The sequence below is a fragment of the Ambystoma mexicanum genome, chromosome 3p (assembly GCF_040938575.1).
Source record: "Ambystoma mexicanum isolate Mex_15411 chromosome 3p, UKY_AmexF1_1, whole genome shotgun sequence".
Lineage (NCBI taxonomy): Eukaryota > Metazoa > Chordata > Amphibia > Caudata > Ambystomatidae > Ambystoma > Ambystoma mexicanum.
In genome coordinates, this window is record NC_090925.1 from 817,912,455 (window position 1) to 818,056,633 (window position 144,179).

General features: G+C 46.0%; 1 protein-coding gene across 1 annotated transcript; it reads right to left on the reverse strand.

The window, feature by feature from the left end:
* Positions 1–4,625: 4,625 nt before the first annotated feature.
* On the reverse strand, positions 4,626–76,390 carry LOC138580937 (zinc-binding protein A33-like). Its single transcript, XM_069651871.1, has 6 exons — positions 75,846–76,390; positions 25,871–25,966; positions 12,796–13,029; positions 12,366–12,388; positions 11,074–11,204; positions 4,626–6,206 (listed from the first exon to the last, which is right to left on the reverse strand). The coding sequence occupies exons 1-6, from the start codon at positions 76,338–76,340 to the stop codon at positions 5,665–5,667; spliced, it is 1,521 nt and encodes a 506-aa protein (XP_069507972.1). The 5' UTR covers positions 76,341–76,390; the 3' UTR covers positions 4,626–5,664.
* Between the last annotated feature and the right edge of the window lie 67,789 nt (positions 76,391–144,179).

Below are 144,179 nucleotides of genomic sequence, written 5' to 3' on the forward strand. Positions count from 1 at the left end.
ACTTTTGATCGTAGGTGATCTTGTAAAGGTAAATTTGGGCTTTGGAGTCAAGAATGGTTGTAAATCTTTGTCAAGTCTTAGAATATGCCAATGCTTTGCAACCATTTTATATAGCAATGAAGAATCATTCGTGAATGGAGTGATTAGTGAGATATGTGAGGGATGCTCTTTTGACCTAGTCACATTAGTCAGGAGGTCACGTTGATGAGTTTGGGTGAATTTGGAGTAAGCCTTGTAAATAACTGAACTCTTATACCCTCGATTGAGGAAGCGTTGATTAAGGATATTGCATTCTCTTTTATAGTCACTGGATAGAGTACAATTACGTCTGGCTCTATGAAATTCTCCCGTTGGGATGTTATCAATGATAGCACGTTGGTGATTGCTCTGTGCAGCCAAAATTGAATTCACTTCAGTAGGTTTTCTAAAAGTATTGGTAAGTACAGTGTTTCCTACAACAAAGATATGTAAATCCAAGAAGTCAATTTCACATGAGTTCAAAAGACCAATAAGGCGAATTCCAAACCTATTGGTGTTGGCATGACCTAGAAAAGTAGTGAAAGAGTCTTCAGACCCTTTCCAAATTAGAAAAATATCGTCAATGTAACGACGCCACATCACAATATTTGACACAAATTGCACTTGATTGAGGATATGCGTTTCTTCATAGAAAGACATAAAAAGGTTAGCCAAGGAGGGTGCAAACTTGGCCCCCATGGCAACCCCCCTCACCTGCAGATAGAATTGGTCATTGAAAATAAACATATTGTTCCCGAGTACAAATTGTAAGAATTGCTTCAACATAGATACATGGTCAGAATAGGATGCTGAGGTGTTCCTAAACACATAGTCAATTGTCTGTAGTGCTAAATCATGATTGATATTAGTATAGAGTGCAACTACATCAATTGTTGCCAACAGATAATCTGGTTCCCAAATAATATCTTGCAAGGACTGTAAAATGTGGGCACTATCACGTATGTAGGATGGCATTTGTATAACAAAAGGTTTAAGTGCCTCATCCAGATATTTCGAGAGGCCTTCAGTGGCCCAATTGATACCACTCATGATGGGCCGGACCTCAGGTAAGGTCTCAAAAGGTTTATGTATCTTCGGCAGAAAGTACATGGTCGGTATGGTAGGATTAGTGTTGGACAAAAAATGTTTCTCATCATCAGTAAGAAAACCTCTTTGATACCAGATGTCAATTAATTCTAGGAGACCAGTTATCACACGTTTGACAGGGTTGGAGTCAAGAGTTTCATAGCAACCAGGGGTATGCAAATGTTTGCAACCCATAGTTATGTAGTCAAAAGTATTAAGTATAACAATATTGCCCCCTTTATCGGCCTCCTTGATAACAATTGAAGGGTCTTTGGCCAAGTTTTGCAGTGCTTTCCTTTGCTTAGTAGTAAGATTACTTATTTTGTTTTTATGTGAGACAACTAGTTTGTCCAAATATGAATGGATGTCTTGTGTGAGTGCTTGGTTGAAGGTTTCAATGACATTATCTGCAGGCAGTTGAGGTGTAAATTTAGACTTCGATTTCAATTCTTTGAGATTCAAATGCAGTGGGTTGATATTTAAATCTTGAGCAACATCACATGACTGTGAACAGACCTCGCGATCTAGGGTGACTAGGGTCTCAATTACATTTAAATCCCCAATACTGAAGGAACTCGGGGGATCAGGTATAGTTTTCGGTTGATACATTTTGACTTGAGTAGCAAAAAACTTTTTTAATTTGAGTTTCCTCAAAAATTTGAATAGATCGACCTGAAAATTCACAAAATTAGTACCACTGCTGGGAGAAAAAGACAGACCTTTATTGAGTGCAGAATTCTCGTCATGAGACAAAGAACGATCAGAAAGGTTGATCACCAAATCTGAATCAACTATAGTCCCAAACGTTTCTTTGAGCGCGTCAAGATCCCTGAACGAGTCATGTCCTCGTCCGAACTTCCGCTTCCGCTGCCGCTTACCCCCCCTCCTGCCCCTGGTGTGCTTGGCATGGTTGGAGTAAACACGGTTGGATGTTTGGTAAATCTGACTTGTTTGGTGTTGGCAAATCTGATATTGCCCTTTTTGTAGCGCCTGATTTCGCCCAAAAAAAGTTGTCCTTTTAAATTGGGAGTTACACCAGGCTGTGCCTCATTAGCATCTGATTCAATTGGTTCTGTTTCTGAGTCTGGATCAGAACTAGCAGGGGTAGTAGTTATTGAAGGTGGTTTAGAATGGGTGTTGATATCATCATACTTGGGTTGAAAAGTATAGACTCTATCCTGACGATAATCTTTATCGTCACGAAAATATTTACGAAATTTACGCAGTTTAATTTCGTCTTGATACTCAACTAAGATTTCATTCATTTTTTCAAAATTCTTATGTTTAGTTTCTTCTGCATTAGGCATTTGACTGATTTCCTCTTTAATTACTTGAATCTTAGTTAGAACACGTTTATGCTCTCTAGTCGCATGTAGAATTAATAGCTCCAACATATGTTTGGAGCTTTGGTTTAAATTATCTACCCATTGTTCTGCTAGATCCGCATCCTCTTCGTGATCAAAATTAGGGAATGTGAGAATCCGTAAGCCTCTAGGGATAAGATTGTTCTCAAGATAATTGGTGAGCGAAGCTTGCTCCCAATACTTGTTAATTTCTTTTTTCGAAAGACGTTCGAGTTTAATAAATTTTTCTAATGTTACACCAGAAACAAGTACACAGACCACTTTTCTAGATCAAATCAAATGCTATAGAAAAGGAAATTGGAAAGCCCCTGTCAAACATGTTCCTTTTTTAGATCCCCACACAAGGTAGTTTAATCAGAGAAGGGCGGGAAGAGGGAGGAGAGTAGGAAGGCATAAACCAAGAGACAGAGCCAGAAACAGAACATTAAATAACCCGATCCTTTCATCAGCGACAGCTCAGACAAGGGAGCATCAAAATGTAGTCTTGAATCAGTCTTGATAGAGAGCTTTCAAGCAATGCAAGAAGCAATACCAAACAAGGGGTTGTCTTTTGCCGCTGCCATTTCCAACAACTGTGTAGACTTACAGATTGACCTGTTCAAGTTTACATAGAAACTTAAACTCAAAATGTTCTTTGCCACTAACCTGCCTACATATTCGGCCACGCCAGCACCAACCATTTAATGTTGCAATCACAATTTCTTTTTGTGTACTATTGTTTTCCTTTATTGTACCATTTGTGTGTTATGTTTTTGGGTCATATCCGGTTTTAAGTTAAATATTCAGCTTTGATAAAGACCCAGAGAGGGTTGAAACACATGTTGGCTGAACACTTAATTGATAAATCATAACAAATCATCTGATCCACATGTACTACCTAACTCTTATCTTGTGTAAACTCATGCTACAGTTTTTACGACCAGCCCAAGCTATCCTTGGCCTCCTGTGTTCTATGCTTAAATCTCTAGCACTGATGTTGGCCTCCTTACTAATTTGGATTTAATAGTAACACAGGCTTTATTTCCAAATAACTCCTGTTTTTTCCACCTGCCACATTATCATGTTTGGGGTATTCCAAAGAATACCTGATGTGGTAAAAACTGCCTGTTTATGAGTTCAAATAACTCATAAAACACTTACAGTTTTTACCAACACCCAAGTGGTGGAGGTGAAAATGGTAAAAACCTCTCCATACATTTCTTTCCTGCAGTGATGGGAACTGTAAGCACTTCCCTTCATTGCAGCAAAAAAAGAAACTGTAAGGGACACAGATGATGTAAGAACATGCTCCCTTTTCACCACTTTGAAAGTGATCCTTTTGTGCAATTATATTTTTTTGTACAATAGCAGTATGAACAGCTACTGTATACAATCCTCTTCTGCCCTTACTTGAGATGGATTTCAGAAAAAAGATATTTGGTCGCAAACCCTCTAGGGCCAGGCTTGTACTCCACTTTGAGGACAATACATAGACTGGACAAATAGTTCCATAAAAAGAGAAAAGACTACTTCCGGGTGTGACTTTCATTGAACTCTCTAACAATGGGAGTTTCAGCCTAGTGAATTTTAGAATTGAAAGGTACGCGTTATTTACTGGCTCACACTGCAGCTGTAACCTCTATGGCAGGGATCTGCAACCTGTGGCTCTCCAGATGTTGTAGACTACAATTCCCATGATCCCTCAACATTGACCTTGCTGGATATGGCTTATGGGAATTGTAGTCCAAAACAGCAGGAAAGCCAGAGGTTGCAGAACCCTGCTCTATGGAATCAGTAAACTGAAATCCAAGGTAAACCCACACTTGCTGCCTCTGATCTGGCTCCACTTCTAGTGAAAGCATGATGTTGCTTAATGGTTAAGACTGCTCTTGATTCGCTCAGCATTGGCAGAGGGTAGCACATTCAGCAAAAAGGTGTCCTGACGTTGAGCGTGCTTTGGATGCTGTGTGATACTGGCTGTATTATTTCAACCAAAACTCTTGCAAAGTAATACCCAAACAAATCCCTATGGTGTAATGTATCATTGTGTTACATGGTACTTAATATATTGTCCATATGTCCCCTGCCTCCCCCCCCCCCACCTCCAAAACCGATGCCCGCTCCCGCCTGTCCTGCATTACCATACTCATGGAGTGGAACATAAATACACGATCAGAGGAGCATTGACATCTTTTTATATGTAATAGCAGGGTAAAGGTAGTCCATAGAAGGGTGGGGATCCTGCTCATGGGTGAGAATAGCATTCTTGTCTCTGGAGTGATCAAGTCCGGGTTTCGCCATGTCAGGTCCTTCAGCCCTTCTTCAGGTGTTGACCCGGTTTTATTTCAAGCATTTTGCTCTCATTCGCAAGCCTCGTAAACTGAGCATTTTCGCCACCTGATGGCAAGACTGCACAATTCTCTGCATGTGGGATGTGGGGAGAGGTATAGACAGCAGGGGTGGACATGTCTCTCTGGCACAGTGTGGGTCTCATCAGTCCTCACTCTTTCCCCTGCAGCACTGTCTAGACCAGGGGTCAGCAACCTTTGGCTCTCCAGATGTTTTGGACTATACCTACAGGTCCGATCAGTCCTATCCAGCATAGCCAATGGGGAGGAATCATGGGCATTGTAGTACAAAACATCTGGGGAGGCACAGTTTGCAGATCCCTGGACTCTGGACAGTAGTTCTGTGGTTTAGAATGGTGCAGTCCTACTGACAAAATGAGTCTCTCAGGCCCCACACCATATGAGTGGAGCTGTTCATAGAGCAGGTCTGTTGTGTAAATTAAGAGTAGTCTAATGGCTGTGTGTATTCCACAATCACCATCCATCCTACTTATAGCTGTGTGGCCAAAGGGCTGTGTTCTATGGATACAATGTTACTCTGGTTCACTATTTATCACCCTAGTCCTATATCTTGAATGCAGAGCTGTCACAAGATCAGCCTGCACTTAAGGAGTGGGGAGTCTCAATGCTGCAGTGCATGCCTACTTCTTTCCCTACATGCCCGTCTAGACATTAGGAATGTAGTTTAAGACACTGTACTTTCACTGATTCAGTGGGTACGTCCCATTGCTTTAACCCAGTCTTGGCTTAAGCATTCTGCAATCTAAACAGCTCTGCTGTAGTCTAAGCAACATATGCTAATGATTGGGTGCAGATCACTTTGCTCTAACCACTCGCATAACAGGATAATGTGTACTTTTACAGCAGCACTATAGTTTAAGATGGAGGATTCTCACTGGCTCGTTGTATGTGCCATCATTGACACCTGGCCCAAACATAGGGTAGAGGACTTCTGTGAATGTGTCCTTGAAGGTGTATATATGAGACATGTCTTCGGCGTTGTAGAAGGACACCTGGCCCGCCTCGTAGTCCAAGTAAACCCCAATCTTCTGAGGAGGTCCCTTAAGGGTTAGAGACTTGGAGGGGGTGTCCAGAGCTTTGTACTCGTGCCCGTTTCGTAACCAGATGGTCCAGTAACCATTTTCAGGCTTCAGCTTAATGATCCTTTTCCTGTCGACAGAGACCTTAGCCACGCCAATGTCCCAGCTGGTCTTGTTGGCTACGGCCACCTCCCAGTAGTGCCTTCCGGAGGAGATGGCCAGAGATCCCAGCACGCAGCCGCTTTTGCTAAAACGAAGAGGGTGGTCTTGCACTTCCTCCTCAGGGTCCCCCACGCTCATGCTGGTCAGGTCTTTCGAGAGAATAAGCCGTGGGTGTGAGGTCTTTGGATCAAAGGTCACTTGGGATGGAACTAGAAATGAAGAGACATACATGGTCAAAGAAATAGACCTGAAATTATGATCAAGGCAAGATAGACTAATGGTTAAATGCAGTGCACTCACAGCAAATAAACTGAGATCAAGGTAAAATAGACATTGATTATAAAAGTGTCCAGTGTCACATGGGTAGGAGAAAATTCGCTAGGAATCCCATGGCTTGTTGAACAGCACCTAATAGTGGGAAGCGCATATAATGGTGCTTATTTAAAGATAAACCTTCTCTTAATATAGGACACACATGAATGGAAAACGCCTCAAGATAAGCTTATCAGGAATTCATGTTTATATTAGGAATTAATTCCCCCAAATTAACGTTTAGTTCCTTGTAATTAACAATTGGCAATGTTCCAACTCTTACTATATTCTTATACCTGTATACAATATTGCAAACCTTTCTTTTACCATTTTAGCAATCATACATACACTTTAGAGGGAATTATGTTCACAAATGTATGCCTACTGGAAGGCCTTTCATCATGTAGCACAGAAGGATATTCTTGTAGAAGGACTTGTCTGGCATTGTGCAGCTTGGTCACTCACGCATTCCCATGCACTGCGTGAGGGGTGCATTCAGTCTATTGCCCTCTCACAATGCATTATCAGACGCAGCAATGGAGGTGCTAATCAGAGCATGTCTTGAAACAGCTTTGGAGCTCTGTGCAGCCAGAACTGCAGGTTTATGCTGCTGAGAGGCTGATATGAGGGCACATATTGGGGTTGGGTAGGGACTGCAAGTAAATACAGCTGCATTGCCCGATCAGGTGCTGTGCATCTTTAACTGCAGGGACATGCTGCCGCCAGGACATATGTTGTGCTTTGAAGGGGCGGGGTGGGGGCTGGGGGGCAAGAATTGTGCAGCCATCAGATCTTCTGCACACATACAGGTTTCACAATTATAAAGGCATTCTGCCCCCTCGGCACACACACACTTTTTTTTTGCTAATGGAAGCAGGTTCATGGGCAGACTTGTGTGCACTACTTTTATTCCGCCTGTCCTTCATTGCTGGATGCCCTCTTTGCCCTATCGGAAGCTGCCACTTTGATAGCAGTACACATTCCTCTCCATATGGCAGGCTCTAAGAGAAGGCCAGCAAATCAACAGCAGGTAGTTTAGCAGGAGGTGTGTTACTCTACCAACAGCTATACAGTGCTCCTCAATTCTGATCTCGGACAGGTAGCTCTCATCCGAGAGGGGGCGCTCGCCCACAAGGCCTACTACAATAATAATGGTATTCGGCCATGCTAAGAAGCACTAGACAATGGGACTGGTGTAGTGGAGTTCACAAGGTCTGTCGATGTAGAGTTAACTCTCTCAAATCTAATTGACTGTCTCTGAAGAGAGAAGGAAGGCGCTTGGAGGAAATCTATGTCTTACGCCAACAAGATTAAGTGTTCAAATCATTTGACTCCATATATTAAGCTATTCTTGTGGTTAAAAAAATATTCTCTTAGAATCTGTAACTCAACCCAACAGTTACTACATTTATCAGGAATTATCACTGCCAAAGGATGGGGGCAGAAAGACTACACATAACAAAGAGATGATGGCTGGAAAGTTTAGAATTCATCTTAAACCGCTGGCGATTACTTGGGGTAACCCTCCAGACATCCGTTTTTTGTCTGCCAAACCGTTACAGAAAGGGGAAAGTCCACATGCAAATCAGGCTTGGTCCCACCCCCATAGTGGCAGTCCAGCCCGAACTGCTAGGTCACATCCCTTCTGCACGATACTACAAGCATCCCCAGACATCTTTCAGCCTTGTTCTAAACATTCCAGCCATCACCTCTTTTGTTTTGCTATAGTCACTCCAAGTGGGACGGGTATCCCCAGACGTTGGCCCAGTGCCTGCTGGACCTAGAGACCTAAGCTACTCCTCACTGATGAGATAGGGATGCTTGTGGTCTTGTGCAGAAGGGATGTGACCTAGCAGTTCAGGCTGGACTGCTCCTTTTGGGGTGGGACTACACCTGATTTGCATATGGTCTGTCCCCTTTTGGAATGGCTTACCAGGCGAAGAACGATGGTCTGGAGGGTTGCTCAGAGCAATGTTAGATGTTAAGATTAATTCTAAACCTTCCAGCCTTCACCTCTTGTTTTGCTATGGTCACCCCAAGTGGGACGGATATGCCCAGATGTGGGCCCCGTGCCTGCCGGGCCTAGAGACCCAAGCTACTCCTCACTGATGAGGTGGGGATGCTTGTGGTCTTGTGCAGAAGGGATGTGACCAAGCAGTTTGGGCTGGACTGCCCCTTTTGTAATGGCTTGGCAGGTGAATTACGATGGCCTGGAGGGTTGCTATTACACAGTTCACAGGGGTTGACATTTGAAAGTCTCCTCATCCCCTCTAGGCCCTTTTCCTGCATCTTTCTTTCAGGGAACATAATGAGGTAGTTGCAGCTGAACTTGCTATAGTGCCAAATGCCTCACTGCACAAAGGCATTGTGCCATATTGCTTGAAAGAGACATTATTTTCACTTATACTAATGAAGGCTACTTTAGAAACCTCTCAATGAACAAATTATAGGCCTATTTCTAGCAGCCCCTTTTCTGGCAAAATTCTACAGGGAGAGGTTATTTTAAATGAGCCACTCATTTAGAGAAGGCAGCCCTTTTATCTTGTTGTTTGTAAAAGCTGCTCAACGTGCATGACAGAGACAGACCTCTCTCTTTCACAGCCTGGAACATAGCGTGGAAATTAAGGGCTTTGCCTTATCATGGATTTGTTCTTATTTAAATGGAAGGAACCAGTTGGACAATTTCAGCTCACCTCCTCACTCTGTTGCCTGTGGGCTTCTTCAGGGTCCTTTCTTCGTTGTCTCCCCTTTTATTTAACATCTATAAGTTCCCTTTGGTCCAGGAGTTGGAGGGCTTTGGCCTGCAGTGTCACCTCTATGCTGATGAGACTCAGATCATGGTTGATCTACATCGGTGGGGAGGAGCTGCATGTGAATGAATGTCTCAGGGCAGTGCAGCAGTTGATGCAGGGCTTCTGGCTTCCCTTACATGGCGGTAAGGCTGAGGTCCTGTTCCTTGGCTGCAACTCCCCTCTCAATCACCAGATCATCAAGCAGACCACCAGTCCCCGTGGAATCAGCCAGGAATCTGGCAGTCATATTTGACGGCAAGCTTTCCTTTTGCTCCCAGGTCAATGCAGTAGTCAGAGTAGCTCATTACTATCTTTGTAAAATTAGGAGGATCTGCCCCTTCCTGCATATAATAAAGCGCCACATGGTGCTCCTACAGGCAATTGTAATTTTCTGACAGCAATATTGCATGTCTATTTTGCCTGGGTATTTGTAAAACATCATTAGCAAAATTACAGACAGTGCAAAAATCATACAATGCAGACCTTTTTTCTTTCAGGAAATCTGTTTGTGTTCCTCTGCATGTTTGGCTCTTGGTTGTCCTCCCCGCGTTTCTTGGTCTTATCTGGATGATGCCTAATGGTGCTGCCCAATCCCCATTCATTGGGTCCACTCGAATGATACCTCCCAGGCCGAAGCTTTACAGTGAGTTTTGCCAGCTAAACTAAAAGATGTCAAGTTCCTGAAAACATGCCCCTGCGGGAGGGGGCATCGGGATGGAGAGGGGAGGGGGGTCGGTGCTAAACGCCTGGAAGTACAGGAGAGTCGTCTTTGGCATGCCCTTCCTTCACAGGTCATAAATTGCACGTCGCTGAGTGCCTTTAAACTTATTCTGGAATGTTGTCTACTCTCTAGTGAAGTCACAATGGTTCACACAGATTTTTTTCACCAATTGGCTGGAAGCTCATTTATTGTTGGATGCTTTTTGGGAGTGTTGCATTGTATATTGTTTGTCATGCATAATATTGGTGTGTACTGTTTCAGTGTTGTTTCAGCTCCATGTCACTGGTATTCTGGTAGATGCTGGCGCATAATTAATATATTATACTATTACTACTGCTTCTCCTACCGACCTAGAATCTCACCCAAACTCAGGACTCAATAAACTTACGGTTTGTCAGCATCAACAGCAGAGGATTTGCCTCTGCCTCCCCCTTTATCCCATTACCAAACCCTATTCCTTGGTTTCCTGCAGGGCCAAGCACAGCAGTTACACCAAAAAGGCAGAAGTACGCTCTCGAAGACCACTTCCCTTTACATTACATTAGTGAGGATTCAGACAGGAAGGTCACTGAATCCTGGCCCCAGTAAACTGCCCTTGGTTGGTTCGTAGGAAAAACATTACTGCAGCCCCAAAATCCATATGGGCAGACCAGGAAGAAATCAACTGTCATCTCAATGTGCGGCGACCTAAGTCCAGGAGGGCCAATGCCTACTAGAATCCTTTGCAGAAGGGTAGCAGATCCGAGATACCAAAGAGAACTCGTGTGTAACTTGTGTGTGATTCCTTCAGGGTGGCCAACCCTGACCAACTTAGACCAAGAAGAACTGTCAAGCTTACTTTACACTTGTCGTGGTCCCTGTTGACCTTCTGCACTGTGCGCAAGATTGTGATTCCAGTTGTAGACCTTACTCCGGACACTGCTGCTTGAGGTTCGAGTTCTTTGTTGATCCTGCAGACAGTGACAGCCTATATACCCTTCCAATGTTTTACACATCAAAGAGAAGTTCTATAAACGAAAGTCCAGCCCAAAGCTCATTTGCTCATGTAAACCTTTAGTTACAGTTCACTCTGGTTGCAGGCAGACTACCACATTTGTCATAGCAAATTTACCTGGGGTTCTATGACTGGACTAAACATACACCATGGTACTAGGCTTCATGTGGGCAGACTGCATCTACTCTAAACTGATTGGGTACCTGGCAGTAAGCCTCCCGGTCACTATGCATGGTGCTTTCATGCATGACACTTACATGGTTGAATAGCGTTTTTCATCTCCTTCCACACGGCATACTGGATGGGGCCCCTGAAGCGTCCCTGGCAGAGGTTTGCTGTAGTCAGGTGGATGTCAGGGCTTCGCTGCGTGCTTTCCTCAGTGCAGTACCTGCCAAGGCAAAGGTGGTAGTCACCCAATGCAGTAACACATAGTTCAGGCAGGGTCAAGCCGTGCACCTCTAAAGCAGAAGCAGGCTTGACAAAGAAAGAACAGATATTAGGGTCTAACCTGTCATCTGTGTAAGCTGTATAGTTACATTGCATCTTGGCTCGTCTCCATTTATGGAGTGTTTACCATCCCATGAGTATCCATCATTTCCCACACCACTGACCTCATATACTTTAAAAGTCTCCCCATTTTTCCAGATCACTGGCCCAGGCACTCCAGTAGAATCCCACTCACTCCTATCCTGCCTCCTGTGTCAACACAGGGTTTATGTCTGATGGAAAACTGGCCCAAGACCCATTACCTATGCATTCCCCAGCTTTCCCTAAATGAATGTCCTGTTTCCACTACAGCCTCGCACTTCCTTCACCCTCTTCTTCCACCCTTTCAATCTTCCTCATCCGCACTCTTGAGTTTCCTTCTTTTCCTCCACTTGCCTTTTTCTACTTTCCATCACCATTGCTTGCAACTCCTACTGTACGAACTGAATAGTATTCTGTACCTCTATCTCCATTCCTCTTCCTCTCTCCCATCGCCCTCTTTATTCACGGTCCTTACCTTGTAACCTTCCTCTCGCCACACCTTGGGAATTGTATGCCACCCTGTGAGTTGCCATCAAGAGAGTTGCGCCCTATAAGCAAGTTGGATTGGTCTGAGCTAATTGTGCAGAGAGCATTACACCTTCCTGAAAGTGTTCACCTAACATTGAAAAGTGTGCTGTTCTCGATGTACATGATATATTTATATAGTTAGGCAACAACTACATTATATTAGACTAAGTTGAAAGAGAACGACATACAGCTGTAATAGAGAGCAACATTGCAAGTATTGTTAGAAAATTACCCCTGATCCCTAGGACAAGCCCAGATGGATTCGACTTATGCCCCTCTCTCTCTCCTCAATTCCGTCCCTCTTCTCCCCTCGTCCTTTCCATGCACTTTCTATTACGTTCCTTCCCTGTACACCTTGCTCATGTCTCCCTTATGTGCCCCTTTCCCTTCCTATACACTCCCACTCCACCGCCCTCTGCTTTACTTTCTCAGACTTAATAGTGAGGGAGACACCAGCTGTTAGAAAGGAGGCTACAGTGCAAGTGATACTTACTTTGCAATTAAGCTGCTGAGATCCTGCAAAAGAAACAGAGGAGAATATGAGTGACACACTGCCGTGAGGGGTGGATTGCTTCTACCCCATTCCCAAAGTGCCACCCTTCTCAATGGCACATTATTTTGCACGTTCCCGAATCTAAGCCAGTAGGCCCAGGAGGATCTGTCTTGCGTTCTTGATTTGCTGATCCGTACTATTGTGGCGCAAGCACCACCTCCTCTCAGAGACAGTGGAAGTCGTCAGCCTGGCAAGGTGGGCCACGGATCCACCTATGGTCCTTCCCAACCCCTGAACATGCATGAAAAAGTAAACCGTATTGCACAGTTCCCACAGTGGACCCTTGCTTGTTGACTGAAGTAGCCAGAGCAGAGGGGTTTTAGAAAGTCCCACCCCCTTTTCGGCACCGTGATTTGCAGGTTCTACTGACCGTGAGAAGGTCTGTGGGATCCTGCTTCTGCAGGTGGTTGCGGATGAGCTCTGCCTTCTCGTCCACCGCTCGGATGGCCTCCTTGAGGCTGTGGACATTGGCATTGAGGGCCTCGAGCAGCATCTCTTCCTCTCTCTTCAACTCCTTCATTAGAGCCACCTCCCGCTCCTGGAGCCAGCGGTGCAAGAGGGAAAACTCTTGGCAGATCTGCTCCTCTAGACTAATGTACTGAGCCTGCAGTTGGGAGAAAGAAAGATGGCTGAGGAGACCAAGCATATTCATACAGGAAAAAAGATGATATTATGACAGTCAGTAATAACAGTGACACACAGGAAGTGTTTGGTTAAGCCATGGGAATGACCATTGAGTTATGGATACTGTTGAGTAGAGGGTGTTTCATTAAGTTTACAAAAATAAATTGACACTGTACAAACTGACCAGGAAAGCGTTAAATCCAAGGAAGACATTCGGGAGTCCTCATTAACAACTGGCTGAATATGAGCATACAATGCCATGTTGCAGGTCTCAATCTAGGTCATCTTTGTTTGTGGACTAAAAAGGACATTTTAGCAGGTGCTAGAGATGTTGTCTTTACACCTGTATGAGGTCCCAGCTACACCACATTTAGTATAGTGTATGTTATGGAAGTTGCGGACAGCATTAATGATTTCCTTGATTTTGTTAGCTTAGTTGAAGACATGCAGATAGTGTTGAGCTTGGGTAGGGTAATAGTCTGCTAGTGCCTCAATTTGGGGTTTGTAGCACACACACAGGGCGTTGGGTGAGTTTGACTGGCACACTTGTTTTTCTGGGATTATGCGACACCGTAGCCCACCAAAACAGCGACTGGTGGGAAAAGTACAGGACGCCAGCAATGTATGCTGTACACAACACCTAATAGCTTTAGTCACCAAATCGCCATGTCGAGGGAGGCCTGTGTCATCATCCGGTAGCGGAGAGGATGAAGAGTGCAGATTGTTGTGGAGGGACACAGGGATGAAACCTTTTCTCCCCAAAAAGGAGACTGCTTCTTTGGGGAGGGTGAGGTTGATAGAGGGAATCAAGGGAACAAAATAAGGTATTACGCCTGTAGAAACACGACTGAATCAGAGAACGGGCACACAATAAGGGCATACAACTCTGGTGGAATTGCGGATCATGAGGTATAACTGAGCAAAGGTGCTGTACCTAGTAGGGCAGGCAAGCAGCTAAATGAATGGCACAGTTGTAGGTGGCATGGAGATGGGGAGCAATCAATTGGCACCAAACTGTTTTTCGAACAAGAGATGAACAGGTGTTAAGGGCATTGCTTCAATTATTGTTTTGGTGGAACGTCTTGATCCGGGGTGATTTGTTGGTCTGTGTTGACTAAAATCCAGGAGGAGGAAACTGCTTTTTCAATTGGGGAATGTTTTCATTTGTTTGGGTTGGCTACTGTGGGAGTGGCTGTTGTTTGAGATCTGGAAGTGGATGCCAACGTGGCATGTATGCTGAAGGGGTAATGGAGCATCCCATGTCTGTGTGAGGCTAGGAGGTTGGGGATAAGGTTTAGTGCGTTTCCTCTGGTGTGGGTGGGAGCAGTGATGTACATTCTAGGGAGGTTGGAAGAGTTAGGGAGGTTTCCTGTGTGGATTCTGTGGCATGGTCTCTTGAAAGTGTGGAGTCTCCCAGGGTGGCGGTGTTGATGGCTATATCAAATTTCAAGAATTCTTTTATAAAGGCTTTGTTGAAGCCTGGTGGTTGGCAGATGGGTTTAACTGTGGCAGGATGCATAGCGGAACGAGAAGTGGGTGCAAAGAACTTGCAAGAAGGATGTGGGTGTGAATGGCATTGTAGTGCATGACCTGTTGGTTGGTGGAGGATGGTGAAGCTTTGCAGCTGTGAGGTGGAGGATGCTGTATCTGTTTGGAATTAACTTTCTAAAGCTGGAGATAAGGTGGGCAGGTGGTAGGTGTCTGAGATAAAGAGGGCATCAACGTTGTGATGTATTATGAGATCAGCAATGCCTACTGCCTGGCCGGAGGATGTGCATATGTACATTAGCATGACTGATTGTGTTTGGGTGGGGGAGTTGTGCTGTAGGGCTTCAGTGTTGTACTGGAGGATGTGTAGAAGAGTGAGAGGATTTGAAGATGTGGATGTGCAGAAGATTATTTTTAACCTCTTTATTTACATAGTTTAAAAATTAAATGAAAAAAATAGTTTAAAAATTAAACAAAACATATCAAATACAATGCAACATCGTGGATAAAACCCCACAGGCTGTAGTAAGGTATCTTGCCAACTTATACAATACCTTCCAACATGTCATGAACGCAGCGTAACAGCAAAAACCTAATGCAAGCCATTTCCAGACATACCTTCCCCAGAAATAAACGCATATCTAACACACACACGCACGCACGCACGCACGCACGCACGCACACACACACACAAACACTTAACAACCACCTAAACACAGCACAGCATGAAACAATCAACACTAATCACATAAATCATTAAAGAGTGCCCATAGTTCTGGATAAAGGTCCTCCTGGTCCTGTTTTTTAACCATAACCCTCTCAAAAGCAGCCAAAACCTGCAAACCATTCAACCAATTCTCCACCTGTGACTTTTCCCTAGTTTTCCATACCTTCAATACCTGCTTTGTAGCCACTACCAAGGCTCTGCCAATCCACTGTCTATACTGTTATGCAACCTTGCATCTCCCTCCTCCAGATAACAAAAGAATCTCTAGGGGCATCCTAGGAAAAGTCATAGATTAAACCGTACCAAACCTGTCCAACACATCCCCCCAAAAACCATGAACTCTGAAGCAACTCCACATCATGTGTAACAAAGGGCCCCGCCCCTTACCACAGCCCCAAAATACACCATTGTCAAACAGGCTCAAATTCTGCATTCGTACTGGGGTCCAATGCAGGCGTCCTAAGATCTTCTTTTGGGTAAGACTCAAATTACTCAAAGCCTGCCTTTAACATCCAATCCCATTTCTTGACCGAAATATTGCACCCCCGCCCAAGTATGTCACAATTTATCCCAGGATTTAACATACTAGGGATTCATAGGCATTGTGCTAAGGAACGTGGACATCATACGAGGTAGTGAGGCAAATATTGTGCAGGCACCCGGCTCGGCTTCCAATGGAACATTCAGCATACCTAATCTCTGCGACAAAAGCCTACATCTCCCCAACTGCCTTATCTCCTATGTGCAGAAGATTTTAAACATTTGAAGGCGTGGTTGTTGTACGTGCTTATTGGTGAGCTTTATAATGAGGATAGTAGAGTCGAGAGGTCCACTGTGGCTAACACGGATGTTGGGATGCCTGGTTCTGGTCCTGGGTTCATTCTGGCTCTAATCATTAGTTGCAAAGAGCAGTTGAAGTTAGTGTTTGACCCACACCTATGATAGGATCGCCTGTGAGCAGGTTTAAAAGAAGCAAGGGAAAGTAGGTGATCATTGACACTTTATTTCATAGCCAGTGAGGATGCAGTAATGGTGGCCAGCTGTGTGAGTATGCAATGGAGGTTGGGAAGCGGTTGGGATGGTGTTGGGTAGTCTCAGCTAAAACTGTAAATGGATTTTTTCAGGCAGGAAAAAAAATGTAAACTTGATTGTCTTCTTATACTATATTGTTCATAATTCCTTCCAAACTAAATTTTCCGGGGCCTATTTGATTATATTGGCATGCTACTCTTCCACACTCCTAACTCTTTTGAAATTGCCTGTATTGTAGTCAGATCCAGAAAATGCATCTACAAATTGGTGGATTTTTAAGAACTTCAGAATGAGGATCTGCATGTTCCACGTGCAGCGCTTGTCACCTCCTAATCCTATTCCTGTGGAAGTGTTTTTGTTTCCAATTGGATATCTTTTTCTAATATTTATGTATGTGCTGTACTGTATTCCCTACATGACCGCGTACACTCTGAGTATTGAGTGTGCCTGATAAATATCCATGCCTAACATGCATGTCGTCCCTCATAAACTAATCTGGTGTAAACATATGTGTTCTGTGATAGCTTGGCCATGAAACGGCAGAGAACTCACCTTGAGTTGATGCCCAGGAAGGCACTATTACTGCAGGCTACAGTCTACTTCATAAGATGTTGAAAGCTGCTATAGATAGGAAAGATGGATATAGTACTAAAGCTGCCTTGTGACGATGCTTTAATGGTCCCAACCCACGTACTAGGGCCTTCACTCACGTGTTTATGGGAGCCAAACTAAAATGAGTACCTCCATTATTGAAAGGTCCTGGTAACAGGATCAAAGATGCTGAGGTATTGGACTACGCATTCAAACCAGATACATTCAAGTTTTTCTTAACCAGCGCTCACTATAGTTTTACAGATGCAATATGGAGTTTATGGTTTAAAATATTTAATCATGTCAAATTACTCTTTCAATCAAATCAGCACGGGTTTAACACTGAACCGTGACATGCTTCGACAATGCCTGTTCTCCAGTGCTGAAAATATATAAACAGACAAGCATGATTTTAGTTTAAATAATAACCAAAAAAACGAATAGATCCTATAAACTGATTGCAAACAGATAACCTTCCCTAAAATGCTTTGTCAACTGTTGTCAATTTAGAAATGAAGCATCAAGCCATTTGCAATTTCAGCAGCATCCCATACTGGCTGAAGTTAAAAAAAATGCATAAGACACAATGATATAATTATATTAAGGTACTACATGCAATACACAGTATTCTTACCAGAATGGTTGTCTGAAAAGGATTAATCAGTAACATCATGTTGACAAAATGTTTATGTCATTATGAAAACAGTCACAGCGCCTCTATTTGGGAGGGAGGGAAAAATGCATTTGTTCCAAAAGATGCTGAAAAACTGTAATTTTGGAAATATGGCGTCTTTGTGTGCGCGCCGTTACATAAGGTACGTCAGATGGGTGATGTCACTACATTAATGTGCATGCTTAAGATGGTGGATGCGGTCACAATCTGACGACCAGAGGCGTGACTATGTATCTTGTGAATGTGGTCACTTCGCGACTAAGTAATTTTCAGGTGGATAAAAACATCATCAGCGCAGTTAAAACATATTCAGCAAATCAAGAAACATTTTAAAATATCAAGTGAGAATTAAATGGATACTATAATAAGATTAAACTATCAACAATATTTTTGTACATAGATTAACAATAAAGCATAACGTGTAAAGAAATGGACATGAACTTAAATATTAAAAGCAGTAATTAAATAATTAAATAACTACGGAATAATTAATGTTTTTGTTTATTCCATCTGGTTTAGGAATTTTCAGGGCCGAATTCAAAATGCTTCACATTTTATTTGAAAAATGTGGTCCTTTCTCTACTGTAAGGTAACATGCCAAACAATCTCAGTAAAGTGACCATATTCACTTTATAATTCATGAAAACTGGCATATTTTATACAAACATACCCCGAAATGGTATCAATCACTAAGGAAAACCATGGATTTCTCACAAGCGTGTGCACATTCTTAGCTACAAACTGATTGTTTAGCTATCTCTGACACACAAACACTTTAAACTACTCCAAACAACACTTGGTCATGACTGAATTGTGCTAGTTGCGGAAATGTAATTAAAGATTGCTCCTTTGCACATGCACCCATTCAGGTAAAGAGATTAAATTGCAACAATATTTGATTTGTCAAAGTGATTTTGTTATTTATTGTCTCAAATAATCTTGCAGACTCTTGTATGTGGTCTTAACTACTCAAAAATAAAAAATAAATCACAAAACTGTGACCACCCTTGCTTTATTCCAGGGACAGGTAGTGGAAGTTGAGCCTGTGGGTTGGATGTGAAGATTCCCTGGCCACCTCCACTTCCTCACCGCCAGTGGGCATTAGATGCCACGTGCGCAACCAAAACAATATTGGGCATGTAAGAAATACATAATTGTCTCGGGAGGCTCAGTGGTTCCCCAAAGTAGTCTGTTAATGTTGACTGGAGCAACAATCCCGAGCAGAGGATTCAACTTTCATGATAACATGAATCTCGCAAATTGCTTCCCACAAACACTCACCATGCATAGGAAAACAAGCGTGGCTGTGCTTCAAAAGCTCAAAACTTGCACGCATGCAAGGAAAGACTTACTACCCAGTTTCCAGATGGCGACTCTGCTTTTAAAGCCATGGCCCACACCTGGAGATAGGAAACACTAACAAACCAGATGCTGCTGATTCCAGTACAGAAATAACACAGAGACAATCTGTAGTATAGCACAATCAGGCTACACTGCTTCAGACCCTCGTTGTTAGCTTGGCCCTAGGGATTAGGGGCACATGGGCTTATAAGCAGCAGTCCGAGAAAGGGATGCTGGTATTTTGAGAATGCCACATTGGAGTTGGGAAATCAGGGAGGAGGAAGAAGGATGCTGGCGAGAGACGAAAGAGCGGAGGAGATTGGAGAACAGAGGGGAGAGGAAACATCAGACGAAGGGAGAGAAGGAGGTTGGAGAGAGAGGAAATACTGGGAAGAACTGGAGACCAGTGTTGGAGAAGGAGCTTCAGAAGTGGGAGGAGGTGAATATTAAGAGGTAGTAGGAGGAGAATTCTAGGAGGTGGCTGGAGGAAAATACCAGGAGGTAGGTGGCAGGGAGCGAACATCAGGAGGTAGCTGGGGGAGAATATCATGAGGTGGCAAGAGCAGGATACCAGGAGGTGGTAGGAGGATAATGACAGGAGGAGACCAGAGAAGAATACCAAAATGTAGCAAGAGAATATCAGTAGGGGGAAAGAAGGAAATGCTGAACATTGGGAGGTAGTAGGAGGTGAATATCAGATGGTGGCAGAAATAAACTACCACAAAGTGGCAGGAGACAACCAAGAAGAAGAAGAAGAGTCAGAGAAGCAAAAGAAGGCACCTGTCGCAAATGAGGACAGTAAGGAACGAGAAGGAATGCAATGCTCAAGGTCGGGGCAAGAACCTGATCAAAAAGGGTTGAGCCCTCATTTGGAGGAAAAATGTGTTTTTTGTGCAGCATTAAGGAGAGGCAAGAGAGTAGAAAACAGGACCATGAAGGCAGGTGATAGTGTCCTCTTAAACTCTTATGAAGAAGCTGTGACGGGTAATCCCAGTCCATGCTTTCCTCAACTAAAAAGGAAGCTGCAGCTATTTTTATGAAGATGGTGATATCCCTCCTTTAACAGAAGATTAGACAGAGGACTTTGTTTGGGAAAAGAAATAAAGAGACATTGGTGGGGAGCAACCTAAAATGTGGAGAAGCATTGCTTTTGGAAGAAAGACCAGAGACTGAGAGAGTCAGGAGGAACCCAACTGTTGAAAACTATGAAATGAGCAACTAAACTGGCGAAACGTAACCAGAACTGTCCTGACACTAAGTTTTAGTTTACCAAAGAAGTGTTCTTTTGTGGCGGAAGGATGGGGGATCCCTTTGACAACCCTAGCGGAGGGTTACATTTAAGTTCTGCTCAAGTACTGCTATTATTTTGGTTCTTTCTGTGCGAGAATTGGTAAAAGGGAGAATAAAAGTACCTTTAAATTGTAACTCATGGTTGGTCTGATCTTGTGGTCAATGCCTATGGTATTATATATGTATATGCAGACACGCTTGTCGCCTAGTCTGTGTTATGCTATGCGACACTGCATATGCAGAGACGCTTTATCCGATGTCTTTCGGAACAAATGGTTTCTTCCCTTTGTCTCAAATAGAGAAACTAACTTGCATAATGCCATTTACCACACTGACCATTATGAACACAGTAAATGTTATTGAATAGTCCATTTCAGGAGCGGTATAAAAACTTTCCAGGTAGTAGCATGGTACAATAATTATGTTGTCATCTGTGTGTATATGTATTTTCTAACATGTCTCTGAAATTGCACATTGTTTTATACGACTTGCTGTTGCATCGCTGACAAACTGAGAACTGTTTGTATAGAACGTTAGAACAGGTTATCTATAAGTAATCAGTTTATACTATCGATTTCTTTTTTGGTAACTACTTAAAGGAATGGTTCGCCCAAAAATTTTTATTGCAAAAAAAGATGGCCAATAATAAAAAAAAATCGATTGCCACCGCACACATAAATACAACGTTATTGTGTTTGAAAACGCTGCGGTTTTTCTTTCCAAGTTTCTCAGGCTCCTCTGGCTCGGAGGAGCCTGAGAAACTTGGAAAGAAAAACAGCAGCATTTTCAAACACAACCACGTTGTGTTTCTGCCTAAAGCTGCTTTCCCATTTGGGGCTTTCGAGCTCCCCGTGGGGAGCCCGAGAGCCCCAAATGGGAAAACAGCTTTAGGCAGAAACACTGCGGCATGGAAACACAACCGCGTTGTGTTTCTGCTGCCTTGGCTTTCACTTTGGGTCTCCGGGAGCACCGGAGACCCAAAGTGATAGCCACGGCAGCAGAAACACAACGCGGTTGTGTTTCAAAAACACTGCGGTTTTTCTTTCCAAGTTTCTCTGGCTCCTCCAGCTCAGAGGAGCCTGAGAAACTTGGAAAGAAAAACCGCAGCGTTTTCAAACACAATAACGTTGTATTTATGTGTGCGGTAGCTTCAAAGGCTACCGCAAACATAAATACAACATTTTTAAAGCTGCAGTTTTATTTCTAAGTTTTCCGGGCTCCTCCAGCTAGTGTTTATTTTTATGATATATGATATGATATGGTATTTGTAACGCGCCTATACATAAGTGTTTCAAAAATATTATTTAAAAAATAGCACTTACCGAGATGCAGCTGCAGCTTTTCTGCCTGTAGTCTCCGGTCTCCGTCCTCCAAGTCCCGGCACCAATGAAGGAAAAGCCACCCAGTGGTAGCTTTTGTTTACTACAGCTGGCTGGCTTTTCCTTCATTAGTGCCGCAAAAGCCAAAGCGAGCACAGCGGCGGGCATCCATTTCACAAAATGGATGCCCCCATGTGCTTCCCTTTGAGCTTCATTTTCTCAAAATTTTACATAGTGACTTAAAAAAAAAGTGCCAATCGATTTTTTTCATTATTGCCCATCTTTTTTTGCAATAAAATGTTTTGGGCAAACCATTTCTTTAAGTAGAATTGTGTGGGAGCATACATCAGCTCTTGTTTTATATAACATTTCAGCAATTGACCAAAGGCTCAGGCTGAAACATTTTACGCTTCAAGTTTAGCCTCTATTCATTTGATTCGAAAAGTAATTTGACAAGATTGAATATATAAAACTATACATTCAATATTGCATTTGTGAATTTTTTTAACAGACCTTTTGGAAATAATGTGAACATTGGTTAAGAAACACCTATAGCCTCACACTATTAGTTACCATTTACCCCCAGCTCCATATGCCAACTTTAGTCTTGAGTGCAAATTCCTATATTAACCAAGTCCGAGCCACAAAGAGGTGCCTCAGCTTTAATACTAAGCGATAATAGTATAGGGCTTCCTGGAATCGGTCAGCTATCCTAAGGGGCCAAATGCTCAGCAACCTTGCATCATGCTCTAACAGGATCGACAAATCAGGAATGAGGCAACGAAGCACTGTTTGATGGCCTACTTCTCTACACCCTCCCATTAGAAAAACTCCTCTTCAGTGGGATCTCAGCTTGATGTTAGACTTTCTGTTGTAGAAGACTCTTATTTTACTTGCAGCCATCACATCTGCTCGGCAGCACAGTGAGCTACACTCTCTTTCTCATAGAGAGCCATACATCATATTTCATAGGGCAACTTGTTCGTATAACATGGTCTCTAATTACAAAACTACTTTCTGATGTTTACTAAAAATCAAATAAATATTCTTCCAGTCTTTCAGATTGCACCAGAAACATTACATAATGTGGTCATAGCTCGAGTTGTAAAATTCTACCTTGAGAGTTGCAAAGCAGAGTGGGTTCAATTTAACACACTGGGCCTCATTACGACCCTGGCGGAGTGGGTTTACGCCAGCGGTATTCGCGGCGGACCCGTCCGCCCTACTACGAGTTCCCGTAGCGCCATGGAGCCGTTTTCCGCCTGGTTTTTCCGGGCGGAGAAATCCATGGCGCTACGGGACCTTGTTGTTAATTACGCCACCGTATTTTACGGTGGCGTAATTAACGCCTTCCCCACTCCCATTATACCCTATGGGGCAAAAATGGGAATGGGGAAGGGTAAAATGGGGAATGGGGATTTACCGCCCCGCCAAGGTCGGAATGGGGCGGTAAATCCGCCAACCCCCATGGCGGTATCGGCAGCTTTCCGCCGTGCTCCATGGTGCATTTTGCACCGCGATCTCCGCCAGGGTCGTAATGAGGGCCACTGAGTCCTATTTTTGCGCTTTAGAAGAAATAAGAAAGAAATAATAATAAGGGGCCCACACAGAAGTTTAGATTTAAAGAAAAAGGATTCCGATTCCATAGGGATTATTACACAAAAGGACCGCATACAGTGAATATAGCACCACAAGAGAATAGCTTCTCCGTGCGTTCCAAAGTGTACGTCTCTGAGTTGTGTAACCCTCAATCAGGGGACCTGTTGCCAGGATGCATCATCACTTCAGTCACTCACAGTTTGGGGGAGGGTCCAGTGCCCCCACACCTTTAACCTGCCTCTTTGTTCTGAAGCCCCATGTCCTTTGCTTCTTGTCCATGACGCCCTCACACGCTCCTGCACGTCCGACTGCAATGATGGCAGAAGGCAGGGTTGGGTAATTAGTTCAGTTTAGTTTATTTATTTGTAATGCGCACCGAACCCTAGGGTAACTGGACGCCAAATAACAATAGCGGGATAACCCCCACAGCTTCCACAAAGAGGCTGGACATCACAACTTGTCTACAGGTTGGGTCTTGGTTTCTTTTCCATACCTCGATCTTATGGTCCAGTTTCTGTTCCGTAAACCCCTGCCGTCGGCAAATAGCAATGGCCTTGTGCCTAAGAAGGCCTTCCTTCACTCCACCTCCCCGGTACTTCACATATGTGTGTACCTCTACCACTTCTCTATTCACATCCCTCAGACTTAAGGTGAGCCTGATCCTCTCACACGCCCCTCTGATCCTCTCCACCCGCCTCCTCTTAAATAATCCTCTGCTCTTCCTCAACCCCTCTTCCAACCCCCTCCTCAACACACTCCCCTGATGTCACTTTCAACACCTACTATCCTGCCACGTCCTTGCTCTCTCCTCCAATCCCCTCATCAACACACTCCTGCCCCTCTCCCTTAATATATCTTCCAAACTTCTCCTCAAAACACTCCTCCTCTCTTGATGTGACCTCAGCTTTCTACTCCTTCCTTCCTCTTTTTATTTAGCTCTCCATTCAGCCACCTCACTCCTGATGCTTCCTCTCACCACCTCCTTACTGCTCTCCATTTCCCTTCTCCTAACTCTATCTCTGACCACCTCTCCAGGCTTCTTGCTCCTGCTCCATCTCAACCTCCTTCTGCCTTTGCTTCTAACTCCCTCCATGATTCCTTCTCTTTCTCCAAACACCCAGCCCCTTGTCTAACAACCCTTTGCAGCCAGGCCCTGCCTCCAGTAATGGCCCTTGCCTAATCGCATTGCGCTGTCACTTCTCACCGAGTTGGAAGCAGATTAGTAATGCAGTGATTGTTTGCTGCTTCCCTGTTGGTTAAGTGGCTCTGTTCCCCTGTATGCAGAGTCGTGCTATGAGCATTGATTAAGGCTGCTCGCTATGCATACTTCGCTAATACCAGGAGCAGTGCTGCTGCCACGGAGCACAGTGTCCAGTGTTGAGGAGTACAAAAGCATTGCAGTTCCTGCATTTTTACTACGGTCAATGCGTTCCACATGTTCTAGAAATCATTTCTCTGTGCTGTCTTTATGGGCAGGAGTTGGCAAATGCTTCTCTACCAGAGTGTGCAATTTTATATAGCATGGGGTTATGAATGGCATACTGGAACACCTTGTTCTTGGCCCTTGGCTACTGCGTGGAAGGAGTTTTGGGAACGGGTGCACCGCGAGAGGGCTTGTGTTCAATTGCTCTCCACAAGCTTGGTGCTATTGTTAAAGGGGCAAGGCCATGATCTTGTTCCAGGTGGTGAGCTCTGCCAAAGAACTGTCAGATGGTGGTGTAGGCCACGTGATCCTTGCACATCGTCTCTGGGCCAAGCATCGTGTAGCGCGTAGAGGCACTTTCCCCTATTGTCTGCACATTTACTTCAAGACACAGGCAGACGACTTAGTCTCCAAATACAAAACCATCCAGATCTTCCAATCCCCTTTTCAAGACACATGGTGATATTACGCATTACACGAAAACCGCTAAAGTGACTCTGGCTAGATGGATTTATACTGCATCGCCTGGCTCCACAAACTTCGAGGGATTCAAGCCTCTCAAAGACTGTGGGAATTTTACCAAAGAAAAAGCAGCACTGCTGGCTTGTCTGAGACATGTTCTAAAGTCAGAAATCTGCAGAGCAACTCTATGGACCACAGCACGTACTTTTATGCAAGCATTCATCTTTATATTCTTCTTCAAGTAGGGATGTGTCTGTTATGTCAAGAGGCTCAGTGCAACCTACTCACGTAAACAACGTTGCCATATGCAGTCAACCTCTACCAGTGCTTTTCCACTGTATAGTCTAGTTCCCAACCAGTTGCAAGGCACTAGAGCAGGACAAGAGATTGAACACATTGTTATCTTCAACTCTCAGTCCCCAGTCTCTCTCCTGCAAAACACCCATGCTTCCCTTCCCATTAGCATATGCTGTGGTTCAAGCTTACTGGTATGGTGGTGTGTGTGTGGCCTTTGGTGATGCAAAGAGGGACCCCTTCTAAAGGTGTTATAGGGAAATACATTTTTTGTAGACACTTTTGCCACATCTGTGCATGTAATGCCCAGCCACTTCTGAAGAAAGGTAATCAGGAACTAAGATCAACAAAATCATCGTAAATGTATAATTTAAAGCTTATTTGCAACTGTGTTGTCTTCGCTTCGCTTTCCTGTTGCTTTACATGGTTTAATTTACTACATTTTACATTTGAGTGACTGACTTGGACTCAACTCCGATGGCCTGTGAGAGACACTGGCTTGTTCTTTGCACCCTTTCAATTTGAATAGGTTTGTATCGCTAAAATCAATCACCATTTTGTGGACTGCTCTGCACCACATACCTTAGTTTCCGGCACTTTCTCTTCCTGCTGCTGCCGCATGCTCCTCAGGCCCTGCAGGCTGCACTCCAGAGCTGCTACGGTGGAGGTCATCTTTTCCTGTAGTGGAACACGAGGGAGCACCTGTTAATGTGGCCTTGCAATGTGCAATGATGGCCCAAGAACACACTCATTCTCCTCACAATACATATGAACGTTTTTGTATTTCTCATTTAAATTATATTGGTTGAGTTCTGCAAGTTGGTTGGTGCTTGTTTGCCTCATGAGTTGAAAGAAACGACCCATGTTTGGTTTTCAGGTTATTAGGCATGCCTATCTGTCATTAGCCCTTCCACCACTACTTTACTCCCTCAACCAATCTCAGGATGACGGAAATCTAAATAAACCAATAAGGCTTCTCCGAGTGTGCCGCATTGCACACATATTATTCTGTTATGGGGCAGGCTGGTCAACGCATTGTGAATAGGGTGCCCCAAATAGCAGCAACATATAAACAATATAACTATATGTGTGTTTGTGTGTGTGTGTGTGTATGCTTGTATTTATTAATAAAAGTATGGGAAAATACTTCTCTATCCCTAAAGCTCAAATGAGTTTCCCTGCTTCCATGAAAACTAGTGAAGTTGTCAGGAAGTCCAAAACTAAAAAGTCTGTCGCGTCTCAAACCTACCTCCGTCCCTAACACTAATGATCTAAAGTAACTGTGCAAGGATGATCTCTTCTCAAAGGAAAAAGTTTTCTTTGTGGTTTCAACTAACAAAAAAGTTCCCAGTCTCTCTGGTAATTAAAGGCAAGGCATAAAATAAGCAATGTCGCATAGCAATTTGCTATGCAATTCTGTCAGTTTGCTAAGTTGCCGGCAGCTCACCCTGCATTCCTCTATTGCCCTCTGTGCTCTCTTCCCCCTCTTTTCTCTGTTCACTTCAAGTCCTAATGGAGAGAAAGTGCAGCAGTAATCATCTCCTCCAAGTGCCAAAGGCATGCGTGAGAGTGCTAGAAAATAATTTCTTTTTCTTTTTGAAATAATTGCAAACCAGAAATGATCGTGATGCTACTTTTATTAAGTTTTCTATATCCTGTCTGGCAAAGACCAGTATGTGTCAACTTTATATTTTTTTTTAAAAGACATTGATGCATTTACATTGCTCAAATGTAGGTTGTTACATAATGCATAATTAGAGTATTAATACTGTAAAGAAACTGCATCATCTCCATGCTTTACAGTAAAGTTTAGGTTAGTGTATCTAAATGTAATTGTGACAACTATATTTCATTTTGTTGGCGAAGATGCATCATATTGACAATTGAACACTTTTGAAAATGTACATGACCACATGATCAAATGCCTTTGATCACAAACCTAGTTCTGTAACCTGCAGGTTGCATACATCTTGCAACTGGTGATCAACCCATGAGCGAACCCATGCTCCTTGAGATTCTATATTATCACCCTGTTGCTTTATACCAGGTACCCTGAAATTGAGATGACAACAAACTACAATATTGCATCTAGTTTGCACAGTTCTCTGCCTGCTACGCAAACCACTCTCCTTAGTCTCTTTCTTTCCTCTTACATAATGAATACACATAGCGAAATAGATGCTTACGCAAAGTAGTGATCCATAGTTCCATCCAAGCTGGATCTTTTGCAATACCAAACACTGTAGTTAGCCTTCCAAGCTCGCTTTGCTTTTTGATTGCATTATACATTACCACCTGCAGGAGACAGCTGGCCAAACTGTTTTCGGAGCCTTTTTATCATATCTATTTATTTGTGTCCATTAATGCGGCTAACTTTTAACAATTTACAGACACTCAGCTGTGGCTCGCAAAGTCTTTTCGCCTACTCACATAGTCGAGTACATTTTATGAAGGGGGAGTAGCATTTGAAAGAGATGGTTTATGTAATGTTTGCGTTGTTTGCAGTATATGTCAAACAAAAGTTTCACTGTGCATGGCTGGCCTCTGGGTGGCAGCAGCGTGCCAAACAAAGCAGGTTTGTAGTGACATGCACCATTGTACACAAATCGCATTTTAAATTTGTTGTCCTCCATTGCTATGGATCGAGTGAATTTTTCTTTGGTTGAATAGGAAAACTAAGTTACCCGACCTGCAAGTCCAGCTGAAATTACAAGGTCTAACTCCTCTAACTAATGTTTTGTATAAACTGCTGTATTGTTGCTCATTTCATGTCTTGGGTACAAAGAACGTCTGGTGACATTAACAATATTAGTACAAAATTGCTAATGAAATGGATATGTTTGCCAATCAAAAAAATGTTAATTAGCAAACTCTGCTAATCAATTTTTGAAAACAAATGTATGCCTTGAAAGGTGATGCAAAATAATGTTCCAAAAATACCAGACCCCAATACTATGGCTGTGCTCCTTTCCCCTAGACATCTTCTTATGTTATGCTCGTTGCTTTGGGGCTCCTGAAACCCCTTCTCGTTTAGATAAAATGTCACTGGGCGATTCAGAAGGTAGTGCGTCTTGTGTTTCTGTTTCTTTATCCTAGTATGTTGGCACAGTTTGTGTTTTGGCACAGTTCGCTATCAAGCGTAGGATTCCTTTTTGTCAGTTCCAGGGTTCCTTTTACCCTCTTGCTCTCAACTTCACCTGTGGGTGCGGGTCCCAGACTTGCAACACTTTACACAGACTGGCTCACTCTTCCAGCTAAGCCAGTGTTTCCTGGTCGAACGTCTCTCTTCCTCTCACAGGGTCCCACACCCTCTTTGCATCATGTGGGTGCGGGTCCCAGACTCGCACTGGTGTGTTGTAACCACTTGGTTCACTCTCCAGCCAAGTATTTAACTTGTTCAGGCTCTCAGACCCTCTTATACTCGTTCTCTCGTTAGGGTGCGGGTCTCAGACTTGCATGGCTTTGTTGTATCCCTTTGGCTCACTCTACTGCCAAGTATACAACACACTCAGGGTCCCAGACTCTCTATTTCTCGTTCTTTTGTTTGGGTGCGGGTCCCAGTCTCGCACGGCTTTGTTGTATCCCCTTGGTTCATTCTGCTTCCAAGTATACAACTCGTTCATGGTCCCAGGCCCTTTGATTCGAACTTTATATTGCTCCTGTTGCTTCCCCAGACCTCCTGCATCTCCCGGACACCATGAATAGCTGTTTCCTTCCTTCTTATAGGTTATAGCAGTTCCTGAGCAGCTGCATACCTCTGCGAGGCTCCGGAAGCATTTGGGCTTCGCGCAGGCCCTGCAGCAGCTTGGCAGGGCTCCAATGCTTTTCGGCTGCGCGTTCTGTGTTGCACCCTTTGCCACAGTGGACGACTGAAGGACTTGCTCGGTGGCAACCCAATTAGAGGACCGCGTTCGGGTTCTCCCGTTCCTCCCATAGCGGCTCGTGTCTGCTGCTTTCTTGCATGGCTCCTGTTGTCCCTCCTCAGAGGAACTCTCTCTCTCGTCTCAATCCCAGCTGAGCTGCTTTGAAAGTCCCACGTGGGATTGTTGTACTTCTTTGGACCAATCTGTTGTGGTGAGAAGTTAGACCGCTCACTCTACTTCTCCAGAGTGATCCTCTTGCTCCTGGTCATCTTCTTCTTCACAGTACCAGTTCCCAAACTACATGTATAATACTTTGTACGTTCTGGTCTCTCAGGCTTGTCATATATGTTGTTCTGACTGACTTGACAACATACATTACCTCTGTCTACAGAGGGGGAAGGAGGGTTTAGGGTTGAAGAAGGGGTTGAGTATATTGAAGCTGGGTCATACCATGTTCCCTGATGATGGTCGTCCCCAATCCCATAGAGGACTTCCTTCCCCATGTGATCCTTCCTCGATACACCCCCCAAGGACTATTGTACTGTGGACACACCGCCCTGGCCCCAAGAGAAAGGGGTCGACATCATCTGATTCGTCACAGTGTGTAGAATAAGACATTTGTAGAACATGCTGCCACATTTCCTCATTCCATTAGGATTTGTAGTGTTATACGGAAAATACGAGTGTATACTATATCCCAACTTAATGGCACCCTTCTTAACTACTTATTCAGAATTCACACCTACGGTTTGCATTTGTCACACATTTCTGCAGCAGCTGCATTAAACCACTCAGCAATATTAGAGAATAATGTCTAGGGGCCCATCAGAAACAAAGTATATTTTCATTGTTAAATTCCAAGTGAGTTTAATGTTGTAATTGTGGCAGCTAAACATTTTTGGAATACTAACTGGGTGACATGGAATCTCCATTTAGTTGTATTACTAAATAGAAACTCCCATGTACGTGTATTCATCTGCAGTATTCCCCAGTACCTAGACTGCTTAGATCATTCCAGCAGCTCAAACCATATTGGAACTCCAAGGCTCATGCAATTGACAGTGATGAAACTACACATATATTTCTGCTAAGTGGGTGGCAGAGCTATTGGGCTTAAATGATGAAAATTACTCAATATAGCTTCATAAATGCTAACGGTTAAAAGCCATTAGGGGTAAAACACAATTTGGGTGGATGTCTGCCAAATGGTGACTGAGACCAAAGGTATGTAAAGACAACTGTATTTTTGAAATAGATATTAAACCCCAAAGTGTACAGGTTTTCTTAACACAACTGAACTTGGGGCTTTGAACCAAAACATAGCATTTTATGATGGCTAGTTATAACTCTAACAATGTTATTAACATAAACCACCATTGAAAATAAGGAAACACAAGTCCAATTCCCGATCCTGAACCTTCTCTGCCGTTGATACTAGTTGCAGGCTTCTGGAGTCCCAAACCCCAATGACTAACCTTGCTGAGCAGTCCTCAGTGATGGGGGTTTCCAGCAAGATGTTGGGGAGAGATCTCTGGCTTACTCACTTGTGATGGATGTTTGGATCTGGCCCTTTTTCCTCGCTACTCCTGCAGTAGTCTCCCTGTTCTGCTTTTGTTCCTCCTCCCACTGTCTCAGCTTGCCTAGGCCCTCCGGAATGCTCCTATGATCACTCTATGCTTTCTCTTAGGGTTCTCCTTCGCTACAAGATGGTCTCCTGTCCTCTTCTCCTTACGTCACCACATGGTCTGATGAGGCTTTCATATCTACTGTTACCACTTCCACCCCTCCTGCTTCTCTGGGGTATCTATTTCTCCCCTAAATGGCGCACTTTCAACCTCCTTATACCACCTACACTCTGGGTTCCCCTCAAAATGTTACTTTTTTCACCCTACACCATATAACTGTCTCCACCTGATGTTACCACCTCTGTGTCAATCCTAGCTGTTGACATTATCACCTCCTCCTTCCACTGATTCCCACCATCTCCTCTTCACTTCCACTGCCTTCTTTTCATGTTATTACTTCCTTATGCAATCACCTTCCTTCTGTTGTCACCACTTCCTACTTCACCTTCTAAATTCTTATCACCACCTCTTGCTCTCCGATGCTGCTACCTCTCCTCTCTCCTCTGTCTCCCCTGTCTATGCTTCTTCCAATACTCTTCAGTCTACAGCCTTCTCCAAAAACAAAACTCCTGCATCCCTCACTGATCAACACGGGCTGTGACCCTTCAGGGATCTGTGCTCACTTGTACTGTTTGAGGTTGTTGCCGAAGGATAACAACTAACAAAACTGGTGAATGTAAACAGCTGTTTTGCCCTACTAAAGTCTGTGATAAAGCTGGAAACTGTCAGTAAAGACCAGTAAACCAGTGCTATCTGTGGCCACTGTCTTTATTAAGTCTATGTTAGAGAGTAAATATTGTGTTCATATTTTTTTGTACAGCTTTAAGGGAATTGGGGATCCTGCTTGTGTTAACAATGCCATCCCATCTCCTTGCCTTCCTGCACCTATCCTATGCCTCGCCTATCCTTCGGACCACCACTTGAGTGGTCTGAGAAGTCAGGACCAGCAGGATCCAGGAGAGACAGGTGAGGATGTGTTACAGTCAAACCTTGTTCACCGTTTTCCTCACCAAACCGCGGGTGTCTCTACCGAAGCACATATATATCATCCCCCACAATGAGGGGGGCTCCTCCATAATGGGTAACGGGGCGCCTGCCCATCCCCATTTTAGGGGAGCCGAAGCCAGAGTCCAGTGAAAACTTGAGAGGAAATAAGCTTTTCCCTTGGGAGCAGAAACCCAGCTGCACATGGGAAATGAGCCATGCAAGGCTGGGGTGTTTTGCTTCCCCAGCCTTGCATAGCACACTGACCATTCAGGATGGGGTACTGCACCCTCAAAATGCCTAGGGGCTGCTCCTGTACTTCCCCACGGCTTTGCTCTCCGTGCACCAGGAAGCAGGGGTCAAAGTGCATGAAAAGAAGTAGTGGAACTATGTTCCCTGCTGACCTGCCCGGCTCCCCACAAACACCATCGTCATGGCCCCTCTCCCACAAAATACAATCCCCCAAACAAATGGTCCTGCTGTTTAAGGGAACATTGAGTGCAGTGCACTGAAGTGCAGGTTTCAACTGCTTCCTACACTTGTATTTTAAAAAGAAACCATTCCGGAACGATTTAAAAAAAAAAAAAAGTATAGGAACAGTTAAACTTAATTTAAAAAAGTACAGGAGCACCGCTCCCAATCGCTCCTGCCCCACTTCGACCACTGCCAGGAAGACATAATTGACACCTCTCCCTGCTTTCTGCCTACATGGTTTGCAGGTAGGGCATTCTGGAGCAGCTTTGGATTGAGCAGGAGCTGGGTGGGAGCTAAGCCGACGCTGACTGGTAAGGATCGTTTTTTGTGGGTCCTATGCTTTTTAATGTGTGCATGAATGAATGCAGATGATTGCTAAATGTACGAGTGAATGAAGGATGTAGATTCTGTGAGTGTGTGAATGCGGAATGTGCGAGTGAATGAATGTGGTGAATTTGAGATTGAGTGAATGAATGAGTTGTGAAAAACCAGAAGGTGTCTCACCCGCTAGTCCCTGGGTACTTGTCATCCAGGTGGCCAGGATACAGCCATCACTTTTGGATCCAGTTCCTGGGGGTGGACCAGTGCAGGAGGATCACCTGGGTAAGGGGTCTTCAGTGAGTGGGAGTGGGACACCGGATGGTGAGATGCAGTATTCCTCTTTTCCCTGTGGCTCCCTTATCCCATTCTACCAGTTGTGATATTTAGAAACTCAACCCCCCCCCTTTCTTGCACAAACACTTTTACACAGACAGCCCACTCTAGGAGAAACAGACTCCCATCCGAGCCGTGTATATGACATGTCCCAATACTAGGGTCAGGCAATGTCAGGGAATTATCGACAATTACTCACACCTGACATCCATTACACTTCCCCACACAGATAAAAACGGAGCATGAGAGCACACTGTGAGCGAGGCAAAACTCACAAAGGTACAGCAGTTTCGAGTTGGCAGGAAACAATGCTAAAGAATCCTGCATTGTATGCCAGAGATATTGAGAGTCCTCCTGCGTAACTGACCAAGGCGGGGAGGAGCAGCAGATGCTGTGGTATCGTCCTTGGCTCCAAGAACAAAGAAGCGAAGGATAATAACACAGCCAGTGAGTTGGGGAGACTGATGCCAGACCGGTCTGTGTTGAAGTCAAGGTTGCAAGCAGAAACATTGTAAAGTGAGCACTGGAAGGAACATTGTTAAACGCATGTGATGAAAGACACGAGTGAGGCTAAATTGCTGGTGAATATTTGAATCTTAGAATAAAAGATACGATACCGTTGACAGAGTGGTCCGGCACTGTGAATGTGCTCAATTGAAGGTCTCTGTACAGTATCTTGACAAGGAAACAAAAGCAGAAGAATGACGCAAAGTGTAAATTGTGTGAAGTGAATTGAAGTGGTCCTGCGACGGTTAAAGAAAAACCCATTGCGCATTTGAAAGTCTTCGATTCCGGTACTGGTCCGAGCCTGAACGAGGGAGACCAAATTGTGAAAATTGTGTAAAAGAGGATCTGAGACCGAACAAGGGTGATCCATGGTTCGAGCCTGAACGAGGGAGACAAATTTGTGAACATTGTGAAATAGGGGTGTGAGCCCGGATGAGGGGGACGAGTGGTCCGAACCCAAAGGAGGGAGACTAGACTTGAACTTGTGAAAGTGAAACGCTGACAAAGGAAAGGAACCTTTGTGTTTTGTTTGCTGCACCAGGCCCTCTGCAATAAGAGACTTTCTTTGCGAGAGAGAGACTTTGGTGGAAGGCCCTGATGCCTGTGTGTTGAACTGTTACCTCGTGGCCTAGAAGCTAGAGTCTGTACAAAGCCCGCATATTCTGCCTTGCCCCGTGCTGAAAATGTGGGGAAGGGAAGCTAACTGCTCAACTATCCTGACACATATCATTTCTTGAACACTTTTCTTTTGCATACATTGTTATCCCACACCATTTTGTATTTAGAAGTAAGGATTGGCAATAGGTTTATTAGTATAGGCCCTTTTATTTTGACAGACTCCCCTAGGACTGGGTTATTATTATTTGATGGTTGCAGCTTGCTGCCATCCTTAGATTTAGGTTTAGATAGGCATTTTATCAACCCATTCAAGTTCAATAAACACTCTTGAACTGTGATCACTTGTGTCTGTATTCACTGTTTGATACCATGCCTTCCTTACAGAGTGCATGCAAGGGGTTGTGTGGCTGCTTGTGTGATGACTGCTAATGAATGTGTATGTACATGCAAGGCTGGGGATCAGAGCCGGCTGAAGATGTGTCAGGTCTGATGGGGGCCCATTTCAACATGGTACAAAGGTTGAAAGACCCTGGCATCATTTTTGGGGCAAGGGGGAGTTGGTGCACGCAAACATCAGGGACATGCTTTCTTACTGTGGCATGACATTTCAGATAAATGGCCTAAGTTATCATGATGAGTGTACTCATGTGCGGGATGAGGGTATTTGCATGTGTGTAGCCACCAAAGATCTGGTGTCTTAAAATGGCATGCCATTCTATACTCACTAGGTGCAAAGTCATAATGAGTGTTCTTAGACATGGGGGGCATTTGTGTAGCCAGCAGAGACATGTTTTCCTACTATGACATGGCATTTTTCACTAGTGTTATCAGAAAAGTGAACATTATGAGTATTCGTTTTGTATGGCGGAGCAATTGTGCAGCCAGCAAGGATATGTTTTCTTACTATGGTATACCATTTTATACTGGTCTTAAGGCCAAAGCCAACATAGTTATTGTGCTTACATGGGTGCGGGTAGGGGGGATTTGTGTAGCCAGCAAAGACAACGTTTTCTTACTATGGCGTAGTACTTGTGTTAAGGGCAAAGCCAAGAGGATGGTTGCTCTTACATGGGGGCATTTGTGTAGTCAGCAAAGACCTGTTGTCTTACTATAGCATGCTATGTTATACTGGCTTTAAGGGCACAGCCAAGATGAGTGTTCTCACATATGGGGAGGCAGGGATGTCATTTGGGGGTTACTATGGGTTGCAGCTGCGGCCCCTGCTGTCTCAGCTTCGGCTGTCTCAGCTATGACCCATGGTGTCTCCCTTGCTACTCCTGGCCAAAACAAAAATATGTATTTTTTTTTTAAACTGGCTGCGGGCGGCCCTCGGGCCATTCGACTCTTTGTTCACCCCCTTACTGCTGATGCTCCATTTAACATTCGAAATAATTGTGATGGGAAGGTCACGCTCAAGTTGCAGAAAGAGTCATTCAGTAGATATTGTCCCAATGTGAATATTTCCACATGCAACAGTTTTATCAATGAAGATTTTTATTCAAAAAGTTGGACAGCGACACGTGTTTCGACCAGCGGGTTGTTCTCAAGGCTGTGTTAGTTCCATATTGCAAAAAGTAAAAAGACATAATTACCCACAGGTAAAATACATCATCCATTTGTGTGCAAATTAAAACAAATTACCAATAACAGAGTAAAATAATACAACTCTGGTGGATGAGCTGGAGGGTCAAGTGTGGTCGCTGCCAGTTCAATTATATTCTTATTTAGTCTTTAATCTTGCATATGTAAATGAGGAGTGATCACGAGCATGCAGTACTTGTATATTGAATCCACAATCTTCAAATTCTGCTCTATTTAACATGTTTAAATAAAATAATATATATCCTCGCTAGTTACATGCCAATATCCTTGCTGAACAGCTCTTTTAATCTGTTTGACAGTGTGATTCTTGCAAGATTGTTAAATCGGCTTCAGCAAAACAATTCACTGGTGGTGGAGTATAGAATGCAAGGTTTGGTGACTTCACCCATTATTGTGGAACGTGGAGTGCCATAGGCATGCAAACACACACCTCTTATTTTCCAATATATTCACTATTTGCATGCATTGTATTCTGACCTAAATTTCTACATTGATGACAGTGCATTATTATCAGGAACCTCATGCTCTTTGCAGAATCTTATCAATGCCTCTGTTAAATATTTGAAAAACCTGGAATCAAACCACAGGTAAATCAGCTATTGTAGTGCTTTCTACTAAGCAGAGACAGCCTCTTTGTAGATAGACAACTAACCAGGAATAGATTGGATAAGAGGACCCCTATGGGTATTTGGGCATGAGATGTACTTCTGCTTTAACAATCCAAAAACATAATGGAAAAGCCTCAAGAATGGCACAAGCCATAGGGCGGGGCGGAGGGGGTTAAATTTGCTAAGAGTTTTAGCGTCTAGTGAGTTACATTTATGGGTAGAAACTACGAAGCTTAAGTAAAATTAGTCGCCCTGTGCTGCTCGGATATATGGGGCATAAGGAATAGAGAGCTAATGCAAAAGATTCATAACAGTTACTGAAAAATAATATGGTCTTTTCACATCAGCCCCTACATTTGCCTCTCTCTGACTGTGGCTCACCTCCTAAATGTCAGGAGTAATTGAAAAGCCATACTAACTTACAGAATTATAGCCGATATCTGGCAAAGCGATAGACCTTTGGCAGTCCCCCTGCTCAAATACACAACCACAAACTTGGCAAGATAAATGCCTCATATTATCTCAAAGAGCCCCAGTCCCTGGCGACACTGGGCGTCCTAATCTGGAATCAACTTCTGTATTCTCTTTGGGCAGAAGCTGATTTTACAGGCTGTAGTAAGCTTTTCAAAACCTCTTTTTTCTGGGCATATATTGATCTCAGTGTTTCTCACTATATTGGTTGTTCATACACTGTTTTCCGTTCCGGAAGCAACTGTTTTTCACCGTGTGGTTGACAGTGCTTTATTACCTTACGATTGTTGGCGATATATATTATGATATCATACCATATGTAGCATTATGATATTAATGCTACATATGGTGATCCATTCTTGTATGAAATGTATATCAAACAATACTATATGATGTCACTGTTTTGTCAAGGGTGAAAGGTTGTGTGCCATCACTTCCAATGATGCCACTTGTGGGTGGGGTCAAATGACATCACTTCATGTGATGTCATCAGAGTTCAAGGGTTGTGTGATGTCACGTCTGCTACCCATGGCATTTTGGTGAAATGACATCCCTGTGGGCCGGGGGGTGGGAGCATTTGCGTAGCCAGAAAAGACATGTTTTCTTACTATTATTATTAAGATAGCAATTAGTGTAATGAGAACACTGCGCCCACCTAAATTGTAGTTTGTGTTATGAGATTATCGCTACTCAATTATTAGAAACAATTTTGCTGCACCACTCTATAGTATGGGATGTTAAAACATTACAGATGTGTTCTCATTTCAAACTAGTAGTTATTCTTTTCTAAATGTCCAAGTTTAATAATATTTAGCCATTGACTAATAAAGAAATCCAACATGAAAGGCATACAAAAATCCAACTGAAAGTCAACATTACCCAACTGGTGCACGTGCAAATGTCACACCTCTACAGGCTTTGTCTAGGCAAATAATTCAAATTAGGACTGATCACATTGTCTTTCTTAACAAAACAGTTGTTCTGCTTCGAAGTGAGTTTTGAATGTTTAAATATTAGAGTATATTTCCAAAATCACCAAGCTAACGCAAACAGAAATAGAAAGGATAAAAAACAATTCACACTGTTGACTTGTAACCATAGTGCATATGTCATGAACCATCAAACTCGCCCTTTCTGGGCCTCCTGGTCCCTGACACGTCGGGGTTTACACTCCGTAATACTACCAACATGGCGGCAAGCTCAGAACGCTGCTCACCAGTTTTCACGTTCTACGCAGCGTGCTCTATAAAGAAACCACACCCCCGCGGCCCTGCGCGTCTCAACGCTGCTGCTAGCTGTGACCAGACGTGTGCGCCGTACTCTCCCTTGTACTATTCTGCCGTTTCCTGGTTCCTGGATCCCCTTTTTCCAATTGCCTTCCCTCCTTCTTATCCAGCCTTTCCCGGAATCCCTGCACCGCTACCGCGTGCACTTCATCCTCTTTTCTGAATTTCCTGGAGTTTTCCCTTGATCCCAGACATCGAAGCTGAACGAAATCTGGAAGCCGAGGACGGCCGAGCGGGCTTGTATAAGACCCGAACCATACGAAAGAAGACTCTGCCTAAAGAAGTCAACGGGCAACGAAAACAGGTGAGAAAGGGGGAAACCTGTGACAGCATATCACCAATTGTAACCTAATTGGTTATTCATTCGTACAAGGTACATTTCTAACTTGCCAAAATAGCTTCACGTTTGTTGAAAATCATGTGAGAGGACAAAGGAGAACAGAAGTCACAAACAAAAAGTGGAGAAACGAAATAATAACATCCGACAATTCACAGCTAATCAATCATACATGATTTTGGAGCATCTTACCCATTCTTTTCAATATTCTGTTCCCATCACATGTTATAAGTTATATTTCTTAAGTGGGATAGACTTTACAACAACCAAAGTGAACAATCAAAAAAAAAAGAATAATTACTATTTGTTGCTCAATGCTTGCTTATATTTATTCATATACTTATTTAGCGTGATTAGTAATTTACCTGAAGTAGGTCATTTGATTATTATTCAGAAAACATTTTTTGTCCTTTTCTCTATTGTTATGCTCCCTTTGAGAAGTTTATTTTAAAAGGTGTCTACAATGAAATGATTGGGACATCTTGGAAAATTATGAAAGAACCTAGAAGTTTACAGATTAAGGTAGATAAATCCTAAAGCTCCTATTCCAGCGTTTACCTTCATTAGACTCACACAGCATTCTCTTTCATTTAAAGCAGCGTTCTGCGTGTTATCTGGAGGTCGCCATTGTTGTGCGTTATTTATAGTATTTACGTAATCACCCGCTACATGATGGTGTCACATGTGCGTGATGCTGATTTAGTTTCTATACCTAATTTTCATTTATATTATTCATCTAATCCATTTAGTGGATATGAAACTTATATTGATATCATTTTATGTGTAATACTCTTGTCAAGTCATTATAAATTGAATACAAACTGCTCCATGTAAGCCAGCATATAGGCCGTGGTGACGTCACACTCGTATGGCACAGTGACGTTTTTGCATATATATTATTTTAACATTCTTAATCCTATTTAATTATTCCTCATTTATGTTATCAATTTATAAAAATGTGTAAGCATTATGACTTAAAAATCATTATTAGTATGATGCTTATCTATGCCCTAATTACCTATTACGATTACAGCATCATTATGTAAAATCATGTTTGTCAGCATTTTCCCGATCAATTTATCCCTAATAGAATGTCTTACGTGTCCAGTACTCACACTTTTCTTTTAACAGATATTTTATAACTTGCTCAAACATAACAGTGCTGACACATGAGGTTTTTATTTTTTCCAAATTAATTTTCACCTTATTGTAACATAACATTGTTAGCATTTGGAGTTACATGGATATTCAATATTTCTTAATAGACTTAGCACATTACTCAATCCCTATTAATAAATGCATATACTGTGCGCTACCCAATTTTTAGTTCCTCTTTTATCCATTATTATGACTCCATATTATACATGTTTAATCAATGAATCAGCCAAACATAGGCTTATAATACCGGATGTATCCTATTGGAATCCTGGGTTTGTACATATGAAAAGATCCTAAAATCATGATTCAAGAAATGTTTTTTTTTTAATTCTTTATTTTAATTTTAGTACTTAGAACAAAACTGAACAATAAATCACAAAATATCACAACACAGCATAAAGGATATATACATGTAGGAATAGAAAAAGGAAAGAAATAAGCGATGAACTAGTACCTACTCAAAAAAGCTCCCCAGACCTTTGTATGTAAACTCAATTTCCCCATTTTCCTGTATATAAATTTCTCAATATTCGCTAAGCAGTTCATTTCTGTAATCCAATCCTCCAATATTGGTGAGACACACGATTTCCAGCTCCTCAAAATCATTTTTTTGCAAATAGAAGCACCTCTGAACAAAAATGTCTTTTCTGACAGTGAAAGGTCGTCCAGTAAATCATCACAGCCCAGCACCATAGTCTTAAAATCCAAGTCAACATTTTGGTTCAGAACCCCGAGACAAATAATACAAACCTCATGCCAAAAGCCACGAACCCTCACACAGTCCCACAGCAAATGTTCCATACTGCCTTTCTCACTCCAACAACACCAACAAACATCAGAATCAGATAAACCTCTATTTTTAAGCCTTTCCGGGCTCCAAAAAACTCTATTGAGAATTTTGATTTGTCTCGACCGTTCAGTCAAACTTATCGAACAAAGCTTCACATTCGCACACATCACAAGCCACAGGTCAGGATTGATTTCACAACCCAGTCTTCTGCTCCATTCATCTAGTAATTCAGTATTCTCCTTGTAGTTCGATACAATTCGATGATACACCCTACTCGCAAGCGACTGAACGCCAGAAGTGAAAAGTTCAACATTCACATCCCCGTCACAATGCACTTCACCAATACATCTCTTCAATTTCCTGAAGTCCGAGATAGGAAAATTTTCAACAGTAAAAGTAGCACTTAACTCAGCAAAGTCAATCCATTTTCCATCTTTAAAAACATCACTAATCCATTGAATTCCGCCAAGAAAACACTCCGGCCAAAACAACAACTTGCCATTGTCCGTTATAGCTTTATTCAGCCACAGAGATGCATCAGGCGATTTCAGAGCAACCGAGCCACACATATCATAGATATTCTTCCAAACGTCTCTTAGAAACTCCGTCAAGGGGCATCTATTACCACGTTTGCTAACAGTCGTGAATATCGCTCTTGGGGCGAGTGTGCCCATCACACTTGCCTCTGCCATCGCCCATTCACTAGGAGAATCCTTCAGAAAAGGAAGAAAAAATTGGCACGAGAAGGCCATATGATATGCCTTAAAATTTGGGACACCTAGTCCCCCCTTCTCGACCGGGAGCTGGAGTTTCCAAAGCTTCAGTCTAGGCGGTTTCTCATCCCAAAGAAAGGACTGGAGAGTGGTATCGATCAACTTCCAAAAGGATTGACCAATTTTCAGGGGAAGCATACTCAGAATATAATTAATTTTTGGTGCAGAATTCATCTTTAGCGCATTTACTTTACCCCACAGAGATAGGTGCAGTACCGACCACCTTTGGACGTTCAATTTCAGTTCTTTACAAACCATACCCATCTTCTCTTCAACCATATCACTAACATCCGGAGTCAACCAAACCCCCAAGTATTTCAGCTTTTTCTCACACCATTGAAATCCAAACCCCACCACCAAAGACTTATCACAAAGTGCAGTCACCGGCATTACCTCCGATTTAGACCAGTTAATCTTATATCCAGCCACTTCATGAAACCAATTAAGTGTGTTCATCAACGAATGCAAAGACAAATCCAAGTTCCTCAAAACTAATAAAAGATCATCTGCGTAGAACCAAATCTTCTGTTCAACACCGTGAAAGGAAACACCTTGCAAATTATGATTCAAGAAATGTGTGGATTCCACAAACACAAATTAGAAAAATTGTTATAAAAGAACCTGCATCTCTCGATCAGTATTTAGTTCATGTATTGTACTTCATAAGGCATAAATCACTCTTGCTTCTTGTTGTCTTAAAAACATTTCTCAGTCTACCCATCGTTGGTCCTTTGGTATATTTTGGATTCCTATGAATTAGATTCCTTCTTCATTATCCATTTGGTGCTCTTGCAGCCATGTTCTTGTAATGGTAGTTTCCGGTCTGATGATGCCAACATATTCAAATGTTCACAAATCCTATATTTCAATTCTCTAATTGTACTGCGTACTTAGTGCAACAGTTAATCAAATCCTGAATATGAATCTTGTAAGGATAATTACAAGATTCATATTTAGGGTTTGATGAACTGTCAGACTAGGTACATGATGTATGTGTTTGCAACAAGTTCTATGTGGCAGTACAATTAGAGTTCTTATATTTTAGGGGGAGTTATTTGTTTACCCAGCAAATACATGTTTTCTTACTAAGGCATATGATTTCATACTAGCGTGAAGGGAAAAGCCAACATAATGACTGTTCTTACATATGGGGGGGCATTTGTGTAGCCAGAAAAAAACATGCTTTCTTACTATGGCATGGCATTCTATACTAAGTGTAAAGCCATGATGAGTGTTCTTAGACACAGGGGGCATTTGTGTAGCTAGCAGAGAGGTATTGTCCTACTATGACATGGCATTTTACACTAGTGTTACGATAAAAGCTAACATTAGGAGTGTTCTTTTATGGGTGGTGGAGCATGTGTGCAGCCAGAAAAGACATGTTTTCTTACTATGCCATGACATTTTAAACAGGCTTAAAGGCAAATCCAACATGAGGATTGTTCTTACATATGGGGGCCTTTGCGTAGTCGGCAAAGACCGGTTGTCTTACTATGCCATGGAATTTTATACTGGCTTTAAGGCCAAAGCCGAGATGAGCATTCTTTTATATGGGTGGGAAAGGGCCTTTAAATAACCAGTAAAGCCATGTTTTCCTACTATGGCTGGCATTTTATACTGGCTTTAAGGGCAAAGCCAACGTGATGATTGTTTTTACATTTGGGGGTGCATTTGTGTAGCCAGCAAAGATATGTTTTCTTACTATGGCATGGCATTCTATTCTCGAGTGAACTGCAAAGCCACGATGAGTGTTCTTAGACAAAGGGGGCATTTTTGTAGCCAGCAGGGACATATTTTCCTATTTTGGCATGGTATTTGACTCTGTAGTTAAGGGAAACGCTAACATGATGAGTGTTAGTACATGGATGTCAGAGCATTTCTGCAGCTAGCAAGGACATGTTTTCTTACAGCGGCATGGCATTTTATACTGGCATTAAGGGCAAAGCCAACATCAACACTGTTGTTAGATAGGGACGGTAGGGGTATTTCAGCAGTCAGCAAACACTTTTCTTATTGTGGCTTGACTTTTTTTCTGACATTAAGGGCAAAGTGAACATGATGATTGTTCTTATGTCTTCATACTGGCCTGTATTGGTGCAACCAGTTTGGGAAGATGGCATTTCTACTGGCTTTGAAGGCAAACCCAAAAGGAGTATGTTCGTATGTGGGGATAATGCCATTTGGAGGCAGAGCTATCATAGACAATAGATCTGTGTAATTCCTGACATTAAATTAGTATATTCTTATGGGGAAATACTGGCATATTATTATTATTATTAGAGTATTTATTGAGCACAGACCTAGCTTTGGGAAGCAAAGGAGCAATTTAGAATCATAGAGGGGAGGCCAAGATTAGGGATCAGAGAAATAAGGGAGTGGGGATCTAACAATAGGGGAGGGAGAGAAATTGGCAGCAATGGTTCTAGGATATGTTATGTTAGTGCCATTTGTAACACCACATTGACCCAAAGGCATCTTGGCGGGTGGTTTCCAAAGTAGTAGCCCTTTTTCAGGAATACTAAAAAAGGAGGGTTTTCAAAGCCCGCCTAAATTGAAGGTGGTTCCCATTCCCTCTGAAGCCAGGCAGTAGACCATTCCACAGCTTTGCGGCCATAAAGCAGAAGGCCCGTCCTCCGACTCAGGATTACCAAAATGTAAGGATTACCACCAAATTGGCTTTACCAGAGCAAAGCAGTCGACCTGGAATATAGGGGCAGAACCTTTCTCTAAGGTACTCAGCCCCCCTGCCATAAACCGCACGGTGGACCAGGCACTTGGACTTAATACTTAAATCGCTGGGCCACCGGAAACCAATGCAGAGCCCGAAACACAGAACTAATGAGTGCTCTGTAGGGAGATTTGGTGGCCACCCGAGCTGCAAGATTGTGCAGCAGCTGCATGCGCTGGATAGAGCCAACAGGTTGTGCCAAGTAGAGGACATTACAATAATGAATGCAGCTGGTGATAAGGGATGCCACTACCAATGGGCGCAAATGACTAGGGAGAGTAGGAAATACTATTCGGAGCACTCTAAGAAGAAAATGACCCATTTTGCACATTGTACTCAGTTGCAGGATCACAGACAACAAAGCTGACAGAAGAACCCCCAAGTTCCTGACAACAGTCACAGGAGTAGGAAGATCCCAGAGCATGAGTGGCCAAAATGAAGATGTCCACATAGCAGAACCAGAAGGAGAACCCACCACCAGGACTTCTATCTTGTCCCCATTCAACTTAAGCCAGTTCACACTCATCCACACCCCCCCCCCCCACTGCAGACAGACATCCACACAGCCCTGATGATGCCCCCGCCCGGTCCAGATCTAATAAAACCAGAATCTGGGTGTCGTTGGCGTAGAAGTCAGACTAGCGGCTGAATATAGGTATTAGAGAGCATGGGAGACAAGGCAGAGCCCTGAGGAACACCACAGGTTAGTGCATTAGTACAAGATAGAAAAGGTGACAAAGACAGTGACTGACCCCTATCAGTTAGGAACGAAGTGAACCAAGCCAGGATGTGCCCGAAGAGGCCTGCTGCTGCTACCCGGGACAACAGGATCGCATGGCCAACAGTGTTGAAGGCCGCCAACAGTGTTGAAGGCCACCGACAGATCTAATAAAATCAGGGCCCCCACTCCACCCTGGTCAAAGCATGAAAGTCATCTCCCACAGACACCAGGACAGTATCTTTGTCTCGACCCGGTCAGAACCCAGACTGAAAGGAGTCAAAAAATAGAGAGGTTTCCAGAAAGGAGGACAGAAGAGAGGACACCAGGGATTCGAGCAGTTTCATAAAAAAAGAGAGAAGTGAAATAGGATGAAAGTTAGACAACACTGATGCATCCACTGACGGTTTCTTCAGGAGAGGGATACCAGTCATCTTTTTCAGTTCAGTTAGAATACAGCCTGTCTGACAGGCGAGATTCATAGCTTCTGTGACCCAATGCCAGGCATAATTACTTTAAGAGTGGCCAACGGAATTGGGTCCGACGGGGCAGCAGACTTTAGTCGAAGGACTGCCTGTGAAACCTCTTCCAAAGAGAATACAGTAAATTGAGCACACCCTTTTCTAGTGGGATCAACCAATATCAGAGGAGGAGGGGCAACCCTACAAGATTTCACAGTCAGAATGACTTTCCTGGTACCAGCACCTTAACAAAAAAAAAGGTCTGAGAGATAATCATATAATGCCTGAGTAGGTAAGACCCCTGGCGAGAACTGGGTGGTGTAAGAAAATTATTTCATCAACAAAAAAAGTTCTTTTGATTAAGGGCACGCTCACCTTTCTGAGTAAAAAACATTTGTTTGGCGGTCCTGTTAGGTAAGATTTCCACAGAGCTGGTAAATCTTCCTTTCCTGGTTCAACTCCAGAACTTTTTGCTTTTCTAGTGGGATATTGTTCATTAATACATCAGTGAGTGGGAACCTTTTTCCACACTCACCTAATCTTTAACTCTTTTTATGGATGTAATTTTTAAGACTCTCCATAGTGTCTTTTTAAAGTTATCATGTCTAACAACTTATTGGCAATAAGTTCCTGTTGTTGCTGGGTTGCCCTAGGGGCTCCCCATTTAACTTTCTTGTGCTAACCTTGAGTGAACTACAGTTCCCAAGGGTAGAAAGGATCTTTGGATCCCTTTTACATTTTACTCTGTGAAACCAGCACACCCCACCTTATGTGGAGTGCTGGGGAGATACAATGTATCCCCTTTCACATTAAAACTGTAACAATTCTGTTACAGTGACAAGCTTACATTTAATGGCTGGTGGCAGTGATACCTTTTACTAATTTGGTGCACCTTTACCGCGGGCTGTAATCACAGCTGCAGTAAAGGCATCTAAGGGTGCTCATTTTACCAAAATGGCCCCTGTCTTCTTTTTCTGCCATTTTAGTGTTTCTTGTCGTTTCTTGTTGGTTCCCCTGCCATCCAGGGTGGGAAATTCCTTTGTTTGAGTTTTGTCTTTGGCGGGAGTCCCCTGGACACCGCGCCCAGGCTCCAGTCAGTCTGTAAGCACAGGAAGTGGGGGAGTACTCCAAAACTTCCCCCTCCTTTGTCTTACGCCTTCCTTCAACTGGGACAAATCCCAATGGGGGGCTGGCTGTCCTGATTGGACAACCAGACGCCCCTTTCTGGTAAAATGCGGGGAGAGAATGCAGAGGTTGTGCTGTAGTTCCTGATAAATACTGGAAACCTGGGATCTGAAGTCATGTCGACCACTGGAACAGAAAACCGAAGAGGATGACGACGGAAAAGCGGCAGGAATGATTTCCAGCGACCAGAGAGCCTGCTGTGTAACCAGAGCCTGCTGCAGCCCTTCCTTCCAATCGGCCTGGGGTCTCCGAAAACGACGACCCGAACCCAGAGCCTGGTGAGACCCACTAGACTCAAGACCACCTGCATTTTGAGACATCCCATGGGTTGCTGCGACCTTGCGTTCTTTCAATACCCCAATACCCTCGGACCTCAAGCCACTGTGCAGTGCACGGTCTTCCGAATTCCGAATCTCGCGGAAACTTCGTGGGCATCCTGGTGTATCTCCAGAGACACGAATCGAGTCTGCAAAGTCCCCTCACAAGAGTGCTGGACCTTTTAAACGATGAGAATTCAACCGCGATTTTCTGTCTTCTTCTGTGCTCCTTGAAAAGGCGCCAAACCCGCAGAACCTCATTCAGCCACGAGAGAAATTTTGCCTAGAGCCTTCTTCATTGATCCCTGCTGCAAAGTCCCTTCTGAGGTCTTGTGGTCAGTCTCCGGGACAAGGAATCCACTGACCGGGTATTTGGCTGCAGTCCCTGAAGTTCTCCTGCTGCAATCGCTTCTTCATTGCTGAGGTACTGTGTTGGCTTACCTTAAGCCTGTTGGGATTTCTGTGTAGTCCTGGGGTGTTTTCTGTGACTGGGAGGTCCCTCATCTAGTGCACTCAGCCCTACTGCTAGAATCCTGCTGGGGTGTCTTCTGTGAAGCCCCTGGACTCTCTTCTAACCCTAGAAGTAAAGTACTCACCTGTTTGCCAGTTTTCCTAAGGAACGCAGACTTTTGCTACTAAAGAATTTATTCTAACACTGCCTGTTGGTCATTAATCCTAGTGACTGCCCCCCCCCTTCTGCCACTGAGAACACTCATGCTCCAAGAATAAGGGAAAGACTTTGGAGGGATGGGGACTTCTGCCTAGAAATGAAATCAAGTGTTTTACTTACTTGTAAAGAGTTGGTGGGTAATTGCAAATCTAAGAGTGAACAGTTACAAAAGTTCTTACTAATCTTGAATGTGTGATGCACTATTCTTAAAAGTATGGTTAACATCTTTTCTTCCTTAACCACTGTTTTACCAGTCTAAAAGAAAGTAGATGTAAAGGTATTTTACTCTCCTGTGATTAGGTTGTGCCTCTTTACAAAAGTAACGTGTTGGTTTCACCAGATTATTCCTGAAGGGTAATTGTATGAGTGTCCTCCAACTGTTGGTATCACCAGGTTAGTCCTTTTAGGATGAGTGTCGCCAAACTGGGTCTTGCTTCCCCTGACTTGCTGCTAGCCTGTCCTTAATAAGTCTACATTAGGTTGTTGCCTACTTACCTTGTGTTAGCTGTGTGCCATCCAAAACAAGTTACCAGAGTTATTGCTTACCTCGATCTGGGGTTCCCTGATTTCCAAAGCATCTGTAATTGTATATTACCTCCTTAAGTTGTACTCACCTGGTATAACTGTGTGTTATGGTTATAGGTTTTTACTGCACCTAGAATAAGTGTTTCACTATTCACCAAAAAGTATATTTTCCAGTTGATTGTTTATATGATTTGTTCCAAGAGTCACTGTACAACTGGAAGGGCCTACTGGCCTAGTATTACCAAAAATAATCTGAAAGTAACCATTGGTCTTTCACTCCCAAAGAATAGGCTTGACCTATACTAAATGTGTTTAACAAGGTTTTGACTTTCCTAGAACTACTGTTAGGTGTTCCAAATAAGGTTTATACTTGGGCCTGTGTGCTTTCAAGTATAGTGTTGTGTTTTATATTGTGATTTCATATAATGTGTTAGTACTTACTTGACCCCTAGATTTATCTGGGCCTACCTGTATTTAAATAAATCCTTTATTTTTACAATACATAGTGTTTCAGTGTTTCTTTGGATCATTTGTATTACAATTTCACTTGTACTGTATCTACTGCCCTCTCTCCCTCCTAAAATAAGCCTGGCTGCTCTGCCTATGCTACCATGTACTCAGGTGGTACAGTCTTATACTAAGAGTGGAGTCTTGTACTGCCTCAGTTGAATGGTTTTGAAGAAGTGGGTAGTACTTCAGAAAACTGTCCTAACAGGTCCCAATATCTAGGTGGTATTATTTTGTGAGCTGTCAAAATATTGCTTTATCTATACACCTATAGGAACAGCACCATGTACGCTCTGCCTGTCTCACAAGCAGCTGGGATGCTTTCAATTAGTCCATAAACCAGGGCTCAGAGGCCGTGCCTGTGTAAGTTTAAGGGGAGCTACCTGGTGAGCTACCTCACAAAAAATATGTGACAGCGAAGAAAGGGTAATTATTGCTGAGCCCCTACATCTATCCTGAATCAAGGACGACAGCCACTGAGGATCCACAGCACGCCCATTAGGCCTCCAAGAAGTTACAGGGGCAGGTTTCTCCTTTACTGAAGACCCCAGTATCTCAAAAGATATAAGTTTGTGATCTGACCAGATAACTTGTTTACCTAAAGTAACAGAGATACAGGCAACTTCTGCGAAAATCAGATCTAAAATAACCCGCTGAGCATGTGTAGGCTTGGATATAAATTGGTTTAATCCTAGGTCCAGCATAGCCACACGGAACTGGGCTAAAGCTGGAATCAAGGGGTTTTTAAACCTCATATTAAAATCTCATAACAGCACCAGGTTTGTGAATTTCACCTGGAGAGCCGCCACAAAATCCCACAAGGAGTTAAAAAATGTCAAATAAGAGCCGGGTGCCCGATACACAACAAGAAAGTGCCAAGCAACTGATGCTGATACTGTGTAGTGGACCAAAAGTGCTTCCATCTTCAACTTACAAGTAACCAAGAGAGGAAACATAACGTATCAGATCATCCAGTTTTAGGTAGGGTGGGGAGTGGAGGGTGTAGGGATCTAGGTGTTAGGAAAGAGTCATTCATTGAGGAGGAGCGTCCTGAACACCTTCCTGAACTGTAGAAGCAAGGGCGCGAGTCAGATGTTTATGGGAAGTGGTTCCAGAGTCTTGGGGTGTAGACAGGGAAGGCCTGTCTTCTGTGTTTTTCTTCCTGCACCGGCAGAGTTCGAGTCTGCCCATGTCCTTTACTCTGGTGGACTGTCGGCCTCTGGAGATGCCGAGTATCTCAATGAGGTACCTGGGGCACTTCAGTGTGACAGCCTTGTAGATGATGCAGCAGGATTTGAAGAGGATACAGGTTTGCAGCGGGAATCAGTGCAGTTCGATGTGGGTCTGGGTGATGTGGGCGAATTTGCAGAGTCCTTTGATGAGTTGTGTTGCAGCATGCAGGACACATCTCAGGACAGTCAGGCTAGTCACTGGAATGTCTTCCAAAATGTCATTGGCACCATCCAGGTGGGAGAGGACCAAGGCTTGGACAGCTGATCTGAAGTTGTTGTCTGGGATGAAGGGCTTGATTTTCCACAGGAGAAAAAGTTGGTTGCAAGCGTTTGAAGGAGAGGTGTCTGTCAATGTCGAACACAGGGGACTGGGCACAGTTGGCCATCTGGGGTGTGAAACCCTTGATGTGCATAGCAGAGATACAGGTCTAGATGGGCAGGTGTTCATTGGGGTTGGTCAGCAGTAAGAATTCAGTCTTGGAGGGGTTGAACTTCAGGAAAGCACTGGACATCCACGACTCGATCAGTGAGAGGCAGGCCTTGAGCCTGTGGAGGTCTTCTATGAAGGATATCTTGAGGTAAAGCTGCATGTGACCTGTATATTGGTGGATGTTGTGTGAAGCAAAGAGGATTCAAAGCAGTTCCATATAAATATTGAAGATCACAGGGGAGAGGATGGATACATTGTGGGACTCCACAGGAGATGGTTAGAGTTGGCGATCTGGAGGAATCCATTTGTACAAACTAGTAGCGATTAGGAAGGTACAATTTGAATCATCCGAGGACGATCCTGCTGACCCCTAGGCAGCGATGTAGATTGTCAATGAGCGTCTGGTGGTCAACTATGTCAAATACTGCTGAGAGGTCAAGGAGAACCAGGAGGAAAGGATGGCCATCATGAAGGATTTCAAGGGCATGGTCAATCACCTTGATGGTAGCCGTTTCTGTACTGTAACTAGGCCTAACGCCACATTGGAGGGGCCGGAGGAGGGTGTTGCTTTCAATGTGTTGGAGGACTTGCGTGGCTTCTCTATCAAATTCATACGTAGGAATGGACGAAGGGTAATGGGTTGGTAGTTGTGGAGGTCATCCGGGTTCAGTGTTGGTTTCTTGAGGGTTGAGGGTAAGGTGGCCCGAGTTAGGGAGCTGTTGGTGATTTTCAGGTAAGGGAGTAGTGCTTCAGTCAGAGCTGTCTTGAATATAGAGGAGGGGGCATGTTTTCTGCATATGATGTGACCTTGAGGGTGCTTGGGTGGCAGTGAGGTCTTCCATATTGAGTGTATTGAAAGTTGTCCAGGTAATTGTGGTCTTGCAAGATGGGATGTGTAGTGTGCTGTTAGTTGTAACGTTAGTGTTGTCTATGTGTTGGCGGATCATGCTGATCTTATTGATGGAGAAAGAGTTGATGGTGGGGTATTTCTATATGGAGTGCATACGGGTTGATGGGCAGAGGGCTGATGAAGTGCTTGAAAGCTTGGAGGAGGGCTCTACTTTCATTGTTGGCCTTTGCAATGGTGTTTTGGTAGAAGCTGGCCCTGGAAGTGGTGATCAGTCGCCGGCGTGTAGCACAGTGTTTCTTGAGCAGGGCGACGTTGGAGGTGCTGCAGGATTTTTGCAAGTCTTCTCTTGCTTTCTGATGGTTTGTTTGTTGAAGTTGAGTACTTGAGTGAACCTGGGAGCAGAAGGTTTAGTCTTGAGCGTGCCTTGTTTCACTGTAGAATAGCAGTTGATATTGGTTGTGCGGGTGTTGTTGAGTTCTTAGAGAAGCAAGTTGCAGTTCAGGTTCGTCAGAGGGGATTCAGCCCATGTGAAGTGGAGTTTGGCGAGGGTCTTCCATGAGAGCCTCCAATGGGGATTTCTTGAATGACCTGAATGCTTGTTTGCACAGTTTTTGATGGGTTTTCTTCAATCGTTAGTGTGACTCATTTCAAAGGGCATTGCCAGATGGTCTGACCAGTCGAGCAGGATTAGAGAGCTGTAATGAAGGGTGGGCAGGGAGGTGATGATGAGGTTGAGGATATTACCCTTCCTGTGAGTTTGGTCTTTCATGTGCTGCATGAGGTTCATAGTTTTGAGTAGGCAGAGGAAGATGTTGTTGACATGCGTGAGAGACATGGTTGTGATCAAATCTGTAAAGTCTTCGATGAAGGAGGTGTTGGGCTTGGATGGTCTATAGATGAGGGGAAAAGTGACTGTGTCCATTGGTGAGCGTAAAGTGTCAGGAAATAGATTTGAAAGAGCCAATGGTGTCAACGTCCAGTTCGGTGCATGGTCATGATGGCAAGGCCTCCGTCAATCTTGTTTGGACGGTCTTCTTGTAGAATTTTGTAGCCATTGCGGGTGAGGACACCTAGGATGTGGGGGATGTGTCATCCAGGTCTCAGTATTGAAGATGGCGTGCAAGTAATGTGTGATAATGAGGTTGTTGATGTCTGCTGCATTGTTGGTTGCTGAGTGGACATTGGCAAGCATCAGTTGTGGATGATGGATTGCTGATGGAGTCTATGGTGATGCGAGTGAGATTGCTACAGTGCAGTGTCCATGGCGTTACTGGTGAGCAGCTTGGTTGTCCATGATTGGTGATGGTAGGGTTGGGCTGTTGGGAGAGAGGGGTGAAACACATATTTGAGCAAGCTTACCAGATGTTGGCGGAGCAGCGGTTCTGGTCCTATATCCTTCTGGTCTGAACAGGTGCAAACAGGAATTGCCCTTTACTTCCTCTGCCCTTCACTTTGGAGGCCTGGGCCAGAGACACCCTTGATCTAAGCGAAAGAAAAGGAAGGAGCAGGGCAAAGAGGGTGGGTAGGGTTTATGACACCTGACCAAGATCCACTTGCACCTGCTCAACAACTGCAAAGGAATAGAGGCTGCATATATTGGTGCAGCCAGCATGGACAAGTCTGGGCAATGTCAGCATGAATATGTTATTTCACAATAGAAAATAGTGGGCAAAGGCACCATGAAAATGTATTGGAAAATGCTCCTGTGCACTGTCGGTGACTTGGGATCTCATGAATTGTTTTCCCGTCTTACTCTACAAAACTGATTGTAAACTGTGTGACATTTTACTCAATTGTTCACCGAAAGTGTGCTGCAAAATTCATACATTTAATCCATTATTTCAAATGTTTTCTTGTGGGGAGAACTCCCTCCGAACTGTGTGGCTGATATATTCATGGGACATGTTTGTGTCGCTCCAATTTAAAAATTCACCCGCTAACACTGGCACAAGGCAATGCAGGTGAAGCAATGTTGGGGTGGAACTGGAAGGGGGATACAGTGCTCCTATCGAGCAGAGCATAGGAGGTAGCACAGAGTGGAGTTGGGAAGGGAAGTGACTCAAGGCACAGCCTACAGTAAGGTGGCAGGCAGGAGAGTGGTAGGGGACGGTGAAAAGGATGGACACCATTTCTGTGATCGGTAAGTGTGAGAGTGTGCAGGAGGAGAAGGGACATAGAAGTGTTTTCAGCATTTGGGACAAAGGAGCGGTGAGTCAGGGAGTGTGAAGTGGGGGATTTGTGTCCCTGGACTATTGTACAAGCTTAAGTAAGGTCAGGATCGTACAGGTGTGAGGAGAGACTAGGCTTGTCATGGACCTTGGAGGGGAGAAATCACCTCCCTCTTCTAAAAGACCAGGGTCAACACTGATGTGGGAACAGTGATGTAATTCCACTGAAAGGATGCCTGGCGCACATATGGGCGCCAGCACTGTGACCTGGAACCACTCACACATTTGTTAGTACAATTTCACTTACTGCTATTTTACCTCTATATTTGTAGAATCCAGCCCCCCAACCCCAATGTTTTGCTTTTGTTTCAGCCTCCTGTCCTCTGACTTTTTAGCAGTGAAGGACAGTATTCAGCAGTGCACCACTGGGGTTTTGCTCATGGTTCTGGGGAAACTGACTTGTCCCTCTGACAGTTAGTACTGGGAAACATTGTTTCTCTTAGTCCGATGATTTTGTTGCTACTTTTGGCAACTGTATTTCAGTGTGCAAAGTACATTACAGTAACGTGCACTAGGGTCCATGCGTTTTTGGGCCCTACACATCCCTTGGTAACTAGACAATGTGCCTAGAAGTAGACTGGTAGCAGCATAAGCTTTTTCATGTATTTCTATTAACTTTTACTGAGCCATACAGCACTTACCATGTGTGGCTCATGACTATGGCTAGTGTCCATAATGGCTGTGTCACAAGGTCTTTTGTCTTCTCCTTTGGCCATTTTGTCCGTTTGCCTTCCCCTTGCTCTTTGTGACACGAGTCCTTATTTGGGCATGCATTCTCTTGTGAAAGCCAGTGCTTTTCACGGGCTAATGCATATCACGTGTGTGGGTACCCAGTTAGTGGGCTTGGGCTGTCTGGTCCCAATCCACACTAATGGTGCCAGGTTTTCTGGTATGCACGAGAGCATGAGAATGGACCACGAGGTTCCCTGAATGGACCACTGCTGTCATGCATGAGTGCGACAGATCTCATTGGCCAGCTGGGTGCAAGCACTCACTGGACTTTAGGATATGAGGAGGGGCTCTGAGTGTACACCCGCAGATCACCCAGGAGGTCCGAATCGACCTGTACACGGAGTCAAGTATCCTGAGAAGCGAAGCCGATCCAAGGACTGTCTGGAACTGCGCAGAGAAGGTTTGACACCCTGACGCTGCTGTGGTCCAGGTAGAGCCCTGCTTTACGATTCACCTCCAAAGACCTGCAAATGTGCTTCAACCCTATTGAGTGGTGGGACCAATCACTCTCAACATCTCCTTGAAGATGGGATCACCAGTTTGTATGTTGGCACCCGTGCTGAGCATTGCTACATCAAGTTTCAGCTCAAGCTTTGGGAGAACCTAAGTTTGCACTGCAAAGCAGCTTCTTGCCAAATTTCGTAGTTCCTACTGCTTTGGGCTGTGAGAGAGAAGCGTGCGTCAGTCTGCAAAACTTTGGTGGTCCTGCATCACTGTGAGATAGTGGTGGTCGCTGCTGGCGACTTTCCTGTCTTTCTTAAAATGTTCTGAGACCAGCTGCATCAGTGCTTTCTTTCTCCGGCATTCGTGACGAGAAATCCAGCTCCTGATGTAAATCGGACCTGCATCCGCAGTGCCTGTGCACTTTGAAGCGTAACCACAGAGGGGATTTCATAGTCCAGGTGACTATGTCTAAACCTGCCAAGTTTGAATCATACCACTTACCGGTGGCCCCTAGTTCATCCATACCGTTTTAAGCACAAAGGATCCCTTGTGGTCCTTGCCTTGACTTGGGTCTTGCTTCCGATATTCGCCCGAAAGTTTGGGACATAGCAGTCCTGCCTCTGACTCTTGGAACCGAATTCCTCACACTCTAGTGTCCTCTTCTAACTTTTCCTTCCCCTTGAAGTTTCTCCCTTGTGAGCTTTACGCATTGACAAACGCTTTTACGCCCAAACATAACATGGATAACAAGGCTCCAATCTTCGTAGGACTGGACTTCTTAATTTAGGGATACCCTATTCTGGAGTTCGCATTTGTGAGAAAGCTTGTTTGTTTTCCCTCCTTACAGGTTTTGGAAGGAATCTGCACTTTACTGCATTGACCGAAAAGTGACTGTATATCTAGTTTACCTAGTGTCTGTTTAAGTAGTAGCATTACTGTGTTCTGCATTACTCACCTGTGTTTGTTCTGGGCCTAATAAATTGAAAATTTTTTATATACTAGTGTCTAAGGGTCATTCTTGTCATCCTACTTTGTGTGACTCTTGGAACCAAATTTTTCTCAATCCAATGTCCTCTTCTAACTTTTCCTTCCCATTTAAGTTTGTCCCTTGTGAGTTTCACGCATCGACAAGTGCTTTTACACACGAACATTACATTGAGTACAAGGCTCCAATCTTCATAGGGCTGGACTTCTTAAGTTAGAGATACCCAGTTTTGGAGTGGGCCATTGTGTTAAAGTTTGTGTGCTTCCCCTCCTTACCAGTTTTGGCGGGAATCCGCACTTTACCGCATTGACCGAAACGTGATTGTACATATGTTTTATGGAGTGTGTGATTAAGTTGTAGTATTACTGTGCTCATCATTATTCACCTATGTTTGTTAAAGGTCTAATAAATTGTATGTATTTGATATACTCTCTAAGGGTAATTCTTTTGTCCTACTGTGTGTGCTCATCCAATACCTCAGATCACCACCACTACTCCTGAGACTTAGCCTTGACTGCTCTCCAAGCTACCTTCAATTGTCCTGGCTAACTCTGCAGAAGTGTTCCCTGTTTCACTAAACAAGGGTGGCCTCCTGAACATCTGTTCACCAGAGCAGAGTTCAGAAATCCATTCTAACAACCGCCAGACAGCCTAGTGATGGTTTGTTTAAAGTATTTACAGTGCTGAAAGGGTGATTGAACCCAAGAGTACACCAGCACATCTACTCTGAGTGTCAACTTGTTGACAGATGTGAGAATATTGAGCCATCAGGAAAGAAAATATTGCCAGCGCATGGCCTCTAGCTAAGCCATTGTCACTCACAGATAAAATATTTGAGAATGTTCAATGGAAACGCAACAAGCCACAACATTTCCCCTCCTAGTTTGCAGTGTACCCAGGTACATTTCCGCTTGCTAGAAACCAGCAATCAATGTACTATGCCAATGGTGTTGGAAGTGCCACAATGATATAGACAATGGGCCTCATTCCGAGTGGGGCGGTAAGGGATACCGGGCACTGGTAAGGTGACCGGTGCCGGTAATCCCTTACCGCCCTACTACGAGTTCCCTTATCGGGTCCCTCCTTTAGTGCCTTGTCTGACCAGGCGTTATGGACAGGACCCGTTAAGGGAATTCAGAGCCAATAATGGTACCGCAATTTGTGGTACTGTTATTAGCGCCTTCTCCATTCCCATTGAGCCCTATGGGGGTTCAAATCGGAATGGGGAATGGCTTTTTCAATGGGGTTTTACCGGTCCTGCAAAGGTCGGACTACACTGGCAAGTTCCCATTGAACGAGACCGGTGCCGGACACGTTATTGGTGGCAGTCATGGCGCAAATAGCGCCATGACTACCACCAATTTCGTAATGAGGCCCAATATCATGGAATTCGCAAGCAAGGTGTATGCTCCCAAGTAACCAATCATGCTCAGATTCACAATAATATTACTGACCATGGCACTGAAAGTACTACTATTATGACTGAATACTAACGTGGAAAATGAGAACTCTCTATTTCATTTCACTAGTGCATGCACACCCTTTCTCTGCACCCCTGTGATCTAATGAAGTGGAGGCAGCCAAAGGCTGTGGACCTTGTACAGCCCCTGTTTTGGGAATTCCCAATTATGCTAAGGAATTGTATCTGTTTTTATACACAAATGTTCCCATTTGTGTTTTATACTTCCAGTATAGGAAGTACTCGCAAGGGGAACAGGAAGGACTATTCGAATAGAGTTCCCCTTCACAATACCAAGATAAAGAAGGGCTCTATGAATTCCTGGGAGACTGACCCATTTAGTACTGCGACAAGGAATAGTAGCGATTACCCCATATAGTTCCCCATCCTAATACCAAGAAGAGGATGAACTCTGTTAGTTCTTGGGAGACTTACCCATTTAGTACTGAGATGAGGAAGAGGCGCTGAATACAAGGAATACCCTGTGGAACCAAAGTGAGCAGTCTAGTCAATATGGACTTGATGTGTGCATAAAAACTGAGGAAGGATCAGACTAATGCCAAGCCCTCCCTGGAGGAACCAGGAGTCCAGAGAAGAAAGCACTGGAGAAAATGCAGACGGGGACACTGCGAAGGGAGCATCCCACCACAAGGAGGGTCTGATGTGGAACAATTGGCTCCACGAACAGCACCTGGTGCCTCGTTGGGACAGCGAACAGGCAGCACAGGAAGCAGGATCGCCGGAACGAAATTACCTCTGCAGAGCCTTTGCAAGCAACAGGGAACTGCTGGCTGGCAAGGAAACACTGAGGCAGGCCAGAAGCGTCACGGAAGCCCTGAGAGCACAGAGGACCATAGAGACAAGTATGCAAGTAAACTGGGAACTTGAAGGGAAACAAGAGTCACAGGTCTGGGACCCCAACCTTGAGAGTATAAGAAGTTGAGAAAGCATCCACATTAATCATGATAGTCTCAGTACCTGGCAGGTAAGTTAACTAGGTAGACTGAACGTGGAAAGAAGAAAGTGTGAGTCTGGAACTCATAGCCTTAAAGGTGATCCAGGCCACCAGAATAACCATCATAGTCTCAGTACTCGGCAGACTAGTAAACCAGGTGCACTGAACATGGAAAGAAGAAAGTGTGAGTCTGGGACCCACACCCATAAAGATGTTTAAGGCCTCCAGAATAATCATTATAGTCACACTACCTGACAGGAGAGTATACTGCGTGGACTGTGTCTGCGAAGCTGCAACCCGCACCCATAAGAGCATCTTTATTGATCCTCATAATAATAGCACCTGCGAATCTGGGATCCGCATCCATTGAAGTATCCTCATCAATCTTAATAGTTACAGTGCGTAACAGCGAAGGGAGTCGGGCTGACTGTGAATGCAAAAGCAAAGCAAGGGAAAGGAAGAATTACCCTTGACAAAGTTTGGGAGTAGTTTATTAGTAATCCCTGGCCAAGTGAAAAACCAGGTTGGTGGTGAAAGAAGTCTAAAACCAGGGGAAGGGAGTCATACCACCTTTTGTTTTATTAACACTCTGCAAACAGCCAAGAGAATGGAGTCAATCACTTGGCATTATAAGAGGTATGAGATCAGGGGAAGGGAATTATAACCCCTGAAGTTTTGTGAACATTCTGCGACCGCCAAGAGAAGGAATGCATTCTCTTGGCATCCTAAGAGACTTGAGAAAGACCGGAGGAAGGGAAACATTCCCCCCAGGAAGGAGTTGTGAATATTGTGAAGGTAAGAGACTTTTCTATGTGCCTTGGTGGAGAATCAGTCCAAGGAATGTTTGTGTCTTTGTTTTTCTGTTCTGCCCTTGACGAAGAACTTTTCATTTTTCCCTACGAGCGAAGGTGGAGGTACCACCCAGAATAAAGACAATTATCTTTCTGAACCAAAAGGAGCCTCCTTGTTCTCATTAGTTGATTTAGAATGTAAGGGTAGTGAATATGTTTCTGACATGACGGTGTGCCATTTACTTTTGACAAGACCTCCTGACAGAATCCTTAGAATATCTGAGGCTGGGAACCCCCTCTTAGAAATAGCGATATTTAGGGTTTTCCTTTTCTTTTGTTTTTAAATAAAAGTCCATAGCCAACAACACGCCACCCGTGTTCCAGTCTCCTACTTCTAGACCCTTACACCGGTTATTCCTGTTAGAACACCGGTTATCTCTCACATCGAACAAAACAAAAAAAAAAGAATGGCAGCTTTTGCATTTCTGAAAAGCCTCTCTGCTGCAAAGCACATTGGGAGATATAGCTATAATTTTGGGAGAAGGGGTCATCCCTCTTCCCCGACAAATATTTTCATAACAAACTAATGCAATAACCCCAGACCCCTCCTGGAAATCAAATCAACGCTTCGTGCCCAAGTTGTTCTGTACCTGGTCCGATTGCATCCAGCGGTTTTTGCTGTACACTGCGCAGAAATTTGGACTTTTTATCCATGAGGAAATTAATGGGAGTAGGACAAAAACAGCATTTATTTGCTTTCTTAATACCACTTTCATTTTTGAATCAATCTTTCCCAAAATGTCTGGGGAGACCTGTGACAAACATTTTGTTTGCAAATTATCTACCATATCTGTCATGCAAGTGAAAAGTTATTAGGAATTCAATGTATGGGTTTCCTATGGAATTTGATACTCAACATAGTGCGGCGACCGCTGCACTTTAACACTATATATATATATATATATATATATATATATATATATATATATATATATATATATATATATCCAGGCTCAAAAGCTATTCTGAGGAAGCACACACCTTGAGCATGAAGACAATCCAAGCTACAGTAAGCAGGCATTGTAGGAAGGGCTATGAGCTAATACAATTGTGCAGCATATGCTGTGTGTAGTGTGTTACATGGGTATTAACATTGGGTATTGGGGATAGCAAAGGAGGGGTGACATTGGGTACTAACAATTAGTATAGGGGTGTGTTGTGTGGGTTAGATTTGTTAGGCCACAGAATCCAAGTCTGTAGTGTGCAGCAGACACACGAAAAACACACCGACTGATTCTTGCCAGTTTCAGAAATAATGCAAAATTGAGAGCTGACACCAGTCTTTCGCGAGGCAGAGCATGTGCAGTGTAGCTGCAGAAAGGGCCTTGAGAATAAAGCGGGCATTGTGTGAAACAGGAAGTGAGTGGAAGAAGATGCAACATTATTATGAAGTGATGTGTTCCGAATGCTGTCCAAAGGGTATACACCTGCGCTGGAAAGTTACACGAGAGGGAGGCAAGAAGGTGCTGGAAAGTTTTTGCATGTGATGAAATTGGAAGTGACTTCATGAAAGGGGTTGGAAATTATGAGGGGTGGTAACAGGTGACATCACAGAATGGGGGGATGCAAAAATCAATAGGAGCAATATGGAAGGAGCCTGTATTGTGGAAACCTGTTAAAAAGGGGGAGCAGTGCTTTGGCAGAGACAAGCAGATCATACTTGGCAGCAAAAGGGCCTGGCGAGTCAAGTTTGAGCCAAGAAAAAAGTGCATAGTGTGAGTATTATGAGGGCAATAATCAAACATTCAATTAATCAGTTAGGACCCATTTCTGCAGGGTATTGTAATTTGGCCCGGTGTCAAACTGACACAGAAGGCACATCTTCCTCTGTCTCTGAGGTACTGAGGGACCGATGAAGTTCCCTGATTCTGAATTGAGTAGCTGGGGGTTGATTCTTTCACGCAGGTGTCACAACATCATAATTTTGCTAATCTGTGTGGGTAGGGGAGGAACTGAGAGCTAAAACTGTCTCATAGTGTTGTGTATTCATAACGAAAGGTTGTCGGTTAGGATGCTGCAGGTTTGAGAGAAGCTACTTACTTTTGAATTACTATGCTGTCTGGTTGAAAAATGCAGAGTTGGGGCGAGGGCACACCCCTGGTGAACGTCCTTCTCTAAACAGAAACTACGTGACAAGTCTCCCATGGTGTTTACTACAACCTTAGCAAAGTTTCTGGAATAGAGCATCTGTATCATAGACCTGGTGTTAAGGTGAGTATCACGAGAGTGAAGCGTACCTGTAGACTTGGAAGAAGATCTTGACGTGGCAGCCAGACTGGCGACTGTCTTCTGATGAGTCAATGACGCGTGGTACCGGCCTCTCCGCCACCCAAGGTTGAAACAGGGTGGAAGATGGACCGACTCCCAACGCCACGGGACGCTCTCTCTTGATTAGCGTGGCGTCAGGACAGTGCAAGCACTGACAGGAGAGGCAGATGTAGAATGTCCTTTGACAGTAGAGTCCGAAGTACTTTCCAAGAAGAGGTCCAAGGACCCTGTAAAGAAGAGCGTTGAGGAGATGCTGGTATTGCTGCTGAGCGTGTACAGGGAGACTGAAGTAGATGGTTGAGCCAGGCACCCGCAAACCACTGGTGAAACGAAAATGACAGGCAGGTTGGTAGTCCGACTGGTGCAGTAGCTGGTAGTCTCAAAAGTCCCAAAAGGAACCAGGTAGCAGCTCAGGCAGGAGTGTGGGAACCAAACCCAGGAACTGGACAGAGGAACCAACCCCAGGAACTAGACTGAGAAACCAACCCAGGAGAGAGGGAAAGGCACCCCAGGATTGGGAACTCCGGGACCCAAAAGGACCTCCAAGCAAACACCAAAGGAGGGAAGGACCAGGGGCCACAGGAAGGACGAGAAACCAGGGAAGAATTCAGGCTGGAGCGGGCGAAAATGCAGGGCAGGAACAGGAGAGCAACAAACGAGCGAAGAACACGATCAGGGCACAACCGCGTTGAGACGCAAATTGCCCCTGATCGAAGCTTGTTTTATGGGATGGCCGGCACCCGAGAGGCTTGAAACGCAAACCGTCTCGTTGCCGGGTGCCGGCGCATCCAAAGCGAGGCTTGAAGCGCAAGCTCTCGCCGTGGAGAGGGCCCAATCTACTGCGCATGCGCGGAACCGAGACCGTGGGAACCCTAGAAGCTCTCCCCATGGCGGATCCCCGCAAGCGAAAGCGCGGGTAGATCCGCCAAGAGGGAGGAGAGCGAGCAGGTGCGGAGAACCCCGGTCTCCAGGTAAGTGGCGTGACACTATGACCCCTCCCAGGAAGACCCGGGGCCCCAGGCTTCCAAGGGAACCTCTCGTAAAAATCACACACAAGACGAGGTGCGTGCACATGCTGATGTGGTTCCCAAGTGCGATCAAAAGCTGGGTATCCCTTCCAATCCACTAAAAAGTGGAGCACCCCTCTACGATAGCGGGCATCACAGATCTCCTGAACCTCAAACTCGGGGACACCCTGAACCATAACCGGGGCCGGGCGAAGAGGGGAACAACCAAAGGTGTCTTTGACATGAGGTTTCAAAAGGGAGATATGAAAGACTGGGTGAATATGCCAAGAACGTGGGAGCTCAAGGCGAAAAGCCACGGAGGAAAGGTGCTTAGTTATCTTAAATGGGCCGAAATATCGTGGAGCCAGCTTAACTGGCAAATTGTGAAGTGGCCAATTCCTTGAAGATAACCAAACCTTATCCCCCACCTGGAGATCTGGTTCCACACATCGCCCCCTGTCTGCCTGAACCTTCATACGGTTCCTTGTCAACTCCAAAGTCCCACGTGCCTCTTCATGTTGCCTCTGAATGGAAGACACCAGGTCATCAGCAGAAGGAACCGTACTAGAGGGTACAGGATGGAAAGGCATCATTTTCGGGTGCTGGCCAGAAGAACAGTAGAACGGACTGATTCCCGTAGAGGAATGGACGGAATTATTGTATGAAACTTCAGCAAAGTCCAGACACGCCTTCCAGTTGGACTGAGTAGCGTTGGCAAAGCAGCGAAGATACCCCTCCAAAGTCTGATTAGTCCTTTCGGTGAGGCCGTTGGTCTGTGGATGATAACCAGAACTCATAGCCCTGTGAATGCCAAGATGGCCACATACGCTGCTCCAGAAAGAAGACAAAAACTGAGATCCCGGTCAGAAAAAAATGTTTTTGGAAGGTCATGCAACCGATATACTTCATGCAGAAAGGCCGACGCCATCTGGGCAGCCGTGGGTATCTTACTAAAGGGAATGAAATTAGCATACTTCGTAAAGCAATCAACCACAACCATTATGCAGGTACATCCGTCGGAGGGAGCTAAGTCTACAATAAAGTCAGTGGCAATGGTGTGCCACGGGTACGGCGGCAGTTCCGTAGGAAGAAGCAATCCTAGAGGTCTTCTTCTTGGTACCTTAGTTTGTGCGCAGACGGGGCAACTCTCCACATACTGCTTGACTGAACTGGCCAACCCAGGCCACCAAAACTGTTGAGACACTAGTTCTTGCGTAGCTTTGATTCCTCGATGTCCCCCAATCAAAGAATCATGAAAACCATGCAGTATGCCATCACGAATAGGCCCCACAGGAATGTACAACCTCTTCTGGAAAAACAGCAGACCGTCTCGTTCAGACACCGATGATTGCCGCAGAAGGATCGTTCGTTCAGGATCCATTCGGGTGGCATCCGAAATAGATTGTAGGTGGGGAGACAATGCCAACAAGAAATGGTGTGGGGAAATCAATGGTGAACTCACACCAACCTTTCTCTCCTCCTTCTCCAGAGACCGAGATAAAACATCCGCCTTCAGATTGGCGGTACCAGGGATGTAGGTAACATGGAACTGAAAAGTTTAGAAAAAGAAAGCCCATCTAGCCTGGCGAGGCGTACGGCACTGTAAGGAACGTAGATACTGCAAATTCCGGTGATCTGTACGGACCTCTACTGAAAAGCGTGCCCCAAGCAGGAGATGTCTCCATTCTTCAAAGGCCATCTTTATGGCCAGCAATTCCCTCTCGATAACCGCATAGTTCCTTTCGCTGGGATTCAATTTGCGTGAGAAATAGGCTACTGGATGTTCAATAGAGGTCTTAAGTTCACACTGCAGAAGGACTGCTCCAATGGCGAAATCAGAAGCGTCTGCCTCCACAATGTAGGGTAATTCGTCCTGAGGGTGACGCAGAATTGGGGCGGTGGTAAAAGCTGTCTTCAAGGTGGTGAAGGCCTGCGAAGCAAGAGAATCCCCCTTGAAAACAGTCTTGCTGCTGGTCAACCTGGTAAGTGGCGCTGTAGTTTGGGAAAAGTGAGGAATAAAGCGCCTATAAAAGTTGGCAAAACCCAAAAAGCGCTGTAGAGACTTTACATCATGTGGCTGCTTCCAATCTAGGACAGCTTGAACCTTCTTGGGATCCATTTCAATACCAGTATGATTGATCACATATCCCAGGAATTTGATGCTGTGTTGATGAAAAGAACATTTCTCCACCTTGGCAAACAACTGGTTAGAGGATAAACGGTGAAGGACTTCACGAACGTGTTCCACATGTTCCTCAAGAGATTTGGAAAAAATCAAAATATCGTCCAAGTAGATCCAAACCGAAATGCCTATTAAATCGCTGAAGAGGTTATCCATGAATCTCTGGAAGACAGCTGGGGCATTACACAGACCAAAAGGCATCACCCTATACTCAAAGTGTCCAAAGGGGATCTTAAATGCGCTTTTCCATTCGTCCCCGTCCTTAATGCGGACCAAATGGTAGGCTCCGCGTAAATCGAGCTTAGTGAAGATCCGAGCTGTGTGGAGGGTTTCCAAGATACTGCGAATCAAAGGTAAAGGATAACGATCTTTTATGGTTATGTCGTTCAGGTGTCGATAGTCTACATAGGGTCTTAAAGTTCCTTCCTTTTTCTTTACAAAAAACAAAGGAAATCCCACAAGTGACTTCGAAGGGGCTATGTATCCCTTGCTTAAACAATCCGACAGGTAGTCCTGTAACACTTGCCTCTCATCCTGGGTTAAGGCATACAGTCTTCCATGAGGAATTTCTAAGTCTGGCAACAAATCAATGGAACAATCAAAAGAGCGATGAGGGGGCAATGGTATATTTCCTGGTTCCGAGAACACATGTTCAAAAGCGGCATATTCTTGTGGAACTTGAGATATGGAACAAAGATTCGGACCTCTGCCAATAGATTCCAAGGAAGTTGAAGATACAAGAGTCTGGGTTGGGAGGTTATAATTCTGAGAACAAAAGGTGGAAGAGAAGGATAAAGTACGAGTTGCCCAGTTGATGACTGGATTGTGGCATTGCAACCATGGTAATCCCAAAACCAATTTGTAGATGGGAGACCTGATCACGTCCAAGGCCAAAGTCTCCAGGTGATCAGCAATCCGGAGTACCAGCCCCACGGTGTGAAGACGGACGAGTCCGGAGGACAGAGGGGATCCATCGATGACCTCAACCGGTAGGGCAGTTTGTCTGGAAAGAAGCGGTATTCCGTTGATGTTGGCAAACGATTCATCGATGTAGTTACCAGAGGCTCCACTATCCAGCAATCCGTAAACTTCCAGAGTCTTATCAGGCATAGATATCCTGATCTTCAAGGTCAATAAGACAGTTGGTTGCATGGGGTGAGAAGTGGAACAAGAGGCGGAAAGGCCTGAGAAAGAAGTGGGACCTGTTGCTGCCCTTCCATTACACAACAGGTCTCCTAGTTTTCCGCCTTCTTTTTCTGAGGGCGTAGGGGGCATGTACCCAGATAATGCCCAGCCGCTCCACAATAAAGACACAGGCGCAGCGTTCTTCTTCTTCTCCTTTCCTCCTCAGACAAAGGACCTCTCATGGCCCCTAATTGCATAGGTTCAGAGCCAGACTCCGGGGAACCAAAAGATCTGACTGGTACATTAGGCATTCTAGAATGAAATTTCTCAGACCGACGTCTCTCCGCCCTTCGCTCCGCTAGTCTCTGGTCTATCCGGAGCACTTGTTCGATAAGACGTTCGAGGGTCTCGGTCTCGGGAATATGAAGTAACTCGTCCTTGTATTCATCTCTCAAGCCTCGACGAAACAAGGTACTTTGCGTGACCTCTGGCCACTGGGAGTCGGTCGCCAGTTGGCGGAAACGGCTTATGTAAGTTATAATGTCAGCACTTCCTTGTCTCATGTCCATCAACTGGTTCTGGGCTACGGAAGAAAGGTTGGGTGATTGAAACACCTCCAAGAAAGCCTTTTCAAAGGCCACGAAATCATTCAAAATTGGACTATTGGTGACCACCAATGGAGTGGCCCAAGCAAGAGCGTTCCCAGAAAGATTCCCCAGGATATATCCAATCTTGGCCTTGTCGCTGGTGAAGTGAGATGGTCTAAAAAGGAAATGAATTTGGCAATGATTGCAAAATTCTGCTACACGTCGGGGGTCTCCATCGAACTTGATCGGAGTTGTATGTGCCAGTGAACCTTCTCCCTGCGAAGCACTCATAGCCCCCTGAGATACCATTTGACGTAAAGTCTGGTTTTCCTGACGTAATGCCGTCATCTCTGCTCGAAGAGCTTGAAGCTCATTCCGGATGTCTTCACCATCTTCCATCTCCAAATCTGAAGGCAGGCGTCTCAATCTGTTAAGGTGAGTATCACGAGAGTGAAGCGTACCTGTAGACTTGGAAGAAGATCTTGACGTGGCAGCCAGACTGACGACTGTCTTCTGATGAGTAAATGACGCGGGGTACCGGCCTCTCCGCCACCCAAGGTTGAAACAGGGTGGAAGATGGACCGACTCCCAACGCCACGGGACGCTCTCTCCTGATTAGCGTGGCGTCAGGACAGTGCAAGCACTGACAGGAGAGGCAGATGTAGAATGTCCTTTGACAGTAGAGTCCGAAGTACTTTCCAAGAAGAGGTCCCAAGGACCCTGTAAAGAGGAGCGTTGAGGAGATGCTGGTATTGCTGCTGAGCGTGTACAGGGAGACTGAAGTAGATGGTTGAGCCAGGCACCCGCAAACCACTGGTGAAACGAAAATGACAGGCAGGTTGGTAGTCCGACTGGCGCAGAAGCTGGTAGTCTCAAAAGTCCCAAAAGGAACCAGGTAGCAGCTCAGGCAGGAGTGTGGGAACCAAACCCAGGAACTGGACAGAGGAACCAACCCCAGGAACTAGACTGAGAAACCAACCCAGGAGAGAGGGAAAGGCACCCCAGGATTGGGAACTCCGGGACCCAAAAGGGCCTCCAAGCAAACACCAAAGGAGGGAAGGACCAGGGGCCACAGGAAGGATGAGAAACCACAGAAGAATTCAGGCTGGAGCGGGCGAAAATGCAGGGCAGGAACAGGAGAGCAACAAACGAGCGAAGAACACGATCAGGGCACAACCGCGTTGAGACGCGACTTGCCCCTGATCGAAGCTCGTTTTATGGGATGGCCGGCACCCGAGAGGCTTGAAACGCAAACCGTCTCGTTGCCGGCGCATCCAAAGCGAGGCTTGAAGCACAAGCTCTCGCCGTGGAGAGGTCCCAATCTACTGTGCATGCGCGGAACCGAGACCGTGGTCTCCCGCGCATGCGCAGAGGACTCCTGACGGGAACCCTAGAAGCTCTCCCCATGGCAGATCCCCGCAAGCGAAAGCGCGGGTAGATCCGCCAAGAAGGAGGAGAGCGAGCAGGTGCGGAGAACCCCGGTCTCCAGGTAAGTGGAGTGACACCTGGGTCTATGGGTTTATCCACAAACACTTTAGTTTCTTCCATAGTAGTGTTATGTTAACATTATCAAAGGCCGCAGATAAGTGGATTACTGAAACGTATATTGACCTGCCAAAATTCCCTCCGATATCCGAGATGCAGGCTGAAATAGCCAACCTACTTAGAAGCATTCCCGCCTCCTTTCTAAAGCCTGTTTGCAATAGGTTGAATCTGTGGGTCTTCTTTGACCACAACGTAAGCTCCTTCAATACCAGTGAGGTCAAGATTTTTGAGGAGCAATCGATTAATGAAATTGGGCAATAGCTCATAGGGTCGTCTCTGCTACCTTTCTTAAATAAGGGTACGAAGGTCACTTCTAGCCAGGATTCAGATACCATTCAACACACCATACGGCCCACAAGCTTGTGAGTTCTTTAGATTGCTGATAACAGTCACAATATCCGACCTCTAGAACTTGAAGGCCTAGGCAGATGACTTACTTCTCTCAATTGTGCAATGCTAATAGGGCTATATTGCATTTGAATGTGTTTGTAAATAGGTTTACGCATGGCTGTTCTGCAACACAACAGGATTGGAATTTTACTTGGGATTCACTTTTTTAAATTAAGAATCCACCAAATGCCCCTAGAGTCTTTCCTGATGATTTTACCAAAAATATCTTGATTATTACTGATATACTTGTGAAGTCTGTGGTTCTTCTGCCACATTTTATATTGTTGTGTCAACCTCTTCTTTCTTTTCCCTCTTTCCTCCGACGAGAGATCACAATATCTATCCAGTAGTTTAATCGCTTTCCAAAATTCAAATTTTTTAAGATTCTTATCTTTAGCCCCATCTTATCTCTTATGCGAGGTGAACAGTCTCTGTGTACAGTCGGTTTTTCAAATCTCCACTGTCCCAGTCTGGCTAATAGTCCTGGGAATTCCACTGGGCCGAACGCCAGTTTCTCTCCTTAAATGAAAGATTGGCCCACTAATTATGCAAACTTTTGTTTGCCATTTCAAAATTACTGCAGAAGAGAGATACCCTGTTTCTACCTTCTGCTAGCACAAAGTACTGCAGACCCAGTTCCATTGAATCTTCTTGAACGTAAGTCCTCTCCCTCCTCAGTAGGGTCATTTCTAATCTAGCATGGAAACTTAACTCTGTTATTTTTATTTCAGTCTCTCTTCCTATGTTATTGAGAAAAATGTAATCAATAGTGGATGAGGTCACTGTGTTCCACTATGTTGGTTCCTTTTTCAGGTTTTCTTCCAACAATAGATTGGTCTGTAGGAACCCCCACCTGGATATAAATTGCGACCACTCTCCCGTTATTACTTTTATAATTTGTTTGTTTGTTTGTTTATTTATTTAGTATGGCACGCAGAACCCAGAGGTAACAGGGCGCAACAGAGGACAGGAAGATAAGGTTACATAAAAACTTAGTTACAAGATAAGCACATATTTACATATATACATACAGATGATTATATTTTGGCAGGTCAGTTTAAGGGATATACATATATACAGTGAAGTTGGCTATAGTCTGTTAGTATGAGGGTGCGCAGATCAGTCGTAGGGATCACTGGATCGTAACCAGGTGAGAATGTTTAGCCTGAAACTGTGGTAGGATTGGTCTGCTCTGGTGTTGAGTGGGAGGGAGTTCCAGTGTCGGGCTGCCATGACAGGGAAACTACTGTCGCCCGTTTTCTTTTGTGTAAATTTGGGTACCTGAATGCGTTAGGAGTTAATCGTTCTGGTGGGGCGGATGGAGGTATTTTTTACCATTCTGGCTGCGAGATTGGGGAGGGGCTGCGTTGTTTAAGCATTTGAAAGTAAGTGATGCTGTTTTGAGTGAGATGCGGTCGCAGATTTTGAGCCATTTGTGTTCTCTTCTTTTGTTAGAGAGGTGTTCCTTAGAGGGTAGGTTAGGGGCTGTTCTGAGTGCATTGTTTTGCAGGGTTTGGAGTTTGTTGATTATATATTTGTTGGCTCCTAGGTACATGGCATTACAATAATCAAGTCTGGAGAGTATTAGGGCATTAGCGATGATGATGCAGCTAGCTTGGGAGAGGAATGATCTGCTTGCTCTGATAAGCTTGCACGTATATGCGGTAGAGCATGCGATTGAGTTTACTTGTTTATTTAGTGACAAGGCTGAGTCTAGATGAAAGCCTAAAGTTTTCACTGTTTTGGCAGCTGTAATGGTATTGCCATCGATGTTGAACGCTTTGTAGCTGGGGCTGAGTTTTTTTAGATTGGCGTTGGAGCCAAGGAGCAGGATTTCGCTTTTCTCAAAGTTCAGGCATAGGCCGTGTGTGGCCATCCAAGCCTGAATGATGAGATATATTTTGTTTCCAAGGCCATATCTGAGTCGAAGTTGTCCGAAAGGGGTATGAGGATCTGGGTGTCGTCTGCATAATAAGTGTATGTGACACCCATTCTGTCCAACTTGTCAAATAAGGGCTTGATAAAGATGTTGTAGAGGGTGGGGGAGACGCAGGAGCCCTGGGGAACACCGCATGTTATGCTGATGGGGTCTGCTGAGGGTATTGAGGAGAAGACTCTCATAGTTCGATTGTCCAAGAATGATTGTATCCAGTCTATGGCCTCTTTCGAGAAGTGGGCTGCGAAGGCCTGGTGTTTGCACAGGACTGTGTGATCCACCAGGTCGAAGGCCGCCGACAGGTTGAGGAGGAGTAACATGGCGGTGTTTCCTTTGTCATTAATTTCATTGATCTGGGTTTTAAGGGCAATAAGGGCTGTCTCAGTACCATGCTGTGATCTGAAACCAGATTGGTGGGTGCCTAAAAGTTTGTGGGTTTCTAGGTATTGCTGGATTTGTAGGTATGCTACTCTTTCTATTATCTTTAACAGGAACGGTACCGTGGTGATGGGCCTGTAATTGGTGGGAATAGCAGGGTCTAGTGTTTGCTTCTTAAGGAGAGGCAGAACCCAAGATTCTTTGAGATTATTAGGTATGGTGTTGGAGGAGAAGGATGCGTTGATCAGTTTGGTTATAAAGGGGGCTAGATCCCTGGCAGCATCCTTGATTATTTGGGGTGGGCAGTTGTCGCCTTTGCAGTTGGATGGTTTAAGTGAGGCTATAACCCTTTCAGTTTCTAGGATGGATATTTGAGTGAAATTGAAAGGATTCGGGCTTGATGGGTTGGTAGTTTTGGCATGGTGACTAGGCGATGATACGTTTGGGGTTATGGAATCTTTTTTCAGTTTGATTTTAGTTTGGAGAGTTTTGATTTTATTAGATAGAGCGTTTTGTACGCTGGTGCACCATTGTTTGTCTTTAGTTATGTTGTCCGGCGGGGGTATGGGGGATTCTAGTTCCCTTAGTATAGTAAATAGTTCTCTGGTATTGGAATTGGATTTTTCTATTCTTTTGTTAAATATGTTCTTTTTAGTGAGAAGGATTTCTTTTTTGTAATCATTGGCGAAGAGTTTAAGCTGTAGTTTGTTCTCTTCTGTGGGGGTATTGGGCCATTGGAATTCTAGTTTCCTTTTGCGCATTCTTAGTTCTTTCAAATGGGGGGTGAACCAAGTATTCAGGTGAGCTTGCTGTTTGCTTTTTTGAATTTGAGAGGCGCAATGATGTCTAGTCCATTTTTCATAGCCTGATTGTAGCTGTTTACAAGGCATTCTGGATTTAGGTTGTCAGGGAGAGCATTGAGGGTTGGTAGTAGAAGTGGTAGGAGATTGTTGGGAGTTATGTTTTTTTTTGCTCTGGTGGGCAGTGGTGGTGCCATGGTCTTTTCTTTACTGACTTCTTTATTGAGTGATAATGTGAAGTCGATGAGGTAGTGGTCTGTCCAGTGTTGAGGAGTGGTTTTGGTAATGGTGGTATCGCAGTTCAAGGTGGCGATCCAGTCCAAGGTCCTGCCTTTATTATGGGTGGGGGTGAGTACTTTTTGGAGTAGGCCGTGTTCGGCTAGCATGATAGCTATGGCTTGTGCTGATTTGTCGTCTGGGTTGTTCAGGCCAAGATTTAGGTCGCCAAGTAACAGTAATTGAGAGGTGTCTTTTGTATTATTGGCTATGAGGCTGGATAGGTCTGCCTCGAATGAGCCAATGGGGCCAGGAGGACTATATATGAGGTGGATGGTTAAGGTGCGGCAGTTAGAGATGGGTAATTTAGCAGTGAGGAGCTCGCAGGATTTGAGAGGTGATTGGTTCAGTAATCTTAGCTCGAGGGTGGTCTTTACTATGATGGCCAGACCACCTCCTCTATTATTGGGTCTGTCCATTCTGATTATTTGATCGTTTTCGGGGATGGCTATTGAGAGTGCTGGGCCTGCTGCTTCATGCAACCAAGTTTCGGTGATTGCTAGTAGGTCGAGGTTGTTAGTGGATAGGGTGTCGGCTATTTCTGTGGCCTGGGCCACTAAGGATCTAGCATTGATCAAAGCTCCGGATAGAGTGGTTGTATTGGGTGAGTCCTGGCTGGTTATAGGGATAAGTTTAGGTTGGGTGGAGTTGCTACAGGGCGTGGTTAGGTAAGGAAATACTTTAGGGTGTCGTGAGGTGGATCTCAAGGGGGGTTTAGGGAGTTTGTTGTGGTAGATAGGGTCATAGAGGCGGGGTAATCTTGCGCAAAGCCTGAGGTTTTTTCTGTGAGAGAGCAAGGTACATTTTCTGCTGGGGGCATGGTTGCTGCAACAATAGAGATGGTAATGGACTTAAGGAGGTATAGTAAGGTGGCCGTTTGATTTTTTCCGGCGTACATTGTATAAGGATTGTACATTTGTTACCCATTCAGAGAAATCAGTTTTTTCACCATTTTCCACTTATTCATAATCATACACACTCAGCTCACTCCCACAATTGAAATCTCCCCTAACATTATGGGGTTACAGTCGGTTTCCCTTTGCCATCTTAACAGAACTTCTTCCAGATAATTCAATACATTGTCAAGATCCATACCAGATGGATTGTAGTAGATGTTAAGTAATAACATGCAGCTGTCATTAGCACTACTTCGGTCAACAACTTGTGTAGCTAAAACTACATCGGAGGGACAGTTCCAACTAGCAATAACCAGCTGTTCATTAATTTTCACCGACGTTAACATCCCTCCCATTGGACTCCCTTATACACCTTTCTTAGCCCTTTTGCAGTTAACCATATATCGATCAATCGTAGGAGTCTCTCCAAGCTCTGTTTCCTGCAAAAGAATATAGTCCAGTTCGTTGAACACCTGCTTAATTTTTGGATTTAAAAATGTATTAAACCCTTGTGAATTCCAACATAGCGTATGCCTTTGACTTCTCCTTAAAACCAGGTCTCGTGCCTCGGAGGGAGGAAGCGAGCCATCCCTAAGCTGAAGTTGGTGATACTCTTGCAGCTTGCCTGCGTGGTTCATTTTCAAAATAAAACTGAATCGTTAGACTTTCGCGAGGTCTCTTACTAGGCTCTTTGAGACGTTGTTGGGGATGGTAGCTCTCAAGACCCAGCAATAGAATGTCCTCTCGATGTTCGCTCACCAACCTCTCAATCAATGTTTAGTGGAAATGCACTGCACATTTACCTAAATACTCTCAATCAAATAGCTGGACAAATGTTATGTCCGGCGACAGAATTGCCCTTAAGTCTGGAATCATGGATAAAATTGACAGTATTCTCGCTTTATTTAGAGGAATGTGCCAGTCCTCATCTACTGTTCCCCTTCACCTTCCCTTTAACCCTTCACTTGTTTTTCTCTTCACAGCTCTTACCACTTCTCCCCCTTCAGCATTCCTGTCCCTTCACCCCTCCTCACATCTTTCCCTTGATCAGTCCTTCCCTTCACCTCCGAGCCACTACAGACCTTCAACCCTTCCCTCTGAAGCTCCCTGCATGCTGTTCTCCGGGATAGGGGTTAGTCCATGGGAAACACTGGACTTATAAGGTCCTGTATGACTGGGAGGCTAGCGACAGGACTAACGGCTGGTCTAATTTTAAATCGGAACACACTTTAATAACGACGGCCACATCCAATCTTCTACCCGAGGGCGGTAACTGGAAAATTGTCAAATGAGTTGCATTTTCTACAATGCCCCCTTGGATAACACAATGCACTTTCTTTTCTTTTTCCCTGATCACAACCTCTTTGGGGAAACTACTCTCAAATTATTACTATGAGTTTTGCATTTTAGACATTGTAGACTTGCTTTATTTTTAATGTTAGCTCAAACTATGTTAGTAGCCGGGACGCTGTTCACTTATCTTTGGCGTTCATTGAGAGAGAGATTAAGGTACTCATGTTTAGGTAAATGGACGGTTAAATTCTTGTTTGTATAATTGTGCCTTTTTATGTATCTGATATTTTATTGGAATTTGTAATTCATGTAATAATGGAATATGCATTGTCATTAGATATGGATAACCTTATCCGCGATAAAGTTGCTTGATAATAAAGACTAACGACTGCCTCACCTCAGCTAGGCCCACCAATGTGGGACTATGTTTATTATGTTACATTATGATTCATAAGTGAGGTCAGGTTATACAGATAACACATGTCATACGGGTAATTACTGTTCACCGAGCCGTAGATAAGCTCTCAAGAGGGCATTAAACGAGCTCTTCCAGTCTGTAGACTGATGAAGCCCCATTTTCGTAGCGTATCCAAACACTTGTCAAAGCAACCATTTTGGTGTTTATGTTTTCAATGTAGTAATGATTGTTGCCTGCATTTTTCCCTCCTGCATTACAATGCCCGTAGTGTTCAGTTCATATAACTAGAGTCTGCAGTATTGGTGTGCTTGCTTTGGTGGATTTGGGGGGTTTTCACACGTTATCTGCTTTTAAGTAAAGTGTACATTTATAAGAGAACTTTGCTTGGACGTTGGTTTTCCTTTGGTACTTACAGTGCAACTGTTGTTGTTTGCTCGATAATAGAGGCATTTAGACTTTGCAGTTTTTTGGATTCTAAAAGGGTGTGTGGTTCCAGATGCTTGGCTCATGGCGAGTGGTATCTGTCTGACTAGAGTGTGTTTTGGTGACCATGGCACACACATTAACATCCCTTTGCCTTAGCAAGATACATTTAGGGATATGCTAGAAGGGATATATTGATTGTTGGTGATGCAGGGATGGTTAAATTAACTGCAACTGTTTTTTTTTTTTACAAGCTACAGCTTGTGGTTTACCAAGCACCCAATCTGTACTTTTTGAAACCCAGCTCTCCTGATGGAATTAGGGGAAGAGAGAGGGCTGGTTTAGAAGTAGAGGGGAATCTCGGGGAAGCAGAGGGTGGAGTTAGAGGAATGGAGAGAGAGAGAGAGAGAGAGAGAGAGATTGTTTTCAGCCACTACTGGGAAATCCCCAAATCTCGAGGATACCAAGGATTTGACAACGCCTAGCCTCATTTTTAAATCTCGGTCCAATACATATGTGACACCTAGTGGAATCTACCCAAGGAAATATGTCTATGGAACTGGGGCACTGATATCTATACAATTACTGCGCCAGAGCAAGAGTTCCTCTTCCTCATACCACCCACGAGCTGATACCTGGTTTTCACCTCTATTTTAGTCCTTGTGCCAAAACTGAACATAGGTAACACCTAGTAATTTGAGCATGGCCTGGAGGCCTTCCTCTTGCTAGAGCAATGCCTGACACCACCGTTGGCATGAGATGGACAGGTGTGGTTGGAATGCGGGGCTGTTGGAACATCCCTGCCCTTGTTGGGTTGACGCAATGCATTCTTTACATCTAACTTCCTGCGAGATACAACAGGCGGGCTTGGCACCTCAGAAAATGTACTCATAGCCAGTGCGTGTAGAGTTCTCACGCTCCAAACTTAAAACGTTCACATGCCGCCTTTCTGACTTGTCAACTTTTATCATTTACTCTTTCGAAGAGTCTCAGTCTCACTCAGCCGCTCTTGCTTTCGCGCAAAAAATATATTGATTTTTATAAACAGCTCCTTAAACACCCAACAGCATTGACGAAGAGTTGTATATACCGTGGCATAACCAGGGTTGAAAGACATAACGTGGCACACTATTTTGAAGCATTACTGTACTGTGGGGTAGCACGAATAACACGCGGCAATATGTCAAGAGCATACGCCTCCTCGTATGATGGAGCTTAGTAGAGTATACTATGGGAAACAGCAGAGCACGATGGTGTAGCATTATCCCAGAAGAGTTTAGCTACCCGGTCATAAGGCACACGGGTAAAACGCAGCATTATTTATATACGGTGACGTAGCGTAATATAACGAAGCTTTAAGTGACATAAAGTTCAGAATATGATATCTTAACAGTAGTATGACGTGGCGTAGTGCAATAAACTATGAAATAGTGCACCACACTACGTACATTATAACAGCATAGCACAATGCAGACTATTTGAGGAAAAAACTCCAACATGGAAGGAAAGAGCCCTGCGTAATACAGAGAGTGGCATACTATAATGTAGGATATCAACAATAAATAGTATAACCAGGTATGAAGCAGGGTGACACGTCACCTGAAGTAGCACGGTGCACTAAAAGGTAACGTATATTACGTACGCGGCGAGGCACCATTAAATAACACAACTAAGAATACCACAGGACTGCACACAATATCATACATGTGCTTACATTAAATAGCGTAGTGATGTAACTTCCTGCAAAATAGCATAACAGGGCATGGTTGAGCAGGGCACAGCTGTCTTTGCATACCCCGGCACCTAGAAACGTAATATTGAAGCGCAGTTAAATGGAGAGCGGGAAAGCGGAACGTGGCATGGGTTAAATTACCTCAGCAGATTTTACTGCAACAAGGTTCGACTTAGCTTTTTGTATCGCAATGTAGCATAACATGGCATAAAGCATGTCAATAAGGCATAACGTCGGAACAGGATGGTCCAGTAAACGACACGGCTTGACATACCCTGTAGAAACTGGCTGCCTGCTGCAGCGGGAGCAAGACGTGCTTGGAGTGCTCCGGTGAGTAGGCGGCGTGCCCGGGCACCAGGACCCCGTCTTCTGTGCAGAATAGCATCTGCCTGCCCGCCGCGTCGGCCGCCGCCTCCTTCTCACGGTGGGTGTCGGCCAGGCGGCCCAGCGTCCGCACCGGGGTGTACTTCCTGTCCGGGTGCTCCCGCTTGCACATGGGGCAGGTGCAGACGTCCACGCTGGCCCAGTAGCGGTCGATGCACTCCTGGCAGAAGTCGTGCGAGCACTCGAGCACCACCGGCTCGCGGAAGATCTCGTGGCAGATGGGGCAGCTCAGCTCCTGGGCGATGCCGTCCTCGGCGGGCGCCAGGCCTGCCATGGCTGGCTGCGGGCACGGCGAGGCGGGCGAGCTTTCGCGTTGAGAGAGCCTCGACGCCAGACTAACCTGCGCTGAGGCGGGAACGGAGGAACGTGTCTTAGTCCCGAACATGCCCTACTTCCTCGTTTCATTATCCTGTGAAATCCTATCCCTTTTTCCACGTGACGCACTTTATTCATAAATAGTCCTGACTCACACACACACATCACCTTCATGCACAATGTCCCTCCCTCCAAATCCTGACTCACACACGGTGCATGCACCATGGTGCGGACTCTTGTAGCTGAGAAGATTCACCATGACCTTAAAATATGGGTCAAGGCGAATAATAATCATCGGGAGTTTCCCAGCAGAGAAATGTAAATGTTTGACAAGGTTTTTCTGGTATTGTGACACATTCCCATACAAATCGCTTCAGGACACAAAACTTGCCACAACATTGGCTCCCCAAATGAAGGCCACCGCAGGGGGATCATTCACAGATGCATGACGGCTGAGTAATGTTATGTTCTCTCCTTCCTACCCTGGAGCTGTATACAGGGTGGGGGGAGGGAACAGGCCTGCCTACATTTGAAAATTAAAAAAACCCTGAGGTACCTTCTGTTGGTTGTGCACGCCTAAGACCGCCCATACGTGACGTGTGTAAAAAGTGTGTGTGTGTGTGCATTTATATATAGGTACACATATATTCTCCTGCAGGTAAGGCACAGAAGAATAAACTGATTTGCTCAGGATCACAAGTGGAATTTAAAACCAGTCCCCAGTTTAGGGGCTTGACCGCATATTTCCTCAGGCCTAGTTGGTATAAATGATTTCAACGTGTGAATTTCAAGAATACTGTGTTAAAGAGATTACTCAAAAAGTACAAAAGTCATAATAAACCTACTTGACAAATATATAAACCCCTAAAGAAATATGTTAAACAAAAAGAGTATGACAGTAGCTTTTTTCTCTCACCTCTCCATCTTGATTAGAAGACTGCAACATCATGTGTCAGGTAACCTATCCCAGTAACAGAGGCTGTGAAGTCCCGATGATTACTCTGCCTACTACTTAAGGCCCCCTCACGCTACATACTATGCCCAGAACTTCTCTACCTCCCAAAATCTGTATATAGTAGTCAGGGGCAGGGCGTTTGGTCAATGGAAACAAAACGTATACATCCCTATACCTGCGCTATAGCTCAGTGAGTTCAATGTTCCTGGTGACACCATACAGGGCACATATTTGAATCCTGATGGGGATCATGCTTGATTCTTTCATTTCCCCCTCAGATGTCCAGCAGTCCCCCACTCTTTCCCGGAGGACCTTGAGAAAGGTTCTAAAACCCAGAGTCGCCTGGCCAATCCCTGACATTCGGCTGCTGTAGGAGGGAACTGGGGCACATACTTTGGAAAGGGATCCTAGCACAGGGAAAAAACAGACTCCTTTGGTACAGCCACAAGCAGGATCTCCCTGTGCCTAGTTACCCAGCATTCTTTACTATTTTCTGTGTGATGATGCCGTCTTCATCTTCACACCTACGTATCAACTTGGTCTCTGTAGTGTTGTAGTGGAGGAATTAATGATCAAAGTAGATCGTAGTTATAACTGCGCTTTGTGCATGAGAGGAAATTTGTTGATTGCTTATCTTGCATTAAAGAGATTATGTCCTCGGAGCAGGCCCGGGGAGCGTCCACCGTTCTCTGTCTCCGTGCTCTCAAACTACGCCACGTTCCTCCCATGGACTCCTCATCTTTGATATCGATCTCCCCGGGGCAGCTGCTCTTCGGAAACATTTTTCGCCGACAGGGGGTGCAACACACACCAGAGAGGATATTGGGGCAAGTATACATAGAGGCGCCACGCTCCGTGACCTTAGTTCCACCCTTTTCCCCAGCACTCTAACGCTGAGGGACCGCAGAACCAAGGTGTGGTATTTCTCCACCAAGAGGGACAGGCAAGGAAGATGATGAGTCAGTGGGGCGGAACCTTCTTCAGAAAGAACATTACTGAGAGTTAAGTAATTTGTTCTTCTAATGGACTCCTTCTTCCCATGCATTCCTCATCTTTGATAGACTCCCAACGCAGTACAGAGATCCAGAGGAGAGAGGACAGTGTTGTGATGTCATTCTTCACTTCATTCCACCCGGAGTGAGGAATGTTTTGTTTCCCCACGTTCCACCTGGAACGCAACCCGGCATTCTCCCAACCGCCCTCCTCACCTCCGGGGGCCGTATAATGAAGCTCCCTTCCCAAACATATTCAGCCTCAGTATCCTTTATTACAGACAGCTAGAACACCACCTAAACCAGAAAAGTCTGAAGGACCGCCATGCCAAAACGAGCTTCATGAACAGACAGAGAATCCAAGCAGTAATGCGTTGTGAATGTGTGAAATGGAACCCACGTTGCTGCCTGGCATATGTCCAGAGCAGAACAGGAACCCCATGTTGCAGAGCATAGGTGCAACCCCCTCTTGTGGAATGAACTCTGACGCCTCAGGCACATCCTTACCACCCAGATCATAGCATTCCTTGATGCAGATGATCCACTTTTACAGGTTTGTTTAGTCACAGCCCAGCCAGCACCAGCATAACCAACGAAAAGCTGGCCAGGTTTCCTGGCCTCTCATGTCCGAGAGAGGAGGGCGCACACTGGTTCCAGCCAATGGAAATATTTCCCTGCTTTGGAAGGCTGAGGCTGAGTAAAAAAGACAGAAAGATGGATCTTCTGAGAGAGATGGAAATCAGAGACCACTTTTGGAAAGGAGGAAGGTATCACTCTCGATGGTGGAGAAACCGAAATAGGGAGGTTTAACTGACAATGCCTAGAGCTCACTCACCTGTCTAGGGCAAGTGATGGCGACCAGGAAAATCACCTTAACGGTGAGTAACCTCAATGAACAAGAACGGAGAGGCTCAAATAGAGCGCCCAATAAAAATGTTAACACAAAATGTAAGTCTCACGACGGAAAAACAAACTGGCATGGAGGAAACATGTTACAAAGACCCCAAAGGAATTGCATGACCGTGGGCATTGTGGAAAAAGAGCACTGTACCAGAGTTCCCTGGAAAACTGAGATGGCAGCAAGATACCCTTTCAGAGTGCCAATCTGCAGGCACGTCTGGGCCAAAGAAATCAGAAAATACAGAACAGGATGTGGAACAGGCAAAAGGGTCCAGAACCGTCTCCCGGCGCAAAGCCAAAAACGTATGCCACCTACGGGCATAAATGGTTTTGGTGGTGGGCCATCTAGTATAGAGGAGCATGTCCAGGATGTCCTCTGACAACTCCATTCCTTATACCTCCAGCCTTCAGCAGCCAAGCATAAAGGTTCTTACCTATTGTGGTTCGGATGCAGGACTCAACCCCCTGATTGGGAAAGGAGGTCTGTTCTCTGCAGGAGGTGCCAGGGAGGGCAGATGGCAATGTCGAGCAATGGGTACCACGTTCTTCAGGTACAGACCAGAGCGATCAGGATCATCCTGGACTTGAGCAGGCGTAGCCTCCTGAGAACCAAAGGAATGAAATGTATCAGCGGGAAGGCAGAGAGCAGGTTGTAGTCGTCCTTGACCATCAGTGCATCCTCCAAGGCACACTGTCAAGGACATTTTCGGGAGCAGAACCATCTGCAGTTCCTGTTCACACTGGAATTGAAGAGATCCACCAGATATGCTCCCCAATGGGAAAACACGTCTTCCAGGACTTCCTGACAGAGCTCTGTGATGGTGTCAAAGAAGGAAGCTGAAACAAGGGTGGCATGTTTGTTGTTATAGACTTTTATTGATAGTAAAATTAATCCTCACTATCCCTAACCCTAAGAGGGATTTCCCTGCCTCAAACTAATACTAATAGATCTTTCAGAATCCCCATCCAAATGAAAGTCCACCGTCCTGTGTCACAACCTACTTCTATCCCTTTCACTGCAACTAATGACTAATACAATATAACAGAAAGTTCCTTCTCCAGGAGAAGGACTCCCATCCCCTGGTATATAAGTGATGTTTCCAAAATGTTTTCTTGCAAAAAGGTTCCAGGGGGAATGACTCCCTTCCCCTCCCTTATAGCAATCTAACAGAAAGTTCTTTCCCCGGGGGAATGACTCTCCTCTTGTAAACAAAAATTACTTTGTGCCGTCACCCTTCCAGACCAAGAGAATGACTCCCTTCTCCTGTTACTGGTCTGCACCTTCCAATACAGTTCACAACAAGGCCAGGGGGGAATTACTCTCTTCCCATGGCATTTGGTTTTCTCACCAGGATAATGACTCCCTTCTGGTGTTTGAGAGTAATTTTCCAACTTGGGTTTTATCTTGACACTCTTTCATTTTTATCAGCAAAGTCCCAAGCCCTGTTTATATCAACGTCCCTGACTCTTCTCTGGTGGTCAGTGGGCTTATGCCCACCACTGGTACTAGGAGGATTTCCTCTGGTGCTTGGCTCTCTTCTGCTGGCGTCCCAGGCCCTTTTCTGGTGGTCAGTGGACCTATCTCCGCCACTGGGATGAGGAAGATTTCCTCGGATGCTTGGGACTCTGCGAAGAGATGAAAGATCATGAGGAGAGGAGAGGAGAGACCGCAAGGAAGTAAATGTCAACGAGAGAAAGGTGCCCGCAAACCAGGACAAGCGAGAAGGATTCCGATGAACACAACTCCAGAAGACGTTCTCCTTTAAAAGCGAAGGTAACTGTGAGGATAGGAATCACATGAGACCTCAAGGAGGGAATCATTATACCATACTACCAACGCGTCACAGTAGCAGTCATGAGACAAAGTTAATCTTGAAACAAGTAACTTAAAATGTGATAATGCCAAAGAGCAAATTAGTAAAAAGCTGAATAAAGAGAGAAGAGAACCAGTGATAACAATACCTTGGGAAAAGAGGCAAAGTTCAACTTGAACCACATGAACATAAAATGTGATTATACAAAAGAGCAAATTATTGAAAAGCTGAATCAATAGAGAGAGCCACCAGTGATAATAATGCCCTGGAAAAAGGGGAAAGCAATACAGCAGATACACAGGCAAGTAGTCCAAAGTGAACTGAGTCATAATAGACCAGGGGGGAAAGCCTATCTGAACAACACCCACCCGTCCCGTATCCAGGAATACGCTGAGAACCACAGCCAGGAGTGTAAAGCTTACAAGAGTTCCCCAAAGGGGATTCTCAAAGAGGAAGGACAACTCACTAGCCCATTTGAAGAGTTACAGAGACTGATCCAAGAAATTATATGAAACTATTTAAGGGTCATATGCTAACCCTTACAGACTTGTACTAAAATATCCTAATGAGAAGAGAGACATTCTCTGAGCCTAAGTTAGTTTGCATAGAGGTAGGGTCAGTTAGGATAGTTTTGGACAGCAGACATGTGTATTTGGACTTTCATGAAGGACGGAGGAGCACCTTAGTAAAATAGGTAGGAATCACCCATAGTGATATGGACAAATAGGCCTTATAATTCTTACTTAAATAAAATACTATGAACCATGTCCTCTGAGAGTCCGTGTCTTCTGACTCGCCACGAAATCTATCAGAATACGAATTAATGTGATCCTAAAAGATTTCATCTGGTTTTCTGGTATTATCCAAATTGTTTGTTTACAATTGTTCGAATGAACAATTGACCGAATTTAAAGGGTCACAATTGACCTTTTCACAATTGACCGTATATATATATATATATATATATTATATATATATATACATATAGGGGTTTTGGGGGGTTTGGCGTTGGGTGGGGGGTTGTGGGGGGTTTCCCCCCACATATATGTTACAATTGACCTTCACAATTCGATCAATTGTGAAAAGGTCAATTGTAATTCGAACAGTTGTAAAACGAACAATTCGTATACAACCGGTTTTCTCTTTTGTATTTTAAAATTTTAAATACACCCAGAACACAAGCTTGTGAAATTGTTATTTAAAAACAGGCAGAAAACCTTTGAATTATACAAAAAGCAAACCCTTTTTTGTGTCAAATAAGCAGACCTTAAATAGGCTTGCCATAGGCCTGCAATACATGGTCTGCTCTCTTCTGTCTAGAACCCCTTCCTCTAAAACGTCTTACATAAAAATAAAGATCAGGTAATGAGCTAAAGAATGCCACTGGCATGTGAGGAGGCAGTCCTTTTCACAGAAGACAGCACAACATTGTCAGTTATATAAGATGATTTGTCCAGGATCACTATCGTTTGCTGGCAAAGCCAGGATATGAGCACAGACGGTTTGGTTCCACAGTCTTTCATTTGGATACCTAACCACCGCTCCTAACACCTTATGTTCATCATTGGAGATGCCTGCTAGATTTTATAACTTCCCGTTTGAATAAACTAATTTCCAAACCTTCACCATACAGATGCTATGTTAGTTTCTATAGCAACCACTATCAGGTGCAGGTACATTGGTAATAGTAGCACCTGTTGTGCTACAACACAAAGTACATATACATGCAGGTTTATCAACTTGTAATCTTGCATATGAACACAGATCTCTGCAATGAGTGCTTAATACATTGAGCTGACTTCTGCACCATTGCGTCACGCAAATTTATCAATATGCAGTTGAGCTTTGGCTATTGCAGATGATCAATAAAATCCCCACAGAAAGGTGAGAATGTTACCGCAGGTGTACGACAGTGACCGCACAAACTATGCATGCCACAGTGAACACAGAAATCATTACAGGATGAATTGATCAGAGCAGAATGTACTTGTCAACAACAGACAGGCTATAGGTTTAGAGCTTCAGCAGAATGTCATAAAAAAATCCTGACTTGTGCTGTTTAAGTTTGGTGAACAATTGGAGCTGACTTCTTTTGATCAGAAAGCGTCTGGGGCCCACGTCTAAAGCAGAGGCCCGGTGCAAGTGCCCCTTTTGACCTCTCATAAAGACGTCTCTGAGTAGGGTCTTTTTCTATGGACCTTTGTCGAAGATGTCTGTCAGTTTACACTGCACTTCGGGTCTGGAGGGGGCTGATAACCCTAGGGTATCCACCACTTAGGCAATCAGGCACTGAAAAGTAGCCTGAGGCTTACCCAGGGTAGGAGCAGGAGGCATTTCCATGTCATGCAATGTGGCCAGGCCACTTGTGAACTACAAGTCTGCAGCAAGGTCCACCAAGTCACCATCTTTGCATAAAACCCATCTGGGAAGTCCCCAACTTCCTTAGGGTAAAAGGGTTTCAAACCATAGGGTCCGCTTCCTCAACATAAATGTCCTCCAAGCCAAACATGAATGCACCCGTAGGGAGTGGGGCATACTCCTGAGGAATTCCGGTATCACCGTTGTTGGTTGGCACTGGTGGCGCCATGGAATGGATGAGGACTGGGGTTGGAAGATAAGAGCAGTACACCACTAGATGGGATCTTGTCCGTTTTACCCCTGGTCGGGATCGAAGCCGCACTGTTGTGCGATTTGTCAGCATATCTGCTTGCTCGTCTCAGCACCCAGGGCGCTGGGTCCTTGGCAAAGATGTCTAGCATCTTTAGCCTGAACATCTCCCATTCCTCTGGAGTAGAGGTTTGTGTTGGAACAGGTACCCGATGAGCCTGGTCACCAGGGGGAGTCCCTTGAGTGATGGCTCCTCTACTTCGATGATGAAGAAGAGTGGTGCATCGAAGAACCCCTGGAAGACAGAGACCTCTTTCTGTGCTTTATTTTTTCCTTTTTGGCTTACAGACCAGGGACTGTTTTTTGGTGGAATGTCTGACACCGGGTGACCTCGAATTATTCTGCTTGTCATCTTTCTCATTCTGGAGGAAGGTGAACTAACCTTGTTGTCATGTCCAGCGTATGGTGCATTGAGGCATTGGGTTGAGCTGATGTGGACCGCACTGCTCCCTCTAGCAGCAGAAAAGTTTCAGAAGAGCAGCTGCATTGTGGAGATAGATATCAAAGATGAGGAATCGATGGGAGGAAGGAGTCCATTTGAAATTCACATTTCTTTTCGTTTACTGTGAGGCTGTGTTCCTGGAGCACCCTTTCTAGGTTTTCCATGTGCTCTGGAGATTTAGCATGGATACTGTTGCGCACATTTAGAACACCAGGAATTCTGGCTAACACGCCTCTTACGCCACAAGCACTTATACCTCAAGAGGCGTACATGGGACAAGATGGTGGTTATGTATCTTGAATCTGGGTAGAGTTGTTCTTGGTAGTGACTGGGATTTAAGTGAAATTCAGAAAAGACTGTAGAGCCCAGCAGATCAGCCATGATGTCGCTCATGCTTGGTGTGGATTAGCAGTCTCCTGCTTAGTGTGGAGCCTCCGGTCCATGCAGCTGTTGGGTGAATATAATTGCTTTTTCAGAGAAGTTCTAGCTCTTGTTCTAACTTTTTCTGGCAGAGGGTAATTGGCTGCGCCTTGCCGTTTATGTTGAGTTGTATCTGTTGACCTACGCAACGCTTCCCTTGAGACAACTTTTTCTTCAAACTGTTTTCATTCTGCTCGCGTTCCATGACTTCTATTTATTCCCCAGTGTCAATAAGCACTGGAACTTCAAGACTCTCAATGTTCACTTTGCAGTGTGGTTGCTGCCTTTTGTTTGCCCAGTTAAGGTGAAGAACACTTCACGTTCCTCTTCAACGTGATCCATGACATCATGTTACTGAGTAAGCTCAGCGCGGGCTACTTTTACTTTTGGTTTAGCTGTGAAAGGTTTGGAGACAAGTTTGTGCGGTGTATGGCTGCGAGGGACATACCTTGGCATAATGGTTAAGCCTTCTGTTTTAGCCAATGTGTGGCTTCGAGAAGGGCATTGCCCCTAGTTTTGGCATGCCCCTTCACAGTTTCCGCAGGATTTGTCAGTGAAAGTCTGCTTATTAATATTGGACGGCCGAGAAGTGCCTCACTTTGTTGTGGGGGCAGGGGCTCAGGGGGTGTAGCTATTAGATTAACACCTTCTCGTCCGACCTGACACATGGCTTCTTCCATATAGACAGCTCACTAATCCACCAGTTTTTGTGATCACCCCAATTCTAGGATGCGTCGAAGTGCGATGCTGGATTGTCACAGTATATTGCACTGCAGGCTGGTATATGGGTTGTATGTGATAATATCCCAGCAAAAATGTCACCATACAAGAATGGCGCCGTTTTTTTGTGGCGATATTACCATATGGAACCTGCAGGGGACACCCCTGCAACCCCCATATTCTTTTAAAGGGAGCGGGGGACACCCCCGCAATCCCTGCTCCCCGCTCCCATTTACCCCATACATTATCCCCATAACGAATTTCGCCTATGCCATTTCCCAGCGACTATATGTATAGTTATATTATTTATGGGGATAATATTACTTGATACAGTTTATGCACACCTCTGAATTAGTTGTTCTCAGTGCTTAAGTTAAAAAAAAGAAAATAAGTGCCAGGGCCCAAATATTTTCTAACACTCCTGTGACATTGCGGACGGGCAATTCCCCACCACTGCTGCCACCACCCATAGTTGCTCCCCACAGTGTCGACGTATTTGGGGTTACACTACAGCTCCCACCTGCTCATTGTGGTTGATGGATGCACTGACTATCACCACTTCTCAATTAAAATGATTGAGACAATAAGTGCCGGAGCTCAAAAATCCACTCCCACAAAGGACACTGGAACTTGTACTCGCTCTTCATCTTCCACATCAGTTAATGTGCCCATGAGAGCAAGGTGATGCAGGCCAGCAGCCAAAGGGCTTGCAGACACTACTTCACTTGTGGCATTTGAAAGCAATCACAGGTAGCATTGACAATTAGTCGGAAGTATGTGGTTAAGGCTGTGGATTCTGTTGTGTGTGAACCACTCTCTATCAGTTGTTTTTCCATAAAAGGTGGCAACATACATCTTCCACCATCAATAGTAGCATGGTCTTCTTTGCAACATCATCCTAACCCCTTGTTGACAAAAAAATGCAACTTAAGGTCTTTGTGCTTAATTATCCAACAGACCCTATGGAGGTGGTAACATGTGACATCAAATGCACCCATGGTTGCTATTTAAATGCTGGGTCTTGGTGCCATGGCCTAGGCATATGTGGAGTGTGCGCTTGTCGGACGAAAATCTTGGCTGTCAGCATCCATGGTGGGGTAATTATGGCCTTGCGCCTAACCACATAGAAAGCTTGCCCTGGTTGTGGCTTGCAGAAGATGGCAGTCTCGTGGGGGAAGATGCTGTGGCAGCACACTGAGGAGGATCCTTCTGTGGCCATAACTGGTTTTGCAGGTCCTGCGTGCAATTTGGCCTGGATTCTGAGTGTATATACGGTGGTCCTGCTGAGACACAAAAGTACCACAGGTCTCCTGCATTAGTGCATCATGCACTTTGGAAGTGGGCAACAGTAGGCTCCGCCCCTTCCATTGTATACCTTGACAGTTTTTTCTGAACTAACTTTGCATCTTCCTGTTTTCTTTCCTCGCGTTTCTTTCTCGTGTTTTCCCAGATCAGTCCATAATAATGTACTATGGTCAAATGAATTTCTGACCATGGATTTGCCTCCATTCCCACAAATTTCTTGAATTGCTTCTGTACCAGCTCTGTTAGCCCTTGGCGTAGGATGTGGTAAAATAAACCCACTGTCTTATAACACGGTTCCCGCGTCTTGAGACGCCAATGTTATTGTATCTCCTAAATATATTGAAGTGGGTCTTCGTCCTCATGTATTTTGCGTGCCATAATCGTGGTCATGTCAGATGTGTCTGGATACTGTACTCTCAGAGCCTGCCATACGGCTGCTCTGCAGTTATTGAACAGGACTCCCTTGTGCGTTGTGTTCTGTACTATCACTCCGTGGTACCCTGCCTGTTTCCAAACATGGTCAGCTACCTCCCCATGAATGGCTATGAAAGGAAGTTCTTCATGTCCCCCACTGCCAATGTCGTCCCTGCCGTCAGTCTTTCCAACTCATAAATCCACTTCCCTGTTCCTGCAGTCAACAAGTGTAACTAACATCTCAAATTATCTTTGTCCATCTGCTGCCAATATATATATTGTGGTTGTCCGCCATCCTTTTCTAGCAACAGAAATGGTGTCACCCCCACACCTCTGTCATATTTCCCTGTGTCTTTTGTGGTCGTAAATGCTCTGGTCATGCTGGTTCTCTTTCATTCCGGTAATGCTCTCAACCTCTGCGCTTATGTAGTAACTTCATCTCTGCTGTGCAATCTACCTTTGGGATGCTCGAGGCGTCCCCCGGGTTCTAGCTCTCACCTTTCGATATCCTCCTCTCCGTGCCATAGTGTCTCCCGCTCTAGGTTTACTTCCCTGGAGGGGCAGCATGGCCTCCTCCCTTCGTCGTCCTCACTTTCCCCTAGGTCCTCATTTTTCCCATGCGGTCATCACTGTCCTCACACTCTTTGTCTTCAAAAGGAAGCCTCCTCATCATGCATTTCCCCTGTAGTTTCCCCATTGTTCTGTCCAGTGAGTCACTCTCCCCCTCAATGGGGACGCTATACTGCTGCTTGCCTTAGAGGCAGAAGCGATATCCATCCTGCTCCTACACAGTATCTCTATTCTCCTCCATATTCCGTCTTCCTTATTGTCATTTAGAAGCTTTTGCCCCTCATAATATTCTCTATATCCTTGAGACGTCTATCTCTTCTTCTCTTTCTTTCCTGCGCCTGTCTTCTATCTCTTTCCTCTTCCTCTTTACGTTGACGTTCCTTAACAAGTTTTTCAATTTGCATTTCCTCTTCCATTGCAACTACCTATCCTGTTCTTTCTCAGCCTTTCTCACTGCCTTCTCTTCTATTTCTTGTTGCCTTCTTTTCACTCACTCCTCTTTTCCCTTATCCTCTACTTTTTCTTCCTTCTTTTTCTTTTTTTTTTTTAAACATGTTTTTATTCAGGTTTGTTAACATTACAACATTACAAAGATACAAATTGTAAGAAACGAACCCACCCCCCCACCCCCCGAGCTTCATGTCACTGTCTAAGTACATTATTCCGCGGGAGAAAGTTCTCATTCACGTGAATAAGTCCAGTATCCTTATATTGTGAGGGCACCATTGTTCTTTATATTCTTTTTGCAGAAATTCCAGAACCTGTCCCCAGTGGTCTCTGAATTTCCCGTGATCCCCTTGGATGTTGTAGGTTATTCGCTCAAGGGCCAGATGCGCCCACACCCTTCTTGACCCGTCTATCGCTGATGGCGGGGAATCGTTCTTCCAGTTTTTTGCGATTTCCAGCCATGCTCCTATTAGGAGGCCCATGAAGTTTCTTTTTTGGGGGGTGTTTAGCGTTTTGTCTTGCGGATCCCAGAATCCCCCTAGCCATATTTCCTCCCCCAGATGTTCTGTGCCCGGGAACATTCCGGTCATTTGGGTTTTGATTTCCCCCCAGTATGGGCGGAGTTTCGGGCAATCCCACCAGATATGTTTCCAATCACCCCGTCCGCCACATTTCCTCCAGCAGATGTTCGGGGAGGCCGCAAACATAGTTTTCAGTCTCTCCGGTGTGTAGTGCCATTGCACCATCATTTTCACCCACATTTCTCTCAATTGGATGGCTCTTGTCAGTTTTGGTATCAAGCCCCATAGGTGTTCCCACCTCTCTTTGGAGAGTGCGTAGCCTAAGGTTTTCTCCCATTTTTTCATGTACTGCCAAGTGGTAGGTTCCTTTAGGGTGTTAATGAATTTGTACGTAGTGGATACAAATTTTTTAGATCCCGACTGCGTCATGATGTATTGTTCGAAGGGGGTCAGGTCCCTGGTCATCGCTTCTTTCATGCGGGGGGTGTTGAGCCAGTGATATAACTGTTCGTACTTGTAGCGATCTTTCGATGTTAAGTTCAGAAGAGTTTTGCAGTCTTTGAATGATCTAATCTGTTGGTTCTGTTGCATGTCCCCCAGCATCTTGCACCCCCCTATCTCCCATTTGCTGAATGCGCCCTTGTCCAATCCTGGGGGGAATTCGGGATTTCCGAACAAAGGCATAAACGGGGCGGGGTCCTTGGTTAAGGTTTCGTTTGTTGTGGCTGCGTCCCATATTTCTAATGCTGTCTTCATTATTACACTAATGTTAGTGTTTGGGTGTCTGTATCGTTTGTTGAGTCATAGCATGTGCCTGGTGGGTGTAGTCGCCACTGCTCTGTCCTGTTTTTCCCAAATTTTTTCCCCCTGTTCCGATATCCAGTCCCTCATGACCCAGAGTTGGGCTGCTTCGTAGTATTTTTTGAAATGTGGCATGGCGCAGCCTCCCGCCATTCTCTGAGCTGTTAGTACCGCATTTGAGATTCTTGGAGTCTTATGTTGCCAGATGTACCCAGAGACCGCCTTCCGTAGCGCTTTGAAGAAGGCCTCGGGGGGTCTTATCGGGAGCGCCTGGAATAGGTACAATAACTTGGGGAGAATTGTCATTTTCACTGCCGTGATTCTGCCCCACCAGGAGATCGATAGAGGGTTCCATTTTGACAGGTCCTTCCTGACCCTTTCTAGAGCTTGCGGATAATTCTGGGAGTATAGTTTATTTACATGATCTGTGAGGGTGATTCCTAAGTAGCTGACGCCCGCTGAGGCGATTTTCAATTGGCAGTCTGTAGCCACTGCGCTAATTCTTTCACCATTCCCGGCCAGTATCAGCACCTCCGATTTCTGCCTATTTATTTTTAGCCCTGAAATTTCTCCAAATCGTTCAATTAATCCCATAAGATGTGGGAGTGACTTCTCTGGGTCTCCCAGGGCTACCAACATGTCATCCGCGTATGCCATCGCTTTATGGGCCTGCCCCGCCATCTCTATTCCCTGCACCGCTGGTGTGTCCCTGATTCTTGCTAGAAGAGGTTCCAGGTATATGGCGTATAGGAGGGGGGGAGAGCGGGCACCCTTGCTTCGTCCCTCTCCGTAGATGCACTACCTCCGATATTGCACCGTTTACCGCTATTCTCATCGACGGGGAGTTATAATTGGCTCTGACTTTGTCTATAAAACTTTTGCCCATCCCCATCTTCTGGAGGACCCGGAATAGAAAAGACCACTCAACCCTGTCAAACGCCTTTTCGGCATCCAGTGCTACCAGTGCGGCAGGGGTTTGTTTGATGCCTATCTTTTCAACGAGATGTATGACCCTTCTAATGTTGTCATGTGTCTGGCGGTTTGGTACGAAACCCGACTGATCTTGGTGAATTATTTTGGGGAGTATTGGACGCAATCTAGTCGCCAAGATCTTTGTGTATAGTTTAGCATCTAGATTGATTAAGGCTATCGGGCGATATGAGGCAGGGAGTTGCTCATCTTTCCCCTTCTTATGGAAGACCAGGAGTTTGGACTCGTTCATGGACTGTGTCAGATTCCCCTTCTCCCCAAGTGTGTTAAATAGAGAAGTAAGTATGGGGGCTAGTATGTCTTTGTATGTCTTATAATAAATAGCCGTGTATCCGTCCGGGCCCGGGGCTTTATTGTTCGGGAGGGATTGTATACCTCCATGGACTTCTTCTATGGTGATGTCCCTATCTAGGGCCTGTTTATCTGCTTCTGCCAAGCCGGGTAGGTGAGTCCCTACCAAAAAGGCCTCCTGTTGGTCTTTCCTCGGAGAGTCGGAGGAGTATAGCGCCTGGTAGTATCTACCCAGAATTCTTCCTATCTCTGCCGTTTGTGTTCTAATTTGGCCAGATTCTTCTTTTAGGGCTCGTATTGTGTGGGCCTGCTGTTTCCCTCTCAGTTGTCTTGCCAGGAGTCTATCTGCTTTGTTGGCCTTGACATAGTACCATTGTTTTGTGTAGAGTAGTGCCCTTTCTGCTCTCTTCGTTCTGAGTGCTTCCAATTGCCCCTGGACGTGTCTCATCGTACGCAGGAGTTTCCTAGTGGGAGTCTGTATTATCTCTGCCTGGATCGCCCCGATTTGCCTTTCTAGTTCTATTTCCCACTGACGGTGGGCCTTCTCTTTTTGAGAGCTAAGCGCAATGAGATGGCCCCGGACGACCGCCTTGTGAGCGTCCCATAGCGTGTTCATGTTCGTTCCGGGGAGATTATTAGTGGCCATGTATTCTAGTATGTGTTCCCTTAACGTCTGGCTCATCACCGGGTCTCTAATGATGTCCTCTGGGAGGCGCCAGTTCCATAACCTGTGGCCATGTCTTGACCAGTCAATGTCAGCCCACAGTGGACCATGGTCCGAGAGTGTGATGGGTTCCATCTCTATTCGTCTTATCCTCCCCAGAAGCCCGGCCGAGACCCTTAGCTCTGCGGTGCGTGGGAGAGCGGTCGCCGGTAGCCCGGAGGGAACAGCAGGCTAGGTAGCCCTGCCTGGGCCCTGTGAGTGGATTTGTTTTAAATTTATTGTTGTTTAACTTGATTTCGCGCTCCGAGCGTGTTGTGAGCCTGCTCCTGCTGCCCCCCTCCCACTTCCTGGTCCTCCTCTCCCTCCCGCCTCCCTGCCCGCCCACCCCCCCTCTGATTGGCTGCCTGACTGTCCCCTTCTGGCCTACTCGACGGCCGTTCCCCCCGCCCGCTTTCTTAGCTCTGCGGTGCGTGGGAGAGCGGTCGCCGGTAGCCCGGAGGGAACAGCAGGCTAGGTAGCCCTGCCTGGGCCCTGTGAGTGGATTTGTTTTAAATTTATTGTTGTTTAACTTGATTTCGCGCTCCGAGCGCGTTGTGAGCCTGCTCCTGCTGCCCCCCTCCCACTTCCTGGTCCTCCTCTCCCTCCCGCCTCCCTGCCCGCCCACCCCCCCTCTGATTGGCTGCCTGACTGTCCCCATCTGGCCTACTCGACGGCCGTTCCCCCCGCCCGCTTTATTAGCTCTGCGGTGCGTGGGAGAGCGGTCGCCGGTAGCCCAGAGGGAACAGCAGGCTAGGTAGCCCTGCCTGGGCCCTGTGAGTGGATTTGTTTTAAATTTATTGTTGTTTAACTTGATTTCGCGCTCCGAGCGCGTTGTGAGCCTGCTCCTGCTGCCCCCCTCCCACTTCCTGGTCCTCCTCTCCCTCCCGCCTCCCTGCCCGCCCACCCCCCCTCTGATTGGCTGCCTGACTGTCCCCTTCTGGCCTACTCGACGGCCGTTCCCCCCGCCCGCTTTCTTAGCTCTGCGGTGCGTGGGAGAGCGGTCGCCGGTAGCCCGGAGGGAACAGCAGGCTAGGTATCCCTGCCTGGGCCCTGTGAGTGGATTTGTTTTAAATTTATTGTTGTTTAACTTGATTTCGCGCTCCGAGCGCGTTGTGAGCCTGCTCCTGCTGCCCCCCTCCCACTTCCTGGTCCTCCTCTCCCTCCCGCCTCCCTGCCCGCCCACCCCCCCTCTGATTGGCTGCCTGACTGTCCCCTTCTGGCCTACTCGATGGCCGTTCCCCCCGCCCGCTTTCTTAGCTCTGCGGTGCGTGGGAGAGTGGTCGCCGGTAGCCCGGAGGGAACAGCAGGCTAGGTAGCCCTGCCTGGGCCCTGTGAGTGGATTTGTTTTAAATTTATTGTTGTTTAACTTGATTTCGCGCTCCGAGCGCGTTGTGAGCCTGCTCTTGCTGCCCCCCTCCCACTTCCTGGTCCTCCTCTCCCTCCCGCCTCCCTGCCCGCCCACCCCCCCTCTGATTGGCTGCCTGACTGTCCCCTTCTGGCCTACTCGACGGCCGTTCCCCCCGCCCGCTTTCTTAGCTCTGCGGTGCGTGGGAGAGCGGTCGCCGGTAGCCCGGAGGGAACAGCAGGCTAGGTAGCCCTGCCTGGGCCCTGTGAGTGGATTTGTTTTAAATTTATTGTTGTTTAACTTGATTTCGCGCTCCGAGCGCGTTGTGAGCCTGCTCCTGCTGCCCCCCTCCCACTTCCTGGTCCTCCTCTCCCTCCCGCCTCCCTGCCCGCCCACACCCCCCTCCCCTTCCTCTCCTTCTGCCTATAACCTCCCCCCTCCTGGGCAGCCCTCTGCCCGGCAGCCCCCTGCGGCCAAGGGCCCTAGGCCAAGGGCGACTCCTCAGCTGCGGCTCCCTGTGTGTCTGCAGGTGTCCGCAGGGGACGCCAGGCACCAGCTCCTCTGCTCTCCGGCCCACCCCTCCTCACCTTGCCCACCTCATCCGCATGATGCCTCGCCCCCCCTTTTCCAATTTACTGTTAAACTAGGATGCTTTTCTCCCCTCGCAGGATTCTCAAACTTAGGTGGCCCTGACCTACTACGCATTACTGTTTGCTCTGCATTGTGTTAAACTAGGGTGCTTTTTTCTCCCCTCGCAGGATTCTCAAACTTAGGTGGCCCTGACCTACTACGCATTACTGTTTGCTCTGCATTGTGTTAAACTAGGGTGCTTTTTCTCCCCTCGCAGGATTCTCAAACTTAGGTGGCCCTGACCTACTACGCATTACTGTTTGCTCTGCATTGTGTTAAACTAGGGTGCTTTTTTCTCCCCTCGCAGGATTCTCAAACTTAGGTGGCCCTGACCTACTACGCATTACTGTTTGCTCTGCATTGTGTTAAACTAGGGTGCTTTTTTCTCCCCTCGCAAGATTCTCAAACTTAGGTGGCCCTGACCTACTACGCATTACTGTTTGCTCTGCATTGTGTTAAACTAGGGTGCTTTTTCTCCCCTCGCAGGATTCTCAAACTTAGGTGGCCCTGACCTACTATGCATTACTGTTTGCTCTGTATCGTGTTAGACTAGTGCCCTCCACTCAATTCCTGTCTGCATACTCGTGTCGTCCGCCTCCCCTCCTACTCCATGGTGCTCTCTATCTCGCCTATCTACTCTAACTGCTTCTCTATTGACTATCCTGCTCTCCTCACTAAATCCGGTAGGAAAAAGTTTAAAAAGGACATCCTGGTCTCCAACCCAGGCCTCCCTATCGCTGACACCTACACGAGCGCCTGCTCCAAGGAAACTCTCACTGACATTCTCTTTTTCGTGCCTTCACCTGACCTATGGACCCTTCACATGGTCTCTGTGCTCTCTCCTTTCTCCTCCTCTCCCATTAATGGTGGCACCCGTTGGGATGTCCTCTTGGCCCCTTTCCACTCCTCTAAGGCCATCATTAATGTCTATGCTAACGGGACCGTCTTGGTCCAAGGCCCTCAGGCCAACCTTCACCTCTTTGATAGACGCCTCCCACGCCTCATCAACTTCCTCTCCGCTCCCGCTGTCCCCCTTCTTCTGTCCTCGGCTACCTTGCCTCTCCCCTCCCTCCCTGCCCCTTCTCTTGCTCCCTCTTCAACTCCTTCTCTAACACCTCCGCAGGGCATACCTCTGATCTGTACCCCTCCCCGGAAGTTTTTCAAAGATGGCAACCTTCTCCACATTGCCACTCTAAATGCTCGCTCTGCCATCAAGCACTCCTCTGATATCTGTCGCCTTCTTGAGGAACTGGACCTCGACGTCCTCGGTCTCACTGAGACATGGTTCACAGCCAGCTCTGCCACCAGCTTCGACACACTCCTACCTGACGGTTACAAGATCCTCTCCGTGCCCAGGCCCAACCGTTCAGGGGGTGGTGTTGCCCTTATCTTCCCTGAGTGGATTCCTGCCTCTGTCACTCCTACGCAGACCTACTCCTCTTTTGAATGCCTTGTCTGCCGACTCTCTCTCTCTCCTAGCCATTCCCTTACCGTGGCTACTATCTATCGGCCACCTGGTCAAATTTCCTCCTTCCTCTCTGAATGGGCTGACCTCTCCTCCTCACTCCTGTCCTCAACCACCCAACTCCTCTTTCTCTGTGACTTCAACATCCACCTCGATGCCTCCTGTCCCCCCACTGGTCTCTTTCGCGAACTCTGTAACTCTCTCTCACTCTCTATTCTCCCATCTGGGCCTACTCACTCTGCAGGGCACACTCTTGATGCTCTGATCTCTTCTGACCTTCCCCTCTCCCTTCCTCTCTCCACTCCTCTCTCCTGGAGCGATCACTTTCTCCTATCCTCCCACCTCTCCCTCCCTACCCCACAGGCAAAGCCACCCTCTTCACTGCCACCCACCTTCTCGGTCATCCGACCCATGAAGCGCGTGTCAGTTGAGGCTTTCGCTGCTACCTTCTCGCCCCCTCCTCCCCCCTCGGCTGACTCCCACCCTGACACAGCCCTCTCCATGCTCTATTCCTCTATATCTGATACTCTCGATATCCTTGCCCCCGTCATGAGAATCCGCCTGAAGCCCAAAGCCAAATGTAACTCCTGGTATGACTCGGATCTCGTCACCCTAAAACGCAAGTGTAGGGTGGCAGAGAGGAAATGGCGTGCTTCATGTTCATCCTCTGACAAACTGGCCTGTCGCCTGCTCCAAAGGCAATACCGGCTCTCCGTTCTCACCAAGAAGAGAGCCCTTATCCAAGCCCGCATCTCTGAGGCATCTAACAACTCGGCCGAACTCTTTAAAATCTGCAAGGAGCTGGCCAACCCCGCTGCAGTCTCTACCTCTCCTGTCCCCTCCCAGGCCCTCTGCACTGCACTGGCCTCGCACTTCATCTCAAAAACTCAGGACATCCTGTCCTCGCTCTCCTCCTCTCTCCTCCCTCCCTCTCTTCCCGGCTCTTCCTCTTGCTCTCTTGCAGCTGCCCCTCCACCCTCCTTCTCTGCTTTTCCACCTTTTTCTGCTGATGAGGTTTCCAGACAAGTCCGATCTATGAAAGCCTCGTCTAAACAGGTTCACCCCTGTTCCTCCAAAACCATCAAGGACCACATCGACTCCCTGGCTCCTGCCATGGCTGACTTTTGCAACCACTCATTCGCCTCTGGAGTCTTCCCATCCCCCCTCAAGCACTCCCTTGTGCACCCCCTCCTCAAGAAACCCTCTGCCGACCCCTCCTGCCCGGCCAATTATCGCCCAATCTCCATTACTCCCTTCCTGGGTAAGCTCCTGGAGAAACTGGCCATCTCCCAGCTTAACCTCCATGCTGAATCTGTTGGTAATCTTCATGACCATCAATCCGGCTTCAGAGCGGCCAGAAGCACGGAAACTGCTCTCCTGAACATCCGTGAGGACCTGCTCCTGAACCTCGATTCCAACACTCCCTGTGTTCTCATTCTGCTCGATCTCTCCTCTGCCTTTGACACTGTCAACCATGCCATCCTGCTCAACTGTCTCCGTGATAACCTGGGTATCACTGGTCAGGCTCTGGCCTGGCTGACTTCTTTCCTCTCCGGTCGACCCTCCCAGGTCCAAATGGGCTCCTTCCTCTCTGACATCTTTTTCTCCACCTGTGGTGTCCCCCAGGGATCCAACCTCTCTCCCTGGCTTTTCAACCAGTATCTGGCACTCCTTGCCCACCGCATCGCCGCTCTCTGCCCCTACTTCCAGTGCTATGCAGACGATACCCAGCTCATTTTCAGGCTACCCTCGGCCTCCTCCTCTCCTTCCCTCATCTCCGACTGTCTGTCTGCTATCCAGGAATGGTGTGCCGCCAATGACCTCTGCCTCAATGCCAGTAAGACTGAGATTCTACTCATCGGCACACCCACTCCCTCCTTCCCTGCAGCTCTCTGGCCGGCCTCCCTTGGCCCCCTTCCTGCCCCTACCTGCAAGGCTAAAAACCTCGGGGTCATCTTCGACTCCACCCTCTCCTTCTCTCCTCATACATCTGACGTCTCTAAGAAGTCACACTACCAGCTGCACCTCCTCAGAGGTATTCTTCCCTTCCTCTCCTTCCCCCAGAAGCTCACTGTCTCCCGAGCCCTGGTTCTCTCTAGGCTGGACTACTGCAACAGCCTCTATCTTAATCTGCCTGCCTCCACTCTCCGCCCTCTGCAACTTATCCAGAACAGAACTGCGAGACTTGTCCTTGGCCTCAAGCCCAGGGACCGTATCTCTCCAGGACTGAAATCTCTTCACTGGCTCCCAGTGGCTGCGAGGATTAAGTTCAAAACCCTCTGCATTGTCCACAAGGCCTTCTGGGGCCTGGGACCTAAATACCTTCAACTCTCTCTTCCTAAATATCTTCCTTCACGAGCCCTTCGCTCATCCGTCTCCAACTCCCTCATGGTCAGCCGCTTCTCGAAGCAACGAGCTGGGGGTAGATCTCTCTCCGCAGCAGGGGCCTCCCTCTGGAACAGCCTTCCTGCCTCCCTGAAACTTGAGGAGAACCATCTCCGGTTCCGGAAGCACCTCAAAACCTTCCTCTTCGCTTCTGCCTTCTCTCTCCCTCTCCCCTGCTAATCCTGCTTAACTCCCCACTGAATTCAGCACTAAACCTGCATCTGGGCCACTCTCAGCAACCTCGGTCCAGGGCCCAGCCACTCTCCACTTGCACTGCCTCCCTGGCTCCCCCTGCACTGTGGGACTGTCACTGTATCCCTACAGCCCCCTTCCCAGCACTTGCTCTGCACTTACCTCGCACTTGCCACCAGCTGGCCCTTTTTATTTATTATTTATTATTTATTATTTTTTACGCTACTTACCTTGTACTGCACTTCCCCCCCACCTCCTCCCCCTGCACTTCCTCCTTTTCCCCTTTACCTCTGCACTTGCGCGATCTGAATGACACCTGGCCTAGTAGGATCGTTTGTCTGTCTTCCCCTTGTTTCCCTCCCTCCCTGCCTCGTCGCGCCTTGAAACACTTGTGTATAGGCGCGTTACAAATACCATATCATATCATATCATATCATATCATAGATAATCTATTCTAGAAGCGGTACTGTGTACATGTGAGAAGTATGAGAAAGCCTTCTGTGTGGGGTTGCCGTTCCTCCATGCGTCTGTCAGCCCTATACATGTAAATTTCTGCTTCAAAGTTTTGGATGGGGTGCCTTGGTCTCGGTGTCTGGGTCCCGATCGGTCTAAGGAAGGGTACCACGCCCAATTGAATTCCCCGCCCAAAATGATTTCCCCTTCCGCTATCTGTTCTATTCTATTCAAGATGTCCCTCAGGTAGCCCTCCTGCCCTGTGTTCGGTGCGTAAACTGTGGCCAAAGTGAGGGGTCTGCCCTCGATCATCAGGGTTAGTATTAGGGATCTTCCCAGTTTGTCTCTCCATGTAGACTTAACCTGTGCGTGTAGGGAGTTTTTGATCGCTATAAGGACTCCCGCTTTCTTATCCTGTGCGTTCGCCTGGAATATTTGATCGAAGCCCCTGAGGCGCACCTTCTGCTTATCTCGGTCTCTAATGTGTGTTTCCTGTAGCATTACTATCTCGTATGCGCCTTGCCTAATGGAGTGTTCCACTTTTTTTCGCTTCACTGGGTAATTGAGGCCTCTGACGTGTGTCAAGATCTTTATCCCCATTGATGTGTACGTGATATCTGGCTCATCCTATGCTCCCTTCTCCCGCTCTTCGTATTTGTGTGAAGCTCGGTATTCCCCCTGTTCCCCACGTCCCTTCTACCCCCGAAACTTGCGCAAACCCCAACTGGCGCGTTTCCCCCCCCCTTGCCCCAACTGCCCTGAGGATGGCATGATGTGCTATTGGTGCTCAGGCGTGACGCCTTGTGCCTCATACCCTCTAACATACTCAGGGAAAACTTTGAAGGGGATCCTAAACCCTTCCTCGTGGCTTGGGAGATTCCTGGTCTTCACTCCCCTCCCCTCCCGAGACCTATTTTGTCCGACTCACATTTCTTGCCCCCATATATCAGGGCTTCTTTCGTACCTCCTTCTCCTGCTTCCCGCTCGGCCAGATCTGTTCTTCGTGTGCTTTATTTCCGTTTGCTAGGGCGCCGCACCCTTTTGTTGATTGTCTTCCACTCTCCCCTGATCTTCCTCGGGAGTGGGGACGATCCGCTTGCTTGTGGGGAGTCATCATCCTGCTCCTGTATGTTGAGAATTGTCAGTCCTTCTTCTGTTGTTGTTATTCTCTTTTGCTCGCCTTCCCACATGAATAATAGGCCAAATGGGAACGTCCATTTGTACCTAATTTGGCGCGTGGTGAGTTCTTTTGTGATTTGGGCCATGGCCCTTCTTTTCTGGAGTGTTGATATTGCAATATCCTGATAAAATTGTACCTCCTCTCCGTTCATTCGGATGTGGTCCATTGCCCTGGATTTTTGTAGTATTTGCTCCTTCTGAGCGTACCGGGTGAGGGCCACCAGCACGTCCCGGGGGCGGTTGCCTTGTGTTTTCGTTCTCCTTGGGCCCACTCTGTGGATTCGATCGATCGGAATTTCTTCCTCCCGCTGTAGGTCGAGAACGTCCCGGAAGACTTGTTGTACCGTCGATTTGAGATCTTTGTCCTCGACCGACTCTGGCATGTTTTTGATCCTGATGTTGGATCTGCGCGATCTATTTTCTAAATCTTCGCATTGAATCTCCAGATTGCGCGTCAGTCGGGTCAGTTGTTCCTGCAGTTCTGCCACTTGTTGGGATTCCTCCTCCATGTTCTGCACCACCCTCTCCAAGGTATCCGTCCTCTCTCCCAGTTCATCGACCTCTGTTCTTAGTTCCTGGAGGGCTGATTTGAATTCGTGCTTCATGGTATCCAGATGCGTATTCATAGAATCCATAAATTGCTGCTGAAATTCCCCAAACCACGCTTTCAGGTCCTCCTTTGTGGCCATTTCGCCGTGGGGAGCGTCTGATTCCTGAGCGCTCCTCGGTGCCTTGGATTTTTCGGCCTTGTCCGGGTTCGTCTTGTCTCCCCCCCAAAGGTGGACCAGATTCTAGTCCTGCTTCTGTGTGTGGGACGAGGGGGTCGACTGTTTGAGCTTCCCCCTTGTCTGTGACATCTGGGACGTTGCGAAATTGCTCTGGCTGGTTTCCGCGAGGCGGTGAAGGCCCGACCGTGGGCCCCGGCGCAGCACGGGACCTTCTCGTAAGTTGTGGCGCACTCGTGGAATGTAGGCCGTGCGGGCACGGGCGCGTCCCCTACCGGGCCCTTGGCTGCGTCTCCACCCCACGTCTCGGGTCCGCTCCTTCCCGGTGGGATGAGGCCGCCTCGTCTTGCCTCCACTCGGCTCCATCTTACGGTGCCCCCTTTACCGCCGGGCGGGTGTATTCTCTCTCGGGTTTTACTGGCGGAGTGTGTCGCTGGGTCCGCCGTCGCCCCGGGAGCGCTGGCCGTCTCCGACGGGATCTCGGTTCTGGCGTCGCGGAGTTCTCGGCGTTCTCGGCGGTAGGCTTCTCGTGTCTTGTTGTGTCCGCCGCCGGGTGTTGTGCCCGTGTGGGGGGGGGGAGGCGCTCGGCTCCCGCATCGACGGGGCCTGCGAGTTCAGATGGGAGGGCCGAATTCCACCCTCATGTGTGTCGGATGCTTCCTCCTGCTACTGTGGCTCGGGAAGGGGAGACGGAGCTCCGCTCACGCACGTCCTCCCTCCACGGCGGCCCTCTTGGAATCTCTTCCTTCTTTTTCAATCGTTACTGTTCCTCCTTCTCTTCTCTCACTTCCTCCATCCAAACATTACCTCTGACAGGTACCTCCATGTAGAGCTGTGCAGAGTGTTCCTGTAGTCTCTAGAGTGCTGATATAACACTTGCTGAAAAGGGTGACTGGCCAGTTGGAATATCTTCAATGATCTCTTAACATTAGCCATGAATCTTTCCATAGTTCCACTCACCTGCGGCCGTAGGGGAGTGACCCTGTGATACTTAAAACCCATGTAATTTGCAAAATTCGGAAAGTCTTGTCCCATAAAAGGAGACCCATTGTCCCACTTTACAGTCTATGGAACACCATAACTCTATAACACCATAACCATTGACTCTAACATTCCCTCTGTCCTCATCCTCCTCGATCTCTCTTCTGTCTTCGACACGGTCAACCATACCATCCCACTCAACCGTCTCTGTGAAAACCTGGGTATCACTGATCAGGTTCTGGCATCGCTGACCTCTTTCCTCTCTGATCAACCCTCCCAGGTCCAACTTGGGTCCTTCCTATGATCTATCTTCCTCTCTACCTGTGGTGTTCCCCAGGGGTCTAACCCCTCGCCCTGGCTTTTAAACCAATACCTGGCAACACTTGCTCACTGCATTGCCATTTTCTGCTCAAATTTCCAGTGCTACACTGATGACACTCAAATCATTTTCAGGCTGCCCTCGGCCACCTCCTCTCCCTCTCTCATCTCTGATTGCCTAACTGCCATTCAAGATTGGTGTGCCGCCAATGATCTTTGTCTGAATGCCAGTAAGACTGAGATCCTCCTCATCGGCACACCTTCACCATCGTTTCACCTCACTCTCTGGCCGGCTTCCTTTGGCCCTCCTCCTACCCCCACCTGCGAGGCTAAGTACCTCAGGGTCATATTTGACTCCACCCTTTCCTTCTGCGCCCACATCTCTGAGGTCTCAAAAAAGTCAAAATTCCTACTGCACCTACTCAGTGGTACTCTGCCTTTTCACTCCTTCCCCCAGCTCATGGTATCCCAAGCTGTGGTTCTCTCTAGGTTGGACTATTGTAACAGCCTCTCTCTAAATCTACCTGCCTCTACTCTCTGCCCTCTGCAACTAATCCAGAACAGGACTGCGAGACATGTCCTTGGCCTCAAGCCCTGGGATTGTATCTCTCCAGCTCTGAAATCTCCCCATTGGCTCTCAGTGGCTGCAAGGATTCAATTCAAAACCCTCTGCATTGTCCACAAGGCTTTCTGGGGCCTGGGTCCAAAATACCTTCAGCTATCCCTCCGCAAATACCTCCCCTCTCGAGCTCTTCACTCCTCTATCTCTAACTCCCTCAGAGTCAGTCGTTTTTCAAAGAAACAAGCTGGGAGTAGACCTCTGTCTTCGGCTGGGGCGACCTCTGAAACATCCTCCCTGCCACTCTAAAACTTCAGGAGATCCATCTCCGGTTCCGGAAGCACCTCAAGACCTTCCTCTTTTCTTCTGCCTTCGCTCTCCCTCTCCCCTGCTGATCTGTTCTCTCTTGGCATCATGCACCTGGCCACCATCTGTCCTCCGGGCCCAGGTACCTGCACACCCTGCCACCCTCAAGCACTGCCTCCGGGCCACCCGTTGCACTGGGGTCTGTATCTGTACCCATACAGCCCCTTTTTTCTTCCTGCACTTATCAGTCCCACCCTGTCTGCTGCCTTAAACCTAGCACTTGCAAATTGCAGGCTGCACTACCACTGTTTGTTGCCTTTATTATTTCTTTCTTTATTATTATTTATCTGTTTCTCCTCTGCTTTGCACCTTCCACTTATCCCCCCTTCCATGCACTTTTCCCCTCCCCCTCTCCCATGCACTTGCGCGTTCTCAATGTCACTGGGCCTAGTAAGATCGCTGTTTTGTTCTCCCCTGTTCCCCTCCCTTGCCTTGTCGCGCTCTGAAACCCTTGTGTACAAGCGCAATAGAAATAAAATATCAATATCAATAAGCCGTGAAAATCATGTCAAGTGCAGGAATAATGCTGAATGCGGCAGTGGATGTCACTACTTGAAATTCCGGGAGTCTTGAATAGTCGTCAATACAACCAGCACATAGGATCCAACCCATACCATCAATTGCTACCATGTCCCATACCGACTCCGAGAGGGGCAACATGTGTTGCGGTTCCAGTCTCATGGCAGGCGCCATCACAGAGCAGTTATGAGAGTTCTTGAGCACTTTCTATACTCAGGCGTCCAACCGGATGTCTAAGCATCTGTTTGGTGGGCACTGCACCACTGTGACCTTCATTGGCAAGATCAATCACCTTTTGCCATAGGGTTGAGGAAACAACCAATTTGTTACTCTTTCATAGGATGTGATTCTCTGTTACAGAAAGCTCATACTTGACCAACAGTAAACTTGCCACTTCCACTTGCACCAGTGTCACCTCCTTACTCGCAATCTCTTTAGCATTGAACGTAAGCCCCAGAACTCTCACACCAGAGAGAATACAACCCGCTAGGGAAGAAAGGCCCAAGTCGATCTTGTAAGGATAACAAGTTTAATCTCATGCGCAGATGAGAGCAATAGCAAAGGAGTCTGTTGCCAAGAAAGTTCTGCCAAAGTAGGGTACAAGCAGAAAGGTATAAAGCAAAACATTGTCATAAGTGACGCAATACATACAGTAAACACCTGTGTGGCTGATTGGATGGACCCTACACAGGTGCTGCCTTTATTCATACAGGATGGCAGTTTATTGGTCACAGATCAGTCCGTCCATCTTCCATCACGTGGGCGATGCAGTGCTCATCTTCTTCTCATGTCCAAGATCAGAAAACAAATTAACTATACTCCTAGTATACTGCTTGTGCATCAATCATACTGTGCACTTGGCAGGCTTCAAAACAGGCACACAGGAAGTTCCAGGGAACTCTAACCTTCACAAACACATTTCACTCACTCTCTCTGCGCCATCCGGCTCCAAGGTCCCCGCCCCCGTTTTGAACTATAACTTATCCTTCCCAGCACCTCCCAATACAAATCACATGATTGTCGCTTCAACGATACACCCTGTCCATCCTCTTTGAACGTTTCAAGACTTGTTACTTTGGGGTTGGTGGTCAAAGGGCACCTGGTGTCATGGAACTTTGAGATCTTAGGGTTTAGTCAGTTATATGGGCTATAACTCGTGGTCACTCTGGAATGAGCCGGGTCATGCTTAGGCCAAGGTGAGATAACATGCACACCAGACGCTGGCCTCTGATCGTGACCTTGTAGGGCACATTCCCCTTGGGTGAAAAACACATCTTCGCAACACTTTCACGAACAATGGCCAAACAGTGTGGCGAGTGGGGTGCGAACAGTCCTCATTAGAGCTTGTGCATGAATGGAGATTTCCGTTGCCTTGTGGATTTGGGCCTAGTGCATGCAATGTCGACTTTACTGTGCTTACTGCGCAAGCCGTCTCTTCTGCCTAGGAATATTAATATCTACCCAAAATAGCGATGCCCCCCGCACCTTGGGACACATCATATGAATACGCTATAATTAATGATTTTAGAATGGAGTCCTGCTGGACAGGAAAGCAACCCTTTCACTGACCCTCTTCCCCCCTGGTTCATTACAGTGCCTTGAATGCATCTCACCTTATTTTGAAGTGTCTAGGTCGGGTGGGCTGCCCCCTTCCCAACAGCATGTTTTGATTTTCCTCGAGCTAAACATCTTGCACTAATGGAGAACACAACATCCTGTTCTGTTGTAGCTCAGTTAATTCCAGACACAAAGGATTAGCCTGCTGTATGACATAGGTAATGTAAGAGCCAGCAATAGATGGCTCTACTCTCAATGACCCTGTTGGATGTCTGGAAAGAAAATCTGCTAGATTCTCCTCCTTGCCAGGCCGGTGGACAATGTTGAAATCATACACCTGCAGCCGGAAGCCCCACTGGGCACTGCAGGGTGGTATACTAACCTTTGGACTACCATATATCATTAAGCACAAAAGTGATGGGTGGAAAGTTTTGAATGAATCTGAACCACTGGCATTGCTCTGGGCAACCTTCCACACCACCGTTTTTTAGCCCGTCTGTGCCATTGCAAAAGGGGTCCAGTCATATGCAAATCAGTCAGGTACTGCCACCAATGGTAGCAGCCCAGCCCGAACTGCTAGGCCAGGGCCCCTCTGCACGGAAACACAAGCAACCCCAGACATGTTTCGGCGTTGTTGGGGCTCCTCAGTGAGGTGCAGCTTGGTTTCTTATGGCGCAGCGAGCAAGGGACCCACGTCTGGGCATACCCTCTCCCACATAGTGAGACAAACAGTAAGCACAAAAGTGATGGGTGGAAGGTTTTGAATGAATCTGAACCACTGGCATTGCTCTGGGCAACCTTCCACACCACCGTTTTTTAGCCCGTCTGCGCCATTGCAAAAGGGGTCCAGCCATATGCAAATCAGTCAGGTACTGCCACCAATGGTAGCAGCCCAGCCCGAACTGCTAGGCCAGGGCCCCTCTGCACGGAAACACAAGCAACCCCAGACATGTTTCGGCCTTGTTGGGCCTCCTCAGTGAGATGCAGCTTGGTTTCTTATGGCGCAGCGAGCAAGGGACCCAGGTCTGGGCATACCCTCTCTCACATAGTGAGACAAACAGTAAGCACAAAAGTGATGGGTGGAAGGTTTTGAATGAATCTGAACCACTGGCATTGCTCTGGGCAACCTTCCACACCACCATTTTTTAGCCCGTCTGTGCCATTGCAAAAGGGGTCCAGCCATATGCAAATCAGTCAGGTACTGCCACCAATGGTAGCAGCCCAGCCCGAACGCTAGGCCAGGGCCCCTCTGCACAGAAACACAAGCAACCCTAGACATGTTTTGGCCTTGTTGGGCCTCCTCAGTGAGGTGCAGCTTGGTTTCTTATGGCGCAGCGAGCAAGGGACCCACGTCTGGGCATACCCTCTCTCACATAGTGAGATAAACAGTAAGCACAAAAGTGATGGGTGGAAGGTTTTGAATGAATCTGAACCACTGGCATTGCTCTGGGCAACCTACCACACCACCGTTTTTTAGCCCGTCTGCGCCATTGCAAAAGGGGTCCAGCCATATGCAAATCAGTCAGGTACTGCCACCAATGGTAGCAGCCCAGCCCGAACTGCTAGGCCAGGGCCCCTCTGCTCGGAAACACAAGCAACCCCTGACATGTTTCGGCCTTGTTGGGCCTCCTCAGTGAGGTGCAGCTTGGTTTCTTATGGCGCAGCGAGCAAGGGACCCACGTCTGGGCATACCCTCTCTCACATGGTGAGACAAACAGTAAGCACAAAAGTGATGGGTCGAAGGTTTTGAATGAATCTGAACCACTGGCATTGCTCTGGGCAACCTTCCACACCACCGTTTTTTAGCCCGTCTGCGCCATTGCAAAAGGGGTCCAGCCATATGCAAATCAGTCAGGTACTGCCACCAATGGTAGCAGCCCAGCCCGAACTGCTAGGCCAGGGCCCCTCTGCACGGAAACACAAGCAACCCCAGACATGTTTCAGCCTTGTTGGGCCTCCTCAGTGAGATGCAGCTTGGTTTCTTATGGCGCAGCGAGCAAGGGACCCACGTCTGGGCATATCCTCTCTCACACAGTGAGACAAACAGTAAGCACAAAAGTGATGGGTGGAAGGTTTTGAATGAATCTGAACCACTGGCATTGCTCTGGGCAACCTTCCACACCACCGTTTTTTAGCCCGTCTGCGCCATTGCAAAAGGGGTCCAGCCATATGCAAATCAGTCAGGTACTGCCACCAGACGTGGACCCCTTGCTCACTATTCTTAGAGAGGCACAGCTCCTCCCTACTGATGAGGTCCAACCAGACCTAAACACGTGTCTGGGGATGCTGTTGGTACTCTTGTTCAGAGGAGAATTGCCTAGCATTTCGGTGCTGGACTGCCCCAGGGCAGGACAAAGACTGTGTCATGCCTGCTGGACATATCTCTGGACCAGGAACGACCTCTCCATACAAAATGAGTTACGCCCATAGAACCACTAGACCATTCTTTTTGAAATGGAGGTTGTTCGATGCATTGCCCGGAAAACGACGTCTGCATTTTTCGCGTCGTTAAAATTCACATGATTTAGTTCTGTCACGTGTATCACGGCAGTGCGTACATAAGCAGTGTGGAAACGCTGATCGCTGCTTCTGATTAAGTCAATTTTTGCATTTTGTAGCTGAACTCCGGACCTGCGTTCTCGCATTCCCTTCAGCAACTTCTTTGGCCTTTTTTGAGCATGTTTTCCTCCACACGCTAATTCCTGGAGCCGTGTATCCTGTTCGCGTACCAAATCTCCACGCGGACGCTGTCTGCAAGCGTGGCTGTCCTGAGCTGCGTGTATCCTGTTCGCGTGCCAAATCTACACGCGGACGCTGTCTGCAAGCGCGGCTGTCCTGAGCTGCGTGTATCCTGTTTGCGTGCCAAATCTCCACGCAGACGCTGTCTGCAAGCGCGGCTGTCCAGAGCTGCGTGTATCTTGTTCGCGTGCCAAATCTCCACGCGGACGCTGTCTGCAAGCGCGGCTGTCCTGAGCTGCGTGTATCCTGCTCGCGTGCCAAATCTCCACGCGGACGCTGTCTGCAAGCGCGGCTGTCCTGAGCTGCGTGTATCCTGTTCGTGTGCCAAATCTCCACGCGGACGCTGTCTGCAAGCGCGGCTGTCCTGAGCTGCGTGTATCCTGTTTGCTTGCTAAATCTTCACGCGGAAACGCTGTCTCCAAGCGCGGCTGGCCTGGCTGCGTGTACGCTGTCGCGTGCAACCCTGCACATGGTTTTCTGAACTTCTTTGAACCTTTGGTGCCTGTGACAGTTAACAGGTGAAAATCTAATTTTGTTCTTCGTGGGAAAGAAAGTATTTCATGAACTATTGGAAGGTGATTGTGCACAGTACTTTGGACGCTATCCTGTGGTGCACCAACCCGGTATCTAGCGTGAGCCTTGTGCCGTTCGGGATAAGTCTCCCTTACTAATCTTCCCCTCCTTTATCGTTGTTTCAACTCCCGGTTTTCTTCAAGAGACTTTCGTTGAATTCTTCAGTTTGGCCATAAGGTTAGTGTTTCGAATTAATGCTAATACTGTGCTATCATAGTGATTTGAGTTTGGGGCAGTTTCTTATGATACTTTATCTATCCTAGGCATATCTTACGATACAATACCCACACCCTTTCCAGTGATCCATCTCCCTGCCTGTTTTATCAGTCAGAGAGTTGTATCATTTGGAAGGTCTAATTTGACCTACCTACGATCAAGTCGTGTGAAAAAGGATCCGGAAGAGCCCTACCAATTGTATCCTTTTTTGGTTACCGTATCCTTTTCAATTGATACATTGGTGATTTATGACAGAATCAGAAGCCATGGAAGGTACGGATCCTTTAACTGTTTTGACTCAGTTAATCACTGACTTGAGAAATGAAATGATTACGGCACAGGACATGCTACGGCATCGAATGGATGTTATGCAAGATGCCATGCATGCCACTCCTCAGGGAGCACAGGTTCCAGTAGCCACTGCATCTGGATCTGGGACTACGACACCATCATTATCACAGGAAACTCTTAAAGTGGTTAGGCCCACACAGTTTCCCTTGGCTCCCCCGGAAAGGTTCACAGGTGATCTTAAAACCTATAGAACTTTTGTTAATCAGTGCTGACTTCATTTCCTTTGCCGGCCTAATTCGTTTCCCGATCTAACTACTAAAGCAGCATTCGTGCTTTCCCATTTGGGGAGTACAGCTGCTGCTTGGGCAAATCCTTTATTGGAATCAAATAGCCCCTTGTTGTACGATTGCGATGATCTTCTGGCTGCTATGAACAAAGTCTTTGATATGCGCTACGCTACTCAAGCCACAGATCTGGAGTTGCTGAATCTACAACAAGGCACTCAACCTCTGTTGGCTTACATCGCACGATTCAACCAATTAACAGCCGAAACCCAATGGCCGGAAGACAAGAAGACGGCTGTTTTCTACAAGGGTCTTTCAGAAGAACTCAAAGATGCCTTGTCCACAGTTCCAGTGGTTCCTACAGGTTTTTCAGAATTTCTTGATTTGATTTTACAAATTGATGCCCGAAGAAATGCCCGCAAAGGAGAGAGAAAACCTTTCCTTCAGGCACCGGTTCGTTCTGATACACCAGCAGCTTCTTCGAATGATCCTGAACCAATGCAAATTGGTGCGGTGAGAGGCCGGTTGTCTAGAGCAGAAAGAGAGAACCGAAGAAAAAATAATGTATGTATGTATTGCGGTTCATCTGAGCATTTACTAGCGGCATGTCCTAAAAAACCAGTTAAGCCTTCGGGAAACGCCAAAACTCGACAGTAGCAGGAGTCTCTGTGTCGAGTGTTACATCGGACTCCATTACATTTCCAGCGCATGCACCTATAGCTGTTGAGATGACTTTACGTTTTGATGATCAAGAATTGGTTTCCAAGGCTATGGTTGATTCTGGAGCCACTAATAATTACATCGATATCACATATGCCAAGAAATGTTCTATACCCCTTGTGGATGGATCAGTCTTGATTTCCGGTATGGTAACTCAGGAGACTGTACCTATTCAGATGACTTTATTAAATGGTCATTCGGAGGAAATAGTCTTCGATGTCATTGCGGCTCCTCAGTACAAAATATTACTTGGACTTAATTGGTTGACTCTTCATAATCCCGCCATTGACTGGGTTACGGGATTGATCCAATATCCTTCTGTTTTTTGCAATGAACATTGCTTTACCAGTCAGGTGGTGTCAAATAAATCACATATTTTGGCCTCTGTGGAGGGAATTTCCACTATTAGTGTGGTACATCAGAGCGGTACACATATACCAAGTGAATATGCAGATTTTGCTGATGTGTTTGACAAAGGTCAGGCAGAACAGCTGCCTCCACATAGGCAGTATGATTGTCCAATTGAACTAATTCCTGGAGCTAAAATCCCTACTGGTCGAGTTTATTCTTTAACTCCCAAAGAAGATGTTGTCTTGAAAGAATACATCGATAAAGCTCTTGATATGGGATTTATACGGCCATCTCAATCGCCGGCTGCCTCTCCTTTATTCTTTGTTCCAAAGAAGGAAGGAGATCTAAGGCCTTGCATTCATTACAGGGCTATTAACGACATCACCATAAAGAATCATTACCCTTTACCACTGATTAATGTTCTGTTAGATCAGTTAGGAACTTCCAAGTACTTCTCTAAATTGGACTTGCGTGGTGCTTACAATCTGGTTCGTATTCACGAAGGAGACGAATGGAAGACCGCTTTTAAGACGCGTTACGGCCTTTATGAATATTTAGTGATGCCTTTTGGTCTTTGTAACGCTCCCGCCACATTTCAGTTCTTCATGAACGATATCTTCAGAGATATGATGGACCAATTCGTGGTGATTTACTTGGATGACATTTTGATATATTCATCGTCTTTTCCAGAACATGTTAAACACGTGTTAGCTGTCTTACAAAGACTGAGAGAGAACAAACTTTTTGTTAAAGCCGAGAAATGTGTCTTTCATACACAAGAAGTAGAATTTCTGGGTTATGATATGATATGGTATTTGTAACGCGCCTATACACAAGTGTTTCAAGGCGCGACATTACCAATCAAAGTGTTCGAATGAGTCGTTCCAAAGTGAAGGCCATATTGAATTGGCCTGTTCCACACAATGTCAAGTCATTACAGTCATTCCTAGGTTTTGCGAATTTTTATCGCAGATTTATTCGTTCTTTCTCCAAAACAGTGGCCCCATTGACAGCTTTAACTAGTTCCAAAGTTCCATTCTGTTGGAATCAGAATGCCCAAGCTTCTTTTGAGAGGTTAAAGGAAGCATTAACCACTGCACCTGTACTTCAACATCCTGATCCGGATTGTCAGTTTATCGTTGAAGCAGACGCTTCCAGTGTCACTACAGGAGCTGTACTTTCGCAAGTTCGTGCAGAAACCAAGGAGGAGCATCCAGTTGCTTTCTTCTCACGTAAGCTTACCTCATATGAACAAAACTATACTGTCACTGAGCGTGAATTACTTGCAATCAAGGATGCTTTCCAAGAATGGCGACATCATCTTCTTGGGGCCAAACATCAGGTGCTGGTGTATTCGGATCATAGAAATCTTCAGGCATTCAAAACTATGAAATGTCTTACAGCTAGACGGGCCAGATGGCATGTCTTTTTTGCTCAATACGATTTTCGAATTACTTATCGCCCTGCCAGACAACATGTCAAGTCGGATGCTTTGTCTCGCATCGGTGAAGAGGTGAAGGAAGAACCATCGGTGCAAAATAAGTTGTTGGCAGATCACGTGATATGTAGTTGTTCTGCACAACCGTCCCTAAAAAACGAGTTACAGGAGTGGGTGAAACTAAATCCACAATTGATTCAGGAATTGAATATTGATATATACAATGGTTTGCCTTTCAAACAAGGAGTACTCTATCTACCAACTGGTACCACTCGGAACAAGGCCCTCAGTTGGGGTCATAATTCCTTGATTGCCGCCCATCCTGGACAGAAGAAGACCCTAGAGTTGCTGAAAAGATGGTGTTGGTGGCCATCTATAACACAAGATGTTATAAATTATGTTTCAACATGTTCTGTATGCAGTCAATGCAAGAACACTCCTGGCAAACCAGTGGGTTTACTCCAGTCCCTACCTGTTCCTAAAAAACCATGGGACATGATATCAATGGATTTTGTGGTAGAACTTCCAAGAAATAAAGGCTACGATACCATATGGGTGGTGGTGGACTACTTTACAAAATTGGCGCTTTTTATTCCCTGTATTGGTGTACCAACAGCTGCTGGTCTGGCTGATCTATTCATCCGGCATATATTCCGGTTTTTTGGCCTACATTCAGTGATAATCAATGACAGGGGCTCACAATTTGCGTCACGTTTTTGGAGAGCACTAAATTCGGCATTACTAATTGATGACAGGTTGTCTAGTGCTTATCACCCTCAAACGGATGGACATACTGAGAGAGTCAATAGCACTATGGAACAATATCTGCGATGTTTGTGCCTGCAGTTTCAGTCAGATTGGCTCAATGTTCTGCCGGCAGCGGAGTTCGCCTATAATAATTCCTACCATAGTGCCATAGGTACTTCGCCTTTCTATGCTCTGTATGGGCAACACCCACGATCCATTCATCCATTCCTTTGGATTCCAGTTTGTCTTTGGATACTCCTGCAGCAGGACGTAATATTAGAGATCTAAAGAGTCTACAGACGAAAGTTAAGCAGCAATTGGAGCAAGCTAAAAAACGAGATAAGACCTATGCAGATGCTCATAGAATCCCTGCACCTGTCTACAAAGCAGGTATGAAGGTATGGCTATCCACAAAAAACTTGAGGATACCCGGTAAAAAGAAATTGTTGCCTAAATACATCGAGCCATATGAAGTGCTCCACGTTATAAATCCGGCTGCTGTCCGTCTGGCATTGCCACAACGGCGGCGAGTGCATCCTGTATTCCACGTGTCACTCATCAAACCGTGCTCGGATGCTACTAGATTGCCTATACGGCCTGTTGCTATTTCTGTGAAAGGGTCAGACGAATATGAAGTACAAGACATACTGGACATGAGGCTACGGTCTAGGAAACCATATTATCTGGTGGATTGGAAAGGTTATGGTCCCGAGGATAGATCCTGGGAACCTCTGTCTAACATTCATGCTCCTGCTTTATTAAGGCGATTCCACTCGAAAAGGGCAGAGGCTGCTCCTTTGGGGGGTGGCACTGTCATGCCTGCTGGACATATCTCTGGACCAGGAACGACCTCTCCATACAAAATGAGTTACGCCCATAGAACCACTAGACCATTCTACTCGAAATGGAGGTTGTTCGATGCATTGCCCGGAAAACGACGTCTGCATTTTTCACGTTGTTAAAATTCACGTGATTTAGTTCCGTCACGTGTATCACGGCAGTGCGTACATAAGCAGCGTGGAAACGCTGATCGCTGCTTCTGATTAAGTACATTTTGGCGTTTTGTAGCTGAACTCCGGACCTGCGTTCTCGCATTCCCTTCAGCAACTTCTTTGGCCTTTTTTGAGCATGTTTTCCTCCACACGCTAATTCCTGGAGCTGTGTATCCTGTTCGCGTACCAAATCTCCATGCGGACGCTGTCTGCAAGCGCGGCTGTCCTGAGCTACGTGTATCCTGTTCGCGTGCCAAATCTACACGCGGACGCTGTCTGCAAGCGCGGCTGTCCTGAGCTGCGTGTATCCTGTTTGCGTGCCAAATCTCCATGCGGACGCTGTCTGCAAGCGCGGCTGTCCTGGGCTGCGTGTATCCTGTTTGCGTGCCAAATCTCCACGCGGACGCTGTCTGCAAGCGCGGCTGTCCTGAGCTGCGTGTATCCTGTTCGCGTGCCAAATCTCCACGCGGATGCTGTCTGCAAGCGCGGCTGTCCTGAGCTGCGTGTATCCTGTTCGCGTGCCAAATCTCCACGCGGATGCTGTCTGCAAGCGCGGCTGTCCTGAGCTGCGTGTATCCTGTCCTCGTGCTAAATCTCCACGCGGACGCTGTCTGCAAGCGCGGCTGTCCTGAGCTGCGTGTATCCTGTTTGCTTGCTAAATCTTCACGCGGAAACGCTGTCTCCAAGCGCGGCTGGCCTGGCTGCGTGTACGCTGTCGCGTGCAACCCTGCACGTGGTTTTCTGAACTTCTTTGAACCTTTGGTGCCTGTGACAGTTAACAGGTGAAAATCTAATTTTGTTCTTCGTGGGAAAGAAAGTATTTCATGAACTATTGGAAGGTGATTGTGCACAGTACTTTGGACGCTATCCTGTGGTGCACCAACCCGGTATCTAGCGTGAGCCTCGTGCCGTTCGGGATAAGTCTCCCTTACTAATCTTCCCCTCCTTTATCATTGTTTCAACTCCTGGTTTTCTTCAAGAGACTTTCGTTGAATTCTTCAGTTTGGCCATAAGGTTAGTGTTTCGAATTAATGCTAATACTGTGCTATCATAGTGATTTGAGTTTGGGACAGTTTCTTATGATACTTTATCTATCCTAGGCATATCTTACGATACAATACCCACGCCCTTTCCAGTGATCCATCTCTCTGCCTGTTTTATCAGTCAGAGAGTTGTATCATTTGGAAGGTCTAATTTGACCTACCTACAATCAAGTCGTGTGAAAAAGGATCCGGAAGAGCCCTACCAATTGTATCCTTTTTTGGTTACCGTATCCTTTTCAATTGATACATTGGTGATTTATGACAGACTGATATGTGTGGTATATTTCTTCTCTGTGAAAGATAGTGAGCTAAAGACTCTGGGTAAGTCTCTCGCAACCAGGACTAATGTCTGGCAGAGAGACTCCCAGGATCCCTTGTCAATTTGCATATTTAAGTAACTTTGGGTCTCACCCTAAGTTACTAGGGGAATCCAGACGTGAACCCCTTGCTCACTATTCTTAGAGAGGCACAGCTCCTCCCTACTGATGAGGTCCAACCAGACCGAAACATGTGTCTGGGGATGCTGTTGGTACTCTAGTTCAGAGGAGAATTGCCTAGCATTTCGGTGCTGGACTGCCCCAGGGCAGGACAAAGACTGATATGTGTGGGATATTTCTTCTCTGTGAAAGATAGTGAGCTAAAGACTCTGGGTAAGTCTCTCGCAACCAGGACTAATGTCTGGCAGAGAGACTCCCAGGACCCCTTGTCAATTTGCATATTTAAGTAACTTTGGGTCTCACCCTAAGTTACTAGGGAAATCCATACGTGGACACCTTGCGGACACCTTGCTCACTATTCTTAGAGAGGCACAGCTCCTCCCTACTGATGAGGTCCAACCAGATCGAAACACGTGTCTGGGGGTGCTGTTGGTACTCTTGTTCAGAGGAGAATTGCCTAGCATTTCGGCGCTGGATTGCCCCAGGGCAGGACAAAGACTGATATGTGTGGGATATTTCTTCTCTGTGAAAGATAGTGAGCTAAAGACTCTGGGTAAGTCTCTCGCAACCAGGACTAATGTCTGGCAGAGAGACTCCCAGGACCCCTTGTCAACTACCATATATCATAACACTTGATGGTCCGTGCATACAGTAAACGGATTCCAATACAGGAACAAAAGGAAGTGCTTACAAGCCCACACAACTGCCAAGCACTCCTCCTCTGCCTGCGAGCATGCCTGTTCAGTGGTAGACAGACTCCTGCTTACATAAGACACTATACATTTGTGATGCACGACATAGGATCAAAATGGTACAAACTTGCTCCCAAACCTACCGGGCTAGCGTCCACATTCAGTTTAGTAGCCTTATCTGAATTGAAACATGCCATGTCACCTGCTGATGGTATATTGCGTCTGATAGTTTCAAATGTGCTTTGATATTCTGGGGCCCATGCAAACTCCACTTGCGCCTTTGTAAGCTCCCTCGGTGGCGCGCTGATGGTTGCAAAATCTTGTAGATGTCTTGTGCAAGCTTGCCAACTCCAGAAAAGTATGGAGATCCGATACATTGTTGGGGTAAGGAGTGTTGTTGAGGGCAGCCACTTTCTCTGGCTCTGGTCGCATGCCTTGCTCTGAAAATATGTGACCAAAGAATTTTAATGTCTTCCTCCAGAAATCACATTTGTCTTTATTCAGTGTAAGGTGAGCCGCTTCGAGCACCAATGCACACCCGGTGCAGTGTTTCATCAGGCATTGTTTTCAGGGGTCATGGTAAACACCAAAATGTCATCACTGCTATTGACACAGTTGGGAATATGCCAGATGATTTTGTGGACCTCTTGCGGAAAAATGTCTGCCGCTTACGAAACGCTGAAGCTGAGGCGTTTATACTCAAAGAGACTCAAGTGAGTGACAAAGGTTGTTATTTAGCATGATTCAGGAGCTACTTCCAGTTGATGGTAGCCCTTTGTTCAGATCAAGCTTAGAGAAGAGTGTGGTGCTGTTCAGAAGATTAATCATATCTGTGATTCGGGGTGCCTGATGTCACTCCCTCTGAATGGCTTGATTTTGGCGTCTCATATCCAGGCACAACCGAATGGACTTGCCGGCAGCTTCCATTGGTATAGGGTCCATGGGGGAGACCCATGGTGTCACCCTGTGACCAGTTCAATGATATCTTGCTCCAGTTACCTGTGCAGTTCAGTTTCTACCTGCTGTTGTGTATTCACAGGTATGCCTCTATAATGTTGGGCTATGGGCTTGACTGACTCATCAATGTGTAACTGTACCCGGAAGTTCTTTAATTTTGCCACTCCTGTGAACAACAAGGGAAATACTTGTTCAATGCTGTCAGTCATTTGCATGTATTTGTGTGACCTTCAACTTGTAGATGATATGTAAAAGACCTATATCTAACATTGCCTTAAAGCTCAGGATGCATCCACTCTGCGCTTCGTCTTCAACACATTTATTTGTACTTTTGCGGAGTGTGAGTTATACCGGCATGTGGCTCGGAAAAGAACCTTTGCATGGCAGCATGGATATATGTCCACTTCTAATGGTCTCAATAAATGTGCATGCGGTATACGGCTGTAAATCTCCTTGTTTATGATGTTTACCGTTGGCCCAGTGTGGATTAGGAATTCTGCCTGCAGATCGATTATATTCAGTAACATGATAAGTCTATGTTCTATCGCCGAGTAGTTTCCCACAGTGTACACAAACCCTTTCTTGCACTGATCATCCTGTGACGAGCTGGATTCACTTTCTGGAGGCAATCTTGCGTCATCCTGTGACGAGCTGGATTCACTTTCTGGAGGCGATCTTGCGTCTAGGTAGCGGATGTTGCTTCGGAGCCGTTGACAAAGCTGGCAGTCCGGGGACCTTCTCTCCTGACTTTCATTGAATTATCTGCTTTCATTCCTCCTTGACCTAGGACCTTGCTCACCTGATGAGTATCTTGATCTGCTACTTTTATACTTCAATTGCTGCTGTTGGGGAGGCATTTCTGCCTGAGGCTGATACCCTGCAGGACGACATACTGCCTTGAAATGATTTTCACCCCCCAGGCTGTCTACTATTGCCCCATGGCAGGACATGCGTCCTCATGTGGAAACTCACATATCCACAATGAAAAAAATAATTTCAGTACGCTTTACTGGTGGTGTCGTCAAGACCGCATGATGTAGAGAAGCCTGTTCTTTTACATTGGGCTGTTATTTTAACTCGTCAATGTCTCAAATTGCATTTCAATGGCCAGATCCGTCAGTGCCATGGACAAGATTTTTTCCAACAATTTAGGTTCCTGCAGCACTTTTTTCGAACGGCTGATGATTTGCATCCTGTGATGATTTGCGACCTCTGTGCCTCATCATTGGAGTATCGCTGAACCTCACAATGTTTTAATCCAGCCCATAGTCTCATCACAAACGCATCCATTGTCTCACCTTTGGTTTGAACTGTAGTGTGAAACATATGTCTCTCATAATTCATGTTTGTGTGAGGGGCAAAATATTCAGATAGAGACACTTTTAAGTCGTGAAATGTAGTGATTGCATCCTCGGGAGCTTGTACGATATGTCCCGGACAGACGCAACAACAGCCAACACCAAAAGGCTCTTTTTGCTATTGTCATCCATTTGACCTAAGGCACAATGTATACAGTAAAATCTCTCAGCCAACTCACCCACCTTGGGCCCATAATGCTGGTAGCTGTAAGATCAAATGGTGCCAGTAACTGCAGGGATAGCGATTCACCCTGCGTCTGTTGAAGAATACTGGATGACATCATGACGGTGGATGGAATCTCCTCATACGACATCACTTTGTACAGGCCGATTCACAAAGTGTCAAGAACAGAAGTTACTTATCTCATTTTTTGAGCACACACAAGGACCACTCTATGCCAGGAGCAGTTGGACTCCTTTGGGATGGCTCAGTTTCTCCACACTCACAGGGAATTACGTAGCTGAACCGGGAGGGCGAGCTGCGTTCCCAGCCCGTGTCGGTAGCTACATATGCCAAATGCCACATGGTTGGAGCATAAGGGCCAGCTGGGTTCCCAGTCCATGCCAGAGGTTAAGCGTGCCAAATGTTGCATGGTTTGAGTACAAGGGCGAGCAGCACTCCCGGCCTGTGCTGACGGCTACATATGCTGACGAGCACTGAGATCTCTTCGGGCGGGCAGAGCTCCCAGCCCATGCTGACGGCTTCACGCGGTGACTCAGCACAGAGATCCTTACCCAGGAAATTCTTGTATGAACACACCCACTCTGCCACTACGGGGGCGTCTACCACAATGGCGTCCTGTATCCATGTCGCCAACTCACCTGGCACAAGATGCAAACTGCCCCTAGTACCTGCGAGCAACCTCCCAAAGATCAGTTGAGGACGGATGCATGTACAGGCCATGCTGGTCTCATCACCAAATGTTGCAGTAGGCCAGGCTACCTTTGCAGTTATGAAGGAATCCATGATATGCACACAAAGGAGGTCACCCACAGAGGAAGATGTCCAACTCTACGTTATTGATGGGCCTTCATCTCACTGCCCAACCTCTTTCCTTCTCTCCACATCACTTCCTCTATCTCTAATCCTGTACCTCCCACACATAATTACCTGGAGGGGTTGTGTATATGGGCATTGCAACACTAAAGTTGTGACGAGGTACTCCTGGACCTGTAATAATGAAGATTACTAGTAATGGGGCCATTTGCAAGAATGGGTATGTGTAGAGACGTGCTCTTGTGAGAGCAGGCCAACTCTCGTGAGACCAGAGGGGAGGAAGCAGAGTGCAGCACGCTCCCCGGTCAATCACGGTGCGGGCTAGAAGCGGAGAAGACCACAGCCCCAGTGTTCCTGCACAGGAGACAAGCCCCTAATCCCCACTTGCTATCTGCCTCTTTTACAGACCCTCATGAACACTTGTTTTGTGTTGCCACCTGCCATGACCCACAGTGATGTAACTGTGCTGTTCTGACTGCAAGCTGGTAATAAAGGCCACATTCACTCCAGCTGGTGTCTGAGTAATTATTGTGTGCCCACAACATAATTGGCGACGAGGACTCGAGACGTCCCACGGAAGACAACATGCAAGGCGCCACTCTACCTCCAGCATTCCTCCAGTCCCCAGGCAGGCTAGCCATACCGTAGCCACAGTGGGAACCCATGTTTGAGATGTATATGGAGGTTGTGGGTGGCACAAATTACTCGGCGGTGAGGTAGAGGGCAATGCTGCTAAATGCACTAGGTGTGGAAGGGCAGAGAATCTTTGTGGAGACTGAAACCCAAAGCAGTGGAAAGGGAGGGTGACAACATCTACAAAGAGGCAGTGAGGAGAATCGTAAAAAGGTTTTCATCCAGCGAGAATGTGGTTCTTCACCGAATAAGATTCTACAGTAAGAAGCAAGAACCTGTTGAGCCAGTGGACGATTACATCACAAAGCTGAGAGAGCTAGCCGCACTATGTGCCTTTGAAGAGTGAGCGTAAGAAAGAATTTTTGACATGTTGACCCTACACACCAACGCAAAATACAGGACAAATACATTTTGGAGAAAACGTTGCAGCTAGACAAGGCGATTCAAATAGGTAGGCCTGTAGAAGAGACCTCCAGAAGAGGAAAAGAATTGACGGTACGCTGTCTGGAACCGGAAATACAAGCACTGCAATTCAAAGGAAGGCACAAGAAATGGCAGCTGGATCCCAGGGAAAGTAAAGCAGGGAGAAGAGAACCAGCCAAATGTTACAGGTGTGCCAGCACCAGCCACCTCGCCAATGACAAAGAGTGTCAGACTAAGAACAACAAGTGTTCTAAGTGTGGAGGATTTGGACACATGGCCGCCGCCTTTATGTGGAGAGGCAGAAAGTTGATGACATTGATACACAGCGATGCGGCCAGGACGGAGGAGGCTTCAGAAGAAGAGGGTTGTCCCAACGTCATTATGATCAACAAGCATCACAGCCTGCAGAGAGAAGCCCCACTGTGTCATCAAGGTCGACGGCAATGAGACAAGAGTTATGGCAGAATCTGGGTCCGACCTGACCATCCTACACCTCACCACGTACAAAGCAATGTTGGGGAAGGACAGCGTAGAAGTATACACGACCAAAAGCAGGCCAACCGTCTTCGGCAGAGCCACAGTGGACTTGTTAGGATACATACTAAGCACTGTCGAATTCAAAGGCAGGATGACCAAAACCAAAGTATATTTTTCTGAAAGAGGACCAGCAGTCTGGGTTGGGCCAACCAAGCAAAATTGCAGATATGGCGAGATGCCAGCGTGGAAGGTCAAGTGCTATTGATCGCCTCAGACGTGGTACCTGTATCCAGAGAAGAGTTGCGATACTTTCCAATGAACCAGGAAGGATAAAAAAACTATGTCCACAGAATAGAATTGAAACAAGGGGTCGTCCCAGTCAAACATAAAGTGAGGCCAGTTCCTGCAACCACAAGAGGGCCATTACATGAGCAACTGGACAAAATGCTCAAAGACGGAACAATTGAAATAGTAGAGTCATCCGAGTGGCTGAGCCCGGTGGTCCTGATCAAGAAACAGCACTCTAGCGACCTACCCAAGTGCATAGACCGCCGCAGTCTGAACCTCCAAGTGGTGACTGACAGCTACCCACTTCCAACCATAAATGAGTTAATTCTCCTCATGAAAGAGGCCCACGTTCTCTTGAAACTCGATATGAGGGATGCATGAAGAATCAAGACCCCTGACAGCATTTATAATGCCATTTGTGGCATATCAGTTCACCCGCATGCTGTTCAGTCTGTCGTCAGCTGCCTCGGCTTTCCAACATATGATGGACTCACTTCTTCGGACAATTGGTAACATAGTGTATTTTCAGGACGACATCCTAGTTCATGCAGCTGATGTCAAGACGCATGACAGAGTTCTCAGAGAGGTGCTGATGCGACTACAGGAAGCCGTAGTCCGACTATGATTCGACAAGTGCGTCCTAAGTGCAGAAGAAGTGGAGTACTTAGGGTACAAAATCTCGAGGGTGAGAATCAGCCCAAAGAAGGACCTGCTCTAGGCCCTCATAAAAGCACCAGCTCTGTCCAACAGAGAAGAAATTAGATAATTTCTAGAAATGGCTAAATACTACGCAAAATTTGTCCAGAACTTTTCAGAAACCACGGCCCCATGCGTGAACTAATGAAAAAGGGCCCTGAGTACCAATTGGGAGCAGAGCAGCAGGAGGCATTCAAAAAGGTAAAGGAGTGCAACACCCATGCACCCTGTTAGCAGCCAGTCAACCTTCGATGGAAGACGATCATAACTACAGATGCCAGCTCACATGGCCTGGGGGCAACGCTGACACACAGTAAGGGTGACGTGGACCAAGTAGTGGTATTCGCCTCCAAGGCACTGTCGCAAGTCGAGATTAGCTATTCGACAGTTGAAAAGGAGATGTTAGCATGTGCATGGGCTGCCGAATACTTCACAATGTACCTGTGGGGTACCAAATTCCAATTGGTGACGGACCACAAGCCGTTGGTGCACATGCTCAGCCCTGGGGGGTTGAGGACTGCCACACCCTGCCTCACCCGCATTGCAGCCAAGCTGCAGGAATACACCTACGAGGTAGTACATATTGCTGAAACGCGCAGTCAGACTGCATGTCCAGATTGCCAGAGCTCAGTAACACAGAGGACAAGTTCCTGAATGACGGGTGTGTCGTGGCCTCACTGGGAGATCTCTGAAGCAAACAATACTTAGAGAAGAGTGAGAAACACTGGAGCGAGGAAGCCGCCTGTGACACAACCATGTCAAAGATCACCCAATGCGTTCCGAATGGCTGGCTTGACTAAAGAACCATCCCTGAGGGCCTGAGGCCATACTGGAAAGTGGGAGACAAAATGTTTGAGGACCAAGGGATTCTGATGAGAGGAGACCAAGTTATCCCGTCCATGGCCTTGTGGAGAACCATCATGTGCAGGGCCCATACAGGGCACCTCGGGAGCAATATGACAAAGAGGAGAGTGAGAGAGTTGTACTGGTGGCCGGGCATTGACCAAGACATAAGAGTCATGACTGAAAGGTTCCATGAGTGCCTCAATAGTGACAAGAGGTTGATAGTGAGACAGACACCACTACACCCCACAGAAATCCCATACCGAGTGTGGCAGAAGCTAGAACTAGACTTCATCGGTCCACTGGAGCCCATGAAACCTGAGCATAAGCACAGAATCATGTTGATCGACTACCTATCAAAGTGGGTGGATGTCGAGTTTGTCTCGGACATCACATCTGCCACAGTCATTGGGGTGTTGAAACATATCTTCCAAAGGGAAGGACTGCCGAAGGAATTAGTCACTGACAATGGTGTCCAATTGGTTTCCTGCGAGATGGACAAGTTTCTAAAGGACAACAGCATCCATCAGGTGAAAGCTTCGCTGTACCATCCCCAGGCCAATGGCTTGGTGGAACGGGCTACCAGATTTATCAAGACGGTGATGCAACTAGCCACAGCGTCAGGGATGGACCCCTATTACACAGTCAAGGAGGCAGTAGCATCCCACCGTTTGACTCCCAATGGGCCAACCAATCTGTCCCTGTTTCGGCTGCTAGGGGGACACAGAGCAGCATCCTCCTTGGTTCCTCCATGGCTGGCACGAGTAAAGGAGGATGATGAGGTTGACATGGAAGAATTGGTATGGAGAATGAAGAAGGGCAAGAAGCTCATGATAGAGTGGAACGACAAAAGGAGAGTGTCTTGACATCAGTGAGTTATTCAAGGGAGATTGGGGGAGGATAACATTCTCACATAGAGACTCCATCACAGGGTCCAAATTCATCAGACTCATCATGGTGTGCCAAAGGGTTACCAATCAAGTGTGCACTAAGGATGGGAGGAGATGGAACTTGAAGCGAGTGGCACTGTTCGAAAGAAGTCTCAGGGAAGCGCCAGATCACACAACTCGGGACCAAGTGCACAACAATCACAAGAAGGGAGAAGAAAGTAGAGTTGACAAAAGTTCACCAACCCTGAGGAAAGAAAGAGCAGGAAGTCAGGGTGAGCAAGAGGAGTGCTGCCCAGCACCCCAGCAGGAGAGAATGGACTGGACGCCTAAAGTGGAGAACCACAAGGAGAGGAGGAGAGGAGGAGAGAAGAGGAAGTCTTCCCCAGAGGGAGAGAAAGAAACCAGCATGGGTCGTAGACTATGTAACAGAAAGACCATCTCCCAACAAAAGGAGATATGTAGAGATGTACTCTCGTGAGAGCAGTCCAACTCTCACAAGAGCAGAAGGGAGGAAGCAGAGAGCAGCGCGCTCGCCGGTCATTCACAGCACGGGCTAGAAGCACAGGAGACAAGCCTCCAATCCCCACTTGCTCCACCCCTATTACCGACCCTCATGAACACTTGTGTGTTGCCACCTGCCATGACCCACAGTGATGTAACTGTGCTGTCCTGACAGCAAGCTGATAATAAAGGCCACATTCACTCCAGCTGGTGTCCGAGTAATTATTGTGGGGGCCAAAACAGCATGCCTTGGCTGTTTCTAGTACATTCCTGGTCCACAAAGCATGCCTCAGGGATGTAACCATCACATGCCCGGTGGCATCGTCTGCGCGTGCCTGGACAGCGCATAGAAGTCAGATGTGTTGTTATTCCCCTCTCTGTCAAGTGCCAAGAACAGAAAGTCGCATGAGTAGCATACGTGTTTCTATTCGGTATTTACTTTTCCACTCACGTTCTACCTAGTACTAGGACATGCACGCGGGGCTGGTTGTGCAACATTTACGCACCCAGCCCGGCCCCCTTACTGCACTCGTGTCCCAATTGCGTGATAGGGGATCTGAATGCAGTTGTTGCAGGTCACAGGGTGTGCGGCCAGCAGATTGCCTTACCTGTCCTCTGACCAGCAACTTTATTGAATTACTTCACCTTTTCTACGCTGAAACGGAAGCTCTCTGGGTCAAAGGTCCAGCTCCAGAGATCCCTTTAAGACCTGCAGGTCATTTGAAACCGGACAGAGCAACGTGTCCTTTTCTCTTTTGTCTGCCAAAGAGAGAAACCTTGAACAGGTTGATGTTAACACTCGTCACTGATGTTGCTATGAAGCCTAAATGCTGTGACAGCAAGTGAATATTAGTAATAAGGAAGGCTAATTACCAGTTTGGCCTCAATAGTGAAACAGTTCGAAAACAAGTAATGGCGCGTGTAGAGGGCTGGCCGTGGCCGGGCACCTTTTGCACCAGGAATTGTCTGGAGACAGCGCCATCTTAAGCACTTTTGGGGCCCTGGGCACGGACATCTTTGGGGTGAGGGGCCCTCCACCAAAGCAATTAAGGGATCAAGAATACTGGTCGCACCCCCTTAACCCCACCCGTCGCCCTCACATCCTATAGGTTGATATGCTGCATCACAGCATAATAAGCACGTTTACTCCCTTTAAGTGCCCTTGCCCTCTTCATTCTTGCTCTAATCAGAATGAATGATAAACAAGTAGCATTTGAAGACCAACATTAGCAGTCTACAAAGGGGTTATTGTTCTAGTACATACAGGATACGTTTTATTGATAACATCCAGGAAGGTAGATGTAGTATTAATGCAGAGCTGTATGTAAAAGGTACATGTAACATATAATAGACAGAGAACTCACATTAGCTGCCTCACAGTATGCAAAAGTGCTCATGCATGGATAGGGACCACCAATTGGAAGGAAGGAGAACGCTACACTGTAGCATGGATAGTGGAGGCAGATTAGAAGCTACCAGGAAGGTGTCTTTATCCAGAGAGGCTGAGATTAGAAGTGGGGTATGGTTTTCAAATAGTGTTGCTATTAGATATCAAAGGAACAAATGCCTGTGGTGTGCGATATAAATATGCTCACTATTAACACAGTGAAACCATGAAAAGGGCTTTTATGAAGATCATACCATGAGAAGGAAATGACTCGGAGGGGCTGACAATTTTGAAAGGTTTAGGCACTGGCAATATTGAGAGGTTTGGCAATACAAGATTAAATGAGATGCCCAGGATCACATATTGGTTAAGGGGTGAAGGGGTGAAGCTGTGATTTGTGCCAACTTTGCAATTTCTGCATTTGAACACTTTCTTTTCCAGTTCTTACCATGAACTAAAACAATCTCATTTTAATACAAAAACGAACTTGAAAAATACACAAATCACATTACCAAACATAACAATTTTTAAACAAAATATTATAGAAGGGTGTTATGCAAAATGGGAATGATTCTAGCTTCATTCTAGCTTTATTCTCTCCATCATCAAGGGAAGTATATAAGAACCAGCATACCAATCGATGTGATTTAACAAATTTAATCTGGGTTTGTCTTTTGTATTTTAAAGCTATACATACATCCAAAACAATGGCTTGTGACATTTTCATTTATAGACGTGCATAAAAACCTTTGACTTTTACCATAAAGCATACCATTTTTTGTGACAAACACGCAGACCTTATATGCTTGCCCGAGGCCTGCAACATATGGTCCGCTATTTTTCTGTCTACCAACCCTTCCACCCAAATGGCTTCCATAAGAAAAAAGATCAAGTAATGGGCTAAACGATACCAGCAGCATGCAAGAAAGCATACCTGCTGGCAAATCCAAGATACAAACATGAACACTGTCGTTCCATAGTCTTGAATTTGGATACTTATTCAACTCTTGGACTAACAGTTTATTCCATCGTTGGAGGTGATTGCCTAGGTTTTACAACACCCCATCAGAACAAACCAGTTTCTAGACCTTCACCATACAGATGATATGTTAGTTTTTATAGCAACCCCTATCTGGTGCAGGTACATTGCTGATAATAGCAGATGTTGTTCTGCAAAACCAAGTACATATGCAGGCAGGTTTATAAAGTTCAGACATAGGAAAAGCTCAGCCAGCCTTGCTGGAATGTGATATTCTAACTTTGCATATCAACACATATCTCTGCAATGGGTGCTTCACACACTGAGCTAACTTCTTAACCATTGTGGCACTCAGTTTATCAATATGCATTTCACCATTGCCTTTTGCACACAATCAACATAATTCCCACAGGAAGGAAATAATGCCACAGAGTTGTGCCATATGGAACACACGAACTATGTATACCACAGTGAACACAGAAAGCAATACATTATGAATTGATGAAGGCAGAATGCACTTGCCAAAACAGAATGGCAAAGGGTTTAGAGCCTCAGCGGCACCCCGTAAAATATTCTGACGTGTGCTATTTAAGACTGGTGAACAATGGCATCTTACTTCTTCAGATCAGGCAGCCTTTTGGGGCCACCTTCAAAGGTGGGGGCCCTGGGCAAGTGCCCCTTTTGCCCTCCCATAAAAACGTCTCTGTCTGGAGAGGCCCCTTGGGGTGCCTCCAAGTGCACCTGCTTACTGCACAGGAATGCCACTCTTCCACTGTCTGCTGCACTTCCGACCCAGCCGGGAAGTAAGGTGGATTCTGACCTTTTAATCTCCCTGATGCCAGGGTTGGCGGGGGCTGCTGCTCAAAGGAAGAACCCATTATCCCCTGATTTCAAGGGAAGCCACGTGCAGCAGGTAGGACACACAGGTACAGGCTTTTAAAAGTTCCTTTGATCGATACAACCGGATAAGACGCCGTGGTGCTGCTGTGGCGTCATATGTTGATGCATTTAATTAGTCAGTCTGGAATACAATGTACTCGGTACTAAGAAGGGATTTCATGACAAAAGAGGCCCCGGGGGATAATGGAAAAACGAAACAGGAATGCAGCCAAGAACAAGGACTCGTTTGTTGTGCGCTCTGCTCAGCTCCTTACAGGACAGTGGACAACATAGAGGCTTTTTGGGTGGGTGGAGAGGGGTGGAGAGGGGTAGCGGGGGAGGGGGCGTGAAGGTGCGGCAGACAGTGGCAGCCCTTCAGACAATGAGTACTTATCCATCCTAGGTTTAGCCTGTCACGTGCCATTTTCAGCATTCCCTAAAGGTGTTCAGCCCATGTGTGTGTAGGTGTCAAGATCACACAGTGAGTCAGAACTCACCAATAACAGGCTGCCAGAAAGCAATGACGTGTACATTCAAATTCCCAGTCCGTGAAGATCAGGCTATTACAACAGAGCCAATAGGCCTGACTTTGTGAAAATCAAAAGGTACAATAGTTCTGTGAAGCTCCCACTGGCCAAAGCAGATTTACCCTTTATATTTGTAAAGCCAATGCTTATTAGTGTAGACTTGCCCTGGAAAAGAGTTCCGAAAGTGTTCACTTATTACTGTCTGCCTACTCACGAGCTCCCTGTTTTCACTGCAGCCTTATTTGTGTTTTTATTTCCCTGGGACCTCTTCTGTTACAAAACATGCTATTCTTCCACAGGAGGTGTGTTCAGTTTCCCAAGTGTGGGTGTCTGAACAAGTTTAAATGATATACTGTGGAGCGAGCAGGAGCACATTACGTGGCAGCACCTACCTCTCTGCATTGGCACTGTAAAATACACGCAATACACACTATGCACACAGTGTATGCCACAATTCTGCCAGAGTAAAAAGACGTTGCCATGCTTGCAGTGCCTAATAATGCCAGTTTTGCCACTGTAATAATGCACTCATACTCGCTGTGCCCGATGATGCCAGTTTTGCCACTGTAAGAAAACAGTCTGGATAGCCATGCTCGCAGTGCCTAATAATGCCAGTTTTGCCACTGTAATAATGCACTCATACTCGCTGTGCCCGATGATGCCAGTATTGCCACTGTAAGAAAACAGTCTGTATAGCCATGCTCGCAGTGCCTAATAATGCCAGTTTTGCCACTTTAATAATGCACTCATACTCGCTGTGCCCGATGATGCCAGTATTGCCACTGTAGGAAAACAGTCTGGATAGCCATGCTCGCAGTGCCTAATAATGCCAGTTTTGCCACTGTAATAATGCACTCATACTCGCTGTGCCCGATGATGCCAGTATTGCCACTGTAAGAAAACAGTCTGTATAGCCATGCTCGCAGTGCCTAATAATGCCAGTTTTGCCACTGTAATAATGCACTCATACTCGCTGTGCCCGATGATGCCAGTATTGCCACTGTAAGAAAACAGTCTGGAAAGCCATGCTCGCAGTGCCTAATAATGCCAGTTTTGCCACTGTAATAATGCACTCATACTCGCTGTGCCCGATGATGCCAGTATTGCCACTGTAAGAAAACAGTCTGGATAGCCATGCTCGCAGTGCCTAATAATGCCAGTTTTTCCACTGTAATAATGCACTCATACTCGCTGTGCCCGATGATGCCAGTATTGCCACTGTAAGAAAACAGTCTGGATAGCCATGCTCGCAGTGCCTAATAATGCCAGTTTTGCCACTGTAATAATGCACTCATACTCGCTGTGCCCGATAATGCCAGTATTGCCACTGTAAGAAAACAGTCTGGATAGCCATGCTCGCAGTGCCTAATAACGCCAGTTTTGCCACTGTAATAATGCATTCATACTCGCTGTGCCCGATAATGCCAGTATTGCCACTGTAAGAACACAGTCTGGCTAGTAGAAGTCATAAAGGACTCCCAGAAGCAAGCCAGTAAAGAGCTTTAATTGAAGACTGTCGAGCATCTATGTTTTGCATAGCTGGTGAGAAGGTGCATTGGCCACATGCCTTCTATTGGTGTGCTGCCTTCAAGATCAAAAGAGTAGTTCACAGAGTAGAATCAAGCCGAGAAAGAAAAGATGTCTACTGGACTTGGCAGTTTTTTTTAGGGTAAAGAGGTTTCAATTCTTCTACAGATAAGCAGGCTTTAAAAGAATCACCATGGCCATCTCAAAGTCCTACAGGTGGGGCAACAATGCCAACATTTTCTCTGAGATTCTGCATTGTGACAATGACTACGTAGATCACTTTAGACCAGCGGGCTGCAACCTTTGGCTCTTCAGATCTTTTGGACTACAACCCCCATCAGCAGTGGCCAGCATAGTCAATGGTGAGGGATCATGATAGTTGCTGTCTTGAACATCTGGCGAGCCAGAGTTCGCAGACCCGCCGCTTTAGTCTAATGTTAACTGAGAACAGCTTACACATGGCCTACAGCAAGAGAAAAAGTCTCCCCATGGCTTGTTAATCTTCGATGACTACATTCAATTTGAGATGCTGTGTGCAATGCCGAAGTCCCTCGATTCTAGGACGAAATGTAGCCACTGTATTAGTTCTCATACTATCTGGTTATCCACTGATACTTTTCTGACCATTCCACATTTGCAACCTTTGAGAACCCGCTGAAGGGTATTTCGTTCTATTCCTTATTTATGACATTTCATTACCAATTGAGAACATGGCTTTCCCATAAATTGTAACGTGTTCTTCTTGCCCTGGACCCTCACTCAGTGATGGAAGTTACCTAATGGTATACGCCCATGGAGAATACCTACTAGCATAGCGGCGTGTGTTATGCCAGTAATGTTGAGGTCTCAGATCAGCATAGCCAAATCCTACTAATTGCACTGTCCATTCAGAGCAGAGAGCAAAGTTAAAACCACACAGAGGTTTAGGTAAGATCTCAATATTTTTTGTTGCTGAAATGACAGCAGAGTGTAGGACATTCGTTGAAAAGATGTAATGTTGAGTCAGTACTGGGACGAGGAAGAGGTGTAGAAGTAAGGAAGGTTACTAGCAACAGAAAATTGCATGAGTTCAGCAGAGATCTGCAATTTGTAGCAGGAATTTCTGGAGGCGCGAATTGTTCCTGGTGGTTATTGTTTGGTTTAGCACCAGTTACTGGTGATCCTGCCAAATTTCTCAAACACCCTGCGCTATGCAGAGCGCTGCAGAGTTCCGCAGAGATCTGCAGTTTGTAGTAGTTTGTGGCAGGCGAGGCCTCTGGCATGGAACGAGCTATGCCCAGTTACAAAGGGCAGTAAAGGTAGAAATGATAACTGAAGATGTAAATCTGATTCTGCCATTTGTACAGAGACCCTAGCCAGGAAAACGCTGAATCCCGCAGAAGGCTCGCAAGAGTAGCAAAACCCAAGTCACAGAGACACAGGTGATTTCATGAGTGGGACCCAAGAAGTCGGGCAGGACATTGTTAAGGTTATGCAGCCTCATACCCAAATCGATACGACAAAGCAAAAAAAGGGCACAAACAGGGACAAAGGAAGAACGAAAAAACTTCCATGAACATGTAATCACACCGATCCCAGGCCAATGAGTAACTGAATTCTTCCCTCCCGCTGGTACCAGCACCGAAATTAGATCAGCTCAGGTTAGGATTTCTTATGAACTCCCTGATCATAATAGCATAATTGAACGGAGTATGAGGGAACTGCACAATATTCTAGTAACAGATGGACCTGCGAAAACACCTTGCCTATAACCCATACCATTCTGGTGGGCATATATAAATTCCCTATTGGAAGGAAGGGATGATGCTGTACAGACTGCATCACACTCAGCTTGCCCTGGATGTTAACTGAACTCCTATCAATAGATAGTTCAAACTCGACTGAGTCTGGGACGAATGAGGAGTCACCGAAATGACATCATACTCTGAGCGACGCGACGAAAAGGATAATACTGTCAACCTTCCGTAAACGCTATGCTGAGTGCATTCTAAAATCTTTATGGTAACATCCGAAAGTAAGGTCTCACACCATGACACTAAGTGAGATTAAATACGTTGCTTGTGTCGATTTAACATAATAAACATAATAAACTAAACTCGTCTGGGCTAGGCGGAAAAGATGGCAGCTCCCAGATGGTTTACTAAATAGTTTGATCAATCTGAACGAAGAAATACATCCAAGAGTAAGAATGGACCAGAACGGCACACAGTCCAGGTAAATATTTACAACTAAAGGGTTGAGGCAGGGTTGTGTGCCAGCTCCATGTCTTTTTAGTGTGTATGTTTCTGACATGAATAAAGCAGCATTTGTTTCTCCACAATTAGCAGGATGCAAAGTTAATCGACGATATCCTGATGATATTTGAAGGCTCAGCAGAGGAACTGTCATCTTTCCACAGTTGGCTTAACAACTGTAATGTACACCTCAAATCCAGCATTGATGCAGTAAAAAGGAAACTCACTTCCTGGACCTACTGATCACAGCACAAGAAGGATTTCTTGGCTCCAAGGTGTACAAAAAAGAAACAGATCGGAATTATTTTCTGAAACACTTGTGTATAGGCACGTTATAAATGCCATACCATATATCATAACATACTCCAGTTTCCACCCACCAGCCTTACGGGATAACCTACCATTGGACAGTTCCTGAGGTACAGACGCACATGCACACGTACCCAAGACTATAACTCACAAGCAGGATCCCTCAAAAAACAACTCACTATGAGAGGGTATCCCAAGAAGATTGTGAATAGCACCTGCAAAAGAGCGAGAAACATACCAAGGGAAACCACCCTGCAACAACATCCCAAACCCAATACACAGGAGAATATCACGGCAGTGCTGAGCTGCTCGCCCATCTTCAACTCTTTGAAGAGAGAAATTAAGAGATTATAGCCAGTACTCAACACCGGCACAAGCAACCTGGAAGTACCAGCCTTTGCGATTAAACGCAAACAGAACCTCCGGGACTGTCTCGTACACACTCTAAAGGAGAACAATGATGAGGACACCCCACAAACCATCTGGGGAACCAACAGACCCTCAGGCCACACACCCTGTGGCAGTTGCACAATGTGTACACAGACCAGCCACAGCATAAGTATCGACATTGGATGGAAAACCCCATGACAACAAAGAAAACAAACCAATTGAATAGCAAAGGTGTGGTCTACCTTATAATGTGGTTTGCGTTATGTAGAGATGACAGCCAGGGAAGTCAAAAAAAGGCTAATAGAACACAAGTCATGTATTAGGACAAGGAGGCTAATGGCTCTGCTTGTGGCACATTTCGAAGCCCTGGGACACACTGCGGAACAATTAAAATGGACCATCCTGGAAAAGATCAGTGTCCCATGAAGGGGTGGCAACTTTGCTAACCTCCTTCTACGACGGGAACAACATTGGATTTTCCGACTCGATACTGTCAAGAACGGATTGAATGAGGAAATCCAATGGCATGAGCTGCTGTAATGAAATGAAACCATACATTATAGTTCAGAAATGGATGTCATCCATGTGGCACTGGTGAACAAGACCGCACACCTTGGGGCTCTTTACAAGGTGGAGACACCCTAAGTCACACTACCATCATAACATCCAACAATGAGTCGACACCACACATTGCACTCTAATCAATATATACATACAATAAGCGGAAGTCCTGCACACCACACCTCCCATCAGAACTTCCTTAGAGGCCATATTCGTAATGGAAGACGGTGCCACTAACCTAACCAACCCAAATGGGGCTCCTCAGAACCAAATGTCACCAGCGATGAGCACTCTTTCGAGTCCATGTGATGAGCGGCATGTACTTGGGCACTTCATAGCATGAAGAATGCGAAGTAAGATAACTAATGGGGATATCCCCAATGAGCCATAACCAGCCAAAGACGCAGATGACACATTAAAAGGTGCACCTAATGGACAATTAAACACCAACATGGTCTTCACATGCCACCAGCTTCAGTTTTTGGGCCGGAGCTATACAGTTGGCAATTCAATAATTTAATTGTTAATTTTCAAATTGTCAGATCTAGTGATCAATTGTCAGATCTAGTGATGAATGTAAGACAAGCAGGATTTGTAAAATCCGTTGGATGTTCGCTGAACTTATTGATCTTAAATCTGTTGAAAATGGAGGCTCTGAGAACGAACTCGAGAGTGTTCTTAGCTTTTGTAGACTTCTCCATGGCTTTCGACAGGATTGACCGTGATTTATTGTGGCAGAAGCTTGCCTTGTGGGGATGTCCTGAGGGATTATTGGCGGCAATAAAAGAATTACACAACGATACATCAATCTCTGTCCGGTTGGATCAATCGGGATCACTTACAACCCAAATAAAAACATATAAAGGCGTGAAGCAGGGGTGTCCTCTGGCAGCAGCAATTTTTAGCCTTTTTATTTCTGACATTGGGGCTACCATTCAGTCAGTCAGAGCATTTCCTCCGACACTCAATGCATCAAAGATAAGTTGGTTACTTTACGCCGATGATTTAGTAATTATAGATCTAACTCCAATTGGACTCCAGCGTAAACTAGACGCCGTCCAAAAATACGTGGACCAGAACAACTTAAAGATTAACACCAAGAAGTCGGAAATACTGATTTTTGAGAATCTAAAAATTAAACGGTCACAGAAAGGTCCAAGACAGGTGTGGCGGCTGAACCATGAGAAATTAAAAATTTCAAAAAGCATTAAATATCTCGGCATGCTACTAAACTCAAGCATATGTGATGATCCGTGGGTAGCAGACTCAAAACGGAAATGTGCCCAATTAGCATGCCAGGGCCTGAAGATACATAGGAAATTTGGGAACTTTTCTACACAGCCTTTAAGGAACTTTTACGAACAAAAAGTGGTCCCGATTTTGTCCTATGGTGCAGAAAACGCCTTCGGATGCTCGTCAACACACTGGGCTTCGCTGGAACATACGTTTTGGACAAAGTCCTTGAGTTTGCCCCCAGGCATTGCAACGGCATGTATAAGATACGAACTAGCCCTAATTTCATTACAGGCAAGGATAATTTGGAATCAACTTAGCCTGTATCGGAAATCAAGGCCAGAAGTGGGAATACCTCAATTTGAAATCTTATACAATGCCTCAGCCAAAGGTTCGGCTCTGCTCACGCAATGGGTAAAACGATGCGAAGATCTGCTAAAGGACTATAACATCACTGTAGAAACTCTGCTTACAAATCCAACAGCCGCCAAGGTATCAATATGGCGCCTTGATTGGATAAATACATGCGATGAGCGCAATGAAACCCATGCAATGAAAAATTCTCCGGGAGAAGCAAGAAGCTACGGAATCCTTCAAACTTATCTGAGTCGTTTTCCATCCATGAAAGCAAGAAGATCATTCATGTTATTCCGCCTCAACGCAATGAAAACAAAGGACAGAATGAGTCATTGGGCGAGAAATGTGGATTTATTGACAACGTGCCGGTTATGTGGTAAAGAGCCAGAATCTATAAAGCACCTGGTGCTTTTCTGTACAAATCTGAAGGACATACGTTCAATCCACTTAGGCAGCTGGTATAGTGCCCATCGGTCGATATGTGCTGATGAATGGTGGAAGCATATGTGGAACGGCTCAGATATGAAATTAATTCTACCTTTGACCTCCTTCCTTGCCTCCATTGAAGAAAGATTAAATGCAGAAAATGACCCTGCCTGAATAGACTAGCTTTGGGTTCCAAATGCGCTTAATGACATAGAAAAAAAAAAAAAATGAATGTAGTAATTGCCAAAGAAACGGTATAAGGAATGGTTTTGTGTCACGTCAAGCAAACATTTTAAAGGTTTAATCTAAACCAATAAAAAGAAAAAAAAAAAAAAAAAAAAAAAAGATGAATGCTTCCGGGGAACAAGTCACTCCACTTGTATTAAAAAACTCGCAACCCTAGTCAATCAAATTAGACAAGAGGAGCTGTGCCCCAGGGGCCAAAAAACAAAACAGTAAGTATTACCTTAGAATACAGTGTCTTTCATGCCATTCCAAAATGGCCGACACGTTAGAGAAGGAATTCCCAGAATGCAAGAAGGCAGAGCATACATAACGGGAGTATAGGGGACCACATTGCCTAGCAACCTGTCTGTGCATGGACCGCTTGAGCTCTGCCGCAGTAGGAAGAAATCCACTGGGCACGCCATCCGACGGTAAGAAGAGCTCCGTTTAAATTATGAATCATAGTAACCATATCATAGATCATCATATTGTCATATCATATCATATCATTTCATATCATAGATCACATATTGTGTCACGGAGCGGGTGTACCCTCCTAAGAAGCTTCACTTCCTACTCACCAACTCCTTGTCTTACTCCCTGATATGCTCATCTCCCTCCCTTTGGCTTGCCCCGCTCCCCTTCCCTCTTCTCTTTTCCATTCCCTCGCCCCCATCAAAATACTCTGCCTTCTCCTCATGCCCATCTCCTCTCTCAAACTACCCATCACCTCCCAATCCCACTCAACCCCTCTCCCCAATGCATCATTCCAACGTCGCAACCTCATCTACCCTCATCTCACTAACACTACCAATTCCTTAGATGTTGCCCTCTGGAATACCAGGTCAATTTGTAACAAAACCACTGCTGTCCTCAACCTCTTCTTACGCCTCAACCTCCAATTTCTCTGTATTACTGAAACCTGGATCCCCCCACAACACCTCTGTTCCTGCTTCCCTCACCTCCTCCTCTTCTTCTCTTGACCATGTCCCTCAATCTTCTGGCTGAATAGGTGGTCTAGGCCTTCTCTTTCAACCACACTTCACATCCTCTCCCTCTCCTATTTCTCTAACTACCTTCCCTTCCTTTGAATTCATGTTCAAAATCTTTAACTCTCCTCATGCTATCTCATTCCTAATCATCTACCGCCCTCTGGCCCTGTCAGCTCCTTCTATGAGGACATTGACAATCTCCTTAGCCTCATTTCCCCCACCCCCACTCCACTAATTGTACTTGGTGACTGTAATCTCCATCTTTCCCCTAACCCTCCCTCCTCTCCTCTCCTTTCCATCCTTGACTCCTACCTTCTCTCTCCCCTACCATCCCCTCCTACCCACCAGTCTGGCTCTACTATAGATCTCATCTTCTCCTCCTCTTTCACCGCCTCTCCTATTTCCTCCTTACCCAACTACCTTTCCGATCACTCCTTACTCTCTTTCTCCCTCACCCCCCCTACCCTCTACCTCCTCCAACCTCATCATCCACCCTCTTCTCCCGCGTGACCTACGCAGCTTTAACCCTTGTTTATTCCACGCTTCCTGCTCCTCTTCTCTTCTCTTCCCCCATCCCCCACTTCTCCTCTCTCTCTGCATCTGAAGCATCCTCTGTCTTAACTTCCTCTCTCTCCTCCTCTCTCGATGTCCTTTACCCTCTCTCCTCATTTCGCCCTTCCCACCGTCCTGCTCAACCCTGGCTCTCATCTCATCTCTCCTCCATGCGCCGCCTCCTTAGGCGCTTTGAACATCTCTGGCTTAAGCACCCCACCCCCTCTAACCAATCTGCTTACTTCTCCTATCACACCCTCTATGATTCCTGCCTCAACTCAGCCAAATGCACCTACTTCTCTGACCTCCTCCAGTTTCAATCCCCGCCGCATCTTCCAAACCTTATCCCGACTTCTCTCCCCTGCTACCCCTGACCCTTCCATTGCCTCTCCTCTCTCTGCCACTGATCTTGCCTCCTTTTTCTCTAATAAAGTCCTCAATCTCCGTCAAACTATCCTGTCCTTCCCCTATTACTCTCCCCCTCCTCCTCTTCCTCCCCTTCCATCCTCTTCCATGGCCTCCTCTGCTCCTGTCAGTCAGTCTGAAGTTTCCCTCCTTCTAGCCAAAACTCATCCTACAGCTTCTCCTGCAGACCCCTTTCCTACTCCCCTCATCCCTAAAATCTACCCTCTCCTTATACCTTATCTCACCTCCTTTTTTAACATCTGCCTCTCAACTTCCTCTTTTCCTACTCCTTTTAAACATGCAACTATTATCCCCATTCTCAAAAAACCCTCTGCTAATCCTCATCTCGCATCCAACTATCGCCCCATCTCTCTCCAAACTTCTTGAACGCATTGTCTATTCTCAATTCTCTTCCTTTATCTCTAACCACTCCCTCCTCCCCCATACCCAATCCGGCTTCCGTCCTCTACATTCCACGGAAACGGCCCTCATTTCTGTTCTAAACTCTCTCCTTTCTGCACGCTACTCTAAGCACTCCTCCATTCTTATTCTCCTTGATCTCTCTGCTGCATTTGATACTGTCGACCATCCTCTTCTCCTTAAATCCCTCTCCTCATTTGGCCTAAAAGACTCTGTCCTCACTTGGCTCTCCTCCTATCTCTCTAACCGTACCTTTTCTGTCTCCTGGGGTGGCTCCACCTCTTCCACCTACCCTCTCAACCATGGAGTCCCTCAAGGTTCTGTCCTTGGTCCCTTTCTTTTCTCACTCTACACTTCCTTTCTAGCTCCCATTATCTCCTCATTTGGTATCTCACATCATTTCTATGCTGACGATACCCAGCTCTTGCTCTCTTTCTCTTCCTTCTCACCTGACATTCATGATAAACTCTCCTCTTGTCTCTCTGCTATTAAATCCTGGATGTCTTCTCACTTCCTTACTCTTAACGCTGAATAAACTGAACTCCTTTTCTTCCCTGCTAACACTCTTCCTCCTCCCTTCCCTCCCCCTTTCATTCTCTTTCCCCCCTCCCAACTCTCCTTCTCTCCCCACGCTCGTAACCTTGGCCTTCACATTGACCCTCACCTCTCCCTATCTCACCACATTTCTGTTACTGCCAAATCTTGTCGCTTTCACCTCTACAACATTCACAAAATACGACCCCTCCTCACCTTTCATGCTACCAAGCTCTTGATCACCTCCCTCATCTTCTCCAGACTTTTCTACTGTTCCTCCCTTTTCTTCGGTCTCCCCTCCTCTCACCTCTCCCCACTCAAATCTATATACCACTTTGCCATCCGCTCCCTCTGCCTTCTCTCACCTCTTGATTCCATCTCCTCTTCTCTCATCTCTCTAGGTTGGCTTTCTTTTCACTCCCAACTTAAATTCAAGTTCCTCTGTCTTGTCTTCAAATCCCTCCATGGTCTTGCCCCCCCATATTACCTCCTTTCTTACTCTCTACTCCCCCTCTCGCTCTCTTCGCTCTGCTGATCACGTCCTACTTTCCCCTCCTCTGCCTCCCTGCGCCTCCTCTCGTTTCCACTAATTCCAACTACTCGCTCCGTTCCACTGGAACCGCCTCCCCCTACCCATCCGCTCTTCTCCCTCTTACCCTACCTTTCGCTCTTCTCTAAAATCTGATCTCTTCCATTCCCCCCTAACACCTCTCACCCCCTCTTCTACTTCTCTACGCCCTTGCCTCTCTCCCTACTTCTCCACCTCTACACCCTTTCCTGCCCTCTACTTCCCTTTTATACTACCTCCTGCTCTTACCTAATCTTATTCTTCCCTTTCCTCTTCCTCTCACCCTCCTGCCTCCCATCTAACTCCCTGACATTTCCTCTTATCCCTCCTATTCCCTCCCATTCCTTTGGCCCTCTACACTCCCTCCTCACCCCAGCAATAATGTAAACTGTTCCTCGTACATTGAGTTGTGATTCAATCACCATTTTATATTGCTGTACCTCCCACTCCCTCCTTTTCCTTTGTCCCTCTCCCCTCCCTCCTCACCAATAATGTTAATTGTTCCTTTCACCGTTTCATTTTGTGTTTCAATTATTACCTGTTTATTGTCTCTCCCCTATCCCTTTGTCCCTCTCCACTCCCTCCTCACATCAGCAATAATGTAAATTGTTCCTTATACTGTTTTCAAGTTGTGATTTAATTACCATCTTTTGCTTGTTGTATTTCTTCTAGTTCTTATGTACAGCACTTTGGATTATGATATGATATGATCGTTTATTTATATAGCGCCTATACACAATGTGTTTCAAAGCGCTTCAAGGCAAGGGAGGGAACAAGGGAAAATACAACCACATTCTTACAGACCATGAACAGTAAGGATGTGAAATTAACTATCGTACTCGGCCTGACGACATTTCAGATAGTGCAAGAGCTAAGACATAGATAAGGAAGGGAGGGGGAGAGTGGGAAGGAAATGGAAACAGACAGGTGACTACTGTACTAGGCCTGACGACATTTCTGGTAGAGCCGGAGAAAAACAAAAGGTGAGGGAGAGGGGTGCACAAAGGGAGGGGAGGAACAAAACAAGCGACTATCATATTAGGCCTGCCGACATTTCAGATAGTGCTGGAGGGGTGGTGGGGAGGAAAAAACAGTAATGGGAGAGTGGAGGAAACAGACGAGGTTGCTATCATATTAGGTCCAGGGACAATACTGATAGAGTTAGTGCATAGAAGAAAGAAAGGGGAGGAGATAGGAAAAGGGAGAAGGGAAAGGAGGAGAGAAAAGAGATTAAGCAGTCAACAAGAGTGGAGAAGCAAGCATGGAGAGCGAATACAATTGCAGAAGTCAGTAGTAACACATAATGTTGCAAGCCAGGATACAAGATGAAGATGGGAACAGCATGATTCAGGGCCACCAGTACAAGATGCAAAGGAAGTCCACCATGAGAGTTGAGAAAGAGTGACGCACGGATTAAAGTGCTATATAAATTCAATAAAATACAAATACAAATAACCAAGCCGCCATCGCTGCTAAGAATACAATCATGTCGTGTTATGAGAACACTGCGATCTGTTTGCAAATGTCCGGCGCGATCCTGAATGCCTGCATGGGATGATGCAAGATCACTTTCTCGTACATCACCCAAGCGTAATCTATAAAGGAACTGGAATGCATTTTCGCCACAGTGAAAGATTTCTGCCACACATCCATGTGACTGCACGGATTTGTATTGCAAACAAGTGCACAGAAGGGACAACTCTTTAACCAGATGTCTAAACACAAGTAGGCGTGCATTCAAACCGGCTATGTAACATGGCCATTTGCCTGCACAGGCGAGAATAGGCTCCCAGCTTGAGCCAAAAAAACAGCCCTGGTGAGCACAATAAAACGCATGCCAAAAACATGCGTCATTGGTGGGCATGTATAATTTAGATTAGAATGGCTAACATTGGTCACTAGCGCTTGAGGCATATTATGGACAGACTGTTGGAACAAAGCTGTGTTTCTTTAATAGATTGCTTGTTTTACTCAAAAAACAGGACTGTATACAGCAAGCTCGTTCTAATCACACACCTCTCCCCACGTTTGGTTCTAGCCACTACCTGTATCCAAGTAACAACAGGGAGACGGCATGAACATGAAAAAAGAAAGTCCCCTCTAATCTACACGGAGGAACACGAACAGGGATTTGAGGTCAAGATGTGAACTGACTGTCTTACTACTTACCTGAAGCAATTGCATAGCGGGTGGCCCTTGAGGCCACTAGGGAGATAGATGAGGCACCAGATGGGAGGGAGGGGTCCACCCAGGATTGACCAAGCTGTCACTAGATCTGTATGATTGTTAACATTGATATGCAGTCAAAACCTTTGCTTAGCACACCCAGGTGAGCAATTGTTTCTCTAACTTTTCCCTAGGTCGGGAATGGACGGCCCCACCTTATCTGAAGGACAATGCGATCGCTAATACGCAATATAAATACAGGTCCTTAAGAAGATGACGACACCCATTATGTCATCGAAAACGGTCGACCACCCCACAGTATGATATCCCAGAAGGGAATTGGGGATACAGCATAAGTTATTTAACATCTACTTGTCGGGAATACCGACATCAAACTGATCATCCTCCCCAGATGTATCTGGCTACAATAAACTGAACACAGAACCCATGCAGTATTGGGACATTACCAGTAACTAGTCCCCAAAAAACTGATCTGATAAGTCAGATCTGGAAAACATTGTTTAGCTTGTCGTGAGCTTTTTTTTGTTGTTTTGTTGAACCATAGTATACCAACTGATCTATCCTGACTGTACACACTTCTTTGGAGGTGAATAAAGGAAAACGGCACTTGAAATGTCCATGCAAAAAATAGATCTGGTTCAACGTTTGTGTTTTTGTAACTCTGCTGGAATACTACACATTGTCGAGGCAGGGATAGGCCTCTGTGCTCTTTCCTTTTAGATGGGCAGCGCACCAGCTCTGACCTAGGGACAGCACCACCCTATAGGGATAGGGTGTGCTTCCTCTTAGGGATAGTGCTAGCATACACACGAAAGGTCCACCTTTCAATCACTCCTGATACGTAAAAATAAGAAAGACGCTCTATGACTGTTCCTGTGTGATAAAAAGTACTGAATACTTAACAGCAGGGCCAGTACACCTTGTAGGTGTTCGCTTTTGCCCAAATAAGATCCCTGTTTGTTTTTGGATCATGAGGACAAAGAACAGATTTTCACCAGGAGCCACACAAACATACCCAAACTACATTATTCTCTGAGCTGCACTGCGGCTGTGCTATGGAAACACTTCTGTCGCTTTCAAAGCACAAAAGAATGGCAGTTACTACTTTTGAAAATCTGGATTCTACCCAGAGGTGGTACATACACATGTGGAACAAAGGGATGGGGTGAGAGGTAGGGGACATTTAGGGGATTGAAGGATATGGATGAGTTTAAGCAGGCCCTGTGAAGGCGTAATGAAGATAGGCGGATATGGGTTTGCAACCGACAGTGCCCTAAATTGGGGTGATCAGTGGGGGCTGCACAGAGCCAACAGACTTGCTAGGGAATCTGTGGGAGTAAATCCCAGGGAACCATTGATGCCTGGGTTGCTGCATCCCTTCACTGATTCAAGTGATAGCCCACCTCCACATCCACCTGATCGCAACCACAGGGTGGGGGATAAGCACAGACAATCCTTGTGGCAAGAGGCTTACTTTGAATGCAACAAAACAGGATACATTGGCAACCTGGAGGGCTATAACAAAGCAAAAGCGGTGATAGCTGTAAGGTTTGGAATTAATCTTAAACTATGGCACTGCTCTGGGCAGACCTTCGTTCAAGCCATTACAAAAGGGAAAGGGGAAAGACAATATGCAAATCAGGTTTGGTTCAGCCCAAAAAGGGGAAGTCCAGCCTGAACTGCTGTGTGACATCCCTTCTGCACAAGACCACAAGCATCCCCAGACATGTTTCAGTATCATCAGTGAGGAGGAGCTTGGGTGTCTAGGACCAAAAGGCAAGGACCCACGTCTGGGCATACCCCTCCCACTTTGGGTGACTATAACAATGCAAAAGAGGTGAGCAACACGCCAGATCATCATTTTTTGCCTGCGTTAGGAAAGATTTCCCTTAGGTGCAATGTTCCCTCCATTTGTGAACGCCCCAAACTTTTTGCTTTTGTTCGGTTTACCTAACCTGACTTTTTCCAGTGGAGCACAGCCTTCAGCTGCACTCCTCCTGGGCTTTCGCTCATTTGTTATTGGGAAACTGACATGTCCTTCAGGCTGTCAGTACTAGGAGACTATGCTTCCCTTAGTCTACGACTATGTTGCCATTTCTTGGTACTTTTTTATCTATGTACCAAGTACCTTCCAGTACCGCACATAGGGGTCCTTTTGCTTTATGGCCCTAGTCACCCTCTAAGGATTTTTTGGTGTTTGTACAAGTGTGCTTAGGATGAACTTGTGGCAGCAGTTTACTTTTAAAGTATTTTTACTTCGTTTTTATGGACCATACTGCGAACTGCGTTTGGCCCAAGACTGTGGCTAGTGGAGAAAATGGCCGGCCCATGAAGTCCTTTGCTCTGTCTTTTAAGCCATTTTGTCCCTTTGTCTTCCCCCAGGTCAAGAGACCCGGGTATGTCTTATTTGGGCATGCAGCCTCCCGCAAAACCGCATTTTCCGAGGGTTCCTGCATGTCACGTGTGCTTGTGCCCAGGAAGAGGGTTGGGACTGTCTGGCCCCAGTCCACACTACTGGTGCTAGTATATATGGTAGTCATGAATGACTGGAACCACTGTCGGTCATGATTGACCCACACCTGGCAGGCATGCAAGAGAGCAGATCTTCCATTGGCTATTTGAGATTTGAGTGCACATTGAATCTTGGATAAGAGTAGGGGCTCTGCATCCATTCCATGTCGATCTACTGAGGTTCACACCGAACCTCATAAGGAGCCAAGTATCCTTAACAAGAAAGCAGACTCGAGGAACAGCCGGTGATGTGCTTGGCAGGTTTGGCACCCTGACCCTGCTGTTGTCCCATCGGACCCCTGTTCTTCATCGAACCAAGAAGGCCTGCAAGTGCGCTTTGCTTCTTTGGAGTATTGGTAACAACTACTCTCTGCATCACTTGCTTACCCTTGCAAAGAACCTCTTCGGAAGTGTTCCTGGGCCATCCAGTGAACTGACCAGCTCAAACCCAGGGTATCGCACAGGAACACCCCCGCCCAAAGTTGAGACTTGAGACATGGGGAATCGCTAGCTTGGGGTCATGGGCCCTCTCCTGCTAAAACTCGTTGTCCTAGCTCCTCTGGGACGCGATTTATGAGAGTGTGCCACGCCGCGAGCATTTACGGTTCTTGCGTCACCCCGATGTGGGGACCATCGCTGAAAGTGCCTGCAGTTCTTGCCTACCATGCCCTATGATGTACTGCACTGCAACTATCCTTTTCTTTCATTTGACAGCTACTGTCCCATCATGGATGATCGTCTCGTCCCGCAGCTGCTGAGTGCCGGAGCGTCCTTAAACTGCAGGGTTAACATTTACGAGTGAAGTGGGCTAGACTGCCAAAGTTTGGTTCAGACTGTGGTGAGGGTTGGTGAGTACTTTCATAGCTTTACGGTGGCCCCCTGGCACATCCATCCCTTTTTACACACAAGAATCCCTCAAAAGATCCTCACCTTGGCTGGGATAGCCTACGCTCCCTAGCTTTTCCCAAACTATGAACGTTGCTCTATCTGCAAGAGTAGACCCTCTTCTAGGAATAGGAACTTATTCTTCATCGCATAAAGCCCCTTTCTGAGCAGCTACAGCTCCTGAAGAGTACCCGCTTTTTGCTTTATGTACAACTGCGCGTTGTTAACGAATAACTGTACTTTGAGTGCTAGGCTCCTCACTTCGTAGGGCTGGACTATATAAATTAGGGATTGCTGATGAAGGACTGTCTAAACTGATATATGTGCCGAACTACCCCCTTTCTGTTACAGGTTGTGGTTATTTTCTCTCCCATCATGAGCCTTAGGCTCATCGCATTATTGTATATATGTTACATAGTGAATAAGCGTGTGTGGTCATTGTTTTCTTGATAACTGTGTTTTAATTGTGTTTTTGTTATACAGGCCTATAATAAATGTATTTTTGATATACATCTTCCTAAGAGTAATCTGTGGAGGTTTAGTGAGTGTGCTCATTTTGGGCTTCCGCTCACTCTCACCCCTCCTGAGACTTAGTCTTGACCGCCTGCCAAGCTACCGTAGATTGTTCTGGTTTGTCCAAAGGCTCCCCTCTTCCACTAAACTAGAGTGGCCCCCTAAACTTCTGCCCACCAGGTCAGAGTCCGAAATCCATCTTAACAGCCTGCCAAGCCATTACAAAAGCAGAAAGACAATATGCGAATGGGACATGGCCCCATCCAAAAAGTCGCCGTCCAGCCCAATGTGCTTGGTCACATCCCTTCTACACGACAGCATTTGCATCCCCAGACATGTTTCGGCATCATCAGTGAGGAGTATCTTGGGACTCTAGGCCCAGCATGCACAGGGCCCACATCTGGGCATACACGTCCCTCTTGCGGTGACTATAACAAAGGAAAGGAGGTGCTAGCTGAAAGGTTTAGAAATAATCTTAACCTCTGGCCTTGCTCTGGGCAACCCTCCAGACCATCGTTCATCCACCTACAAAGCTGGGCAACATGGCTAGATCTAGATCAGCACTCAGAGGGTGAGAACACTCTGTAAAATTCCCCAGCCCTCTACTGAGTACAGCAACAGCACTGGGCACTTGAGGGGTTACATGATACCCATGTGCCTGAGTGAAAGGACCAGTCAGGGGCTGCATGATCAAGGATTCACCTGACCCCTGGTAAAGCAAATTGTGGTGACCTCAGACCAGATACCTCTGGTTTAGCGGATGAGGATGACCAGTGTACTAGGTCCATGAGTACATTAATAATAGTTAATAAAACACATTACACTTTACAATATCTATCACAACACAATCCTCGTAAAAGTACCATAAAACTATTATGCTTATCATAATCATGTCACTAAAAGACAGCGAAGCGTCCCCCTTTCCTAAACCATGATGCTACCTACCCAGTGTCTTGGGAGGATAGCTCGGGGGCAACACGCTCGCCTTGGAAGCAAGACAACATAGAGCAACACAGGTTCAATCCCCGGTCTGCGCTTAGTATTAAAGGTGTTATAAATAACCAATCAATCAATTGTGTCCCTGTTGATAAAGTAC

Coding starts and splice junctions, on each gene's coding strand:
- LOC138580937 (XM_069651871.1), bottom strand. CDS start 76,340: ATGTTCGGGACTAAGACACGTTCCTCCGTTCCCGCCTCAGCGCAGGTT. Junction 25,967..75,845: donor AGGCAGCCAGTTTCTACAGG/GTATGTCAAGCC, acceptor GTTCCACTACAG/GAAAAGATGACCTCCACCGT. Junction 11,205..12,365: donor CTCAGCAGCTTAATTGCAAA/GTAAGTATCACT, acceptor TTGCCTTGGCAG/GTACTGCACTGAGGAAAGCA.